Source organism: Tyto alba, unplaced genomic scaffold, assembly GCF_018691265.1.
Source record: "Tyto alba isolate M040663 unplaced genomic scaffold, T.alba_DEE_v4.0 Super-Scaffold_13, whole genome shotgun sequence".
Classification (NCBI taxonomy): Eukaryota; Metazoa; Chordata; class Aves; order Strigiformes; family Tytonidae; genus Tyto; species Tyto alba.
Genome location: NW_024881275.1, coordinates 23,125,051 through 23,269,229, shown reverse-complemented (window position 1 = coordinate 23,269,229; position 144,179 = coordinate 23,125,051). Strand labels below are relative to the sequence as shown.

At 38.9% G+C, this 144,179-nt stretch overlaps 1 protein-coding gene and 1 long non-coding RNA gene across 3 annotated transcripts; one reads left to right on the top strand and one right to left on the bottom strand.

The window, feature by feature from the left end:
- Window positions 1-24,604: 24,604 nt before the first annotated feature.
- LOC116959457 lies at window positions 24,605-65,761 on the bottom strand. The gene is made up of 5 exons (XR_006164850.1): window positions 65,707-65,761; window positions 64,894-64,985; window positions 60,443-60,498; window positions 27,543-27,676; window positions 24,605-27,015 (listed from the first exon to the last, which is right to left on the bottom strand). It is a non-coding gene; the product is annotated as an uncharacterized LOC116959457 (long non-coding RNA).
- A 78-nt stretch (window positions 65,762-65,839) lies between these two features.
- Window positions 65,840-139,118, top strand: KCNN2 (potassium calcium-activated channel subfamily N member 2). Of its 2 annotated transcripts, XM_042787723.1 has the most exons (9): window positions 65,840-67,030; window positions 67,306-67,401; window positions 85,538-85,956; window positions 111,500-111,641; window positions 125,428-125,538; window positions 128,075-128,202; window positions 130,755-130,763; window positions 132,805-132,874; window positions 134,770-139,118. In XM_042787723.1, exons 1-9 carry the CDS (start codon window positions 65,840-65,842, stop codon window positions 135,055-135,057), a joined length of 2,454 nt encoding a protein of 817 aa, XP_042643657.1. In that variant the 3' UTR covers window positions 135,058-139,118. The 2 variants fall into 2 exon arrangements, with proteins under 2 accessions (XP_042643657.1, XP_042643658.1); XM_042787724.1 differs by lacking the exon at window positions 130,755-130,763.
- Window positions 139,119-144,179: the final 5,061 nt, after the last annotated feature.

Genomic DNA, 144,179 nt, shown 5'->3' with positions numbered 1-144,179 from the left:
CTAACCCAAAATGAGTCTAGTGGCGAAGGTATTCCTCCTTCAGGCACTGGGTGGGTGATAGAGAAGTCAGTTGGATGAACATGAAGAAACTTCATGAGTATATGTTGCAACTAACCAGCAATTACTTCTGATCTCATTTATTCTCTTTTTGTTGTTGTTGTACTTTGAATGTTTGTTTCCAGCTTTCTTTTTTTCTCAGAAAAACCACTGACACCTTGCTGATTGCAGAATGGGAATTGTTTTGTTTTCTGGGACCAGGAAGAAGCTTTCCCATTCATCTGTTGCCATAATTTATAGTCCGTACATTGAGAATATTTTCATTTGTGTCCATGCTTCCATGAAGTATTATTATTATTATTATTATTATTATTATTATTATTATTATTATTATTATTATTATTATTATTATTATTATTATTATTATTATTATCATTATTATTATCATTATTATCATTATTATCATTATTATCATTATTATTATTAATTTTATTTTTTAATTGCTAACTTTTTTACGTTTCAACTTTGAAGATATGCAGTGGACAGAAATACTGCAACATGGTTGGCTTTACTACATCATTACATGTTTGTGAGTACTGGTTTTATAACAGCATATATCAATTGCTTCCTTTTTTAAAAAATACCTCAAGATACCAAATCCAATTGAAAAGAAAAAGGAGGCAATGGAAAAAACAGCTGAGGGTCATGAGTTCCAGAAAACACCGGAGTAGCATGCAACAAACATCAGGACATAAATAAGGTTATGCATACAATGGAATACAATTACCATTCTGGATTAGATGAATAACTTATCCAATCTACTATTGTTTTTGATGGCAGCTACTATCGGTATTTCAGGGAAAACTGCCAGAAATTACTCAATGGATAGCTACTGGAATAACCATTTGCCTTGAAAAATAGGTGTTCAAATATGATCCATATTTGTTTGCGAATGAACCCTATGGATGTTTTCGCTAGCTACATTACAAAGACTTGCTGAGTCTCATCAAGTGCTGGTTTTGTCTGTCTTGTGGCCTGTAGTCCCAAATATTGACTAAGTTGTAGGAAAAAAAATATTTTTATATGTTTTGTAATATACTTGACTTTGTCTTATCCCAGTCATTCACTGCTTTTACACTCTTCTTGTTATTTTCTCTAATTAAACAGTCGCAGTTTATTCCAGTCTATTCTCACATGTCTCTGCCTTCAGTTGAATGAAGTCTAGTTGTGCCTGCTGTGACCTGTGACTTAACTGTGCTTTCCTCTCTTGTTGTGTATCCTTTTGGGAGAAGAGTTGGTAGATTTGGACAGTCACATTAAATTGCTTCACATCAGACTTTACAGGGTAGTATTTTCAGTTATTTTACCTTTCTTTGTTTATTTGAATATTTTGTTTGCTTGTTTTCATTTCTTTTCATCATTGAACAGAGATGTTTCCATTCATTTATCAATAAACCTTCACTGTTTTCCTTGATAGTTTAATTTGGAACATGGCAATATGTATAGAACTTATTTTTTCCTGTGTTATTTTTGTCTGAAATAAATTTCTTTCTGCATTGTGAGATCTGTTTTCCCAGATTTATTACATCCATAAGTATTTTCTCAAAATTGTCTCTAATCCTAAGTAAGAATTTTAATTGACAATTTTATCCTGTCCCTGGTCATGTCCTACTATTTTGTTCTTTCATTCCCAGTGACTGTCCCACTAAGGCCAGTAGGAAAATCCCTTGTCAAAATGATGCTGTCCCCTCCAAAATACTTCAGCTGCAATTTGGCCACTGCTGAGAGCATCCCCATTGCTTCTGACACATGCCCTTTTGCTGCCCTATGTTTTCCCTAGCACTGGGGCACACCTGCACATTGTGGCCCCACATAATGCCTGGTCTTTAGGACTCTCACTGCCTGTCAGTGCTCACAGTAGGTGTGTCACAGGAGCATTTTCTGATGAACTTTGAAGTTAACAAAGAGAAAAAAATATTCCAGGGGGCTGTGGGTGAAACGGTAGTGACTTCTCCATCTCCAGTGCCAGAAATCCTTTGTGCTGCCCGGCCTCTAACATCTCACCCCTTTTTTTAGAGATGACGAGGGCTGGGTGCTCCTCAGCAAGGTGCTGTTTTCCCAGGGCTGTTGTAGCTACTGCTGACCATTTCCCAGGAACTGATTGCTGCATGCTGTGAGGACAGTATGTTCTCCACTGTTTGTGTTTATGCTGAAGGGGCCATGGGAGTTGGTGAGGTTTTCTAGTTGAAAATAACCTGCCTCTTGCTTTTCACATGAGCTCTTTAATAATTTTCGAATCTTGCTAAATTCTAGCCTCTGGTGGGTGACGGAGAAATGTTTGCCAACATGCTGTTTGCTGCTAAGGCAGTGCAGGCTTGACTCCTGCAACAGGAATGTCTGTGGGGACAAGATGCAATTGCAATCCAGGTCCGTATCCTGGACAGGGGTTGGTGGCTAGAGGCAGGTACTTACCAAAATTCCCATTACAAAAAGAAAAATGTCTTTTAGGCTACATATGCTTCTAACTAATGAGGAAATACATACTTATATCTTTTTCTTTGGTATGCAAAGTTGATTTATTTTCACCAGTCAATGCACAGATTCTTGGATTAAAAGCAGGCTTCTCTGTGTACTCTTCCTGTCAAGTACTTAAATTCCTAATTAGTGAGTCCTCTTAGGAGTTGGTTCTTTTCTACCTGCACTACCACTATTCTGCTAAAATCTGTAGTGTGGTCAAGAATAACCTGTGCTCTATGCTTGTGACTTCCAAGAACACTTTCTTTGTGAAGCAAGGTATCTTTTGCCAACTTCACTTTGTGCATTTATTCTTCTTTTTGGACTTCATGGTAGCCCTTTCATCTTACCCAGTCTGACTCAGCATTTGCCTGTTATCTGTGTATTCCCTACCTGATCCACCCCAACACTGATCTTTGCCTAGATACATTTCAGGCGTTTTTGCCAAAACTATACCTCTGTGCACAGTTTTACTCAATGCAGAGATGATTTTAGTGATGCTTTTTGCACATCTGTCAACAGTTACTGCTGTAGTGTGTTCTTCATTAAGAAAGAGATGTTGACTTGTGGGTAGAGAGGAGAAAGCATTATGAATGAGACTTCAAAGAAATTGAGTGCAATATAGCGTCGTGATGATTTGGGCTATGCAGTAGTAAGTTTTATCATATTTTCAGGGGCATCTGGGAATGCAGATTGTGCAGACTACTGATTTGGAAGGTAACTGGGAAGCACTGGGAGGATAGGGTGCCTTCCTAGCTTTCAATCCTCAGTGACTGCTAGAGTTCACTGGAAGACAATCTAGAGGTTTGACAGTGTGGACAAACAGGGACTTTGTCAAGGAGCAGGACAAATTAATTCTTTCTCAGAGCGCTGGTATGTCAAGAGCTTGGACCCACAGCCATAATCCAATCTCCACCATGGTATAACAAGGGTAAATGAATATAAATCAGCACTCCCCCAAATCAAAATCAGTATTCTCCTTTTGGGCAGTAAATTAGATTCCATACAGGCTACTGACAATTCCCTACGGATTATGAGAGGAGGATACATTATACCATGATTATTTTGTCAACGAAGGAAAACTAACTGTTGATGTATGGGTTGAGAAGACCACTACTTTGATTTTCAATGTAGTCAGTCATCTACTCTTATCATTAAGCTGATTTAATGTGTACTGTACTTTTTATGCAACTTTTTCAGCTTCTTTCCTTGATAAACATAATTGATAGGCCAGACTGAAGTGATATATTTGTACTGTCAGTTTAGTAGAAATATAGGGCATTTCTGCCCTATTTTTATTTACTTTTTTGGTAAAAAAAAAAAAAAAGTTAACTTTTAAAGAAGTGAAAGTTTATATTATAGCAATTTGGCAAGGTTTAAGATTACTATCTTTTAATTTCAACTTTATTAAATCAGAACACATTTGCTGCTGAACAATACAAGGAAAGAAGTAATCAGTATCATGAGTTAACTGCAAAGAATATTTTGCTACAGCACTACACCACCTTTGAAAGTGTCACCTCTGCAACAGGAGGAAAAAATATAATTTTCTCATTTCACTTTATTTAGCCAGTTCATGAAAATTTCTACTAGCTCTTTTATTAGAAAGTGCAGTGTCTAAGATAAATTAGTTTAATTCTTTAACTGTAAGAATTATTTTGGCTCTTAATCAATGAGTTTCAATACAAAACACTTTTTTCATAAGCTTCTTTTCTCCCTTACATATCTGGCAGAATTTAGATGGCTTTCCTAATAATATTTACTTAAAATGTAGATCTCTGCATTTTTAATTACTTTAAAATTTCTACCTGCATATGGTTTCACAGAAACCACAAGTTAAACAGTTCCTTTGTACACTTTTATTAACACAAAGACCCTTCTGAATTAAGCAAAGGAAAGAAAGACCTTTGGTAAAAATAGACTGACAACAAAAATGTAAGATATGAACTAATAATAAAGCAACTTATTTAGATATAAAACTAAAAAATGCAAATAGTCCAAAGCCAAATACAAAGCAGTAAAAGTGAAAAGGAAACACTTAAAGAAAATTCAGTGGAATGCAGAAATAAGTGAGAATGAAGACTAAATGAGAAGAAAAACATACCCCAACACAGTAACAGAGAATGGCATAAAACCAGATTAGCTGGCCTAAAGTTAGGTTAACAGCAGCTAATATTAGCAGAGCTCGAAACAACAGCAGTAGAAGAGAAAATACAGCCCTCTGCCAAATTGCCAGAGGTAGAAATTCCCACAATCTGCTGATAGAGTGTTTCACAGCAGATTTTGAAAAACTACACTTTTAGAATGGAAAAATATCAGCAATTATTGAAGACAAGGCGAAAGGGTCAGGTTTTGACCTACGCTGCTGCTAGATCAATGTTTCCAGGAGGCTTCTTACCAAACCCCCTGGTATTTTACATGCTGGCAGCTGTGACGTTCCCCTTGTGCTTGCCCAGCTGCTGCAGCTGGTGAAGCCAGAGGGAAGCAGATCAGGAGCCCCACGGGGAGCCAGGGAGCGAGGTGGTGTGGGGACTGGTGGATGAGCCAAAGCTGACTCGCAGCTGAGCAGCACGAGATCAGAGAAGGCAATCTTTCCCCAGCACTCATGGGGAAGGTGTGGAGTTTGTCCGCTGAAACGTGTTGAGTGGAAAATGGAAAACTGTACTTTATCAGCTTGATATCTTCTGTCTAGCTATCTTATGTGTGTATATTCATGCGTAGATGATGATGAGTTTATTTCTTTTTTTTTTTCAGGATTCAGTATGCTCTTTAAAGTTTAATGGCTATGATAACTGGGATGCATAAATCAGTTATCTATATTATCTATCGTCAGTAAAATACCAATCACTAATGAAAGCTGCAGTCCTGCAGCATTTGTTTTTTCTGCTCATTAAAGTCAACAGAAGATATACTCACTAACTGTGGAACATCTATTATTTTCTTTCACTGTTTTGGTAACTAATAATTAGTTACCTAATAAGTTTCATGATAATGATGACATAACATTTAGTCTTCTAAGGAGAAGCAACTATAAAAGTACTTCCTGGTGAGCCTACCTCTGATCCTTGGAAAGATCCAATAAAAAAGCTAATTCAATTTCTTAAAACCCGGGGTGTAAATCATGATAAATAAATTAAGTTATCCAATTTAAAAAGTCAACAATGCAAAAAATCCAGCATGCATATTTTTAAGATCTGATAGCCAGGTCGATATGATTTTCTTCTTTGTCAAAACAACTGGCTTACTGAAGAAGAAGGTGGAACAAGATGTGTCTTGTCCTGCCTTCATACCAAGTCCAAGAGTACTCTGTGAGGAACTCTTTACAGTAATATAGTGAAATTTTTTCTAAACATAATGGGTTAGAAGCCAGTTACACTCTGAGTGATTGTCATAGTTTGGTATCAAACTGAAAAGGTTTGAGGTGCATTTCATAGAATCATAGAATGGTTTGGGTTGGAAGGAACCTTAAAGGTCATCTAGTTCCAACCCCCCTGCCATGGGCAGGGACACCTTCCACCAGACCAAGCTGCTCCAAGCCCCATCCAACCTGGTCTTGAACCCTTCCAGGGAGGGGGCAGCCACAGCTTCCCTGGGCATCCTGTTTCAGTGTCTCACCACCTCACAGTAAAGAATTTCTTTCTTATATCTATTCGAAATCTACCCTCTTTCAGTTTAAAACTGTTACCCCTCATCCTATCACTACACTCCCTGATATCTTTATCCGTGGTATCAGTCCCTCCCCATCTTTCCTGTAGGCCTCCTTTAAATACTGGAAGGCTGCTAGAATGTATCCCCAGAGCCTTCTCTTCTCCAGGTTGAACAGTCCGAACTCTCTCAGCCTGTCCTCATAAGGGAGGTGCTCCAGCCCCCTGATCATCTTCACAGCCCTCCTCTGGACTTGCTTGAGCATGTCTACATCGTTCTTATGCTGGGGGCCCCAAAGTTGGACACAGGACTCCAGGTGGGGTTTCACAGAAACAATGTAGAAGGGGAGAATCCCCTCCCTTGACCTGCTGGACATGCTTCTCTTGATGCAGATCAGGATACAGTTGGCTTTCTGGGCTTTGAGTGCAGGTTGCTGGCTCATACTCAGCTTCCCATCCACTACTACTCCCAAGTTCTTCTCCTCATGGCTGCTCTCAATCCACTCATCGCCCAAGCTGTATTTGTGCTTGGGATTGCCTTGACCCATTTGCAGGACCTTGTACTTGGCCTTGTTGAACATGAAGTTTACACAGGCCTGCCTCTCAAGTCAGTCAAGGTCCCTCTGGGTGGCATCCCTTCCCTCTGGTGTGTCAACTGCACCAAACAACTTGGTATTGTAAGCAAACTTGCTGAGAGTGCACTCAATCCCACTGTCCATGTCACCAACAGCGATGTTAAACAGCACTGGCACCAATTCCGACTGCTGAGGAATGCCACTTGTCACTGCTTTCCACTTGGATATCGAGCTGTTGACTGCAATTCTTTGAGTGCAACCATCCAACCAACTCCTTATTCACCAAGTGGTCCATCCATCAAATCCATGTCTCTCCCATTTAGAGACAAGGATGTTGTGCAAGACAGTGTCAAATGCTTTGCACAAGTCCAGGTAGATGATGTCAGTTGCTCTTAACCACAAAAGCTGTAACCCAGTTGCAGAAGGCCACCAAATCCATCAAGCATGATTTGTGAAGTGGTGTCGTCTGTCACCAATCACCTCCTTATTTGCCATGTATCCTAGCATAGTTTCCAGGAGGATCTGCTCCATGATCTTACTAGGGACAGATGTGACACTGACTGGCCTATAGTTCCCTGGGTCGCTTTTATTTTCCTTCTTTTGGTGATCTTTCCCAGGTCTTGTTTAAGTGGCTATTGTCATCAGTGATTTCAGTTGTTGATCGGAGAACACTTGTAAGGCAGACACAAGTGACAGGCAATGACATGATGCCAGACTTAGAAAGGCAAGCACTCTTCTGTGGTACTTCACTGCAGGGGTTGTAAGGAAGGAGGAGAAATAACTGTGCTGCTTTGTTTGAGGATACCCAAGTTCAGCTGTAGGATGTGCTTCATTCTGAAGAAAAAAAACACTGCAGAGAGTCATGAGGAGAGCAGCAAGAAGAATATGCTTGGGCAACGCTGCAAGCACAAAAAGTGTTGTGTAGGGAATGGTGATGGTTCTCTGAGTCCTCTATGGGAAAGGACAGGGAGAAACTAACAGAATCTGCAAGGAAGGACTTACATTTTGTAACAGGAGCTGCTTTCTAACTGTAGGTGTTGCTGACTTTATATAGGTGGCCAGGTTAGAAAAACTGCTCTCTGAAGCAATCTGATTGTGTGGATTTTGCATAGAAAACAAGGTAGTTCTTCAGGCCATCTGCTCCTTTCTCTGCCCATTTCTTTCCCTCTCCTTATCAAATTCACTTTATTACAGTAGTTACTCCTGTGAACCTAACACTTTAGTCTTAATTCTTCTACTTTGCCTTCTGTGCATCACTCACCATATAAAATGAATAAGCAGAATGATACTTGACAAATATTTCAACATTAAGCTATTCTGCCTAGAAAGAATTTTGAAGTCAAAACTATTTCCAAGAATTGCAGTGCAGTATTTGGCAATGTAATTTCAAGGGAGTTAATACTTGTACTACATTCTTTCTTAAATAATTTGAGATTCTTCTTTAGGTGTCTTGTTCATCAGATTGCTTATGTGAGGTATTCTCTGACTGATGTTTCATACTCATTTCAGTCCTGTCAGAACTAGGCATTCTGGACTAAAATACCAAGCTGTTCTTTGTCAATATTTGTACATGGAGAATTATATATTCTTAATATCTACTTCAATGTATGTTTTCATTGTAATATATAATTCTTTAATCTACATCATAAGATATAAAACTCATTATTCATTCCTTATTTGCACCTGCGCCTTCCATGCCCGCCTGTGATGTCCATGTCCCTTCAAAATTTTGTCAAGCTATTACTTCTTTAACAGTAGCAGGCCATCATCCCACTTGATAATAAAGATGTTTGCTGAGACATGAAATTTAGCATATTCTGGATGTCCAGTACTATTTCAAAGGACACTAATTGGATGCAATTAGGAAAAAAACCAAAGCTATGTGAAAAGCTAGATGAGACTGATATTATAACATTGGTGATTGATTCTCACACTGGAAAGTCTGTATCCTCAGAGATGACACACAATTTGTTGTTCTAGAAATATACAGAAAATTGACTGGAGTCAATGAGTAATTAACCTATGAATTACTATGAGAAATAAAACCTACAATCATTAAAAGTAAAAAAAGTCTCTGTGACTTATTGAAATAAAGAGACTTTAAGCAGTTTTCTGTTAACAGTTTTTTCCACCAGAAGTTGACTGTTGTCTTATCTGAAAAGTAATGACAGTCCACCTTGCACAATACTAGCAGGATTTGAATTCATATGAAGCACTTTAAAGTGAATGCGGACATTATAAAAGTCAGTGAAATACAGAAGAATCTGTATTGCTTATTTGGTGAGGAATTCAAGAACTAAATGATTTTTTAAAGAAAACAAAAAAATTATTATCCTTGTCCATCCTGACTACTTTTTAGTTATAGCTGATTAAGGGAAGGTTGTTTCAGCTTGATCAGTTGAATTTGGGATAAATGACAGACAGGTCTCTGGACCTCAAGCAAAAATTTTCCTTTAGCTTTAAATACTTATGACCAGACACTTCATAGCTGACACTACCTGTCCACAGAGGAGTTCCATTGATTAAGCATCTCTGCTAAAATCAGTGAGGACACTTAAAACAAGAAGGGTGTCAAAGAATGATAAAAACTGTCCCTTACTAAATAATATTGATATTCAGGATGGCAGTGTCTTTCTAGTTGACCTTTCTTGAATGAAAGGGACAGAAATTTGGGATTACCCAAAAGCAAGTTAAAGTTTTATCCAAAAGCAAGAGGAAAAGTTTTATAGTTAAATGATCTGTTCTTTTCTAAAATAAAAATAATTAAAAATATGGTATTCTTTGTGATATGTAAAATACAAGAGTAATCATCAAATACAGAAGCAGGGAGCATAGCAAAACTATACTTAGAAAGGTCTCTTTGCTGGAGCTGGGTTAAAAGGCAAACAGGCATCTTCTCCTGAGGACATGAAGACAACTAGCTGTGCATTATTTTTGTACCCAGGTGTCCATTTCATCGTGCAGAAGAAAGAAAAGGAATCAAAAGGAAAATGGCACTCCAGGCTGTTGGTCATGCAAATGTTTCTGTAGCCAGTCCCCTCCTCTTCAGTATGCTGCTTTCCTGTCAGATACCTCCCCTCTAAGCACAGAAGTTCCTCTTTGTTTTTTTTTTTTTTTCACAATTCCTCTCAGCAGCAGAAATTGACTGGCTCTGAAAGCTGTGTCTAGCAAGACTTTATTAGTATTTCTTTTTAAAGTTTAAACCTTGTGCACAGACAATAATTTTCATGTTCATGTGCTGCTTTATCCACCTTAAGAGTGTGCGACTTGAAGTGACAAGATAATGCCTCAGCTGGAGATGGGGAGGGAGTGAAATAAACCTGCAGGTTTTTCCCCCCTCATACTCTCCCACAAGGAGCTCTTGGAGTGACACAGGCACAGACAAGCAAGAAGACAGTGAGTGGTAGAGGAGGTCACAGCCTACAGTGAGTTACCACATCCTAGGAGCAAGACTCCTTCAGGGACAGTCTCGCTGATCCCAACAGCTGGAAGACAAGGTGTCAGATCAGGACCCCTCTGAGCTGATAGAGATACACAACAGGTAAGCTGAGAAATTATTTTGTGCTCAGGGAAACAGAGTTTGCTGGTTAGGTACTTTTAACAGCTGGAATATGTTTTGAGACAAAAACTTAAAACAAAGAGGAACCACCTTATCTAATTCTTACTGACCTTTTTCTTTACCATTTTTCACTATCAAGAAATCCATTTTCCTTAAGCTTGTCCAGCTCCTCAGTTAGCTGATGTTAACTTAATGTGATCATGCTTTACTTGAGAATGCAAGTCTTTACTTCCTTTTCCGAATCTATGTTTCTGCTCTACACTGAGGTGAACAGGGCTACCTAGATTGTGGGGTGCTGTTCAATAGAAGTAAAAAAAGCTGATCTGGAGCTTTACTGGATCAACAGCACCTCTCAAACCTTAGAAATACATTGCTTAACTTTCAAATAATGAACAGGGTGCATTTATATTATAGCTGTACTTGGGGATAGTGTCACATCTGAATTCACAGTATAATCTGGTGAAATACAAGTGGCAGGTGGAAAATGTTGTCCTTTATTTTGTATTCCCCTACGTGGCTTATGTTTTACTGAAAAGAGCAAAGACAGGAACTTTGAAAGCTGTTTTCCCCCTCTCAATTTCACTTGTGAAGAACAAGGAAGTACCACCTGTTAGGAACTACTATGAATAATATAGAAAGAGCAACATGCATTTTCTTGCTATAGGTGTTTGAGCAATTAATATTTTGTGTTTTAAATTCAAAACCAGATGAGATTGTCATCGCTGGGTTACTTAAACAGTGAAGTGTCTATACCTTTTTTTCCACTTTTACTGTAAAAACTTTGTCATTATTGGTCTTAGATCTTTTCCAGCTCACTAGTATATACTCCAACATTATTCTCTTCTCTAATCCTTGGCTATGTACTCTGTCTTGTTGACTCAGCACAAGTTTTTCATGACCAAACTTATTTTGATTCTAATTCACAGCTCCTACATACCCATATAAAATTGAAGACTATCTATAGCCTGAGGATTCAAACAAGATCAAAGCTTTAAAATTACATTTGTGTTTGTTACTCAGTTGAGAACGCATCTTAAAATATGTAATTTGTGAGAGTGATTACATGTCCTGATTGCATGTCCCAGTATATATACACAGAAATACAGTAATGTCTTAATTTTTGTTGATGTAATACAGCGTGATACAAAGCACAGCATACTTTTATGGTGCTAACTTGATCAAGAATACTGTTGATAATAAGCTTGCATTGAAAGTGATTGTTATATAAAAATCGCTGTCAAAAGTTAACTGGCTGCTCTTATTTGGGGAAAGAAATCTTGTGCAAAACTTCTATTCTCAAGTGTTATTGCTGCTGTAACACATTTTATTATTTTTGTAAGCAGCCTTGAAAATGTTGAAATACTGTCAGAGGTGCATGAGGCAAAAGCAATGAAACAGTTGATCACTTTGGCTTTGTCTTGAATATGTGCAACTTTAGTTCATGAGTATACTTTTTTACATTATTGTCTGTCATGGGTTAAGTTGCTACCACTTGTACACCTTGAAAAATAGTTCAAGCATTTGTTCCCTAATAATAGGGCACAGCACAGATGGTTAAACAAACAGATCCTGAAATTAAGGGACATTTGGAACAAATGCCTGATAACTTCTTTAGCAGAATAACTGTCTTTGCCTCTGCTTGAAGAGAAATGTAAAAAATTATAAAACAATTGATGGGGTCATTGTCCATTTGCAGCAATGTGCCATGAGAGATTCTTGTTTGTTCTGTCCCAGTGGGTAGTTTATAAAGACCAAAAAGCCAAAAAATGCTTTTAGACCAGAACTCCTCTCCATGCCAATGTGATTTTTACTAGTTCTTTTGGAAGCCTTGTGTGTATCCATATATACAGATGGTGATCAGGGTATTTTATGGGTTTTTTTGGCAGTGTACTGAATTGGGACAGAGCCAATTAGCATGGCATTAAAGAGGAGAAAAAAAAAAAGTTGTGGGTTTTTTTTCCAATATAAATGGGACATTTTCCAATATGAATTGGAATTTTTCCAAAATCCAGTAAAATATGAGGGTTTCTTCAACAAAAAGTACTTACTGTAGATGTATTAGTATAAATTAGTGAAATTCCACTATAGTTACTTTAAATATACTTTAGATATACAAATATACTTTGATTGTGGTTTATTTTCTGCCTCTTCTGATCCAGGTAGAAACTGTCTTTCAACTGTATGTCATGAAAGTTAAAAATTTCTGCATCTTCAGTCAGAGACAATTACATGGCAGTAGTTTAGAAGGCATGTGAAAATTTTAATAGAAAAAAAAATAAGGGTTTTTGCTTTTTCTTTACTCTCTTGTCTAAGGTTTGCCTTCTACAACAGCTAGGTCTTTATAGCAAACTGCAGTTGATAGATCCAAGTGTAAAAATAACGTAGTTATTCTGACATGACTTCTTGACACTCTGCAGATGCTATTTGCGTGAAATGTTTCTGATGTGGGTAGTGCCAAAAGCACTTATTGAAATCAACTATAAGGCCTCTTAAGCCCCAGGCATACCATGCAATGCAATGCTTCCTTTGAAGTTTGTTGGGCTGCCCTGAGGTCAGGGATCAGTCACAGCCTCAGGGCTCTTGTTGGCTGCTCTCTGTATCTTGTTGATGTTTCCTGTGCACGTCTGTATGAACTGGGTCATCCTCTTGCAGCTATATTCAGGAGGAGGTTAGAGAGCTGGCTAACAATAACATACACTAGACTGGGAAGCCTAAGATCTGGTTTTTGTTCCTGACCTTTCCACCGTGAATTGCTACGTGACCTTCTGTGAGTCGTTGTGGTGGGTTAGCCTTGGCACGAAACCACACTCCCACCCAGCTGATCTCTCACTACCTCACTGCAGTGGGGCATGATGAGAAAGTAGGATGAAAAAGCTCATGGGTCAAGGTAAGGACAGGAAGATCATTTGATAATTACTGTCTTGGGCCAAACAGATTCGACTTGCAGGAAATTAATTTATTGCCAAATAAAAGTAGGATGGTGAGAAACAAAGACAAAAATTAAAACAACAACTTCCTTCAACCCTTTTTTCAGGTTCAATTTCACTCTTCTACCATTTTTCCCTGCCAGCCAGTGCAGGAAGATGAGGAATGGGGGTTTTGGTCAGTCCATAACAGTTCCTCTCTGCCGCTACTTCCTCCTCCCACCATTCCCCTGCTCCAGCATGGGTCCTTCCCGTGGGATAAAGTCCTTTATTAACTGCTACAGCGTGGGCTCATCTCCATGGGTTGCAGTGTGAATATCTGCTCTGCTCTGAGGCATCTCCTCCCGCCCCTCCTACTCAGATCTTGGTGTTCATGCTGTGGTTTTACACATTATTTTTTTCCCTCTGCCTCTGGTGATCTTGCCCTTTCTTAAGTACCCTCACTGCCAACACTTGGACACCTGCACCTGATACAGTCATCTTACCTGCTTTTGCTTTGCTTCATTCTTCCTCACCCATTTATGCTTCCATTCCTCTGGAAAATGTTTGGAAAGCCACTGACAGATCACCTTGTGCCAATGTTGTTTTATTCTATGACTGTTGTAAATTAAATTGAAAGGCGTTTTTTATTTTATTTTATTTTATTTTATTTTATTTTATTTTATTTTATTTTATTTTATTTTATTTTATTTTATTTTATTTTATTTTATTTTATTTTATTTTTTATTTTATTTTATTGAGAGCCACAGGTGCTTTCATCTCTCTAAAATGGAAATCCTCTAATTTTGGACAGAAGATGTTGAAAGTTAGAAACTCTCCTTTAGTTAGAAATAATTGAGGTCTGATGATTTTTAAAAACAACACTGAATGTGCTGTGCAATGTCATTTCTCAGACAAGTAATTGCAACTACAGCTTGCCTTCACCAGAGCAAATTACAATGGTATTCAGGTTCCTTTTTTCCCAGTTTTAATAACTACCTAAAATGCTACTCATTATGAAGTGGCACCCAGGTGGGGTTCAGATCCAGAGCCCTGCTCTGCTGCACTCTGGCTGAGCAGCCTACAAACAAATTGCTTGAGGTCATGGCAAATGTCTTCAGCCCTCAGCAGTGCAGAGGCATGTCCATGTGTGGGCACTGTCCTGTTCACTCTCTTGCACCCCTGTGTTCTCACTGGAGGCAGTGCAGGTCTCTGGGTGCTAGTTCATGTTACCTCCAAAGGAGGACATTGAAAAGGGAGACGATTGAAGCCTGAAGGCCTCATGCTGCGAAACTAGTTTAGTGTAGGAAATACTGACATATATAATACTATGGCCAAATGTACAATGCTGCTGGGTCATTCTCTAGACACACTAGATGTGTCTGCGGCCACACTGTAAGTACCTAATGCAGACATCCTGTGTAGCAGACCCCTCACAAAACATAACTTCTTTTTAAATCTTGCAGCTTCCAGGAATTGTTAGTAACATTGAGATAGTGTTGCTGCTTGAATTTGAGCCAGTGATAGGATAGATTTTTATCTTGATAGAGATTCTTAAAACTAAAAAGAACTTTAAATACCATGAATTTACTCTGCATTGCTAATATTAATCCAGAATTTGTAAACTAATATTTATTACAGAAACAATTTGGGTGCTTCTCTCAATGGGGAGATAAGGGCTTTCCCTAGAAGAGTGGAGGTGAGCTGGAAACTAATGGACTTTCCCCTATTGCAATTCTTAACAGTTCTTTAAATCCTTGAAAATGTGCTAACTGGTACCAAAAATGATGTGTTGGCTCACTGCTGGATGTAAACAACCATTAAGTGCTACACATGATGTAAATCAAAATTATGGTGGATTTTTAAGAGTAAACACCTGCCACTTAGATGTACTTTCAACTTTATGTGTTTTTTCTGATACACTAATGTAGTATTTCACTTTCTCCAGGGACATTCGTGCTGCTGCTGGCTCAGACAAATGCAATAGTCTGATATTTGTTCTAATAAGGAAAACTTACTACTGTAAAAACAGGAATTCTTGAGAGGAATATCAAGCCTTCAGGCATGAAACTTCAGATCCTTCTGATCTCAGTGACAAAACTTTCACTGACCTCAGGGAATCCCAGATGCCCTCACTGGAAGCTACTGACTTTACTACAAATCTGTTTTCAGAGGAATTATTCCCTGTGCTTCTTGTCCAGTGAGTGATCCTCATGTTCCGCTTATTTCTAGTTTCCTAGCTTTCACATCTGTCTGCTGAATTTTGAACCCCTTTCATGCACTTCTTTCTTCTGTCTCAGATACTTATCCATTTTCCAGGTCTCCTGCCAAAACATTCTGCTTCCATTTTAAGCATGATATACTCTATTTTTTGTTATGATCAGCAATGGCACAGATATACCAAAAGCTTTTTTATGTAGCTCGTTGGCTGAATGGACTGTGATACTTGGTAGAAGAGTTGAAAGATACCTATGATACTCAAAGTTGAGGTGTAAGTGAGGTGCAGTTGGAAAGGAAACAATCTGGAGGAGTGAAAAAGACATTCAGTGTAGGGGAAAGAGTAACAAACTTCACTGAGACACTTGGCAAATATTTTGACTTTAGGTTTTGGTATGTAGGAGGCACCACTGTCACAGATAAAAAAAACTTGTCTCTGATATAATATTTATATTATGTTATACTACCATCTTGGAAAGAAACCCAAATATAAATATTTATTGTCACATTGATTTGCATTACATAAAGCAATCATTATCAGGGCTGATAAGTGCTTTTCAGAAAGCAGTATCACCACCAATATTATGACCTCTCTACGTATACAGTATTTTCAATCTCAGTTTTTAGACATTCATTGGAGCATTAGGCCATTGGTTTTGGTCAGTCTTCTGCAGCAGCTTCCACAACTCCGGTGCTGTACACCCAGTATTTCTCACAATACTTAAGCTTATTTCATAAAAGTATCAGTTGCAGAAAAGGAGGTAGGACAACAGCCCTGCCTCTGTCCTTAAGCTTGTAAAGTTTCTTTGAGGGAAAGCTGTTGAAGAACCAGGTCTCTAATAAGTAATTTCTAAATAGTTAAGTAAAAGGAAACTCTGAAATTATTTTTGTTAGTCTTCTTAATAATGATAAATCTGAATATAACTAGGGAGCTTTATCTTCTCCTTAGAGGTATGTTCTTCTAACACCTGATGTCAAAAATTAAATAAAGTGATTATTTATGTACTTTTTGTTAATGTGGGTATTCAATGCCTTTCTCTGGACGGAGAAACAATTGCCTCTGTGGCAACCCTAAACAATGTGAGCATGACATAGTAGAATTTGAGGCCATCCTGAAACCAAAATCACCTGATATTCTTCTGGATTTATGCTAACAGATAATAAAATGAAACTTCCATTGAGTTTCATTCTGCAGCTTATCTTCCCTCTTTATTTCCAGGTATAAATGATGAATATGATGCCAGTCCATAAGCCAGCTTCAATTAAATGGATTGTGTCATTAGCAGAAGCTAGTGTTGATTAGAATCTCTGCTATTTGTTAAAGTCTGAAGAGAGATCTTTCTTTTTCCCCTTGTCATCCACTTCTCCTTTCCTTCCTTTTGCAATGGCCAGGTATGTTTGTCAGTAAGAGATTCTCTGTCAAAGTGCCTGGAGTCTAAATATGAAGTCTGATAATCATTTATACAAATGAATTGTCTTCTTGTCACATTCATGTAGTGTTAACATAAACTTTTTTTTTTTTTTCCACTTTAAGAACACTCTCCTTGAAAAAATAGAGATGTCCTTGAGGCAATTTAAGTAAAAGAAACTGATACTTCAGGAAGAACCCAAGTCACTTTCATGACTGGGGTTTGCAGAACAAAGATGACAGAATGGTATAATATAAAATATATTTTGTTCAGGACCCTCTGTCCTGCTGTGTCAAACCTTCTTTTCCCAGTGATCATAAGTCTGCAGCCTTTCATTCTTTGTTATGCTTAGTGATGGTGCAGCTGCACCACGTGTCCTCCTTAGGAGCACAGGGAGCTATTTCCTATGGCGCACTTGCTGAGCTGAATGCCTGACATTGCTAAAGAAAAACCCGTGATAAAGACTTCGTGGTGAGTAGTAAGAGATGTACTAAAAAGGAACCAACTGCAGGGTAGCAAAAATTATGTGGAAAGTTGTACTACTTGAGGGTGACAGTGAGGGTCCTGGCTTCACGAACTTGCTCTGTGACTTTGGGCAGTTCAGTGTTGGGCCTCTCTGTACCCCAGAGGAAACATATTGCTATCCGCAGAGTAGGACACTACTAATTCTGTAATAAGGGTAAAAAAATGCACTCCCTTCATTTGTGTCTACATTTAAAACCTGGAAATAGTGTAGGCTTTCCTTTTTTTTTGAAGCATTTTCCAGCTCTTTGAATAAAGTAGGAAGCTGAATTACCAGTCAGCTTTGTGTAACTTTGTAATCCTTCACCATCAACCCATATACACACCTCTACCTGCAAGAATAGCAATATTGCTTTGTTTCTTGCCAAATTCACTAGAAGTGTTTTTCCTAAAAGCTAGTGTCTTACTATAATAGGACTGATAACCATGTAATCTTATATGTGCTGCTGAAATACCATGATTTTGGTTGCAAATCTCCCATTAAAACTAGAGAAGCTTTTAACATAAGCATCCATTAGTATTAGTAATTCTCAGGGAAGAGAGAGTAATGTGAGAAACAGTGGTGTCCTATCAGTTTGCTGAGGCTGTTTTGTCCTTCTCTTCAAGGCTTCGAAGGAGTGCTTGATGAGAAGGAACTGTGCTGATCCTCACCTACTAAGGCAGTGATAACACAGGATCTAGGTGGGAACAAGTCCTCATCCCTGCTAATACTCACACTTACCCATAGCATATCTCTGTCTGGGTAGCTTAGGAGAAAATAAGAGTGAAAGAGATTTACTGGGCTATAGAGTCTAATTTACTGTATTCAGAGCCAGGTATTTAATATAATCCCTTAAAAAATATGATCCAGCACCATGTTTCAACTGTCTAGAAACAGTGATAACAGCAACCTCTGGGATGCTTTCAACTTCTGACTCCTTTATTACAAGTCCTTTTCTGATCTCCAGTCTAAATGTATTCATGGTCGATTTATCCCTCCTTTTCTCCCTCTCCCCTGGTGGTTTGGGCAAAAAAAAGTGCTCTGAGTTGTTCTAGCAATAATGTTAATCTGTTGTGACCTTTCCATCCTTTAGTGCTATTGCTAATTGAGTATGTGCAAAACCAACTTTTCCTTCTGTAAGGAAGCTCTGTCAATCAGTCAGTTTTTAAAATTTCTGAGTACTTTCAAGAGGAATAGAAAATTACTTAAGGTCAAGGAAAAGATTCTCAGTGATGTAGTTACACCATCAGCGTTACAGTTGTCTCGTCATATTACACATCAGCTGTGTCTATGCTCATAAGTAGTGTGGCCTGTGAGGACCTGGCAAGGTCAGTGCTGTTACTGATGTTGGCACTCTGATGGTTTTTGGAGGTGGAGTGGGGTTGTTTTAAAGAAGTGCTAGTCTGGTCCTCTGATCTGAATGCCCATTAGTGTTTGGAGTGCATTAGGCAAGTGCCTGGAGAGTGTTTACCTCTGCAGTGCTACCCAGAAGGAATATAGCTTTTATGGTCTGAACCTGCTCCATGTAATGAATCAACACATGCTGAGGTGATTGGGGAATTCTCTTGAAAATCACATCCCCCATCTGGCCTACGATGTTAATGTGTCTTTGCCCTTGTTCCTTGCTACTGTGGAAGATCCACAGGGATGCTCCTAAGACTGGCACTCCTCTGCTGCAGGCTTGAGGTGATGCCCTCAGGGTACTTGAGATGGACTGCTCGTATTTCTGTGAGTGAACCCCCCAGGCATATGAGATTTAAGTGTAATCGGTTGGGGGACATGTTAGTATTTCTTTCAGCATAAAATGAAACTGTGAAACTGTGTCTGCTGTTTGCCCTCTCAGCCCAGAATTTGTACTTGATATTTTTAAGGGGACTATTGTTAGGTTTCGTTCTCTGTGGATTTTTCCTTTTTCTGTTTTGTTGGGGTTTTTTTTCTTTTCTCCCCCACCCCCCACCCCCCCACACCTCCCCCCCGGCCCCCCAGGCTGTGCTGTGACCTACTGAGTTTATAATTGGAGACAAACTGAAATAGCACCACCGGAGACTGCAGCAATGATCTCATTAAAAAGTTAGCATTTGCTAATAGAGAAAAACTGATGTTGAAAATGCCTTTAGGTGGAAATTCCTAACAAATCGTGTTCTCTATAATGATCACTTACATATCTATTAAGGTTGTGTTTCCTTTTGAGAATTCATCAGTTTATTGTAGAAATGTTGAATGAAGATGTTATTTCTTTTCTGATATGTCATTTACAAGTGGACTAAGATGCCATTATTTGCCATGGAAACAGAAAAAATAAGAGCTTGTAAGTCCTGAACTTTTTTCATGCCACAAATCAGTATTGCTGCAGTTTAACTGTCCAGTATCTGTTTTATGTTGTTTATTGCACAGCCTGTTTTGGGTGAATGAAAAAAAAAAAAAAATCATTGAAAACGGAAAAATAACCACCTGGAAAGTAAGAAGGTTTAATGAAGGCTTTATTGTATTTCAAGTATCTGAAAAAAAAAAAAAAAAAGAGGAAATAGTTCTTCTTGGCTTCATGTAGGACAACAGATTTCAAAGCACCTGAAAGCCTTTAGGTGATGGTCATTAGCTCTAATAACCAGCCTCCTCAGACAATTGTTGAGTTGAAAGGGTTGTTCTTATCTGCTAGTCTGTAGTGCCCAAAATGGTTAACTAAATAACTCTAAAACCAACTCAGAGTTTCTTATTAAGTTAATTAAAAGTGAAAAAACTCCTCTAAGCTATTTGTGGTTTCCATGAAAGAAGGGCATAAGTCTCCACAGGGCTGGTGGTGGTTGTAAAACCCATCAAGTCATTTCACTTTGAGCAGATAAGCAGTGTATACATCCATATAGGCTGAACTGCACTGGATTTCTCATGCCCCAAGCTGGACATGTGAGTTGAGGACTTTATGGGACAGAGATTTAATGGAGCAGGGAAGAAGTATTACAAGTGGTCAAGGTTACCTGTAAAAAGCAGGGAACACAAGACTGGAATGGAAGACCAGTAAAGGACAGGGTTGAAGAGAAGAAATGACATTTGTGACAGCCTTGGTATATAAGGTCTTTCAAGATAACACAGGAGTGGAAGCACCATGGGAAAGGAGATAGGGGGTTGAAGAATGAATGAATGTAGAATGAGATGCACAAACCTGACTCTTACCTCTTTGACTCCTCGTGTAGAATGGTCTGTGTAGGAAAACAGTACCCTCTTGTATGAATTAAATCTATCAGTAAGAAGTCATAGAATTGCAGAATCACAGAATGGTTTGGGTTGGAAGGGACCTTTAAAGGTCATCTAGTCCAACCTGCCTCTCATGGGCAGGGACATCTTATTTTAGATCAGGCTGCTCAAAGCTCCATCCAACTTGACCCAGAACACTTCCAGGGATGGGACACCCACAGCTTCTCTGGGCAACTTCTTCCAGTGTCTCACCATCCTCATCACAAAAAATATATCCCTATATTCCATGTAAACATACCATCTTTCAGTTTAAAACTGTTGCCCCTTCTCCTGTCTCTACAGGCCTTGGTAAAAATGATCTCTCCCCCTGATCATCCTCATAGCCCTTCTCTGGACCTGCTCCAACAGGTCCATGTCTTTCTTGTGCTGGTGACCCCAGAACTGTACACAATACTCCAGGTGGGGTCTCTCAAGAGCAGAGTAGAGGGGGAAAATCCCCCCCCTTGACCTGCTGGCCACACGTCTCTTGATGCAGCCCAGGATACAGTTGGCTTTCTAGGCTGTGAGCCCATGTTGTTGGCTCATGTCCAATTTTTTTCCACCAGGATCCTTAAGTCCTTCTTTGCTTTCAATCCATCCATCCCCCAGGCTGTATTGATACTGGTTATTGCCTAGACCCAGGTGCAGGACCTTGCACTTGGCCTAATGAAAGTGCAATGAGGTGTAACAAACAATGAAAGATTTTGTACTGAATTAATCTTTCTCAGTTTTAATGTATACTTTATTGTTATTGTATTTCTTATCAGAAGATAAATAAATAGATTGCATGAGAGTTTAAGGGGGAGAAGGACCATCTCTGGTGAAGAAAACCTGCTTAAGGTAGATAAAGTGTTTCTCTAGATACATAAATGATTCTCTGAAAATACATTTCTGAAATAGACTGAAAGAAAAATATTGGCTGTGAGCAAAAGAAGACATAACAATGAAACAACATTTATAAAGGGGGCAGTATTTAGCACTGGGAATCATTTAGCAAATGTGGGATTTGATTTTGCTAGGAGCAAAGACGTTTCAGATTTTTGAGCAGTAGTTTGGCTGGGTGTTCAAATACAAATTTCTAAATGATGGTGTATGAAATCTTTTCCACAATGTTGTGCTTGCCAAAATCTTCACTTGCATCAGGAAGTCCAGGATTTTACTTGTTTGTTTCTGTGCTGGTTTTTAGGCACTAAGCCAGAAATAAGCAAGAGTATAACTTCAGATTTTCCTTCATCTTTCCTCCTTCAGAATGGACTTCCATGGTTTGGGTGACACCCATTAAAGTTTCATAGGAACACAAAGTTACTCATCAATAGTCAGTCTAGATCTCCTAAACTGATGTCCTCTAGAGATCAAGGGCAAGGCAATAGTTTCCTCTGGGAAAGAGATCACAGAAACCTTCAATTACTCTATCATTGTGTCTGAGTGAATGGAACAAAGCAAGGTGAATTTAGAGAAAATAAAAACAAACAAAACTTTATGTAACAGAAATGCTATGGAAGCATCTGTCATATTACAGTAGAAAGAAGTAAAAAACTCAGATAAAGCTATTTTTTTTTTCCAAAATAGTTCATTTATTGTATGTGTCAGAACAGCCCCTATACTTCATTTAATAGAAATAATAGGAATTCTAGGCTTTTCTTTCTAATTAAGGAAATATCCATAGTCCAGTGCATAAATGACTCAAATATCACAGGGAAGGTAGTCTTAAGAATATGAAGGGAGAGTGTTAGATGACTGAAAAAGTGACATAGTGACTTTCAGTCAATAATCTTCTGGTGGCTCATTTAAAGCCTGCTGAAGTGAATGCTTTCTATAGGTTTTTATATTTAGCTTTTCAGAGGATGAAATATTTTTAACCATGAAAAAATTACTTTCTAGATTTTAGAGGTCAGTCCTATATTGTTGTGGATGGTCCCAGTTTCATAAAATGTAGGTAGTAGCTGCCTTGAAATCAGCTAAAGTTCTTGTCATCGCTATTCCTGTTGGAAGGATTCTCTAGAGAATTAATCCTACTGTACTTACAAAAACACCCCATTCCCTCCCTGTACTTAATTCCTAACTGGGAAAGCTATTTTTATTAAATACAAAAGCAACCAGTTTGTCTAGATACGAAGCAGCTTGAATCCTTCATTTCTGCAATTAATGCAATCTGAAATCACCAGCTGAAACTTTCAGAGTCAGAAGTTCAATCTGGATGAAAGTGATCACCACTCTGCTTTTCCAATATAGAACCCACATTTAGTCACAATTCATTTTAGAAATACTAAAGGTTTTTTAAGCTGTTATTGCACTTTGTACAGACATGAGTTATCTGAAGTGTCAGGTATACACAGTAGCTATTAATAATGTCTGGGTTTTAGTGTTTTTTGTTTGCTTGTTTTTTGCTTGGGTTATTTTTTTTTTGTTTGGGGTTTTTTTGTTGTTAATGGTGGTGGTTTGTTGGTTTTGTGTGTGGGGGGGTTTGGGGGGGGTATTTTTTGTTTTTCTTTTTTGTTTCCTTTTATGTTTAATGTGGGTGACATATGGGGAATTAGGGAATTTCTGGGCTCCTTCCATCAACTACTTTCTATAATTAGTGACTAACAACTATCACCTTCTTCCGGGTAAGATACAGAAGGGAACCTTTAACGTGCTAAGCAGTAGGTTACACAATCCTTTTGATCAAAGAAACCCTGAGGTGCACAGATGATGTGTACCAGAGCTCCCTCACTTTAGGATGAAAATTAATCTGTTTCAGCTGCTTCCTACACATACAAATTGGGGAATTGATCACTGGAAGTATAGAATACAGTAGTCTGGGTAAGGAACTAAGAATTTTATAGGAGAGGACTGGTGTAAACGTTCACTTCATCTGTTGTGCATCTGGGCCATGGCAGATTTCATTGAGAAATTTCCTACTTGTAGAGTTTTGAAATAACGTGATTTTAGAGTGGTTGGTTTAGAAGAGGAGTAGAAATTGGTGAAGAGGTTATTTCTGAGCAATTCCCCATCACTAAGAACCACGTGTCTGTTGTGGACTGAACCTGTTCTGCTATAAAGGGAAAGGGCTTCTTCCCTCTCTCCCTGCCTTCTTTCCCTCTGCAGCCCCTGTACCACCCCAAATAGTTCCCTCATCATGCCATCCCTGTAAGACCTGGATCCAGCTCTGAGGGTGCTCCACCTTGCAGTGTCAGAGCCAAGGACCGTGGTTTGGGAGCCTGGTGCGCTGCTGACTCTGTCGGGACCTCCTCTCCCACTTTGTCACTGTTACAGTGTGCCCAAATCAAACTCTCTCTGTTATTACTCACATTAGAGCTGAAAAAATGAACTAGCTGGTGTCTGTGTATCATATGTAGGCTCTTCTCTCCCTCCTTCTGTAGGTGGTGTGAAAGGTAGTGTTAGCTTCAGTGCCTTTGCAAAGCCTGTGCTTGCTGACTCCCACTATTGTAAACCTTCAGCTTGGTATCCACTCTCCAGGCACATAAATGGTGCAAACCCAGAAGCAGTGGTAGGAGGACACCTCTGTTAACACTTGATCCTTATGTCATTAAAAGGATCCCCCCTTCCTGCTGTGTATATCTTTCCGAGATAAAACAGCTCTGGAGTAGGCTGCAAGGGATGACGTGGATGAGAAAAAGGGACATCTTGTGATCTTGTGTGTCTTAACATTGCTGAGAATGAGTTGGTGCTCTCCGTCAGTCACCGTGAGACACAGAGGGTGTTTGTGACTGCTAGCTGCACAGAGGGCACGTGGCATGGCAGGGCACCTGGGCACCCTGGCTGGGGCAGTGGGGCAGCTCTGGGTGGCAATGCACAGCCCAGCTGCACCCCCACAGAGCCCCCACTGCTCCCAGCACCTTTCCAGCCTGATATTACTGCTCACTGTCACCCAGATTTGATTTTGCTGCAGCACAATTAGAAAAGTGCATGGGTATAATTGAAAGAACAAACTAAACTAGTCAAGGCAAACATCAAAACGTGCATAATCCTGAAAACAGAGGTAACACACATGACTGAACAATACACATAAATACAATTCAAACATATAAAATATTCAATAAATAGAAATCAATATTGCCTTTTCGTTGCTAGGATTTCTTCTCTTGCTATCATTGAAAGACACTTTAATAACAAAAACAGGTTACACTGGTAACATTTCATATGAAAACGAATAAGGCTGCAGAGTCTGACAGTGATCTGAAATGAAAACAGTTTCTTACAAGCCCTCTCCTCACTCTTCCCCCCACTGAATCCACTTTTCTGTGGTTTCTGATTAATTTGTAGGTGTCTAAACATTAGAGTCTAAGAATAATCTAGAACCTCCAAAAATTTATAGATACTTTAGAAACCTTGTTTTATTACTTTAAATTTTTACAAATCAAAGTCCAGAGAACAATAGGGGTGTTTTTTTGCTGTTTACTGCAGAAGTCATGCCAGCTGCATCACCTACACGGTCTTTCAAAATCATTAATTTTTCATGGATATACCAGGGATATTGACAATCTTAGCATGCGCAGACATACTTGAAAAGTGCAGTACAGGAAGACAAGATCTTTTGGACATGCCACAGCAATACAGATCTGTTTTAGAGGCGTGTGCATCAGCATTTCAAAAACCACTTCCATGATGTATTATCACATTCTACAAATAATCTGTTATCACTGATAATCTTTGATAAAGCAATTTCCATTTCAAAGAGTTGGTGTTAATTTTTCAGCTTCCTCTTATAACACCCTCATGTCCTTCACATAAAAAAGTTAAAGTACATTTATTTTGAAACAAAAGATAAAGTGACCCAATGCTACTTTAAATAATGCACTTTCACATACAGAAAGTCAGATGGACAAAAATGTATTCAGCATAGTTCTTAAAAGTCATAGCTTCATCTCTTCTTAAAATAACTTTATTCTTTGATACTGTTCAGAGTCCTGGAAGCAACTGAATGTTTTGCTGCAATGTGTTACATAATGCGTCAAAGAACATCCAGTCTTTACAGACATCTCTTGTTGTGGGGCAGATTTTGGTCTCACTTGATGCTTTTGACACTAGTGTGTTCTGCTTTTCTCTGGCATTTCCTCTGGCTTAAATTTTGTACTACAGACCAGAAGTAAACCCTAAAACCCCCACAGAACCTCATGACAACCTATAGTAACACCTTTTTTCACAAGGAGGGCTATGTTTAAAAAAAGGATTTATGTGTTTAGCTTTCTTTAAAAGTGTCTAAGCCCAAAATTTAAATATTCAGAAGCTCTCTGCTCAGTTTCGTCTTAGCCTGTAGGCACTGAGGCTTTTAGCATTCCTCAGGCACTGAACCTCTGTGCAGACAGCGTTCAGCAGTGTGCGTGCCTCCTTTGATTAAGCCCCTTTGGGTACTTCTTGCATCAGCCTCCTCAAAGACAACCAGAAAATAAGCTGATGGCCTTCCCTCCTCTCATCAGGCAGCTCAGTGTGGATAGTCTTCCTTTTACCCATGAAGTGATTTCATCCCACATCTCCTACCATGGTGCTTTACCTCCTAAGTTACAAGACACTCTCTGGTGGAACTGTTCTTGTTCACTCCTATTGAAGCCACTCCTTTCAATGCCCATCCTGCAGCAGGAGCTCCATCTGTTCTAGAGTATCTTTGGAATAGCTGTTGTGCTAGCAGCACAGTGTATGGGAGTGCACAGAGACTCACTGGGCTTGGACAGGTCTCTGAGGTCCTTCTAAAAGGTGTGTTCAAATTTAATCTAATTGTTGGTATTCCTGCTTGTACTCTAGCTGATATTCCTTCTGTTTAGATTGCTGTCATTTCAGCCTCTCATGCTTGAAGTATCATTAGTGACTTATTCTATATAATCTTTGCTAGCTTTCATCTAGCAGAGTCATTTAGCAATAAAGTTCTTTGTTACTCTTCTTATTGCTCTTAGACATATCTGTGAGCAACTGGGAGTGAAGCTTTGTTATGCTGGCTCTGAAAAACAAGCAATCTAAATATCTGAATCCCCCAAACAGTGGGGAAAGAGAGACAGCTCACAAGCAGAGTTTGTCTGTTAGCTGGTGACAGCTTGGGTAGCTTTTGCAGTGGTTTCTCTTGTTTGGACTTGCCATCTGGCATCTCCCTCCATTTCCTTTCCCCCAAGGCACTGTGGGCATTTGTGCATTTGTGTCAGAAAGTACCATCTAATCTTTGTTCTGACTGGGTGGGAGACCCATGCAGACACATGCTCTGACTGACAACAGTGACCCTTTTCCTTGATCCTCACAGGGCAGCTGTTGCTGCTTTAGCTGCTTCTGTCATTTCTCACCCACCAGACTGTTGTGCTGCTGCTTCGCAACAGGATGAACATTTCTCCTTGAACTTGTTCATTGGTTCCTCGTAACAGAGCAATGTAACAACAGGCTGCCAGGTCAGATGCATGGATGGGACAATCTCCAGGCTGCAATGCCAGAGAACTGAAGTACTACATAGTCCATTCACGGAGTAATTATGCCACAGAAAGTACCTAGGAAGACACAGAACAAGTCCACTTAAACATTTAGCTCATTTGATCCAGCAATTTACGAAGAGTTTACATTTTAAATAACAACTCAGGAGTGTTCCTTTTCTTTATTTAGAATGTGCAAAAAGAACAGCTGATCCCTACAACAGTGATTCATCGTGATAGTGTGATGTAGTTGCATACACAGACCATACAGCAGAAAATGAGGATTTAGGGATTGAGGTGTCTAGTGGGAGAATATAGTGCAAATGCTGATCAAAGTTCATATGTTGGGGGTTTTGTTTGTTTGTTTGTATTTAAGTAAATGATTTGCATTAAGACTAATCAAAAGAAAGCATCTGCTCTTCATCTGTGTACCGATTCTTAAATGGTACTGAAAAGTAACAGTAAAAGAGAGATGAATAATAGAACAGGGACATTTTAAAAAGTCATGGTTTGGTTTTTCAGGAATAGTTTGCTTAGGAAAAACTGTTAGAAACAATGTACTTGTTTCTACTGGTAGGAAACGAAACTGTGATGTTATTACTCACCCCTTGTATTCTGTCGGTGGGCCTCTTCAAAATAGTACGTGTAGCCAAAGGTTTGGGTTGCCTCCAGTTAGGTCACTGGGATGAGTTTCTCTGTTCACTTGAGCCTAACTTCAGAGCAAGTCATAGCATTTTCACTAGAACAAGAGGGATGAGGATTAGTGGACCTCTGTTATCTATTGGCTTACAAGGATTCAAATACTGAAGAGCAAGTATGTGGTTCCTCAGTATCACTTCTTACAGCTTGTAGCATTGACAGGACTGTCAGCAGTTTTCCTTGCTTTGCCCATGTCCTTTCACATTTTTTTTATCTTGAGGAAAGCTGAGTTGTATTGTTCAGACTATTTCTGCTGATTCTTAGACACCTTCTCTCTCCATAAATCCACAAAGTGAAGTGTGGTTTTCTGTCTGCTGGATCTCTTAATTGTGCAAAAATTACACCTCACATGGCCCAAGATAGAACATATCACTGAGAGATTGTTTAGTGTCTAACTTCTGCCTCCAGATACCTGCACTAGGGGCAGAGCCATCCTGTGTTAGTCACTGTCCATACACAACACAGAAATTCCCCTTGCCCAGGAGAATTACTCAAGTATAACCTGAATAAATGAACAGATGCAACAAACAGGAGAAAGGATATGAACCAACAGTGGAATAAAATTGGTTGGTAAAATAAATAATGGTCAAAGCATACCATCTGCTTTTCTGCAGAGCCTACATATCACTGAGCAATGGCTGGAGTGCATTTAAAAGCATTTGAGGAAAAATAATTACGGTTGCTGTGGTTTCTAAGCATTTGGGAAAGAATGGATTCCAGTTGTATCTGCATCTTTTTCAGTAACTCACGGGGTACTACAGTCCAAGCCTATTTTATTCTAAAGTGTTTATATTTTTGAAGCAGATTTATGGTGGACAAAGCAGCAGCTATGTTTATAATTCAGAGGCACAGCTCTGCTGTCAAAGCTCCAGGAAAAGCAGCTGTGTTGGAAAACTTTTTACAAGCCAATGACAATTTTTTTCTTTTCTGAAGAAGCATGATGCAAAACTGCTGTGACTTGTGATTTTGCATTTCTTTCTCAAAACACATGAAAAAATTGCTATCTTCAAGCAGGTGGTCATATGTTACATGGAAATAATATTTATTGAGAGGCATATCATTGGAATTTTACCCACATGAGATTAATGTGCCTCTGCTTCTTCTGGCAGCTTTGGTGGGAGTGGGGTTTGGATTGGATAAAGAATCAGTGCTGCCACTTGCTAATGGAAAATCATTATTTTTTTATAGTAAGAGGTATGATAATATCACAGGTACTATGAATTACTCCATTCCTTCCCAAATGTGTTAACAGCCCAGAACTTGGATGCAAAACAACACTCTCTAATTCCATGTCACATACTTCAATGAAATTGTCACTGTGATTATTGAGATCTGCTACATTATCAAGATGCTGCCAAAATCTACCGCATACTGTATTTGATGTAATCAGTTTTATCTGAACTGTGAGCCTAGTGGCAGATACAATTTCCCCCACCACCAATGGATTTTTATACCATGAACGTTAGAAAATTGCAGTCCTGTCAATTTGTTATTGTCACTAAGGGCAAGGCACTTCTGTATTCTTAAAATAGGATTAGTTTTAATCACTAGTAAGCTGCTTTTGTCACATATAACTCTAAGTTACAAACAGTAGAAATTAGAACTCAAAGTAAAAATATGATTTCCTGCTGTTTCCCTCCTTACACTCCATGTTCAGATACCACTGATCTTAAGTGCTTATGTTCTTTATCTCCATCCCTCCCCTCAAGCCCTCTTGTAGGTGCATTTCTTCAGTAATCTGGAAAAAAAAACCTTACTTGTTTATTTTCTAGGCTTTTTAAAATGAAAGATTGTAATAATCAAAATACTTGAAAGCTACTATATATCCCATGGACAGCATTGTAACAGAGGAATGAAGGAGTATGCAGAAATGCTGAGGATTTAGGACTCTCGGCTCTGGAAGCTAAGTTTCGTTCTCTAACCTCTGTCAAACTGTAAATCTTCAGGCCAGATTGTACTAGATATTGCAGTTAATAATCATCAAGGGACAAGTTTAAATTCTGCCCACCTGCTTTTCCGGTATATCAGCAAATATTTGGGTATTCAGCAATCTTTTGTGGGTTTTCTTTTTGTTAGTTTGGTAGGTTTTACTGTCAAATTAGATCCCAAGGGATCATCTGTTTATCAGTTTCCCAGTAGCTATCAGGTGTAGTCTGTGGGATTATCTGCTGTTATGCCACTAACTCTGTAAGAACCTCTTATTTTGTCACTTCTGATATAGCCTAATGAGACACAAGACTCTTACTTTTCTGTAACAATTTATTACTCTTCAGAGGGTGTGCTCTTAAATACGTTTTCTTTACACATGCATACCTCACAAGGGCCACATTCCCACCCTTTACTAGCATCTTTTATTGCTGTATACTTCAGATGATGATTTGAGACTTGCAGGAGTAGTTAAAAAAGGTAATTCATATGGAGGATGTTACAGGTGCTACGTTTTACAACAATTTTGAAGCAATAAAAGCTGAATAAAATTGCCAGAGTGATTGTTTTTTTCTAGGATGCCTAAAATCTATGACGGATGTGAAGTGTAAACATAGCAAGTGTTGTTCTCGGTTTTCATAAGTGAGCATTTTTTGGGTTCTCTAAAAGTGTGTGACAATCTACTCTCTAAGCTCTTCAGAGAAAGAGCTTGTGTAGTGATTTTGTACACAAGAGTGCAATTGGGCTGGGGAGAAATCAAAGCCTTTTCATCCCACTCTCCCTGCTTCTGTGAGAGAGAAAAACTCATAACACTTAAATTTAACCCTGGTTCAGGTTCAGTCTCTACCAACTACCACGAAGTCTTGGACCTTTGTTTCCCATGTTGCAGACAAATGCCAGAACTTCTTCAGATGACCATGTTCTGACATAGAATTCATCCTGGATCTACAAGAATTTTCATTGTTGCTTTCTGACATCATTTGTGAAGTAATTTTAATTCTTCTTACTATGGAAAGGAAATTTAGAGGTTTTGATCAGTAAGAAGTGAAAAGCTCTATCCTTTCTGTAGGAAATAACAGCCACTGGGAATTTTCCACACAGATAGGCCAGTTAGGCACTAGTCTAGGCACTAAAGTTTCTGCAACCGTGAAGGGGCAGTCACAATTTCACAGTTTAATTGCTTTGTCACTCTTAAGCCTGTTGGAATTACAAGTGCGTCCAACTTTCATCAGAAAATACTGTAGCCTGGTTTAATTTAATTTGTCACTATAGAAAAATACAACCAACCAAACAAAACAAAATCAAACTACTTACTGCAGTGGATTCACTTCTAATAAACTGAACATTTCTTTCCATGCAACTCAGGTAGCCATGGAACAAAATCACCGAACAGTTTTCATTTAAGTGCAGAGAAGATAAATACATTGAATGTGTGACTAATCAAGAAATCAGTTCCCATAGTAACACTGCCTGCTTGACAGTCCTTAAACTTAGCATCCTACAGGATATGTAAAGAATATCAACATTATTATTACTATTTTTGTATTGCTGCTGCACTATCCTAGCCCAAGATAGGAGCTCCACTGTGTTCATAGTGTAGGAACACATGTGAAAATATATGTAGCTCTTTGGGACACAAATAGTTTCCTGAATTGAGGAAAATATAAAATGAGTGTGATGAGCAATATGAGGGCTTCATAGCTAGCAATGCACACAGCGTGATGAGCATTCACCATAACCCTGGGATTTTTCCCTCTCTGTTGTAGCACCCTGTGCTCTCTTAGCATTTCTTTCAGCTCCCACTGTGGCTGCAAGGGATTTACCTGTAAATTTTGACTCTGTCTTTTCCTCTCATCTGTTTTGCTACTCAAGTTTGGTGACTTTTAAAAGACAAACAAAAATCCAGCAACTTGTCTTGCAATCCTCTTGGAAAAAGGCTTCTTTCCACAGGGTGCCTTCAGGCACCTTTGTGTTCAAGGTGGCTGATGTGCTGCCTGGCATCCTGTGTCAGGCTTTGGGCTGCACCACATCTTAACCATTCTGGAAATAAAGCTCTAGTTAATGAAAACAACCTTTACAAAACAAACAAACAAACAAAAAACCTACCAGGCTTTTTTGCATAAGCTAGACTTGTGTGTATTTGTTGATAAAATTTACATATATGTCTCCTGCATATTATCCTGTCTGGAGATGTGCAGGTCTTTTTCAGACCCACTTCTTCTTGCTCTTACGTGCATGCTGCTTTCCAACTCAACAACAACAACAAAAATCTGCAAACAAAGCTAGAGACAACTTTAAACAAACCTAGGCCCAGTCTCTAATCAGATCAAACCAGGTATCAAATCAACTTGGACTCTTTCTTGTTTACAGGGAAAAAATCAAATGAAACAGCAGAATTTTGCTAGCTAGTGGATACACACATCACCATTATTTTTAATTGACTACTGACTACTAGAAGGATTTTTTTTGAATCACTTAACTTTCATAAATAAAGAAGTCTGTGTTTTAGCACCCTCTTGGAATTAAAACCATAATAAAAACATTAAAATGCCAAAAATAAAGCATGTTAACCTACTAAATGAGAATAGAAATATGTTCAAAATTGCTCAAAAGCCATGCATTTTCCCTCTAAGTTTGATAAATCTCTCTTATTTGGAGCGTCCAAAAGAAGCTCTAAGGACAACATAAATTGGAATTTTTGGCTTTGATTAGCTAACTGATTTTATTGCCAGTATTGCTGCAATATCTTCATACAGACATTTTTGAGATTTTTTATATGTATGTTTACTTCCATTGATCTAATTCTGTTAATAAACCACTAACTAATCTTGAAGATTTCACTTTTTCATTTGTGTGACCAGTCCAGTTTTTTTCCTTGAGCTTTTTAAAGTATAATTTATTTCTCTCATCATCTCAACACAAAAACCTGTGTTTTTGCATGTCCTTTCTGGAATGAAATGCTACCATATCTCCATTTACATTGGAGGTATTTCCAGAATCTTTGCTAAACAAACTTAGCGTTCAGTGACCACCATTTAAGCTTACTTTGCCCACAGTTTAGAGTTGTGATGTGACAATGTGATGGCAGTCAGGTTCCTCCACTTCCAACTGGACATTCAGCTGTAGGACCTGCCCAAAAGTGTTTCAGCAGGTCGTCACAGCTCTAGAAGGATACCAAGAAATACCTTATCTGATAGGTCTGTGTATAGTCAGCCACTGCACCACTGTAGTATGTGTACTCAGTAATATCACTCCTCCCTTCTCATTTTTTCTTATGTCCTGTTAGGATTTTTATTCTTGATCAGTTCAATTATATATGATACTTAGCATTTAAAATGTCTAAATAAATCTCAGCATGTGTGTCAAATTTGGATTTGAGATTTGTTTTCCCTGTATATAGTGTGTTCTCCATAAACTTGGGTGCTCTCCATGCCAGTGCTCTATAGGAACTGGATGCTTGTACAGTGTTCTGCTATCACCTAAAGACCAAATATCCTTGTCCCCAGTCTCTGCTACACTGGGGGTGAGCAGTGGCTGGGGGCTGGGTTTGGCTCCCTGATTCTCCCTTTCTATAACGCCGGTGAGGCAGCGGCATAGAGCCACAGGTACTAGTTTAAAGTAAAGTCATGGGATACAAACTGTGTGGGTCGATGTCATGTGTCCCTAGAAAACATGAAACATCCCCTTTCTCTTCAAGAGCGGGAGTGTAATAAGCACAGAAGGTGGCTGTATGGCTATTAGCTTTAGGCTAGCAAGGACTGCTGTTACTTATTCAATTAATTTTCAAGACCAGACCATTGGCTAGCTTAAATCCACTGTTTCATGTTCAGTAAAGAAAGGAGGTTTTGTGCTGAAAAGTTTGCTCCATTAAGCCACATTTGTTGTTAATGTATCTTCTTTCAGCATTCATGTAAAGTTAAGCTTTGGATGTGTTACCAGAGATAAAAGGAGCCCACAACCTTGTGTGCAATTGCATGGCTTCACAACAGTCTGTGGGGAGCACGAGATGGCTCATGAGAGAAAAAGGAAAAGAAAAAGGATTAGTCTGCAGAAAGTTTCATTGGTATGCTGCTAAATGTTCCTCTAGGTGGTTGTGTCTTCATTACTTAGATGGTAGGATTAAAACAGTTAAAATTTTACCAAGCCTCAATTAGATGTTCACTTCAGAAATGCAGCGGATGAAGAAGCTGTTTTCCTAGGATTGTTTGCTATTGTCTCTTTGCCAGAATGTAAAATAAATGGATGAAAGGATCTTTCCGGTGTTCATCATTACTTTTAGGACAAAGAAAACCTTATTAACCTGACCAAGTTGCTGACCTCACTCTGAGAAAGAGGAAGACCATGATTCATCCCAATGGGTCTGGCTTAGGACTTGAACTCTCACTTCGGGCAATAACATCTTAAACCATTGCAGCAATTGCTTCAGAGAGCATCTGTCTCTGGTTCCCATCCGGTTTTGATGGAAGTACATGAGGAAAGGCTGAAAGATGTTCTTTCCAACATTTTATTCTGATATTGATTTTGATAAATTGGTAAATGATTTTGAGGTCTACAAGCTTGATTTTCTCTCTACATGCAACAACAGCAAACAAACAAACAAAAAATTAAAGTTTAATTTGCTTGAGCTAGGAAGGTGCTGGCAGTTCTTAATAATTTGCATGTTTTGACTATTTAAATAGGGTGACTTCCTGCTAGCTCTGTTGAACATGTAGGTTGTATGAAATGTAACATCTATTACTTAATTCAAAACTAAAGTTTTGAACCTTAGTCCCAAAATGCTGAGATATGGGGTTTCCCACTTTTCTTAGTGGAAGTATGAGTAGGTTATTTTCACAAGTCTTGTTCTAATAAAACAGAAATATTTATCTCATGCTTTTAATGTAAGTATAGATACTAAAATTAACACTTTCATTGCCCTGCTGGTAGAGAGAGGTAATTTGAATTTGGTTTTTTTTTTTTTTTTTGGTCATGTTATTATCTTTCCCCTTATGTTTCTTTCTCCAGCCTTTCAACTAGTTTGAATTAGATACACTTGTTTGTCAGGCCGGATTTGGAACAAAATTATGTATAAAAGCAAGCAGATCCTTGCTCATAAGATCCAGATAATGCTATTTGTGTTTGATTCAATAAGAGAGCTTTCCTGTTTTAAAACTATAAAAGGGGAAAACCCCAAATCCAGAGTCTCTAAAAAAAAAATCCCTTTTCTATAGCCCCTAAAAATAAAAACTTGTCCCTTGACTTTATTCCTCCTTCAGTTTCTTTTTCTACACACATCAGTTATTTATTGCTGTTACTCTTTTTATTTTGCCGCATGTACTGACCCTGTTTCAAGTACCTGCAATATGCCATGCTTAGATCACCTGGTGACCATAAGATTTTATGATGCTCATGTTCTATATTAAATTGTAAAGTGATGGGGAAGTATGTTCAGATTGTTTCCAACAATGAACATATCCTGCTTTATAGGCATTCGGATGGGATCCTAACCTGGTCCAAACTCTGAGATGGATCTGCTCAGATCTTCTCCTCATAGTGAACTCTCAATGGAAGACTAAAGACTTTTAAAATCAAAAAATCTTATTTTTCATTGAAAAACTATAAACGTAACTCTTTTAATATAAAGAAGATGCAAAACAACAATTAGGAAAGAACAGAAGTAAAAGGGGTCTGCATAAGACTCACTGTCCACTGCTGTTTTGCTAGCCAAATGCTGTTGTTGTTGTTGGAGCATCTCCCCCCTGAGATGGTGATTCAGCTTGAAAAAAGGCCAAGTAGAAGGGCAAAGCCCTCCCCTTTGCCCTCCCTCCAGGGAGCTCCACCTGCCTCAGTCTTCTTAAAAGAACGTATAAATCCAAGGCAAAAGCACAGCAGACATCCTTTCTGTCATGAGCAAAATGACCACACAAGTTTTCTTGGGTGTTCCTTCTTCATTTTGAAGTGGAGAGGGCCTGTGAATGGAGATGTCTTTCCGACAATGGTAGTAGAAGATCAAGCACTTAGCTCTCATGCAGCAAAGCTGCAACAGCTAATTGTTTTTATACAGAATTCCTTTCACAAGTTAGGAAGATATGTTGGCATTTTAATTTCTACTTTAGTTGCTGACTGAAGCATGCAAATAATTCATTAAAATGTTCTGCTGCCTGAAATGATAATTTGCTCAAAAAAAAAAAAAAAAAAGGAACAGAGGCATTGTGATCCAAAAGCAACAGTGTCTCCTGCTCATTACAAAGAGGAAGTATTTTCAAGGCAGCTAAAATATCACCCAGGGGTGTTGAAGAAAAGTTTTGGCAGAGAGATTTCAATTCTTGTTTTAAACTGCTCAAGTGAGACATCAGTGTACAGAAACCCCAACTGTGAGCAAAATTAATGCTTTGCAGCTATGCAAATTTTAAATATTCATAGAAGGACAATAATATGATAACTTAAAGTAGTTACCATGCATTGTGATATTGCCAGTGACTGTTGGATCAAAAACAATGGAAGAATTTGATGATGTGTATCACGTTGTGATAATTAATCTGTTAACTAGCATGCACTTTTGTGTGCCAACGTGTTCATAGATTATGCAGCTTGCAGGAGTCACAAGAGGTCTGAACACTGGTGTATGTTCAGGATTTGGTTTTGAATTACTGAATAAGTGGTTGCCCAGAGTGTTAATCTGCATTAGGAAATTTCTATAACAACTGTCACCTAGGCAATACCCTAGCAAACTGGATTTGCAGGTCAAGAATGTCTGGTGGATTGCAAGGAGCTTTAGTTTTTTCTTCAATGTTTGTACAGAGGAATCTACCTGAGGGAGATTGCATAGCCCATGTCTTTTTCTTTTCCTCTTCCATGGTTATGGTCAGGAGAACTTCTACAGGAAAAATTCTGCAATGTGGCAAGAGTGAACTGACCTCTTCCAGAAATTCAATATATGAGGGCCTCAAAGACAAGTATTTTTCTCTCTGCTTCTTGCTAGCTTCACCTGTGGGCTTTGCCTTTCTTCAGAAGAATGCAGTGGTTTTAGAGGACTCCTGAAGAGGGATGTGCCTCTGGAGTAACCATGTCTTTGAAAATCTGCAGTGAAAACAAACTAGAGCCTCACATGGACAAACTGAGACAGGTTTTGGCATGGCACATGATAAACAAAATATTTCTACATTTTTATTCCTTCTTAGATGTGTATGCTTTTCACATATAAAATTTACAGCAGTCTTAGATGGAGAAGATATGTAGCAAGATTGCTTCAACCAGGTTCTTGTCTTTGGCGAGCAGCAGCTTCTAGTGAGCTAGAGATATAAAAGGGCAGTTGTGCCCTTAGTATCACCCCATCATCTTGATTTAGTGATCTGTTAAGTTTCATTCCCCTTTGGGAAATTAAGACAATTTGTGACATGCATGTAAGTATTTTGAGGTAATCTGTCCTCTGATATCAATTATTCCAGACTTGCCTGTCATCTCCATGATGAAGGCTGATGTCAGATGTCTGAATTTAGTTTTCATTACTTTTTTAATGCTTTTCTGAAGAATTGAGGTTGGAGATTCAGAAGTAACTGGAGAAATTTCTGTACCTAGTATTGCTATGAAAATCAGAGAGTATGGCAAGCCTGAGATTTTAGAGATGTTTGCCAGTAGTGGACATTATCATTCCCTCAGCCAAAGTATGGATCATTCTTGTAAACTATTGTCCTGGGTTTGAGTGAGTGGTGGGGTTTTTGGTAGCAGGGGAGGGGGCTATAGGGGCGGCCCCCTGTGAGAAGCTTCTCGAAGCTCCCCCAGCTCCAAGTCAGATCCACTTCTGTTCGGGAAATTGAGCCAATCAGCTGCACCTCTGCGATAACGTATTTAAGAAGGGACGTGGTGACGGGCTGTGGGACTTGTGAGGAGGAGTTGCTGCAGCTGCGTGAACACCAAGGTCAGTGGAGGAACGGAGGAAGAAAGGAGGGCGGAGGTGTGCCGGAGCAGAGACCCCCCTGTATCCTGTGGTGAGACGGCAGGGCGGCCCCCCCTTGCTACCCACGAAGATCTATGGTGCAGCAGACATTGATTTATGGCCTGTGTTTTTTGCCTGGATGATCAAGGTGACTGTGCCCGAAGAAGGCTGGGGTCTTGTGGGAAAGGTAAACCCTGCTGTTGTAGTTCAGTGCGGGGAGGATTGTAGCATGCAGGAGTGTCCCACACTGGAGCAGATCAGGAAGGGCTGCAGCCTGTGGGAGTGACTCATGTCGGAGAAAGTTTGTGGAGGACTGTCTCCTGTGAGAGGGGGACCACGATGGAGCAGGGGGAACAAGTTCCAGAAGCTCCCCCCACTGAAGATGGAAGAAGCAGCAGCACTGACTGCACCCCCCCCCCCCCCCCCCATTCCCTGCCCCTGCGCCACTGGGGGGAGGAGGTAGAGATATCAGGAGCAGAGCTGAGCCTGGGAAGAAGGGAGGGGTGGGGGGAAGGTGTTCACAAGATGTGGCAATGCTTCTCACTGTCCTACTCTGTTAAGTGTTGTCAGTGTCTGTAATAAATGTATGTTCTTTTTTTTCTTCCCCTAACAAGTCTGCCTTTTGCTCGTGACCATAATGGGTGATTTTCTCGCTCCTGGTCCTATCTCAAAGCCCAAGCCTGGCTCATCTGTCCCTTCTCATTGACGGAAGAGAAGGGAGAGATAGCCACGGCATGGTGGTTGGCTGCCAACCAGGCTCAAACCACGACAACTAGGAACAGAACTTGTTTTCAGCAATGTTATGCTATTGACTATGGAGGAAAACAAAACAAAACAGAAGTGTTATTCAAGATAATTCTGTGATTACATCAGGGAGAGAGGAGAGTTTAAGATTTTTTTGCATCAGATAGATCACGTACACCATATTTAAAGTATGTGCATCTTAAAGTTGTTTTTCTGCAGCAATAACAAAGAAGACAGGGTGGACACACAGCTTTGTTTTCTGTGGGTATCAGTCCAACCCTATTACCAGAACTAACTATAGTTGAAACAAATAAAAACCATTTGTTACTCTAAATTAGAAACAGAAAAAAAATATCTATTGTTCTGATACATTGATGCATTTGGCTGAAGGGGTTATTGCCATCATAAGACAAAAGCTGACACATGGCATTGTGCTGCACTGCATATTGTGCTCCAATAGATATATGAACATTATGTTGCTCATGTTTGCATCACATGGCATTGGCATAACACCAGAGTCCAAAAACTTTGAGTAAGGAGAACTATCTGTCTTTGTGTGTTGGCAGATGGAATTTTAAATTGTGCCACCACCGCAGAACTGCTGGTGAAGAAACATGCCTAGATCGTTACCGGAATTTTTTTTAAATAAGTCAATTAAAAGCCAAACAACTATGCATTTGGAAAAGAAATCTGCCCTCCAGTAATGTGGCAGGGAGACAAACACAAGGTAGGTCAGGAAGCACAAGCTTTCAATGGTAGTGCTGGAGAGGTCAGTGAGAGGTAACGGTATTGTCTGTGGTAAGAGTGCCATACATTGTGTAGATGAAGTCCACAGCAGGATATTAAGGATCTAAACTGGTAAACCATTGCATACATTGGGCCAAGAATATGTCATGAGCTTTTCTAAAACTAGCTGAGAGCTCAGCTTTTATAGATAGAACAGAGAATATGGCTAGAAAGGACCTTTTAAATTTTCTAGTTCATTCCCAACCTCAGGAACTCTGCCTGAAAGTTTCCTAACAAAAGCTTTTTCCTAGGAGATACTATGATCTTTCCTATATAATCCATTCTTGTTTTTAACCATACACACAAAGACATATAATCTATATGCATTTCAGGATTACTACTTCTCCTCCTACATCCAGGAGACACAGGGAAATATTTATTAATTTTCTCATTGCAGCATAGTCCCTAAACTAAATAAACACCCCTGTCATTTCCAACTACTTCCCTCACCCTGCTGCCTTATGTTTCCAGTTGTTAGTCTTCTCTGGAAGCTTCCCACTAATATAATAGTTTATAAACTGTGCTACTTAGAGCAGAGTATTCCCATTAGTAAGGATTTTACTCATGTGGGTTCCTGAGTCAGTCTTGACTACTGGTAGTCCTATTAATACCTCAGATGATGCCATATTGCAAAATATGAGTTGGTAAAGCCTCTTTGGTCTGTGAGTCATTCCATCCCCAGCTCCTTTTCTACAAAGCTGCTGCATAGATGTTCTTCAAGTTGAACTTCAGTAGTTGATTATTCCCAAAGAAACGTAATATTGTGAACAGATTATTTCCTTGACTTGTCAAGATAATTTTAAATGCTATCTGCCAAAGTGAGTGCAATCTTTTCCACTTCATGCACACACAAACTTATTAAGTGCACTGTCTACTCAAGTATTCAGGTCATTAATATGAAAACCCATTTGATATATTTTACAGTTTCATTGTGAAACATTATGAACTTCCCTCAGTATGCTTTTTCTTCTAATAATCACTTCCATATTTGTTTCATGATTGTCCTGGTTTGAGTGAGTGGTGGAATTTTTTGGTGGCAGGGGAGAGGGCTATCGGGGCGGCCCCCTGTGAGAAGCTTCTCGAAGCTCCCCCAGCTCCAAGCCAGCTCCGCTTCTGTTTGGGAAATTGAGCCAATCAGCTGCGCCTCTGCAATAACGTATTTAAGAAGGGATGTGGTGACGTGCAGTGGGACTTGTGAGGAGGAGTTGCTGCAGCTGCGTGAACATTGAGGTCAGTGGAGGAACGGAGGAAGAAAGGAGGGGGGAGGTGTGCCGGAGCAGAGACCCCCCTGTATCCTGTGGTGAGACGGCAGGGCGGCCCCCCCTGCCACCCATGAAGATCTACGGTGGAGCAGACACTGATTTATGGCCTGTTGCTCCTGCTCAGATGATCAAGGTTCTGTGCCCAAAGAAGGCCGGGGTCTCATGGGAAAAGGTAGCCCCGCTGCTGTAATTCATCACTGGGAGGATTGCAGCATGCGGGGGTGTCCCACACTGGAGCAGCTCGGGAAGGGCTGCAGCCGTGGGAGAGAATCCAGTTGGAGGAAGTTAGTGACCCATGACGGAGCAGTGTAGGGAATGCTGTGGCCCATGGGAGGAACTCATGTCGGAGAAAGTTTGTGGAGGACTGTCTCCTGTGAGAGGGGGACCACGATGGAGGAGGAGGAACAAGTTTTGGACACTCCCCTCACCGAAGATAAAGGAAGTGGCAGCACTGACTGCACCCCCCATTCCCTGCCCCTGCATCACTGGGGGAGGAGGTAGAGATATCGGGAGCACAGCTGAGCCCGGGAAGAAGGGAGGGGTGGGGGGAAGGTGTTCTCAAGATGTGTCAATGCTTCTCACTGTCCAACTCCGTTATGTGTTGTTAGTGTCTGTAATAAATGTATGTTCTTTTTTTCTTCCCCTAACGAGTCTGCCTTTTGCTTGTGATCATAAAAGGGGGATTTTTCCCCATCCCAGTCCTATCTCGGACCCCAAGCCTGGCTCTCTGTCCCTTCTCATTGCCGGAGGGGAAGGGAGAGAGAGAGCTGCTGCATTGTGGTTGGCTGCCAACCAGGCCCAAACCACGACAATGGTAGCTCCCACCTGGGCTGTATTTCTGCAGTACACTCATGGAAAGGTCATGAGAGACAGTCAACACCCTCCCTAAAGTAAGAGATATTGCACCTACTGTCTTTTGTCTACAAAGCTTGCTAAGATTTTTTAAGCCTTTGTCTTGCAGGGCAATGTATTTTCCCTTAATGTGGGTTTTAGGTTAAGTAAACTGCTGTCAGGAATGCCAGAAGGGAATTGACTAAGGGAATTGACTGAATGACATCTTGAGGTTCATTTCATCCCAGCTTCTGCAATAGAAAGCCAGTGCTGGCTGGACTGTTCTTTGGCACTCTGCTAGCTTTATATAAACCTGATGAATCCAGCCTACAGAGACTTTTCACATAAAACTCAATTATATGTGCTCCAGGAAAGAGCTGGAACAAAGAGATATACGGTGTTATTAGTGAAAAAAATATTTAGGGAAATGGATAGAGGTTATTCAGGAATATATCTCATCCTTAAGTAAGGATTGATCCCATAGTAAAATCTTAGTGGAGTCTCTACTTTCCTAGCTTCTTGGTACTTGTACATTTTATGCTCTGCCAATATAAATAGCTTGTCAGTTCACACTGGACTCCCATAGTTCCCGTCTGCTCTGCTGTCATTTTTCTACTTGCAAAGACACCAACAAGTTTAAAGGGCTTTGACACTGAAGTTTTAAAGCCAATACAGTTTAAAGCTGTCTCCATGGAGTTACAGGAGTCACTTGCACATTCTTGGCTCAGGTTCAAGTCTGTGTCCACCTCTTTTCAGATCTGAGCTGTGATATAAATCTGCGTGTTCTTTCAGAAGGAACAATGGGCTGAAAAGGAGAGCTGTAAGCCATGTTTTAAAGACAAGTGCTTCAAGATGTGTTGAAAAGAGATATAATAGCTGTATCTGTTCAGGGCTGTCAGGGTAAAGGAATGATAAAGGAGTATAGAGGGGATAAATAGGTTTTGTTTTCCATTTTACATGCGTATGATAACTTTCTGTTGATGTCAGAGCTGCATCCAGCCTCATCCATGCTTTGTACCCCTCTAGCTCTACTGTGATTACTATTCTGGCAGTGTAAGAGCTTAGTACTGCAAGAACCTAGTGATACTTAATATATACAGTTTAGAAGCTGGACCTCTGTCTCTATCAAAATTCATTTTTTCATCAATAGGAGTTATGTAACAATGCATTTTTTTTTGATCTGGCCTTCCATAGTACAAGTAGTGTACGTAGTTAGGTAGCCTTAGACTAAATTTCAGTGTTTCCCACTGCACACACACATTAAACAAGGGCATATAAAAGCTACACAACAGTTATCTTAATATTTCCATGAGTCTTAGACAGCAAGACTGGATTGCACAGAAGATGGGCAGAGGCAGAAACTGTTGTTCTGGGTGTGCCATTTCTGAAAGCTAAGTATTCTCTTAACTGTGTGCTTGTCAGACCTGGTTTCTTCTTTCAGTGAGAAACATAATTTGTATCTCTCTTTCAGGGGGAAGATGGCAATTCTTATGTTTCAGTAAATATGAATTGTAGAATTTGTTATGCTATTTCCTGCTGTAATCACCAAACAAAACAGTAAGACGTTTTGATTTAGTGGAATAATCTTAAGTAGCTGGTTTTTCTTTTTGTTGTTTCCAATGTTTCTTTGTTGCCCAAATGTCTGTTAAGTTTGTCTAACTTCCTCAGTAACTTTGCTCGTAAGAGAAAGGCATTATGGATTCTGTCTGGAATATTAAAATAGGCTGAGATTTGATTTGTAAAACAGTTTGTAAGCTCTCATCTCTTACTCTGCAGATGCAAACACATGTACTGAAAACATTTGGGCTATGGATGTGAGCATTTGAATACTTGTGATTAACAATACAAGTACTGGCAAATAAGTAAACTCATTGTGGATAGCCGTACACTGATTTTTTTATAAAAAGTTGCATATTCCTGCCCTATTGTCCTTTTTCTTCTTCTTTCACCCACTTTTCCCAAATACAAAAATGTGTCAAATTCTTGTTCCACCTAAATGAAAATGTTTCTGTTATCATGTAAGGAGTAACATGATCTTATTATTAATTTTTCAATAAATATATTAGGGTTTTCACCTCTCATGTACACAATCAGTTACCCTGGAGCTATACAGTTGTCTTGTTTGACTGCTGGGAAGAAAAGGGCAGTTTACCCCAAAAGTAAGTGATGTCTTTCTTGCTACTACTGCCAGGTCTAGGCTGCTATACTTCCTGTCTGATCTGTGGCCACAAGAAACGCAACTTGCAAGAATAGCATGACATATTATACTAATAAAAATGTTTAGGGTTAGACTTTGGCCTGAATCTTTCTAAACCTATGGTCTTAGTCAAATCACAGTATAATAAGAACTGCTCAAATCCAGCTGACTGAAACTTCTGCTCACTGAAATATTTCTGCTGTGTTCCATATTTGACCTAGAGGCACAGTATGGTTTCCAATCTTTTGTTCAGTTTAATTAATATAATGTGTGTCTTAGAAGGGTGCTAGAGAGTGCCACGAACCTCTTCTTCACTGAGTTACAGGGGTCTTAGGTAGCATAAGCTCTTGTGTGAAGACTAGACCGCTGTGAGTTATGACCTCTGGAGAGACTGTACTATCTACATGAAACAAAACCTTTAAAACCCAGAACATGTCCCAGGCCTTTACTGGGTTTCCAAAATATTTGGCAACTACTGTAATGTTTTGAAAACTGAATAATCATCTTTAGGAATCTTGTGTGAAGTGAGATCCATTTCCTGTTTTTTAACTTGGCCTGGTATTAAATGCAAACCCCAATCCACTTCTATAGACATGTGGTGGGAGATGTGACTATCTCCCAGAACCTTATAGTGTCAAGTGTGTAGTGCATTGTCCTGCCTGGATGAGGACTTCCAGTATGATGTATTAGGACAAGCTTAACAGTGGTGGGGTTTTATTACAAAAACCAATGGGTTTTTTTATTTTTTTTTTTTTTAAAAGAAAAAGAATCAATTATAATACCTATATATTGTGTCAGGCACTGTTTTAGTGTTCACCTACTTGAGAAATTTTGTAGAATATAATTAAAGGGCAGTGCATGTGTAATGATTTGAATCTTCCTAATAGCATGGCTACCCTGCTGTCATACAATAAGGCTGTCCATTATGTTAATACTTCCATTCTATGTTAATACTTGTGTCACTTATTTATCAACAGATAATATGAAGATTTCCCTAGTTCCATGTGTGTTTGCATTTAATGCTCTATAGGGCTGAATATAAGGTGACAAGTTGAATGATGGTAGAATAATAAATACTGAAATCTGAGACCCCTGCTATATAATGCAGGAACTGTAGACATCTGAAAAAAACAGGATGCTGCCTCTTAAAAATTAAATCTTTAATTGTAGAAAATGCACCCAGCAGCTCAGGGATGTTCTGCAAGCTTGATAGAATGCTAGCTGATTGCAGAAGGGAGATTGCTATGCAATGAAGTTTTGACTTTTTGCTTCTAATCAGGCATGACCTCATTATGTTGAATGGCAAAGAAATTACAATTGTTGAGCCTTGTGTTTGTCTATTTGTAAATATTTATTCTTTTCACTATGTTATCAAATGAAATTCTAAACCAGTTTAGTTTCCTTTTCACTTTAGAAGGATGCCAAAAATTTACTGAGGGACAAAAGTGTTTCATTTTTATCACTTCACAATGGTTTAGGGGAATGGTAAACCACAATTATAGATCACATCTTTAAATATTTATCTATCTTGGAGTCTACAGCTTGGATGATACTGATATTTTTAGAGGCAAATATTTAGGGTCAAATCTAGCCTTATTCGTTAAAGCTACTGAACTCAATAGCTTAAATCAATGAGAACTATGAATAGTGCTTATATCAAGATGTAATGAATTATGCTTTCAAGTGTTTACCCCTTCTCAAGGTTTAACTCACAATGTGATTAATCACATGACAGGCAGGATTTCAATAACATTCTTGCTAATATATCTAAGTATGTGTAAATAGTGATGAAAAAAGAAACAGGATTTTTTCAGGCTGAAAAGTCACTTCCTGACCTTCAGTAAATTTGTTATTCTAGTCAGTTTACTGTAGATGGAGAAGGCGGAGTGGACTGTCCACATGTGAGTGTAGCCAAGCTCTGCTTTATGTTGTGCTAAGGCTGTACGTTGCACAAGGAACAAGACGCCTGAGTCTGGAGACATGAGCACTGTCACTGCCCTGCTTTCACAGTTTACAGACAGCAAACCATGATGTTACTGGAAGGTGGGATAGGACTGGCCCACATACAGAAAGATGCCTGGCTGTGCTAATGTAGCTAAAGGGAAAATGGAAATTACAAAACTCTTACAGCATGATGTAAAAACACTCCTGTTTTCACAAATTGAGGGGGAACGTGGCTGAGAAGAAAGGAGTATTTCTGTGTGAATACATGGTGAAGGGCTATGAGAATACATGCTGCACACATCTCTTGTTCTGGCTGTATGCTGGTGCCAGAGTTTCTCTAAGAGACTTAGAGCAGAGAGGAGCACTGAGAAATAATAGGATAAGGAAGCACAGGAAAGCGTAATTCTGAATAAATGCGCTTCTTCCTTCTGAGCTTGTCTAGGGCATGCCAGAAAATGCAGAAGATATAATAAGAATGATAACAAAGTCACCCTTGCTCAGTCAGAGATATATGCAGAAGAAGAGAAATTTCACCTCATCAGTGCCTGTCTTAATGTCTAGCAAAATTTCTCTTGCTAAATCACTTTGCTGACCTGCAAGTCTCTGCTGTAACAGCTGCTACAGTACCATCTTCCATCCATTGTAAATGCCTGCATTTCTGGTTTTTGTTATGCAGCTCTATTAACCTGTCTCTCCAGTGCTTCTTGCAAAGCACTACACAAATAAAATACCCCGCTGATGCTCCAACTTTTTACATACTTCTGTCTGTTATAAAGCTTTATTAAGTAAACATATTCTCTGGCTTCCACATATCTATAGTTACACATATCTGCATGTGGTAGCGGCACCCCTACACAGCAGACTTGTGACTACACAGCAGAAGTCACACAAACTATACAGAAACAGGAAACATTTTATCAGTTTGGCGATGAATATAAAGTTCAATTCTTTTATCAACAGGAAAAAGTGATTTCTACAGCTGACAGTATATGGTATATATACAGTCAATTTCAGTAATTGCTAATATGTGTATTCAATATCTTTTTCTTCATTTATTGAAAATTATAAATGCATTTTCTGTAACTGCTTATAAAAGAAAAAACAAGGAAGTCTCAACCCATTTTGGTCCAGGGAATGTTGCTGTCTTTACAAACTGTGGTCTAGCTCCAGAAGGAAAGTATGAGGGTGCCATCTGTCCCCAAGCCCAGCCTGGAGCAGGGTGACCTGTGCTCTCCCTGACCTTAAGCAGAGGAGACATTGAATCTAAGTTGTGGGAACAAAATGTTTCAAGCTGTATTTTTATGTCTTTTCCTGTCAGCTCTTTTTTTTTTTTTTTTTTTTTTTCAAAAGGAGAGAGGCTTCTACCTCAGAAAGGCAACTCCAGACCATAAATCACAAGTAACTGGAAAAGGATGCTTGATTAAGACAGAAGCCTTGGAGAGTGGTGAGACTTAGGGTGTTTTTACACTAATGGGGTCAGACAGACTTGGGCTTGCTTCTTTCTACTGCTCACCTTGAGGCCATAAGTACAGGGAACTAGGCTGTGGGACATACCTGAATTGGCTGGACAAGCAATATGTGCTTCCTAACTGGAGGTAATATGATCTCAATAATTCTGTTTATTCAGTTTGTATCTATTGCATTAACAGCTCATACAACTCTCATGTTGAAAAAAAGAAGTGGTAAGTGGTAAGAAAGATGAATACAGTCAAATGCACATAAATACTTAAAATTCAACCCTGAGGATATTACACCAGCAAAGACAGAGTCATTGTTGCTGTTAGCCATCTCGCTTGAGTTTAATAAACGTAATTTTACAGAACCCTAAAGCTTTTGCTAACGAATAGCAAATAAAAGACCTCAGATGAACCACAGATATTCTGTCTTTTCTTTCTCATTAGGGACCAGTCACATGGGAAATGTAGGCAGACTGAATCACTGGAGCAATGTAGGCATGCCAAGAAATGGCAACAAAAGAGAGCTCAAGACTGCAGCTGTGCTTTGCTGTTGTGTTGATGCATAGATACACAAGATGAGAGGACTTTTTATATCCTCTCTTCTCCTCGATCACCTGAAAGCAACCAGCAGAGTATGACAAGTATTCACAAAGACTAACTTTCATCTGGGAGGTCTTCAGGGGTCTATTCAGTACTGATTCACAGGACCTAATCCACAATCACTTTAACTTCTGCCTCTAAATGTTTCCTATGGAAAGCATTGTTTTATCTTTGATCAACAGTTAACACATAAGCTCACTTGGTTGCAGAAATTAGACGTTACTACACCAGCCTCTCCGAGGCAGTGGTCTGGTAGGCTTTCATACAGCACATGCTGTACAAAATCTAGAGGACTGCACTTTTCATGAAATATAACCACAGAAATTACTTTCTTCAAAAACAGCTGGAAGAGGAGATGGAGGTGATGATCTGGACTGATATAGGACAAATATCAGTCTTGCACATCAGGAATCCCTGCCTCACTGAATGTTGGAGCCTGTAGGCTGTATAGTCATGCTCTCTTTCTTCCACAAAGACTTTATTCTACTCTTTGGCAGAAGAGAGATACAGGCAGTAAAATATTAGTCTGGGAGGATTTCCAAAAGGTAGGAGATGAGTTTCTAATCCCAAGACTATGATGTAGGAGTGAAGATGCTGTTCCTGTTTCTGGCTTGCTTTTATACTGACGTGTTCAGGAGAGGTTTCAAGCTCTGAATCTGAGAGAGGTGCTCACCTCTGATGCTTACTAACCTGCAGAACAGACCACATATGAAGTACATCTTTTACACTTGTGTTTACCTATTAGCTAGCTCTTGTGGATCCTGCCTGGAAACCCCTCTTTCTTCTGTACAGGGAGCCTCGGTGCTTAAGTCTGGGTTCCATTATCTGATAGTTATGTTTTTGTAATGCTCAGCACGGCGACACCAGCATGGCTTCACGATGTACTGTGTTAAATGTAACAGATACAGAGATGTTAGAGTAGCTGATATTACTGTACCTAGAAGTTTGATTGTGCATCTATTGAAATTAATTTATTTTTGTATTTTCTCGTAGGCATTTGATTCCACTGAACACTTGATTCTGAGGTGAGGAATTTGACTTACATACTTCAGAAAATAGAGCGCTGAAAGTAGGATCAAACACAATTCTGACAGGGATTTTATACAGGGATTAATATTTCTCCTTGCATCAGCCGTGGTTACACAGGGCAGATAGTAAGACCAAGACTTTCAGAAGCTTGCAGTCACACTGGAACCACTGCTTCCAGTGCACAACCTCATGCATTTACAAGGCGTGATACTTGATTCTCAGCACCTTCTGAAGCTCAGGCCTTTATAAAGTGGCAAGTATATCTATCAAGAAGACAGCCAAATTTTAAAGCCATTTCTGAGGAAAAAAAAAAAAGTTTTAAAAGATACAGAAAGATTGGTAAAATACTTGAGCAAACTACTTATCAGGAAGCAGACCAATAAATTAAGCAGATGAACATAAGGTATTTTTACATATATTATAGGTTAATAAAACATATTGTGTCATCCAGCTCTCAATTTATGAAAAAGAGATCTAGGAGAATTATCCAGTTCTCTGATGCCTCAGTAATTTTCAATTCCTCTCCCCTAAATTAAAATCAAAGTTCTTGTAACACATCTGCAAAGTACAAATATTATGGGAAGCAATTTTGAAGAAGAAAGATGTCTTTTTCTCAATATTAAGTGATGCAAAAGCTGTAACTAAATCTAAAATAGATCCTTTTTTTGTCTTTGGCTTAGCCGTGTGAGGGAGTACAATAAAACAAAGGGAGCACAAAACAATGTTCTATATATTTATAGACTGGGTATAAATAGTCCAGTTGAAAATGTTGAAGTTCAATTTCTTCATTTCTCCTTAATTTTTTTTACTTTTATAAGGTTACAAATAAGAACAATTACTTTTGTGCAGATTGCTAATGCTACTCTGTTAGATGAAAGACAGAGAATTGAAAGGAGAAATGAACATACAAAGAGGATTTGGCTTATCTTTCATTAAGTAAGTATCTCCACTACAGCAGTGCTTTTATTTTGGTAGGATCAGCATTTCTCAACACCGTTCCTCTTTTCCTCTTTCTCATTCAATTATCCTTCTATATCTTCCCTCCTCATATAATTGAAATCAATATTGTCAGCTAAAACTGCTTCCCAAATCCAGTCTACTGAGGGAGACAGATAGAGTGCAATGGAAAAGGAATAAAATCTTAAAATCTGAAACTTTTTTCTCCCCTTGAGAAACAAATGTTAGGCATAAGATTCCTGTTGGGGAAGATGAAGAAAAATGTTTCAAGAAAAGTACTGACCAGCTGTCAGGTAAAAAGTGACTCAAGGACCCTATTCCCCCTGCCTTGTTTTTTTATTTTTTTTATTAAATCACTCTGCAATTGCATATAGTTATGTATAAAACTCAAGTTGTTGCTACTATAGGCACACAGGGTAGCAGGAAAAGGGAGAAAAAATCCCACACTGTACAAAGGGAGGAAGGAGAAACCTTTCTGTGTATCATCCTTGATGAAACTATCACTTTTGATAAAAGGCTGTTTATGTTTCACTTTAAAATCTACTCGCTCTGATTATCCAGCTAGCTCAGTCATGTGAATAGTCTTCCTCTAAACTCAGAGTAAGAAAGCTTTTTCAGGATTTAGTTCCCTGAATGGTTTTCTGAAGGAGTCTCTACACAGTCTTTGTCCACTGACTGGTCACCTAGCCATCTTAGCAGGGGTATTGCTGTCACAATTCACACCCTCACAACGGGCAAAACAAAGGTATGCTGTATTTTAATGCAAAGTTTGTTCGTATTCAGCTGTCATTTTACTTAGTTTTATTTATTCACAGTAGGGCCTTCATGGAAGAGCAGTAAGATTATCAGGGCTGCTATGTATCCTGTTAGTACTTAAAAATATAATCTTAAAGTGTATACACAGAGAGAAAAAACAGAATTAATGGGTTTGAAATGTTTTGATGAAGTGACTTGCTATTCTGCCTCAGTAAATGAAATGATTTGATAAATTTTAGTGTTGTGGCCTTGCCACATAACAGTCTGTTTTAACACCTAAAGAAAAAAATATACAGTGGGAAAAAAAAAAGGTAATGATTATTTACTGTAAAGACAACTTGATTTCAGGGTGCCACTAAACTGCCATTAGAAAATGCGAGTGTATTAAATGGTTCTCCCTTATTAACATGATTGTGTTGACTTCTTTAAGCAAATCCATCAAATTTTAAGACAGGGGTGCTCTTGAAGGGGAAGAAAAAAAAAATCTGGTACTTTCCCCAAATCATATTGATCAATATGTGTATTACTTGTATCTTTTACTATAGTTCTTACTCAGTTTTACAGTCCTGACCAGGTTTACTGCTCTGCAGTGTCACTTACCTTCCCAGGAACCTTGGCATTGTAATGGCCATTTGCCAGCTGTCTGGTGTTGATGTTGTCTTAAGCAAGATATTATATATTCTGCAGTTAGTAATTCAGCTATTTCATCTTGAATCACCAAATGCATAGGTAAATACTGGCTGATGCTCCCTCCTTTATTTGTCTTTCCCATATTTTCTTTTACTGAGAAAGCAATATGGGATATATATTCAAATAGTTTGTGTGGATCTCTTCTTTACGGGGGACTTGTTGAAAGATGCAAGATCAGGACTCAAGGCTTTGAAGCCTCCATCACATCTGAGACTTAATTATACAGATGCTGCCCCTTCTATTAGGCAAATTCTCAAGTCACTTGGTTTTGAGGATGCCCACAACTAAAATCTTACATGTAATAATCAGATAAGCCCCCAGCTTATGTCTATGCCTGCCCAGAAGAAACTGATCTTGAGTATTTCTTCTACCCCTCGCACCATCACAGCCAACTCCAGTAAGCATTATTACAACTTGCTATATAGCTTCTCTCCTTCCCTCACCACCCTTTCCAAAACAAAGGTGGTGCTACCTGTTCCCACAAATTCTCTTATTAAATAAACTTAGGGGCTAGGACTGCGCCCTAGCATGTGAGAGACCATGCTGTAGATCTCTCCTGTGTGATAAAATCTTAAATCCCTCTGAGCTGGATTCTCTAATTTTCAAAATATAGGATAAGGTTTTCTCAATTACTCTTACTGTTGAACAGAATAATTAAATAGCCACTGCAAAGCTCTACAGACTAATGGTTGAGGAAGTCATCTGGGACTTGGGACTTGGAAGCCTGGATTCCAGTCCCTGTACTGAGTGTTTAAAGTGTACTCTGTTAAGAGTCCAATTTCAGAAAATCCTCTAGGTTGAGTGCCTAGAGCTAAGATATGCACATTAAAACTCATCAAGCAGAGGAAGATATTTACCGTATTTGTTCTGCAGCTTGGGCATACGCTGAGCGGGTGAAACATGGCACAGGCAGCGCTGCATCCTCTTCTGTCTTCCATGTCTCCTCCCTTTTGCAGGGAGCAGTGATGAATACTGTGCCCCAGGAAACAGTTTGGATCTGGGAGTCTATCTGGTGCACTGTATGGTATCATCTTATTTTCATGAAGTGCTATCATCCCTCAGATGGCAGTTGTCTACTGGCTAGATCAGGTTCATGTGTTGCTTCTCAATTTCACAGTTGGATGACTAACTCTTCCAGTGTATTGTGTAAAGTTTCAAGCTGTAATCAGTACGTAAAGGATCTGGGTTATATTGGTGGATAGATACCCAAGAACTATTATGGTGCTGAGAAATACAGCATTTATTATCACTGATGATGTGGCGCACAGTTTTTGAACCACTAGTGCTTGTCACGGAGGTTAAGCGATGCTCTGTGGAGATGAGTGGGTATTCAGCAGTGAGGAGTTTCACTGGTTAAACACTTTACAGTTATATCATTTATGTTCTAGTGTAACAGAGTTCATTATTTTACGCAATTATTATAAAGATATACTCAGGTGAGAGATAATTAATGAAAACCATGATTAAGAAATCCATCTACTAGATTTTCTGGAACCAGGAACTTACAATATGCAAGCAACTGAGCAGCTATTCCGAACAGACATATCTTGAAATGAGAGAGGGTGTTCTAGAATGCATAATACTTGTCTACCTTAAGTGAGCACCTTTCAAAATTAATTTCTAAAATTAAGAAAATCCAGTTTCAAATATTAGATTGTGAGCTATTGTTGAGCTTCTAATCTGGATTCTCTTCTAATAGTTTCTTCTTTTGCCAATGGCGGTCTGTGTTTCACTGATCCTTTATAACTTCTCAAGTATCAGGATTATGACACATCTTCATCCCAGTTTGGTCATGTACTTAGTGCTCAACTCGATCACTGGAAAAAGCTGACTGGAGATGGGCAATACAGTGGCCAAAAATTACCCCATAAAAAAGTTCACTCAGGGAATGCAGGTATTCAGAGAAAATTAAGACAATGCAAAAGGATTTTTTTAACAGAAGTTATAAAAATGCTGATACTCCCCTTGCCAAAGGAGAACAATTTTACTTAGTTTATTGTAAAAAGTGGATGTTTACATCCATGATGGATTTGAAATGGTATTGCAATAAATATTATGCCTACATGCAGGCGTTGTGGGGAAAAAAAATGCTAGCAGTCAGTTAATATTTATTCATTATTATTAACTATTTATTTAGAGTTAAATGCCTAATGCTGTTAAACATCTTAAAATGAATCAGGCACCTTGTTCTTTCATTTTCCTTCAGTTACACAAAATGAGAGGAATTCTTTTAGTAAAATAGATATAAAGAGATAATTGCTTAGCATAGGAAATGTCTAGAATTATACAAAATTGTTATCGGGTAATTCTATTTTTGGAGATTCATAAGAGGCTATATTGTGCCAGGCAACTATATAAACCTAAATTAAGGATTTGCTTCCTGTAAGAAGTAGTCTACTGCTTTGAATCTCCTTGCCCATTTCATTCATTCATATATAAATCAACAACATACACAAGAAGATGTTCATGCAACAAACTTATGTATGCAATCTCTACACAGAAATACAAGAGTATACAGCAGCTGGACAAACAGAGTAATATTGTGCACAGTTCTTCAGATTTCAGATATAAAATTCTCAGGCTTCTCCTTGAAAGTTCTTCTCATTTAGCATGTCTTACTTGTGTCTGCTGTCATATTTTTACTGAGAAAGTAGTTTCCAGCTTTCCAGTACATCTGATTTCAGTAATTAATGCCTCTTTTCATATATTTCCCTCCACCCTGAATTAGCGTAATTCCTGTAATCTACTTTTAATATGATGTCTACATTTAATACTCTTACTTTAATGATACAAGAGAATGAATGCCACCATGAAAATAGCCATCCTAAATCAAAACTACTGATTAGCCTAACACTTTCTTCTCAGATGGTTCGCTAAGCATACATTCAGTATCCATTTTCTCTATAACCTTACAAAAGACACTGTCTCGCTTACATTATTTTAGAAAAAGTCTTTACATTCAGGGAAATCACCCCTGTTTGCTTGCACTGGCACTATGCCACTATTTTATTTAGGCCTAGGATACCTGCACCCTTCTTCTGCCTAGTATCGAAAAATAAAAGCTTCTATTAGAATTAAGAAGGAGTATGAAGTCTGTTAGTGTTAGTAATTGGCTTAATTGTCAGAATTGATAAGCACCTAGTTTAATTCTCAGTTTGGCAAAATACATCAGCTAAGAAGTTCCAAAACATCTGGCACACCACCTCCAGGAGTTTGACCTAACTTGCTGGGTGTTCGAGCCATATTCTTCACAGGTATAATAGAAACGAATCTGTCCCCTTGACTGCACTGCACTGTTACATGTACATTTAGAAAAACCTGAACATTTGTAAGTCTCCTGAAAATTAAACTGCCTTAATCTTTGCACATGCCTTAACAAGACAAGGGATGTTAAGGTGGGCTGGTTATTACCAACTATGAGTTCTTTGCTTGGACTCTGTGGGTAAGCTCAGCTTCAACAAATTGTATAAAGTTGGGAACCTTAGGAAGCCACTGCTTTAATACAGCAATAAATGAACAATTTTTAACCTTCTTTTACAAAGTCACCTGAGGTAGGAATATTACCCATCACTGCAGGTAGCTCAGTGAACAGCTTCAAGTATGCAGTCACAGCCGAAGATGCATACATAAATAACAGAATGAAGAATAACAATAGCTTTCTATCTTTGAAGGCAATGCAGTAGCTGCCTTCCCTGAAGTGCTGCACTGGACATTCCACTTCAAGAAGGGCACTTCAGTGCTGAAGGAGGCTGAGAAAGGTATAGTTTCCACTGGCCATGCATAGAAAACACTCGTGAAAAAACATACTACATGTTCTCCTCACTTCTTAGCTTTTTTGAGTGGTCTTCTAATTATCTGCACTCCACAACATTAGAATAGTGCTCTAAATAAAAGGGCCTAAAAATAAAGTACATGTTACAGAAAAACAGAACAGGACCTGTGTCTTCTCTCTCTTACCAGAAAAGTTAGCAGCAAGGAAATGAAAGATTAGAAATGGGAATGTTTAAAATTTATAATGGGATTCTTATTTCATAAATGGAAACCTTTGTAAATTACTGTCTTGTGAGGTCTGAGCTTTAAGCTCAGAGAGATCAGAAGACAGCTGGGGTTTCAATTTAGATTTATACCTAGCATTTCAAATAAGAGACTTCGGAAGAGAGATCCAAACTATTACCTCATAGTCATCACTGCCAAACTACAGGGCAGAGCTGAGACCAGACAGGCATGCCTGCCCTGATGGCCTGCTGCACAGTGGAGATCTCCTTGAAGGAGGCTCCTACCAGCAGCAGAGGTATGCTTGTCCCTCTGTCCACATGGACCGATCTTTCCACACCAGTCACCAGGCTTCTGTCACCCACATCATTTAAAGTCAGCCCGAAAGCAGGTCCCGTTCTCCCACCCTTGTAAGCACTAGGAAGGGGGGATGGATTATCACTGTATCTACTGCCAGGTCCTTAGCACTCTCCCATCTACCGAATCTCTGATTAGCTCCTGTCAGGGACAGGATACTGCCTCCTCCCTACAGATTACAAAGAGGGGCAGTCCTGGTGCTTGTGGGCCTTATCCATCTTTTAAAGATGAGCAGAAGAGGAGGGACATGTCAGCCATCTCCATCTGCTGAGGACCTAGATCAAGTTTGTAAAGATGACAAGATCTTCTCACTGGTAGAATATCAGCAAGACAACTTTTGTTATTCAGGTCTTAGGCCAAAATGATATTTGTATTCTACATGGATAAAATCTGTTCCCTAAATTTATCCTTCACATTTAATTATTGACATTCTTGCATTTTAAAAAATTCAGTGCTGGTGACACATCAAATTAAGACATCTTCTTTTGTATGTATATTGTATTTCTGGCCAAAACATCACCTCTCATTCTTGTAATTACACTTTTCAATTCCTATGTCTCAGATGATTTTTTTTAAACATCTGCTGTCACATCTATTTCGGAGTTGCAGCTTTTTTTATCCCTCATTACCTAGTTTTCTTTCATAGTGACTGCTGTCTTATTTTCATTTCTGGCTCCACAGTCATGAGTTACTTTTATATTACAGACCAGAGACCAACAAGCAATACTGAACCACTTGAATGGCTTCTAGCTGCTTACGAAGAAATTGTTTATGTGCATACTAGGCGGCATTTACATACAAATTCATGCTTTTCCCCATAATAGGCAGAAGTACCACTCTTCCCTCCAGTGTGGAAACTGTGCTTTAGCACTCCCCAGTCTGCTTGCAGCCCTGAAGTTACACAGGTACACATGTAGATGGAAACATAGTGGCAGAGCTTATGCTGACCATATTGGCAGCCACCTTTCTGCAAATGTAAGCCATTACATTTCATTACAAAATGACACCTATAATTGTATGACTTTTTATTAATGCTTCCTGTATTTCACTTGCTGTAGATTTATTATCCTGATCTAAATTCTGCAATTAGGTCTTCTAGGACAGTTTTCAAAAGCAAATATTCAGACTATGTCTACAAAATATACGCTTACATCTGCAAAGAGATACTTTGGTAGAAAGACACGAGCAAACATTCGCTGGCTCACACATTTGGTCTGTGTAAACACTTGCCTGTAGAAATGAAAGCATTACACTTGAAACAGGGTTGAACAAAGATAGAAGAAGTAAAACTGTGAATAATTTATTTTTCAGCAGGGTAATTAGGAAGTTTAGATTCATATCAAACCAGATTTACAAGCTCTTTTTCATCCCTGACAAAACTAGAAACTCTAGACATGTAGTACCACATATTTACAAAACAAAAAAAAATGTTTTGTTGTTGCAATAGAAGAGGTGAACACATAATTTCACAGTAGGTGGCATTGTTCTCTCCCTTACTCAGTAGTCCTATTGCTAGACTAAGTCACCCAGGACACAAACTTTCTATCCCCTTCTGGCTTTTCCTGGGGGATCCAGCCCCACAGGACAGCACAAATCTCTGAGCAGAGACATTCTTGTGCCACTCTTAGAATATTTCTGTATTGGATAAATAGCTGTTCATTGGTGCCAGAGCAGAAGTTACAGTGTTCACCTTCAAGTATTAGCTGCCAGACTTCAAAGGCATAACCACATTCTGTGGCTTTTTTTGTTTAACATTAAATATTACAGCCTCAGAAAGAGAAATACAAAAACTTCTAACCCCTTCACGAAGGGAGCATGAAAAGGGTGTGAACTAGCATCACTGAACAATAGCTGATTATTTGAGAAAGCAGAGATGGGCTTTATTGATTTATTTTTACCAACAAAATTTCAGATTATTTACTTCTGTCATGTAACAACTTGGGAACAGGCAACTTTTTTTTTTTTTTTTGGTGGAAAATTATCTATCTGTCAGGGGGCAAAAAAATTGCAAATGATCATCCAGCTTTGGGGGAACTGCAGTTTCAACCAGATATGTGAAAAAGTGACAGTTCATTCTAACTTATATTGCAAAGTTATTTAGCAGTATGTTCTTTTTATTCCTCATCATAACCACTTATAGCCTTTATGGAATCGCCACAGCACATAGTTCTGCAATCTTACCTACTTCTGTTCATATTGCTTTTGTTTGCATGGTAGCACTGACTATAGGCAAATACAACTCAGACTGTACTTTCTGTAAAGTCATGCCATTTGATAGTAAATGAGATCTGTTCACGTTCATGGCAGTAAAAAAAAAATAAAACAAACTCCTGAATTCTGTAAAACTGGACATTAGGTCTAGAAGATTGGAACATTTCAGAGGAACAATTGTGGTATTTCCTTTTACGTACTGTTTTGGCAAGTTTTCTTCAGGAGTTTAAAGAGTAAATTTCTGGTAGATCAGAGTAAAAATAGTCTAGGCAGTTTTTACGAATAAACATAGCCAAACCTTTTATAATGTGTCTTTTTTTTTTTTTTTTCATTAACTCCACATTTCATGTTATAAATAAAATTGTGGCTATTTAACTTCCTTTTTCCGTTATGCAAAACATGCTTATAAAGCATAAATCTTAAAAAAGCTTGGTGAAGTTGAAACAGAAATTGCCAGAGCTGAAGTGGCTCTCCAGAGCTAGTAAAGAGCACACACAGACACTTAAAATCACTTTAAACTAGCAGTCACATAGCTTCACCTCTTGGAATGACAGTCCTGTCAGTCATGTAGCATGTGTATGGGAAGGGCAGCAGGACAAAAAATTATCCATACTGACAACTGAATGACAAATGAATATGATGACATCAGCTTGCAGTGAATCCTCCTTTTCCTACATATTTAACAGGAGAGATTAAATTTCACACACAAGACTAACAGTGACCATGGCTTGGGGCACTGTAAAGTGCAAGTGATTCTTGAACATCAGAATAAACACTTAGAGACTGTTCTAAATTTCTAGCAAATATCATTTGAGCCTCAAGACCTCAGGTCAGGTCTGAAAGCAGCTTTAAGATCTGGGCTCCAAAGCGCTGCGCGCTCCCCTAAGCACTATGCTGAAGCAGCAGTAGAAGTCTGAGCGTAAGAGAGCCTAGAGATGGACAACCAGCTCCCGTGGCTCCTTCAAAGGGGACAGCAGTAGATATTGCAGGGGTTCAGTGGGTATTTATGCACTGCTCTTGGAGAGGGATCTCTGAAAGGGTCCCTCTTACCTCCTGGGGGCTATTCCTGTTCCTACTCTGGAGTGACTGATTTTTTACTAGATCCATGTGTCTTGTGTACTCTCATTCTGTCGGATCCAATGAATCATCTCACATTTCATGGGTAGACAACTGTAGGGATTGGATGTTTCCCCAGCTACGATACAGCTTGATTTTTAGGACCTGCTCACTGAGGTGGAGTATGCATGTGAGTCCATCCAGGCTGGCAGAAAGGAAAATCACTTTTTCCTCCCTACTGTGTTTATGTGGAGAAGAAACACCCAGATCCATCTAGATGGCATTTAAGAGAACACAATGGCCGATGGTGTTTAAAAGAAAATGCTTAGGCTCCTACCCCATCAGGAGAGCATTCACCTGAACAGGAGAGTCATCAGTGTTGGTCTTGAGACCGCATTCCTATCCTCAGTTCATACTCCCATCTAGCTCAAGCCCTGCACACTGGGTTTCTAACTCCTCTAATCCACGTGCTTGGACTCTGCCGTGAGGATCAGGTGCCTAGAAACGAGGTGCATGAAGGTGCAGGTGGATGTTTCATCTCCATCCTTCAGAGAACATGGCTGGCTGAATACTGGAATTCTGTCCTTAAAAAGAAATTGCATTACCAAGTAGCACATGACAATTTGAAGACTTGTTGCTCTCAACACTGTCTGACACCCGCATTGCTGTCTCCCAGGATGGTACAGGAAGATGTCTTACCTATGTGCCTTGTTAGCTCTGCAGCAATGATTGCAAAGGGGAAAATGGATACCTACTCTGCCCTACGGGTGGATTTCTTCTGCAGAGGATAGGCCTCTGTGAGACAGAAAAACTTGAACATTTGATACATTTTTAATATTAGGAAAATTAGTCTGAGAAAGAACTTCTGGGACATACTTTATAAAAGTTATAGCAGATATTTCATAACTAAAGATAGAAGATCTTTTCCATTTCAAACTTGGTTTTGATCTTCCGAAAAGATAAAGAATCTGAAATGCTGGTCAGGAGTGAAGAAACCATACTGTCCATATATTTCCCATTTCTGCACTAGACTGATCTAATGTAGAATATATTTTGAATGTGTGAAGTTGTAGACAGAATTAAAGACATTTGAAGACAGAATTTTTAAAAAGAAAAGTTTTTCCTTTGAGAAACTGTCTGGTTATTCTAACTTTTTAAAGTCTACAGTGTTATATGTATTTTTAAATGGCACTGTGCTAATACAAGACCTACTAATCTGATGCAGAGATGACTTTTACTCATCTGAAAGGAAGGAATTTTAATTCTATAGAGATGTTTTCTGAATGGGATAAGATTTTATGGGCTATGTGAGAAGTCTTAAGCCCTTTCTCCTTAAACTTAGTTTTGATAATTAAAACTGCCTAGTCTTTTCCTCAAAAGCAGAGTTAGTTTTTGATTGTGTAGTGTGAAAATATAAGGGATAAAGGAGAGAAGTGAGAAGAATTACACTTCAGAGAATGAAAATTTTATAAAACTTCCCAGGACCTTTTGTAATATCACTTCAAATAGTTGCTCAGTCACTAAGCTTATCAAGCCAGAGCCATCCTGAAGCACAGGTAGCTTGAATAACTCCCTATTTTGACAAAAGCTGAGCTGCAGAACATCCCTGTATTCCACCATCTGACCCAGAGGTGCTGTCAGGTACTATAAGAGTAAGCGTCCTGCCTCCTCTGCAGTAGGGAAGAGCAAGAAGGAAGGGTAACGTGAAGGGGAGGGGAGTGGAGAAAAGAAGGTGCTGCAGGCAGACATATCTAGGAAGGAAGAAATGAGACGCTCTTCCCTCAGCGACTGCCCCATTCCTCTGTCCCAAACTTGTTTCTTGAGTCAGCCATCTCACAAATTAGAAAAATGACCAGAGAAATACAATTAAATGGATACCAAGTAGAAAGTTGGACTGCAGGTAACATAAAACCAAACATTGGATTTATTTTTTTTCCCGCTTCTATTTATTCTGCAAACGTAGAAATTTTCCAGACTTGTTAGAGATATGATTTCTGCAAACAGGACCACAACATACATTAACATTTGTGTGTGTTATGAATGTATCCAAAAGGCTTTAGGTAAGATGATGACAGCAACAAACAAGCTGACTTACGTGCCATAGGGTTTGAATGTGTTTTGGAAGTTGTAGAGTTCTTCAGCGTACCAGGACTGCAAAAACAAATAAAAAAGCCCTCAGTAAATACAGCCAAAGAATCAACCTTACATGTTATATGTGTTTTGAATTGGGAGAGCTACTGACTGGAAGAACCTACAATGTATTATGATTTGAAAGCAATCATACACACCACATATTTGTCAGCTGAGAAAAGCAAAGTCCATCTTTCACATTTTACAGCCTAATAAGGGATCATGTTATTAAGCAACTTAGAATGAATTTTCCAAATACAACAATGACAGTACAAATCTATAGTAACTATGTTCTGAGGGTAAAATGGAAGCACTGATGGTAGAGTACCAATGGAAAAGAAATATTTATTTTTCAAACATGGGCAAGTGAAATTTAATTACTTAGAATCAATTGCTACATGAAACAGAAATTACCTATTTTGTGGAGAGGAAAAGCACTGCTAAGATCTTCGACTTGTGCATTAACAACTTGCAAGGTATGATCTTATGTTTAGATGTAAACACTGTCACTGGATTCAACAGATCAAACTTCTTCAAATACGGGATTCTGCAAAGTTGAAAGTAAGCTCTCACACCTGATAACCCCCTACAAACTCAAAGTCACTCTGTGCTTTTGCAAAGGCTGAAACAGAAATAGAGCATGATAGTACCATTTCAGTAATTCTACTGAGTTAAAGTTATGTTACATATTTGTAAGAATAATAAAAGGTAGTCAGATTAAACATTATTTACTCATCACCTGCTGAGCACCTGTACTGGCTGAGCAAAACAGTACTAATGGTGATGCAAGTAGCTAGCTAAGAAATTCCTACTAGGTGGAAGTATTCCTTGATAATGAGAAAAAAAGTTGTGGCAAGAAATGAAGTAGTTTGTGTGACCTCCAAGTACTATGAAAATATCCAGAAAGGACAGAAAGGTGAATTAAGGGAAGAAATACTTTTCCTAGTTGTTTTGTGGATCCCATCCAATATTTTCAACATGTTCAATAATAATAAAAAAATGTTGTTAGCAAAAAGTTTGAAAAAATTCCGTCCCTCAAGGAAAGCCCCTTGACTGTAGGAAAAGCATACAGCAATTCTAGATATTTCTTAAGATGCATTCCAGTGAATTAAGACATCCTGACTTTTGAAAACTTTGGTTACTGTTTTAGAGCAGTCAATCCAGTGTCCTTATCTTTTGTATCTTACAGACCTCAGATCATAGATGAAGGTTTTGGATTGGAGCAAATCTGCATTTTCATTGGTGATATGTTGGAAAAGCAGGAGAAAGTGCAGATTAGTGGAACAGTACAAAATCAAAAGTAGAAACAGTAAAGCATGCCTCCTCCTAATATGTAGCTATACTATCTGCACGGAGTCCTGATTTGGTATTTCTCCTCCTTTCCTCACTACTGCGGAACGTTATCAAAAGACCTCTGAAATATGCACAGGTCCAGCAGGGTTGGGATTCCAGTTAGGGCATATAACTATGTGACAACAGAAGTTTCTGGGGTCAATGTCAGAGACATCTGGTGGGTAAAAGCCCTGCCAGATGGTATGCAAAAGGTAATTTTCACACGTGTCTCATACGGTTAGTTTCTATGCCATCGTCTTGGCAGATGTACTGCAGTCATTTGGTGCTGTCTCACAAGGCATTTTTATTTCTGCATGGATACCCTGAATGATCTTATGATACCTTATTGCTGCTGGTGTTACCTCTGTTTTTATTAACGTGACTCTGCTTTCACTGAATAGTACCCTTCTGTGTATACACTGAGCTGTGTCCCTGCTTGCTTTTTTTGAACAGGACAAGGCTGTTTCCTTTAGTGCTTTCCAAAAACTCCTAGGTCTTGTGCAGAATATGCTTTAAGTTCAAACTACTGTTACAGAATGGAATTTCTTAGGCTTTTGGTTTTGTTTTGGTTTTTGTTGTTTGGGTTTTTTTTTTTTTTTCACTTCCTTTTTGTTACTATCATTCTATATTTTGTTACATTTTTATGAGTGTGGAATTCTCAGTGATTTTAAGAGGAGTCTGGCATGAGGAGGGGCAATAGGATAAAAGCCAAGATAGCTTTCTAATACCTTTTATTGTAGGCTGTAGGTGCTATACCTTCATTGCATGTTGTTATGTGAGCTTTTCAAATTACTAGCTATTAGCTGTTACTTCAAATATTTCACAGTGGTTTTTTCCTCTCAGAAATCTAATTTTTCCTGTGTCTGTTGAGCTTCCTATCCTGCTACTGGTACAGTATTGCTGAACAGTATTTATCTTGTTCTTGCAATTAGTGGGTTTAGAAAAAAAAAAAATCTGTTTCCAAAACATCTCCAATAATCATAATTATCAAATAAGATCTGCAGTAGTTGTCTCTCTCTTACCTCATACAAAGGTGTATACACACATGCATATACACACAGTCACACGTACATATGTGTAAAACCAGCCTCTTTAGAAAAGCAGCAGCAGGACCTATGATAAACAGTAAGAGCAGTTCCATCCAGTATATAATGAAAAGGTATGAAAAAAACAAAGCCCCTAGGCCCCTAGTGCCAAACAGATAATGTTTATTTCATAGGGATTCACTGCTACCAGTTTAGTATGATTTAGCAGTTCTGAGCTGCTCATGCTAATTTATTTGTGATAGAAAAGAACAATCCAGTTCGTGTGAAGAATATATTTCATATATGAAAACAAATACACTAATTTTTAAAAGTGAACCTTAAAATTGTTTTACAAGGAAAGATGTTAGATTAAATAGTATCTTTCTATTCCGGCTCACTGATCAGTGTCATAGAGAGGAAGGTTTACTGCTTTAGTTGTGAAAATGCAAACTCTCAACCATTCTCATTTTAGACCTTGAAACTGTGATGACATATCCGAGGTTCCACAATGGAACTGAAATAAAACCCTAGCTGATTAGTTTTATAACATGTTGTGTGATTAGTATGACCTCTTGTGTTAAACACGAGAATATTCATTTGTTTACTCGCATAATGAAACAATCAAGCAGGTAGATGAAATATCTAAAAGCTAGTAACAGCACTGTCCTTGACATTTCTACAAATAAACAGAATAGCAGTAGTAGAAGTATTGAAATTGGGACTTGTAAATTTTATAGAAAAATAATGCAATCATTTCCCCATACAGAACACAGCTATAATATATTTTAGTCTACCAATACTTCAAAAAGATCATTTTTTTTCTTCATGATTCTAATAAAACCTTGCGTGACCAGAGTAGATGAAATTACAGGACAAAGCCTTGCTGACTTCTAAATAAAAGATGAAGATTTACAAATTTCTTAAAAAGCCTTTCATGGTAAACTAGGTCATGAAGACTTTATCCTCCGTTAAGGAGAACACTTGAAGTATCTTTAAGCAAACATTAAGGACATGGCATGAACAGACAATGAAAGATGAAACCCAGACCTATCTAAATCTTTAACTAGTTCACAAAACATGTATTTTGACAGCACGCTTGTGCAGGACTCTTATTTACAGAGTGAAAAAAGCCTGGGTTCCCTAAGATTTTAATTTTCTAAGATCCATGCGATTCATGTGTGTTTGGAAACACATGCAAAATAGGACCAGTGAGATGGAATTAGAGCACTGCGATTTTCCAAACAAGCAGTGGAAGATTTGAAGCAGTGTTAAAAAACCCATTCATACTTAAAAATAAATGTGGGGGGTTTTTTTCTTGGTCTTTGGTGCTCATGAGAACTGAGTGCAACAGAGAGCATCCAAATATGCTTTAGTCTAATTTAAAAACAACAGAGTGATGTATTTGGAAAGTGCTTTACCATTCATGTGAGAATGTGCGTGTACATTTTTAATCAAAACGTGTGAATTAATCACAATGCATTATAATGCTGTATATCACATATACTCCTATTTGGGGGGGCTTTTTCCAAAATAACCTATGCTATGTAAACATACACAGAGATTTTTAATTTTTGGTCACTCTCTAAATAATCGATCTATATTGTACTACCATGATATTTATTACATTAGTGAGGGTTGTTTGATTGTGTGTGTGCAATATGCGCTTACTTTAAAAGGTACACCACGGTTAGGAATTGAGTCATTGAAATTTTATAGCAGAGCATATTTGAAAACTTTAATGACAGTGCCACGCTCATATTTCTAAAATGCAAGGCATTCAAGGGCGTAGAGTTTCAAAGGAAACAATGTTGTGTGAGACACTGAAGTTATAAGGACGTAGGCTTTTATCCTAGAAAGGCTTGGTGAAGTGTTTAACATTTGTGAGAAGTCAGAGATGTCAGGAAACTTTCCATGCTATCTAATTTTGCAACTGATTTTTCAAGCCACAAAGGCAGTGCTGCCTGGAAGGGGGGGGAGGGGGCGGAACGGGGGTAGAAACCCCTCACAATCTCACCTTGGTGACAAGAATGGCACGGCTGTAACAAGGTAAATCACTTACCGTTTTCACGATCCTTCCCTTAAAGAATCTTCCCTTAAACAAATGCAGAAAGGAGGCTTTAACCGGTGCAGACATTACTCTGCCAAAGGGAGCTGTGGGTGTGAATTACTCAGTGAGAGTTTGGGAGAGAAAGGAGAGGGAAGCGGCAATATGGTAGCAGGCGACCAACTTAAGGGCTGCGCTGGCGCTGCACGCCACGAAACGGGAGCCGGAGGGGGACGCAGCTGCCCGGTGACAGCAATCCCGTGTCACGGTGAAGGTCCGGCCGAGCCGTCTCCAGCCCCCCATCCGCGCCCCGCGGCTTCGCGGGTGGCGGCCCCACGCCCCGCCGGCCGGCTCTCCCCGCTCCGGCTGCGGGAAGGAGCAGCCGACACACGTCGTGCGTGGGCGGGTGCCCCCCCCCCCCCCCCCCCCACTCCTTCGTGACAGGCCCGAGATGTGCCTCCCCGCAACCCGCGGCAGCCCGCGGCCTGTCCCGGCTCCCTGCGGCGGCTCACGGCGGGCACGGCCCGCGGCGGGGGCCCGCCGGGGCGGCGGAGCGGAGCCCGAGGGACGCTGTGTTTTGCAGGGCGGCGGGCGGGAGGCGCCGCTGGACAGCTCCGGAGCGCGGCGCGGCGCCCATGTTCCGGAGACGGCGCAGATGTGAGCGGCGGCGGGGAGCGGGGGGCGCGGCCGCGGGGGACCCTTCCTGGCGGGGGGGGGGGGGGCGTGGAGGGAGGTGGGGGGCGAAGGGAACGCGCTCCCCGCCCCCGGGAACCCCCGGGCTTCCGCGGCGCGGGGCGGGGCGGAGCGGGGGGCGAGGGCAGCCCTTACCTGCGGGCGCGGCGCGGGCGGGAGGCGGGATCCCCGGGCGGGGCGGGGCGGGGCGGCGGGGGGACCCTGCGCGGCCCCCGCCGCCTCACGCCGCGGCCGGTCCACTCCCCCCCCCCCCCCTTCAGGTGACGTGATGCCCATTGTTTTGGTCCGCCCGACCAATCGGACGCGGCGGCTGGATTCTACGGGAACCGGGATGGGCCCTTCGTGGCGGCAGCAGGACTCTCCCCTGCCGACCATAACGCATTGCGCAGGGTGCACCACCGCCCGGTCCTCCTGCGGCTTTAACGGCGCCGGCATGGACGCGCCGCGGCAGTTCCCGGCGGGCTTCGGCCCCGAGCAGCAGCAGCAGCAGCAGCAGCAGCAGCAGCAGCAGCAGCAGCAGCAGCAGCAGCAGCAGCAGCAGCAGCGCCCGCCGCCGTACTGTCAGCAGCAGCACGGCCAGGACAAGCAGAGCCTCCTCCAGCAGCAGCAGCAGCAGCAGCAGCAGCAGCAGAGCCCATGCCTCCAGTGCAACAACTGCGCCTACTACGGGGCTGCTGCGGCAGCCGCGGGGGATAACCTGCCCCTGCTGCTCCGCGCCTCCTCGCCCCTCTCGGGCGCCTTCCGGACTCACTCCTCGCCGCTCTCCTCCGCCGCCTCCTCCCGACAGGGCAGCCAGCTGAACGTCAGCGAGCTCACCCCCTCCAGCCATGCCGGCGCGTCCAGGCAGCCTCACCAGTACCCCCAGTACCACCAGTGCCACAGCCTGCAGCAGCAGCAGGCAGCCAGCCCCAGCAGCAGTGTCAGCAGCGGCAGCACCCACCACCATCACCACCACCACCACCACCACCACCTCCAGCAGCAGCAGCAGCAGCAGCAGCAGCAGCAGCGCCGGGAGAGCAACCCCTTCACCGAAATAGCCATGAGCAGCTGCAGGTACAACGGCGGCGTCATGCGGCCGCTCAGCAACCTGAGCTCGTCCCGCAGGAACCTACATGAGCTGGACTCCGAGTCGCAGCCGCTCCAGCAGCCGCTCGCCAGCCCCGCCGCCGCCGGCACCCCCACCGCCCCGGAGATCGTGGTCTCCAAACCCGAGCACAACAACTCCAACAACCTGGCGCTCTACGGACCCGCCGGCCCCGGCCCCGGCCCGGGCGGCGCCAACAACGGCGGGGGCAAGCCTAGCAAGAAGAAGAACCAGAACATCGGCTACAAGCTGGGGCACCGCCGGGCGCTCTTCGAGAAACGCAAGCGCCTCAGCGACTACGCGCTCATCTTCGGCATGTTCGGCATCGTCGTCATGGTCATCGAGACCGAGCTCTCCTGGGGCGCTTACACCAAGGTACCCGCCGCCTCACGCCCTCGCCCCGCGGAGGGGCGGACCCGGCCCCTCGGGAAGCCCAGCGCGGCGGGGCTGCTCGTCCCCCGTCCCGGCCGCCTCCCGAGGGGCGCACCCCCCCCACCCCCCCCACCCCTTCGGGACAAGCGGCGGGGCGCTCCCGGCTGCCGCTCCGCCCGCGGCAGCGTGGGGCGAGGCGGCCCGCCCGGGGGCGGCGGTGGGGCGGGAGCGGCCCCTCGCGTGGGTTTCTGAGGGACGGCCGTGTCTTTCTCTTGCAGGAGTCGCTGTATTCCCTCGCTCTGAAATGCCTTATTAGCCTCTCCACGATTATCCTGCTCGGGCTCATCGTCGTGTACCACGCCAGGGAAATCCAGGTAACGCTTCCTTCTGTGGGTCAGCGAGCGTTGCTGGCGTGGCTGGGGGTGCGAGGCGGTTTGCCCGGGGGCGCAGCGGCGGTAAGTACTTGGCGCTTCCCGCCGGTTCGGAAAGCAAAAGTGGTCTCTGCGCGCCTGCCGAAGTTGGGGAAAGGACCTCAGCCCTGGAGAGCAGCACGGCGGGCGCGCCGGGGCCGGGAAGCTCTGCCTGCTGGGTTATGCTGTGGGATCGCGTAGCCCTGAAGTTGGAACGCACTTCCTCGGTGACATGCCAGCCGTCTTCTGTAGCAGATGTACAGCAGCGGTCTTTTATTTCCCCATGACTGAATTTCATGCTGTGCGTTTTCTCTCGACGGCAGGGTTAGTTGTCTTCGCTGCGCAAGGTATGTAATCTTCACTGCGCTCTCTCACACACGGGCGTCCTCTCGGAGGATCTTTAAGAGGAGGGGGGACACACTTAACGTTCGGCTTGTTTTACTTAATGCCACACAGCCCCTAGGAATGTGGCAGAGAAGAACTGTCAAGAAAGGCAGGGCTAAAGGTAGGAGGAACATAATGATCAAAGCTGTGGAATAAGTCTCACAAATACTGTCACAGGTTCTGTCCGAGTGAATTAGTTCTAATTTCAGTTGCATTTTTTTTCAACCAAGAAATTAAAATTTGGCATTTCAGCTTAGTTGACACATACAACAGATAGATTTTAAAATTTTGAAGGGAAAAATACCTTACTCATAGACTCATTGATGCTTTTGCTTCTTCAGATTAGTTAGAGGTACTTTGAGCTACAAGCTGAAATGACAGTTTTCAAGGGCAAAGAAGACTTCTCCACTTGTACCAATCAGTAAAAATAATGATAATTAAAAAAAAAATCACATAGTACCCTACTTTTGTGCAAATGAATGCTGTAGTTTCAATGCGAAACGGTACCACAGTCTCCCACTTAAGTTAACGTTAGAGAAGTGTTACGTTACCAAAGACTCTTTGCCAAATTAGATCCTCCTATTCAGTGCTTGCACATGCAAAACTTCTATTTCTGTCTTAAAAACTATTTTCTCTGCATTAATATCAAAGATACTAAAAGCTGTTTAATGATACTGTACTCAGTAAGCAAGTGTTCTGATGAAAGAGCATCTCTATAAACTATTGGAGTGCTGATGAAGAGGTTTCTTCATCTGTATAAAAATAATTGAGTGGCACTGCTGCAATGTGGGAGACTTCTTCTCTGGTGTATCTTCCCATAAGTAGTGCTTGAGGCATGAAGAGCAAAGCTGAAAAAAAAAAATAATCTGTAAACATTTGAATTACTTTATGCAATTTCCAGAAACTTTAAAAATCTTGCAGAAAATTTTATGCAAGATAACCTAATAGTTGTAGGTCCCTGTATGCATCAGTTTATACTAGGTAGTTAATCCAGATTGGGTTGGGGTTTTTTTTCAAGTAAATAGTTTTTCAGGTAAATTTTTATTCCATTAGGAATGTGATATGGAAAAAAAAAAAAAAAAAAACCTAACGAAAAACCCAAACCCCACAAATATCTTAAAAAGCTAAAGTTGTAATTCTGACTTGTTTGTGTGGGGGGGGTTGTTGTTGTTTTTTTTTTTTAATTGATCATTTTAAAGAACTTCCTCATGTGCAACTACATGGAAGGAGTTACGCAATCATGTGACTTAATCGAGGTTAATGTAGTTTTCAGTGCTGCCTGACAGTACAAAACAGAAGTATACCTGCTGTATAACAGCATACCCTGTGTTTTAGTCTGAGAGACACCAAAAACTGCAGCAGTCATGGCAGGACCTAGAGTGAGCCACAGCTTCAAGGGGCTCTATCATTCATGTTGAAAATGAAAAGGAAGTTTTCTTTTTCAATGAAAGGGCATAGTACCACCATTAGCTATTACATGTCTGATGGCTTTTTAATTTAGGCATAGTCTGGTTTTGTACACACACCAGACGTTTAAGAAATAAGATGAAGAACCTGTAGAGCAAAAATTACATGCATCAATGGTCATAAATTTATGTTACACTTGACGTCTGAAAACAAGAAGTATCTTTAAAGTACTTTGGCTTAGGAATGGATGGAATCTTCTCCGGGCGAAAGAAGATACTGTGTAACCTTGATAATGTGGTGATTTTTAAATAATCCTTACAGCTAACTGTTTTCTGAAGGCACACATGCCTTTAACTCAAGGAAATATCCTGCTATGTGTGACAGAATGAATCACGTCTGTATAACTATGCCCACAGATGGTTGGTTGTGTCCTGGAGGACTGTTTGCACCAGCTATTTGTCAGTCATGTTCAAGTTTGAACATTCCTTTCTAATTCCTGTCTGAGACTTTACCAGTGGGTATAGTGTAAATAAGCAAGAATTCACTGAGAGAAGGAAGAAATGTTACATGGAACAGAAGGTCATTGCATTCTGCCTGCAGTGTGATATCCCCCATACTCTGGTGGAAGCAAACCAACCTAAACATACGTAGGTTTTTCTACAAAGCTTGAGACAGCATGTTGGGAAATAAAAAGCTGACAGGTTAGTAATTATTACTGATTGCAGATTTCATATTTAGAAACTCCTGGTGACCTGAAATCCTGGAAAACAGAAACCAGCTTTTTCGTTCTTTTCAGTAGTCTGTGACCTTGATTTATTGGTAGGAAGTCCGAACAGCCATGCTGCAAGCAAGTCTGTGGAGCAGTGCCTAGCAGCATAGCAGGTAACAAGTCTTTCCATTAAAATGACCTTTCCGACGTGTTTTGCTTTGGAAAGAGCTGGTCAGTTAAACCAGACTCCTGAGTTTGGCAGTCCCAGCCCTGCTGAACGATTGAAGGGACCAGGGAGGGAAGTTTATAAACACTTGTAGGGGTTCTTCCCAAGAGCCGAGAGCAACATACCGGCGTGAGGCGAGCGGGTTTTCTTTTTGGCCTTTATCCCCGGTTAGGCCGTGGTTGATGCGGGGTGCAGGAGCTGGGGCACCTCAGTCTCTCGGAGAGGGGAGCTGGGGAGGCGGGGGGCGGCGTTTTGCGCCGCCGCCCGTTCAGCACCGCAGACAGCTCCGCACGGTGCGCGCCGTCCGGGGCGGCCCGGCCTGGGGGCGGCCGCCGCGCTCCCGCCCCGGCCCCCGCCCCGCCCTGCCCCGCCCCGGCCCCCGCCCCGCCCTGCCCGGCCCCCGCCCCGCCCTGCCCCGCCCTGCCCCGCCCCGCCCTCACCCGCCCCGGCCCCCGCCCCGCCCTGCCCCGCCCTGCCCCGCCCCGCCCTCACCCGCCCCGGCCCCCGCCCCGCCCTGACCCGCCCCGACCCCGCTCCCGCCCTCACCCGGCCCCCGCCCTGCCCCGCCCCGACCCCGCTCCCGCCCTGCCCCGCCCCGACCCCGCTCCCGCCCTGACCCGCCCCGGCCCCGGCCCCCGCCCCGCCCCGCCGCCCGCCCCCGCCCGCCCCGCCGCCAGGTAGGCTCTCCCGGCTCTCCCGCCTCCCCGCCGCACACGCACCCCCCTGGGCGCGTAGCCTCGCGTTCGAAACCCGTTAGCAGCACGGCTTGGTTTCAGAGTTCCCAGGAACTTGCCCAGTGCCCCGCACCCGACAGCCCAGTCTCCGGAAGGGTGTAGCTGCAGTGTTTAGGCAAGAGTAACTGTAAGGATGCTGTGTAGTCTGTGCTGTGAGATACTAGAAATGTTAAAATATTTTTATCAAACAGGTTTTCAGGGATCACACTGATTAGTTATTCTGTAGAACTCTAAGAATGAAGTGTGAGCTGTTATTAAATTTAATAAATGTGAGTTAGGCTTCAGACTTTACTATAAAGTCAGATGAAACCAGATGGGTTTAAATGATAATTCGTAGTTTACTTTATCATTTCCAGAAAAAGAGAATAAAAATTGCAAGAAAGTTTCCTTCACATCCCTCCCCCTTCTAGAAAAACACCCTAACAGTAGCAGTATTGGAGTTGAGGATAGTGACAATCCCATATATGTGTGTTCTCTTGTTGGTCCATTGTTGGTCCATTCATGCCTATAATGCTGTTAAAAACATTACACTTGGGAGATAATTAAATACACATTGCTGTCTCCTCAAACTTGTGTGGTTGTTAGTTCGGTTCTTCAGAGCAAGAGCCCTGTTTGGAATATCAATGGGAAAAATATAATTCATCGTTATCCCAACCTAGAACAGGTATTTCTCTGACTGTTACTCCAGCTGAGAGTTTGAAGAACTGGAGTAGGGAAGAGCTAGGAAGATAGTGTGTTCCAATTATCATAATAACTTTTGATGTATAAATTATCCACTTCATGCATAAACAGTTGGTTACTTAATACTATTTTACATAATTAAAGCAGCAGCATGGAACATGGTTAAAACTGTAATTCCTAGACAACTTATTGTTCCATTCCACATTTCTCTGCAATTTAAGAAATTTCAGTGTAGCAGTTCACATGATAAAGCTGCAGTTTTTCTACTTTTATTGAAAAATAGACCTCTCTGTCTCTCTGTAATACTGCTGGAGATAGAAATTCTTTTTAAGTATGCACTCCTGAAGTTCTGCTGGCACTTTCTTGTCTTACTTGGAGCAAAGAATTAAAATCAAAATTCTCTGAGGTTGTCAGTAGGAGGTCTTTAATGTGTTTTGTTGGGAATTCCACCATAGCCAGGTATTTCTTGAGAGATGGTAGTCACTGGAGGAATATATCCACTGGAACACTTTTCATTTGATTCTGGACTGCTTAGTGTATCCCTTCTGTAAATGAATATTGCCCTTCTATTGCCTGTCCTGAATAATAGTAACCTGAGTAATGCTGACCTGTGCTCTCTTGGACAGAATCTGAACCTCTTTTTCTTCTCCCTGATACAAATGCTTTCACTCATGCAGAAACATTAAAGTTGATGGCATTTGGTAGAAATGAATATAAATCTTAATTTTTATTTTTATTTCTTTTGTATGTCAGTAGAGATTTCTAACAACCTCTAAAATGTATTGCTACTTCATACTTAGGTAGAACGTCTGTGGAAAGTCTTGCAAACTACAAGGTTAAGGTTAAGCCATTGCTTTCACAGAGCCTCCCAGGGCTCCAGAGAGAAAGCACCTTCAGCCCCTAGATGGTTCTGAATTGGTGAGAAAATAATGTGCTGCTGATAGATTTGGAGTGAAACATTTTCAGTCTTCATTAACTTAATGGAAAGTTATCACAGCTGAGAGCCCAACTATCTTGCTGAAGACTCAGGAATCTGTTATTCTTTTCTCTGTTCCTGAAAACTTGCAGAAATTAAATAGGCAGTATCAGGAAACATCAAAGAGTGGTAATAAATACATGTCTTGACCTGTTCATTGTTAAATATGTTGTGTAATGAATTCTAGTAATAAACACTGTTTACAGGATTTTCATTGTCTTAATGGCATCAGTGGAAAGTTCTTCAGTAAAAATTTTGCACTCATGAACAAATACCAAGTTAAACTCCCTTAAAGTTTCCTGTTTTAAGAAGTAAGGAGTTTTCTGCAGGCCAAATTATTTATTTATCTATATTGTTGTTTTGCCTTTACTGGGGTGATAGATGTGCATCTCACTAGCTCTCTTGGCAATCTGTTGACTCTGTGCTGAGGTACACCGACTAATACACAGACTGTGCATACACAGGCTGTAAAACATCTGCAGAAACAAATGAATTTGATTAAGAGCACAGAGAACAAGTCTGTTGAATAACAGGTGAAAATCAAGAAATAAACTTTGAGTCATAGTTTTATTCTGATCTGAAGCCTGTTGAGAATTAGTGATTTTTTTTTCTATTTATTTTAATAGACCTTGGATTAGGCAACAACAAAACTCATTGTGTAGCAGTTTTGGTTCAGGATACAGTAACTTTATGTACGGACTCAAAAATTTCTTTCTACCAATCAAGTTGAATAAACATTCCATATGTGTATTAAACAGAGCATTCCTTATGTTTATTGAACAGTAGAAAATCGTGTAGGGATCCAAGGACACCGTATCTGTTAAATTAACACTGTATCTGCCAAATTAACACTTTACAATATTTATATGAAAATACTTAAATTTATTTCCATTCAGTACATTTTTGATAGATGATGTCTGCAGAACCTGTTGACCTAGGAAATGTTACAGGTGCCCAGTGTCTGTAACGGAGCACTGTAATGCATACGGCACAGAAGGCATGCTAGAAAATCCCTTAATGCACAGCATCCAAAAGGAGCTGAGGTGTTCTTCATTAACGTTACGTGTAGAAGATGCCTCTATTTCCAGTAGCTTCTATTAGAATGTGGGAGGAGGATGTACCTGGTGGTCAGGACACTGAATGGTTGTCCTGGCCATACCTAGTATTATCTATTCATATGTACCGTTGTTCTGAGCATTTTATAATGAGGCTGTTAGAAGTTTATCAAGACATAGTAGTGCATAACGAAGTGTGAGAAGGTATGTTACTGGCCCTGGTGGAGGAGAACGTTTGTAAGCAGAGATCAGATTCTGGATTTGTATGAATCGTGTGGTATAGCTGAAATCCACAGAGATGATACTGTTGTCTACGATCTTAGAGGCATTCTGCATGCACATCTTAATGTGAAAGTACTGGACGTGTCAGATCCTTCAACTGTGGGGGCTTCAGATCAGAAAATTCTGTCAGGTAATTGACTGAAGCTCTGGCTTGCCTGAGTTTAAGAGAAAGAGTGCCAAGACTGTCAAGTGTAGATTAACACTCTTGCATTCTGGTTTGTATGTGATCTACTAAATGTAGTATTCTGGGATTTTAATTTTATTTGAAATGTATTGTGGTCCATTTTGAGCAAAGATCAGAACAGGAATCTTCCTAGGACTTGGGAGAATTAAAAAGCTGTGTGGAAGCCTCTATGCAACTTCAACTGGCTGTTCTCACCCTTGATTTTGATGTCAAAATTTGTGATCACACTCCCTTACTAGAGGATGAACTACCGCTCTGAGTCTATGAAGATCCTTTTAAGGCATAAATTACCCCTGAGAGAAGAGGCTGTAATTGATCTTGTAATTAGCTTTCAGGTAAGCTGAATATATTGGTCATTGTACAAAATTTCTTTTATTAAATGAAAAGAAACTGTAAAATATGCAGAAAACCAAGTAATTCTGTGAGGAGGTTTCCACAGCGCTGTTCTGTGGAAAAGAGAGAAGTTCTGCATCGTGACAAGAATAACAACAAAAATACAATTTAATATAATTTTTTTCATTTTTTTTTAATAATGACAAAAGCTGTATTACACTGAGAAATGTGAATGGAAAAACTTCCATTCAAAAAATGTGATCTGTGAAATACCTACGGATCACAGTGTATTTTTAATGAAGTTGTGTAAATTGACTTTGTCCCGTTATTTTAATGAATGGTACATTAAGTAACTTCTTCTTACGGGTGTCAGTTCAGAAGAGATTGTCATGAGAACAAGTTTTCCAGCTCAGAAAGAATTCTTGCGTAAAGCGAGTGGTAGAACATGAACATTTTATACTTTAAACTAGTGTGTCTGAACCCAGGCCTTTGCAATGGAAAATGTTCAGTTAATATCATACATAAATATTTTACATAATACCTTTAATATAGTTCACATATTTGTAACTTACTGATTCATTTGGCTGTTCCCTCTTGAACAGTCCCTGCAATTGTGCTTCTTCATCTGTGTGAAAACAGTCCTTAATAAACATAGTTTTATGTTGACATTTTAAAAACAAAAGGGTGTGAATGTCAGGTACTTCATGAAGAAATGAAGAGGGGTGTGTGCATCTTTTAAGGTGCTTCCTTAACTCACTGAATTTGATGGAGACTGATGGACCTTTTAGAATTAAATTCCCTTTGAGGAAATACTAACTCTTTTCATGACAGATGGAAATACCCCTGTGAATTCCATATAAAGTAAAACCAAAGGGTAGTCCTTAAATATCTTAATATTTTAAAATTGCTGCTCTTAGTCCTTTTAAGAGTAATTTGATCTGGGTTGATTTTCTGCAAAGAAATTGATTTATTAAAAGAAAAACCCGTTCTGTCAAAGTGGCACCTTCTAGACTTCTATGCATATTAATACTTCAGAGCTATGCTGATGAATAGGGGAGAGCTGGGTTCTGTGCTACGTGATTGACTAACAGAATTGTTTATTGAATTCTAACTGAATACATATCACATAGTTACTGAAGACTGCAGGAGCCATAAGGGTCATGCATAGTGAGTTAAAAGGCTGTACAGGAATAACTAAGTATAATTCGTCTTGCAAAACCACTGCTGCTGGTAAGTATGCATCTGTGGGTAGGGACCTAGCTTGCTACTGAGTGTGGGTATTCAGAAGAAGGTATCAGAGGCAAAGGAGGAATTTTTGCTTTTAAAAGAGCATATTTGAAATAAAAAAAAATAATTGAGAAATTAATAAATACGGGCTTATATCCATAGATTTTATTGTTAACTGTAGGTAAAAAGCTTACTGAGTTTTCTTACCTGTAGTCTGCAGTAAACACTGTTGCTGTAATATTTTAGAGTGTAGCCGTGTGTCTTCCATAAAAAGTTATATATCAGTTCTCTGGTTTGATGGGTAGCTGCAAGATAGTTTGTAAAGAAGGAAATGCATGTATAACAAGTGTTTATATTGTAGCTTTCACTATCGAAGGGAATTAGCTGGACAAATACATTTTTTTCTGTCACTTAAATGATGTTTTTACAAAAGGGAACACTGAGACCAAGAGTTCAAGTGCCGTGGAAATAGTCTGGGGAAGGCTTTGTAACTACATTTGAAGCTCAGGCTTGCCTATCTTGTAGTCTTATGCTTAGATAAGTCATTTGTCATGTAAATAAGACACTGTTGTAGCCATCCAGCTATGACTGTAATTTTCAAGAATTATCTGCCTGCTTTAGTGGATGTCCCAAACACTGCAGTGTAAAATGAATGTAGTGCTCCACAGTATATCCTAATGAGATGCTATTGGGAAGCATTTTATTCCTATTACAGTTGTTTATTCCAGCTTTCATAGCACTGCAACTTCTGTAGCATTACTTCAGGTGTATGCAGATGTTCTCTCCTGCCCTACCCTGACCTATGACAATAGTGTCTTTGACTAGAATAGTGCATTATGAGGCAATGCTTCATCTTCAATCTCTTAACAAAACACGGATTCATCCCAGGTGGTGAATGGTATTTCTTGTCTTGTAACAGTTGTTACGCTTTTAAGAATAAGATCTGTTGCAGCCAGGGAATGTGGCATGTCTTTAATTAAAAATAAAAGTTGCATAGTAGCTTTGATTCAGTCTGTATCATTTTATCCATAAAACTCACCTGCATAGAACTCTGATTTCGTTCGGGGGAAGTGGAGAAAGACTGAATGTTCAGTTGTGGCTAGTTCTCTACCTGAAACAAATAAATACAATTTGCAATAATAATTACTGAGCATTCACTGATAGCACCTAGGTTTAATCAAGTTTTCATCAGAAGTATTCTCACTGCAGCTCTGATGCATCATCAGTTACCATTTTTATACCAGTCATGCAGGTTTGAGGTGTGTTTTGACTTCAGAGGAAAATCTGTATTTGTGTGTATCTAAATTACTGGGATCTTTAGAGCCTTTCAGTTTAGAGCATCCTCATTATATGCTAAGGATTAGATCCTTAACACCTTTGTCATTATTAAAATGTCTTTTCAAGAAGACTTGGAAACTCTTGAACAGACATTAATTTATGAATAAACCAAGGTTGCTCTTTACCCACTTTGTCCGTGGAGCTGCTCTGTGCGGTAGCTGTAAAATTCAGTTTTGGCTGTGCAGCTACTACACCTGGATTGTAGTGGATTCTTTTGTAGGATACTGCCCAAGAGTTGTTTCTGGGCTCTGCATAAGGTATAGGCTGATACAAGAGAAATTCTTGTCCATCCAAACTCCAGTATAGCTGAAAAGGTACCGAGTGACAGCTACTACTGAACACGATCTCATCTGAATAGTGTCACGGGTAAAGTGGCTCCACACTAAGCCCACTCCCTCCTTTTGTTCTCATTCATGTTTGGGCTTCATGGTAAAAGCCAATAACTTGTATTCTGTTGTGATTTCTGCAGTATGATGGTTTAGAATAACTAAATCTTTATGTGGTAGGGTAGACCAGTGCTGGGCCTGATGTACTCCCAATTCAGCTTTGATATAGTTTTAAGATAGTTTAATGGCAAAATGTGTGTTAAACAAAAAAAATTGATAGAAGACTACCCATGGCCAGTCTGCTTTTCAGATTTGGTTGTCAGATAGAAAAATGTTTGGTTCTTCATCTTTATGTGTAGCCCTACATGAACAGACATTTGTCTGCCTCCCAACGACAGAAAGGGATACAGCAGAGCCAGATGAGAAATGTAGCAGTGTGGCTGTAAGCTGGCAGACCATTCTTTTCCCCTGCCATTTGGCACGTGGAAGGAAAATAAAAAAGTTGAACAATTTTTTCATACCCATCCTGTGATCAGAGATGTCAGCTCATCCAAAATTAGTAACTCTTACATTTCACCTGTGACTTTTGTATGTATGTTGTGGCTGGAATCACCCTGTGTTAACTGCTGGACATCTAGAACTTTTGCTGCCATGGACCGTCCCGTTGAGCATAATGGATGTGAAAATAAAGCTCTCTAAAACATTTTGAATAGCAATTTTATGTTTAAACTGTGGAAGATAAGGGGTTTGACAGCACTCAGTGGAAACTTGTTTGCTGACTTCTTAAAAAAAACAGTAGCTTTGAGGACAGAGCATCATGAGAGAGCTGCTATTAACTAGACAGATTTGATGAAGCTGTAACATTCAAATAATTAATGGGGCAGCAAGAAGAACTGTGTATGCTAAGAGGTGTTTGACAGAATATGTTGCAATTTGTTTTCTTGGGGAGGTTTTTGTTTTGTTTTGTTTTTCTGACAAAGTAGCTGCAGTTGGAATTAGTAGTTATCAAGTAAAGCAGTATTTTACCTATAAAGAAATACAGGTAATTGTCTGTAAAGAAGCTTATGTCTGTGTTTATTTAACTGGATGTCAGAAGTTGCCCTTCTTAAAGATATTTTAACTTAATCGTTGAAGTAGCTTGGAGACTTTATCTGCTGTATGGTTTAGCCAGAAGCTCACTTTAGGCCTTCAGGAGTAACAGGTACTAACTAAATAGCAGCTTTATTCCACTGCCCTCCCAGTTTTGCTTGCCAGGGCGAACTGCAGAAGCAGTTCTTGCAGGAATGCCTCTATAGACTTAGGATTAGTGTGTGACCATGTTTATTATTATTTTTAAATACATAAGTACATCAAACTACACTCTGCTTCTCCTGCTGCCCAATTCTTAGTTCCCCTTATTTAAGTGGTCATAGTTTAGGACAACACTTAAATACTTAGATTTTGTGTTTCTGTATTTGGAGTTATTTTAAACATACCCTTAAATGAGGTTCCCAGTTTAACTGTGTTTCTGAGACAGTAAAAACAATACAGGGACTTTATAATTCCTGTGGTGGTGATGTGTGTTCACCCATTGTTAGTTAAATAAAAATATACCCGCTTTAAAAACAAACACACAAACTTTCCCAAATACCTTAAGTATTTATGTCATAAGTAAACACTAAAAGAGGAACTGAGAAGACAAATTCTTGTGTATATGATATGTTGGTACCAGTTGTTCCTGAAAAACAAATTACTAAGTGTAGAGTCACTGGTATACTACTGCAGCAGAATGAATGAGTTAGCTCAGTTTATCTAGCTTCAGATTTGGTGTTTCTTCCTTGAACTTCTCTTTCCCGTATTCACTTGCAAAAATATCACCAATTCTTCAGAAAATACATCCTCTTTTTTTTTTTTTTTTAATTGGTTCCAGTTTTCCTAGGAGTAATGAGGCTGATCATCCCTGAAGAGAGTGAGGCTGCTATCGCATTGGGAACAGTGGCAGATGGCAGCCGTTTTGGGAGATGGCATTTCTTCATGCAGTGATCTGTGGAACAAATTATTTTTAGTACTGAATGGAGAAAAACAAATCCTAAATGAAGAATTGTAAAATAATAATGTAAAATTAACAACATGAAAATACTGAAATGTAGATAGTTTTCCCCAGTGAGTTTTGCTTCTGCAAGAAGATTGTAGAATCAGTTACTTCATTTCTAAGGTAGTCAAAATGGGGAAAAATACAGACTATTAGGTCTCTTTAAAAATGCATTCTAAAAATTAGTTCTGTAAAATAGCACAGTTATTTTCTGGGAAGATGTACTGTGTTCCTCATATATGAAGTTTTAGAACTGCTGCTTCAGTGCAAAACTAAATCCCTAACATTGAAATCAGTGTTTCCATCTCCGTACTGCCAAGATCAGTGTAGTAGTTGTAGCAGACCTGAAAGACCAGAAGTTTTTAAAGAGATTTCTTTGTTGTTGTTTTGGGATTATTTTTTATTTGCATGGTAATTTGTTCAGTGTGGTGATTTCTTCATATTTGTGAAAGTGTGAAGGGAACCTAAGCAATTAATTCACTATTTCTTTGCAACTTTCCGTTCCAGATGCAATAAAGCTGGCATAGCTCGTGTCCTGTTGCACTGTCTTAGCAGGGAGAGTGAGCCAGAGCAGGCGGGCAAAAAGCAGGGGGTAGTGTGGAATGGCAGCTGATGAAAATTGAGTTCTGAACAAGTTGTGGTGTGGTTAGGTTAGGTTAGGTTAAGTTAGCTGCTGAAACGTTTCCTAAGGGCTGGCTACATCCAGATGACCTCACTCAGTCCTTAGGTTCTTGGTGAAAAGAGCTGTGGTTCAAAACTATCTTTTTGATTCGATCTCTGCCAATTGTAAAAAGCCGTTTTTTAACTCTGGATGTGGGAGACATTCTGGAAAATATAAGATAACCAAGCCCTCATGTAATTTTGTGAAAAACATAGTCTTTGCTTTCTGTGCTTTCTATGCAGAAGGTGTTTGATGTCTCGTGACTTCACATGCAACTTAAACCCATTAACGTTTCTGCTGTGCGGTGTTGTATTTAGGATGGGGAGTACAGCAGCCCTCAGGAACTCTTACAGGCTCTCAAAGGTCAAGGACAGGCCTTTCAATAACTTAGAGACCCTTTGATTACATGCCTTCTGATGATGGAAAAAAGGTCTTTTTCATGCCCTAGTTAGGGGGAACTGTGGTAAATGCTTGAGATGTCTATCTCCTACCACCATGTGGTTTTAAATCATTTGTACTTAATGGGGTGCTGTGGGACAATTACTTGGGTGCTGGGATTAGTAAAACGAAAGCAGTATCTTCAGCCTCTCTGAGTACCATAATGGTCTTTTTGGTTGTATAAATGATATTTTGGGGACTAGAAACTATTGAAAAATGTCTGGTCAAAAATTTTGGTACATCAGCAGCCCCAGAGGCTGTATTTTGCTACTCTGAATCATAATCCCATCAGTTCTTTTATAAGGTTTAAGTGACTTCAGTATTTAACCAAATTAAATTTGGATTCTTAAATTAAACAATTGCAGTAATAGGGTTGTGAGTACAGCTGAGGCCCCTGCTGCCAGGAGTGCTTCCAGGAGTGCAGCTGATGCTACTTTATCACTGTTTATTGCTTCCTTTTTGCTACTGTGTTAACGTATCCACACAGCATTACAGCAAAGTAGTGATACAGTTTTCAGATTTGTTCTTCTACCTGAATTGTAAAGGCATTTTTAGAAGATGTCTAGTTTCCTTGTTCTTTGCATTCACCAACATCCTCTGATAGCCTGCTATGAATCTGTTCTAATATACTAATGATTTACAAAATTAACTTCTCTCTTTTTGTTTTAAGTAACTTTGGGGATTTGTCATTATGTGCAATGGCTACTGTGAATGTGTTTCTCTTTTCCTTATCTGGTGTTACATGATTTTAATAAAGTGTTCTGTAAATATACAGCTACCTATATAAATATCTATGATATTATATTTATTTTAATGTTTTTACTGTGTGGCAATACAATATTACTTGAAGTTAAAGATTGATTTATGTCTTAGCATTTACATATAACATGCTGGAAATACATAATTTCAGGTGAAAATAACTTTAGAATTTTTTGTATAGACTGCAGACTTAGTAAACGTATATGAGAGTTCTGCATTTGAAGAACCTTACAAAACACTGATGAAGTACTTGTGGTAGATTTTAAGACTGAATAATTATAAGAAATTTGAAAGCTATGAACAGGCATAACTTCTTTGACCTTGACTGGAGTTTGGCCTTCTCTGTGGAGTGCAGGACTCAATTCTATCGGAAGAATTTGCTCACTTTTATTATGTTCTCTTTTTATTGCTAGCATCATTCTCTGTTCAAATGGGGAATAGTATCTTGAAATTAATGCATGGTTATTATAACAGGATTGACTGAAAGCAGCTAAAAGAGTGTATACGAACCCTTTAAATTGTGCTGTTCAGCTGTTTTTGTCTCTCTTCATTCATTTACCTTCCTCACATTCTGAATAGGAAATGTACCTAGCCAAGCATGCAGACATGCACAAATACCTCTATATCTTTCAAATTAAAAGTCAAAGTTACATTTAGTAGGTTGCATAATTGCAAGTATATAAAATGGATATAAAATCCTGTACTAATTTCTGTGTCATTTCAGTATGTCCCAATTTAGTTGTTATTCGCAGCCTGTTTTAGAGGCCCATATTTGTTCCAAAGTATTTGATATCCATCATAGTTTGAATTTAGAGACACAGTGTGTAAGGAAATCTTCCTCATAAATATGATTTTGAAATGTTAATATTTTTATGAAATAGAGATGTTTGTACTGGATCTGTGGTCCTTTGTGGCTTCTGGTGGTTTCTACCTTCCACGTTTTCACCTCTTAAATCTCATTCTGTGACAGCTGAAGATACTATCACTTTAAAATATTATTTTCCTTAGGAGAAAGTGGCACAGCTGAAGTCAAGGGAAGTTGATAGGGATCTTCTGTGTCTGCAAACATAATCCGTTCTACTAAGCACTACTGAGAAACTTCTTTCCTTGTAACATGTTAGGATTTCTACTGCTGGCAGGTGAATATGTTATCATGTATTCCTTAATGACATCTTAAAGATTTGAAAAACCTCAGTGATTAAATAATATTTTCTTATATGAAAATTGTAAGATCAAATTCTAATGCCTAAATTTAACTCAGTGTTCTTCTATTCTCATCTTTTAAATTGTATCAGTATTTAAGGTATCATTTTTCTCTAATTGCCTTTCTGCATATAGAATTCTTTTTGAAATCTGTGAAAATGATAGGTAAAAAAGGAGGACAAAAGACCATTGCTTTTTTCAGCAGATTTTGAAACTTTAGAAGAATTTTTAAAAACTGTCAGTTTGACATATACTTGATATGTATCTGAGAATTGAAATATTTATCTCTGTTGTTAATTTATTATTCAGAAACCCACACAGCATTTAAGAGAGTTGATATTACTTATCTCTTTTTCAGTCAAGCTGGTTACTATTCATCTGTATTCTGGGTGTTCTGAATACCTTGACCTCTTCATAACTGATGTAGCACTTCTGTGATCTGACTGACAGCATTTACAGGCTAATCAGAAGAATCAAATGCACTCGAGCCTTCCTGTGCTTTTAAAGTTTGGCCCTTCATACCAAATAGTACATTTCCTAAGTGCCAACCAGCACTCTTTGGGTAATGCATACATACACACATACATTGGCCTTCCAGTATTAATTTGCATATCTACTGTTGAAGTTTGCAGAATGACCACAGGTAAAAGAAGGTGTATGTGCTCATGTTGCATACATCAAGTTCACTGTTTCTTTAGCTTGATTCAGCACTGTGTTTCTTTGTCTTTAATGGTATTGCAGTGGAGGCAAGAACTATACAAAAGTGTGGTGGCTCAACCTTGGCCAGCTGCCAGACCCCAATCCAGCCACTCACTCTCCTCCTCAACAGAACAAGGAGAGAAATTAAATTGAAAAAGTTTGTGAGTTGAGGTAAAGGTGGAGAGATTCCTTACCAATTACCAGCATTGGCAAAGCAGGCTCAATTTGGGCAAAATTAATCTGTTACCAGTTAAGAGTAGAATAGGGTGGTGAGAAACAAAGGCAAAAACTAAAACACCTTGCCTCCTCTTCTCAGGCTCAACATCTCTCCTTCATTTCCAACTGCTCTATCTTCTTCCCCATGAGTGGCACAGGGGATATTGGAAATGGGAGTCTGTCCACAACAGCCACTCCTTCATCCTCATGCTTTTCCCTTGCTCCATTGTGGGTCCTGTCTATGGCCACAGCCCTTCAAGCTAAACCTGCTCCAGCGTGGGACCTCCATGGACATTAGTTCTTCTAAGGAGAATCTGCTCCAGTGTGGGCTCTCCACAGGTGGCAGTTCCTTCAGGAAATACCCACCTTGCTCTGGTGTGGAGTCCCCCATGGGCTGCAGTATAGGCATCTGCTCCAGTGTGGTCCTCTCCATAGGCTTCGGGGAAATACCTCTGTCACCATGGTCCTCTCCGAGGGATGCAAGGAAATCTCTGTTCCAGTGCCTGGAGCACCTCCTCCTACTTCTTCTTCTCTGACCTTAGCATTTCCAGGGTTGTTTCTCATACTTTTTTCCTTCACTCCTCAATGCCTGGACAGCATTTCGCCCTTTCTTAAATATGCTTTCACAGAAGCACCACCAGCTTCACTGATGAACAAAGCCATGTCATGCAGTGGGTCCACTGCACAGCAGCCCCTGACGTCTTCCTGCAGGCACCACCCCTGCAGCCACCCCCAGTACCAAAACCTTATCACCAACACCCAATACAGTAAGATGGAGGGAAAGAACGTAAGGGGGTGGAAACCAGGTCCACAAATACAGAAATTTGTTTTGTTTTGTTTCTTACTATAGTTAACATCTTTATTTTTTCAAGTATCAGTTCAACTACAGTAAAGTTAATTTGTGGTTATCACTTTTCAAAACAAATGACTGGAGCAATTTTCTGAAAGACAAACTGAATATATTGGGAGGAGGATGCAGAGTATGTTTTCAATCTCTAAAAACATATACAGAGAAATCAGGCTTTTATTTTTAAACTCTTGAAAGATGGAAAGGGGCAAAGAGCAGTGTCATATCAGTAACTGGGGTTTTGGCTGTATACATGGTGTGTAGTGTGCAGAAAATACTTTTCTTACATTAAGGAGCATGTTCTTCGTGTACTTTCCCTTCTCACCCATTATTGTTAAATAATGTATTTTTTAAAATTCTGCAAAAGTATTTTTATTGCCTCTTACCTATTTATTGAACACCATTGTTTAGATTTGGACTATAGTTGAAGTAATGAGATTATTTCCTCTTGTCACCGAGATTGTATCTCTCTGTCAGTATGGGTTATGCTCCTTTTTGAAAAGTTGCCTATTTGCAACTTCTTGTATATCGCTACTCTCTACTAGTGACAAATACTGTTTGATTAAGTATTTATTTAGTAACTCATCAGAAACATCCATTACTAAACAGTATGAAATGTTTCAGTACCTTTGTTCCTTGGTGGCAAGCTGAAGGCCACGGTTGTGCAAGAACCAACATGTGCATTTAATTTTCAGCTACCAGTAGACACCACCTGGATGCCTGGGCTATTCTGATATTTGCTGGCCGTTACTTTTTGAATTTTCACCATGAGATGTCTTTTTGAGTCTTTGTGAATTTTCTCGTGTAGCTTTACATCTTACATTGATCTGTGTTGGTGCTTAAAGCTTGAAGAAAGCTTGGACAATTCTATAGAAAGTATAATATCACCCTGGCTGAAGCATGGATACGCTCTACAGCAGGCTTAATATTACATCTTAGAAAGTATTTTCAATAATTTAGGTATCCATTATGAAAACACTTTCTTAAATTTTTAAAAATTTTTTTAACTTAGAGTAAGCAATTGATTTTGAAGAGACAAGGATTAATTGGTCCAGAGTTTTGTTTTCTCAGAAGTGACAATTAAAATATGAGGAATTCATAATAAATAATATGTGAAAATTTAGTTTCATGTGCAGTTTTTAAAATAGTGCATGAAAAAAAATATTTTTGTCTTAACTAGAGTTCTGTTTCAATTCATAGTGATGTAGTAATGTCATTTTCTGAAATGGCATATTTCTTTTTAGTGGTCATTGGCAGCTCTGAAAACTGTGGTATTTTAAAATGGAATTATAACAAGGTTTGTTAATGACGTACTAAAGTTAACCTTATATTTTATTATTTCAGTTGTTCATGGTGGACAATGGAGCAGATGACTGGAGAATAGCCATGACTTATGAGCGTATTTTCTTTATCTGCTTGGAAATACTGGTGTGTGCTATACATCCCATACCTGGGAACTATACATTCACATGGACAGCCCGGCTCGCCTTTTCTTACGCTCCATCCACAACAACAGCTGATGTGGATATTATTTTATCTATACCAATGTTCTTAAGACTATACCTTATTGCCAGAGTTATGCTTTTGCATAGCAAACTTTTCACAGATGCCTCATCTAGAAGCATTGGAGCATTAAATAAGATAAACTTCAATACCCGTTTTGTTATGAAGACTCTAATGACAATATGTCCAGGAACTGTACTGTTGGTTTTTAGTATCTCATTATGGATAATTGCTGCATGGACTGTCCGAGCTTGTGAAAGGTAAGGTTGTTTTGTTTGTTCAGTTCTTTCTGTCTGTCTGTCTTTCTATTTTTCTCTCTTGTTTTGCCTCTTCAGTTTTGGATTCAGGGAACCTAAATATTTAATGGAATGGAGCTTCCTGGTCCTTGATATTTTGAGTGTTGGTTGGGTTGCATTCTGTGTCACAGATTGTCAGGAATGTGTTGCCTTTTAAACTGAAGGACTTCTGCACAGTGGTTTGTGCCACGCTGTTTACTGTAGCATTGTGATTTGATTTCACTGTTTTGGTACACTTCAGGTATGTTTGCTAAAACTTAGGGGACAGGTACCATAAAATGTCTTTAAGAGTAGTTGTTGATATTCTGCATTGATACCAGCTTTTTTTTGTTTTGTACGTGAGTTAAATTTATTGGGGGTAAGGTAGACAAGATAGCCATGTAAAATTCCAATGGAAAATGTTTGGTTGTTTTTTTTTAATTTGAGTTTTACTGTATGTAGAAAAAAAGGGAGTGCAAAATATTGTTGGGGAGTTGGCAAGATCAGAAAAGGGTAACAGGCAGATTAATTACAGTAATACCATTCTCTTTTCTTCCCTTAAAAATCAGAAAAAGTGTACTTGAGAGGCAGACTTTAATTCATTTCAGCTAGATTTACTGTTCCAACCTCCCCTATCAGTACTGACAACTTGAAATTGAATTTCTCAAACATAGCTTTAACAAAAACAAATGTGCTTCTGTTTGGATAGGATTGCTTTGGAATATAAGATAGGTTAACTGTAAGGAGACAATTAGGATGATGATCTATGAAAGGTTTAATGCCTGGGACAGCTCTTAGATCCTGGAATAAATTTCTTCTTACTTAAGATGGAAGATCTGCAACCTATTTAAGGCATTTTTGCTGCTGGCTGTTAACCATATTGTTTTGCCTTTTCCTTTCCATATCTGCCCACTTTAGAAGCAGTTTAGGGGAGTTATTTGTGACAACTAGCTGATTTAAATCAGCAGTTAAATTGCACACCAACTGTTATGGTTATGTTACTTTTGGAAGTTACTCCTTACATTACTTCTCAGTTTGTTGCAAAGAAAAATAGCTGATCTTATAAACTGAGTGTAGAGATCATGTTGATGTTGTAGTTTCTATTACTGAAATTCCCAGAATTGTGGAATGTAGTTTGTTACAGGAGATGCTTTGTGTCAGTGTTGTTTCTTTGTGTTATTGTGTCATTTAAGAATGTTCTGAAAATGCCGTGTTAACAGTGACATATTGTAGTTTCAAAAAATTCCCCATAGTGGCAACAGATGGAGCACCCTAGATATCGGCTCAATATATAATAGTTGTATTTTAGTAAACATATTCTCGTTTCATATGTAGCTGACTTCTGCAAAGCCTCTCCTCTTTGACTCACATTCTTCACCTCTGTTCCCACTAGTTTTCTTTCAACAGAATTACTGCCCAGGAATTCCAGAGTGTCTACCCAGGAATTTCCCAAATTGTCACTTGTGAAGTGGCTCTGAATAACTTCAGCATCCATTGCTGTCACTGTTTTACATATCACTGCTTAATAATCTATATTTTATTATTATTAAATAGTCGCATTAAATAGATGTGTTATTAACTTTTTAATAGATGCACATTCAAAATAAGCTTATAAATCTTGACCCTCTCACTGAAAAATTACTGAAAAATATTAACTGCTGTCTGATACACATTTGTAGAATATACTTATTTGTTAGTATAAAGGTGGTAGGACAAGAATGTACAGTGTATAAGTAATACTGAAAGAAACAAAGACTACCTAACCCATTTTCCAGTCAGGGAGAATGAAGACAACACTATCACAAAGTTTTGATTTTGTGAGTTTGTTTATTTCTATTTAGAACTGAGGCACTTCTGCATCGCTGTGCTCCTCAGAAGAAGCTTATTTGTTCAGACAGGTACACTGAACTCAGGGTTGCAAACAAGGCTGAATTTTCTTCAACTCTCTGCTAAACTAGTAATGGATTTTCCACATTTTAATTTACAGTTGCTGTCCTTGAAGTGACTGTAATGGTTTGGATAGTAAGCTGGATAGCCACTGACTCCTCTGAAACTGAAGCAAAACACAACTAAAAGCAAGTTAAATGTAGAATAAGTATTAGATTAATATGTCTCTAGCATAATTACTGTCTGTCAGCGGAGTCCAGTCCAAGATTATGTTCCTTCACATTTAACAAAATCGTTAATTTTATGTTTCAGAAACACTAGAAGGGATATATCTTGGCTTTGGGAATTAGACATTTATGTCATTCATGCTAGTTGCACAGCCAATTCTTGTGTGTTTTGCCTCAGATTTTCCCTTGAGAGAATATGTAAGTGCTTTACCTAATGAATGATACTGACTCTGGATTCCAGTTACTAATTAGTCACCAAAAACCTGTAGATCCATAGCCCATGGAGAAGTACATTTTTAAAAAAAGCTCTCAGGAAGAAAAAAAAAAAAAAAAAACACAAAACAACAAACAAAATCCCCACACATTGGAATGCTCTTAACACTCAGCCACCTGAAGCTAAACATCCCTTCTTGTATAGCTGGAGACAGATGCATTAGCCATTTGTCATGGGAAAGGACAAATATTGCCACTGAATCCATTCTGTGCTGTGTAGTGGTGCTCAGAACATGTCTCATGACATCTTAATGGCTTTGATGTGCTCAGTCGTAAAGTTTAGTTTAGACAAATAAAATACATTTCTTTCATCTGATCTTGACTTTTCCTCAGTTTTAACTAGAGGGAATCTTTATTTGTTAGAATAGACTTGTTTCATGTACACAAAATGATCCTGAAGATAAATGTTATCATTAGGAGTATTTGCTATTCCACTTGACATTATGCATAAAACCCTAATGAATTTTGATACATTTATCAGAAATTAGGAATTAAGCAGCAGTCTGGTGGCTCTGTCTTGGTGAGGGGGGATTTACATGAATGAAATCTGATGGTGTTAAGCAGTTCTCAGCATCACTGTAGCACCAAGATGTTTAATTTATGTTGTGTAGTAGTTTTACATGAAGCTTTACACTAATGGTTTTAGTATTTCTTCAGTCTATTAAAACAGCTAGCTGGCCATCCAAATTGGAACAAGATGATGGTGATAAGATTTAGTACATTAAAATATTAAAAGTTTGGAATGGAGATAAAACGTTCTCGTGCTATTCCATATCCTTGGTGAGAGGGGAATTTGCAGTGGGCAGTGTCCTTACTGTGAAGCCGCGTGTACTCGGCAAAAGCTGTTGCTGCTGAATGACAGCCTGATTCTGAGACTGTTGTAGTATTTGAAGTCAGGTTTTTCTCACTGCAGGCTGCCCTGGAAATAGAGGGGGGGATTTGGAAGTACTGAATTTCATAGAGAGGAAGGTAACATGGAAGAGCATCATTATCCATCTCTCTAAGGAAAACCCTGGAGACACAAGTTTATGGGTTGTTGCAGGCAAGTTGACAGTCTGAATAAAGACTTCACTGCTTTAATGGTCATCTGACTGATCACTTGATAAACACTGAACTAAGGCAGGACATGTCTTTCTCAGTGCCTTAATGGCTGTATTGTTAGCTCCCAGAATGCTAATTATAGCAAGTGACACTTTGGGTTAGTGAGCAAGGTATTTTCCAGGATTGCAGTTTAAGGTCATCCATGAGAGCAGAATGTGGTACAGATAATGATGGTGGTCAGCCAGCTGAGTATAAATGCGTTGCTAGGGCTGCAGAGTAATCTGGCTGAGGGAGTTTGGGAAGAAAAGGTGGGGAAAGCACAGAAGTGTATACACAATGCCAAAAAACTTGCTTTTTTATTGCTCAGGTCTGCTTTGAGGGTAAGATTGCATTACATAGGTTTTAATATCTGCCTTTTCATTGCTAGCATCAGTATATTGTTGTCTGTCATATATGGGCTTCATAATGGAAATCTAAATTTTTTATAGATCTCAATATATGTTTGTATAATATCTCTGAGGCACCTGATCTTAGAACACTTATGAATATGTTACTTTCATATATGAATTATGAGCCCTGTAAGCAGACTACTTTTTGCAGTCTCCCATACTGAAATAGCTCTGCATGGCTGTCAGTTGTTTATGGCAGGTAAAATAGAAATATTTGGTTTCTAAAAAAAAAAAAAAGTGAATACATATAGCATTATGTTATTGAAAAGTCTGAGAAATTTCCTTTGCTGTTCTGGAGCAGACCTGTCTCTGCTGTGAGAAGTGTGCAGTTTTTCTAGGTTATGTTGAAGGTAGTTGTTCTTGCTGATCTTTTATTTTCTGTGCAAAAGCAGAAAGAACCTTCCCATCTGAAGCACACATGGCTATAACATGCCCATGTACCAGGGCAACGTGAGCCACATGTGCCCATGTTACACTGCTGTACCTCCAGAACAGCTCATATCACATGCCTGGAGTTACTGCAGATTTACAGCAGCAGAACTGAGAACAGAAGCGGATTTTCTGCTGCCCCAGAGAGCACATTTTTGGCACCATTTTTGGTTCTGTTTGTACCTCTCTCTCACTTCTGGCAATGAAGTCAGTTCAGATTGAGTGATCTGTTTAGTCAGCATTTTTTCCTCCTATCAGCTTCTACTCTGTATTCTTTCCTTGATTTAACAAAAACAAAACCAAGAAACACTAAAAAAAAAATCTGTTTGAGAAGGTGAAACCCTTTCCTGCTCTCTGCTCATTCTTGTTTTCTACAAATAAATAAATACCTGTCTTAATTATTGGAAATATGATGGCATCGCAAAGCTTCCAGTAAGCAGCTCACACATGACAACTGCTAGGTGAATGTTAAGGATTCTTTTGATACAAGCAGGCAGATGTACCAAGACTTTTGGTATTAATTCCTGCAGGAAAATATGTTTCTTAGCTATCTAATTTCCCCACAGTATGTGTTTGACTTCATAGGTTGGCATGAGGACCTTATCTGAGGTTGTACACTGCATATATGATCACAAGGCCACCTTCCACTGGAAATTGCTTTTAGCAGTCTCCACAGTGCCATTGTGAAGGTTCTTGCTAGTAGTTAAAAAAACAAAAGAGAACAAAACAAAGCAACAAACCAAGCTTGGGTATTTAGTTTTAAACCTATTTTTAGCCCCCAAAAGCAATGGTGTAGTAATTTTATTTTTTCTAGCTAGTATGTCTAATTACTGTCAACAGATCAAATAATGTTTTTGTATTGACAGTGCTCACTGTTTATCACAGTTCTTTACGTTCTCTTGGCTTACTGAAACTAAAATGTGCTACTTGCAGTCAGGTTTCTCCAGTGGTGGCAAGAGTTAACTGTTAAATATTCAACATGTGATCAAGGAAGACCCATGATTAATGAGAATTCATGATTCTGTGCCTTCTAGTCTTGATTCCTGGTTTTGCAGACTGAGTGTAGATTACCTCTAAATGATAGGTTACTCTTTTGTAATACTTACATCTCAGAGCAACTCATAACTAAAACCAGGTGTAACTGGTTGCATTTTTGTTGCAAATCTTAACAGACATCTATTTTTTTATCAAACAATGAAGGCAATAAGGGAGTCTCGCAGAATTACATCAATGAATGTCTGATATACATAACTTAGATCCAAAAAAGAACAATTGACTCAAATTTAAAAAGGGTTTGCTAGGTGTGTTCAGAAGGATTAATAGCTAAATGATGTGTTTTTCAGCTGCTTGAAGACAAAACAGTTTATGTACATTTAGTGGAGGAAGCAAAGACACCTATGCTAATGCACACAGAGTTTGATTGGTATTTATTTAAATTCGTATTTTGCATCCTATTGGAACAATGCTGTTTGTGTGTTCTCAGCAGAAGAATTTTGGGAATACAAGTAAGAATATAATTTTCAGTTTGTTTGGATTTATAGAAATAGCCTTATAGCTATGGAAAGTAACAATATCTGGTGCAGTAACTCAGTGGATACAGTCATCCCTTCACAAAAGTTTATCAAACCAAGATAGATCAGTGTTTCTCTAGTCCAAAAATAGCAGACCAGACTTGGGGGGAGGGAGTGCAAAAGACAAAAGGTTAAAAAACAAGCACAAAAAAATCTCCTTGCTTACTTAAAAAAGATCTTATATCTGTTTTTCAGGGTCATCTAACTAGAGCAGGAAAACTTTTTTTTTAGGTTAAATTCCTTTTTGTTTACAAAGGGTTTATACATGCAACCATTGTATGAAAACAGAATGAACTGAAGAAGCTCATATATACTTCCAAGGTCTCATAAGAATGGTGAACAAAGTGAAAATGATTTCTCTAAACATACAAGTCTGATGAGAATATCTACACCTGCTTTCAAAGGCAAAATACTTTTTTCATTTCATTATTCTTGAATCTGTAAAAAATAATTCTGGGAAAGAATCTACTGTTCAGCAAGAATGGTTAGACACACTCAAAATACTTTCAGATAAGAGAGGAATTTATGGAAATTTAAAAATAATTATTTATTTACTGGATCCAAAGATACATCCTCTGGTCGTTGCACTTTTAAATGCAGTAGTTAATTTTTTTCCTCCCCATTTTAACCAACACCTTAAACTATTCAGAATATTTTGCTTCAAAAAGGTATCAAGACTATTTGCCATAATACCTTAAATGCAGTCCTTGGAAAATATGATCATACTGAAGCAGAAATAAATTTCTTATAGCTTCAAAATATAATTTGTTGCTCCAGTAGCTTAATGTATTTGAAAAATGCACCTTGAAATGGGGATTAAGGCTTTACTACTGATTTTCTTTTGCTTCTTGATCTGGATATCAGACCACAGCTAGGAGTCTGGATCATGGTTGTCACTTCAGTTCTAATACATGGGCAATGTGCTGACTGAACTCTGACCTTAGACCGGAAAGAATTCCTTTTACTGGGAATTTACAATTCAGTCCTAAAAATTCAAGTCTATAAGGTCAATTACAGGAGATAGTGTGGGGGGAATCGCACAGTTTAAAGAAATTAGTGGTTATATAGAGGGAAACATCAGAAGGTGCTTTTAAAGTATTTTGTAAGTTCGTTTTCCTTTTCTGTGCTCCTCCCTGTTTTAATTTGTTGTCTCAGTGCATTCAGATTTTTCTTTTGTTTGCATGTTTTTTGCCTTGAAAAGTTCAAAATCAGCTACAGTTTTTGCTACAGCTGTTCTTGAGATAGTAAGCAATTTGCAGCAGACTGGTAGTAAGTATTGCAGAGACATCATGCTACTGGCCAGCCTATGCTTAGAACTTCTGTTTAGGCATATAGCCATGCTGTACCCCCATATGGTTAACATATAAATGGGAAGTACAGCTCACCAGACAAATTTTTACTACCAGTAGGTCATACATCTTTACATATTTACAGGTTACTTTAGTTTTTTCCAGGTAATTTGGTATTGTTTTATTTCTGCAGAGCTGAAAAAGCTTTATGTTAAAAATGCTTATTCAAAGGATCCCCAACAGTGTTTCCTTGAGTACTGCTCAGTTATGTACACAAGCCCATAATCCCTATGGAAACACTTGGTATTTAAACCTGCAACAAAGTTTAACAGCAATTACAGAGAGCCCTAATTTTGTGTCATGCTGCAAAACGATGCCCAGAGTGGAAGGGTCCCACCACCAGCCCTTGTGGAATATTATTGAGATATTATATAAGTCTTGAATTTAGAAATGGCAGCTTCGGTCTCTTACTAGGAGTGGAAGAGGACATAGTTCTGCCTGCATGATTTGATCTGTATTGCTGACTATGAGAAATTAATGCTGAGGGAAACGGGCACTACCAAACTGGAGTGATGTGTGTGACAGGGATTAGGGAGATTTACCTTGACGTGACACCCCCTGGGTCATCTGTGAGATGGGCACATTTGTCGCACGCAGCTCTCCCTGAAAAGTCAGACCAAAGGTTGCATCTGTTCACTTGTCTTCTGCTCCAAGGAAATCACCCTTACTATTTCTTTTTTAAATGGTTTTATATATATATATTTATAAAAAGAAATTGTTATTCAAAGGAAAAATTATAAAAGTGGTTAGAAGGAAGGATGTTTCACCTTCTAAATTCATTGCAAGTGACATGGCTCTTCCCCATTTTGGCCCAAAACATGGGAATTCTCATATCCTGATGCTAGTATTTCTGTAAAGCTTCTGGACTGGAATCCAGACACCTTTTTCACTTTTATTTATACCAATTTATTTTAAATATTTTTATAAAAATGCCCTACCTTTTAACATTTGTAGTATGTTTTGGGCATTTGTAGCATGTTTCAAACATTTGTATTTGAGTAACTGATTCAGAAGGAATGCATTATGATTTGGTTTTTTATAATAAGCTTGTTCTCCTTTTTACTTCATCATTATCAGTGGGGTGTGTATGTGTTCCTGGTATCTCAGTGATCTCAGATGTGCAGTGCTCACTAACAATGAATTTGAAGTTAGGGTCATGATATATGTCTTTCTTTCTTAATTTTTTAACTGTGCAAGTGTTGGTGTGTGTTATCACCTACACTCATGCTTCCAAAAGCAGTGATGTTATACTAGTTCAGAGCCTGTAGGCTAATCAATCAAGAACATTCCTGAGTTAGAAAATAGAACATAAATCTACTTGCAGTTATTTTTCTCTAAAACAGAGTCATATTCAAGATTTCTTTTTAAGCCTTGTTCTGTGTCAAATGAAATCCGTTGGTAAAATTCCTGTGGGTTGCCACAAGAATGGTTCACTGAATTGAAGTATGTTAATAGAAAACAGAAGCTATCAGTGCAATGTGAATTGGACAAGTATCTCAGATTATTTAAGTTGCAAGCTTCTGGGTCAGGGACTGTCTTTGCTCTGTGTTTACACACTGCTTAGCACAGTGGTACCCAAGAATAATGCTTATATATATGATATTGCAGTACTAACAAATGTAGTAATTTTCTAGTGAGGAAAAAAGGGAGCTAAACACTTGTGAAAACTGGTGATGTTCAGAGGAAGATGAATGCCTTCATGTGTCAATAGAGCAGTTTAAGACAAACTGTTCAGTTTTGATTGATGTCAACTGTGCTGACAGCTTGTGCTGAGAAGACTGCCCAGGCAGGGGTGATGTCCTGCTGGCTGATTTGTTTTCCCCACAGAGACTTGCTGCCCAAGTGGAAAAGGCTGAGGTGAGAGGCTCTGTAGTCTCGCTTGCAGAGAGGAAGCTATGCTCACGTCAGTTTGGCAGTGGGACCTTAAAATCCACTATTTAGCAGGGTCTGTCAGCTGTACTCCTACTAGGTGTGTGCAAGCACTGTGCACAGCACTGTGCTGCAACCATACATCAGGCTGAGCTGGAATGTCCTGGCACCAAACTGGGGACTCTGTGCTATACTTTCATTTATGACTGTGACTTAGCACTTAAGAGTATCTTCTGACGGCAAGCTTGACAGCAAAAGGGACCAGTCCCTGGTCAGCGGGAAGGTGCAATCAAGGTAAAAAACTACTCCAAATGTCCCAGAGTAGCAGCAACCTGTACAGGTTAAGACCAGAAATAGTAATAGATGCTGTTGGGCTATAGCCTGGTTCGGAACCTGATGCGAATTTGTGGAAGTCAGTGGACTTGCATTAACTTCAAGGCCTTTGATGATGGAGCTAAAATTATTGCATCCTGTAATATGGATACCCACGTAATGCACTATTGCACGACTATGTAATTATGCAAATTACATCAAATTGTTGGGAAGAGCCATGGGTACAAACTTAAATATTAGTTGTAAGGAATTGTATACAGGTCTGAAAATAGGTTTTGCAAGGCCAAGAAAAAAATCTGCCACCACTGTTACGGGCATCAGTGTGCATGCAAAGTAATGTTATCACCTTGGAGTATCCAGTGCATGTTTGTGTGAGAGAGAAACAGAAAGGGAGAAAGATGTCTGGCAATAGCTATGAATAAAACAAACCAAAATCCTGGTTGGTTTGTTTGTTTGTTTGTTTTTGTTGTTGTTTTTAGAAGATTTATTTAGTCCATTCATTCACTAAATATTTACAAATAATTTTGACTTGCAAAAGACTATTTGTGAGGTGAAGATAGCAGTAAAAATGGTGTATGCTGTATTTGAGACAATAAAACATATTGTATTACATAAGCAAGAAATGACAGAATGATTAAAGATGTAACTGTAGGACAGAAGATTTTTATTAATATTAATATTAGGGTAGTTGTCTGTGATAATCATGATCATCTAGAAGTGTAAACAAATTATTCACTTAATATAAACTGAATGGGATTCATATTGTGAGTATGCCCTGACTGCGAGATTGTGTCCCAACCTCAGTAGTGCAGTGATGTATGTTCACCAGTACTATTTCGTTATGATGACATAATAAAGCAGGCTGTGTTCATGTTAAAGGGTATTGTTAATAGTCGTAAACTCAAGTAGATACAAATGTAGTTATATAACATTTGTCTCATTGGACAGGCTGCATTAAAAATATCTTGATTTGTAGGCAACTTTAGAGTACAAAGCAGAAACGTTTAAAAAACCTCAGGAATTAAGAGTTGTGTGAGCTGATCAAATGAGCATATTCTTTCAAAGATCAGGATTTTGTATAAGAAGATTAGGATACCAAAAGCTAGCTTTTCCAGAGCCATGTCTACAATCCAGGGGGTTTCAGTTACTACAGCTATGATTTCATTTCCTCACCTATAATGCTGTGACCATTTTGGGGCAGATTATTTGTGCATCTTCAGCAGGTGCAAAGAGACTCCGCAAGCAGGGTTTGCACAGCTGGAAAGTGCAGAGCAATTATTACTTACTAATGCACCCAAAAACTAGCTGGAATTTAATGAAGTAACTGTTAGAGGACACTCGCCACCCCAGTAAAATACCAAAAGAGCCTTTGTTGGCCAGGCAGGCATGAGCTAGGTGGGTGAGGTCTGGCCTCCACAGCTCTCAGTGACAGTCCTTTGCATTGCTGTGTCGCCACCTCTTGCCATCAGTCATGTCAGAAGGGTCAGTGGCTTTGTTTTGAATTCATTATTTGGCTATCTGATGGGGGAACAATGCACACCAACTGCTGGGTTTGCAGTGGGGTGGTGGTAGGAGAATGTGGAGTTTACTCTGGTGCAGGTGCTGTTTGGCAAGGGCACCATCAATTCACTGCTTCGGGCTTACCGAAAGGTAGTTACAGAGTGGTGATGCTCATCTTTCTCCTGTCTTCTTTGGCCACTGCACTCTTTGTTGTTACTGAATAACCTAAATTTACCAGTTTTGTAGACACTTTAACTGGCTTGACCTGAGAATTTTCTATAGCGTTTCCTTTCTGACCTTAGTGTCAGAGGCTGGGCTGCATATTTCTGGGCATGTAATAACACATGTGGGATACAACCTTGCAAATTGCTTACATTAAGTAATAGTCTACTAATAAAAACAATTTATCTCTTTGCTGAGTTTCAGAAAGAAGATACTTGATGTTCTAATTCCTTGAGTGAAAGTTGATCTCTGATGTTATTTTATAATTTAAGTAATGCAGTACGTGTAACCTGCAAAGCCTCCCACAATCTGAAATCACAGAGATGCAACATAGCCTGAAATTGGACAGTGAGATTTAATATCAAGTATTCATGCCCTAATGTCTTTTCTTTTTGACTTTGTTTTTAATCATTCATCTTTTCAGAAAATCATCATACACCTTCAAACTAATGAGCTTCTAAAATTGTAACCTCGGCTGTTTAAACTTTGGTGTTAAATTGCAGTCTTTCACAGTAGATTCTTTCAAAGGCATTCAAAAGCAAATTATATGTTACATTTAGTAAACCTAACATCAGAGATTCTTGTCAGCTCTCAGTAATAGTCGCAGCATTAATTTTCTTCCTTTTCTAAGATGAGCATTGTTTAACAAAAGTTGTGCATGATAATTCTTGATAATACTGCTTTTAGAGTGGTATTTGCTTAAACAGTTGAGTCTCCTTCCAAGCAGATCACATCAGTTGCCTTCCTTGTTCTTTGTGTGCTGGGAGGCAGAAGACCTGCTGACGCAATCAGTGTACCACAGCAGGACACAGTTGTCCTTCAGTGATTGTATTTTTGATGGCAAGGAATATTTCTCTTGATTTTTGGAAAATGAGATCTAGCACAGATAATCGGCCAAGAAACAGATGCTGTGGCCTGATGTTCTAGTATCTGCTGGAAATGCAACAATCTGCACCAGGAACTACACATTCTATCAATTAATTTTCACTTTCTTTCAAAATAAAATAAAAATTCAGACTAAAATAATGTTAACATGGTTTTAATAGGATCAACCCTAATGCTTTGCTGTTATTCAGGTAACCAGCTCTAGTGGTGTTGGTAGTACAGAACACTGAAGTGAAGGTTTTATTATACCAACAAAAGTATGCTAAATGTATAAAAGTAATTTATAAGTCCACAAAATAATTAAAAAATTGAAAACTTTAGTGGAAAATGCCATTATTTAATGTTGTAGAAGATGTTCTTTTTGTTAAAGCATGAAATACAGAATGCATCCTACAGTCCTACTGTGACCTTGAACAAAGTCACTTAAGCTCTTTGTATCTATTCCATGCAGATAATTATGTTTACTGTTATTGTTTAGTGTGGTGTCCTTATACTGAGTAACACAAGGGTTTGAACTTGCCCAGCAAAAAGTCCTATTAAACTAGGATCGCAGTGCTAATGCATTTATATTCCTTAAAAGTATTGTGCAGATAGAGATGCAATCTAGCTATACCCATTCTGAGGAGTAAAGGGAGGAGTGTGAAAATAGAGGAAATTCTGTTAATCCTATATGCTTACATTATGCTTTTTCACACTTTGGGGAAAGACATTCAGAAAACATAGGCTATCCCCTACAGAAGGCCATGTGGCTGTACAGCAGTTCCACACCTACTTCTCTTCAGTCACAACTCCTGAACCTGAAGGAGAAATTGACTGAAACTGGATGGCATGGAAAAGTAAGACTGCAGACCTCAGGTACTTTCCAACGATTTTTAATCCATACAGTTGAAAGTGTTTCTTTTTTTCCCTTTGGGGGACTCATGACTAAATTTCTTGAACTCAGAAATTGCAATCTAGAGAAACCCAAGATTTTTTTTCATTTAAAAATGAAAGATAATTTTAGTTTTAGTCTCATTTATAAAAGATAACACTCAAATGTAGTTGAACTCTTACAGGAATATTTTTCAGTGTATGTTAAATATGTCTTGTTTAGAAATTTTTATAATGACTGTTTTGTAGCTGCAGAAATACACTTTAGGTTTAAGTGATCCCAACTCTACTAGAATAAGACACACACCTTCAGTTCAGTGTCTAGCCCTCTTCTTCCCCTCCCAAACCAAACATCTGCTAAATATGTCCAACTTTTTTCTTCTGTAATGTCTTAGTCTTTTGCTAATGGAATAAGTTGTCTTTGACCTGTAAGCTGGTGGTCGTTACTCATTTAAAATGGGGAGCGAAAACAAAACCAAAAAAGTCTCTTTTTGTTGTCCTTTGTGATGCTTTCAAATTATAATCTTGGGTACTTTTTATGAAGCAGGACAGCTGAAACAGTTAAGATAACAGAAAAGTTGTATCTCTGCAGTCACATTTGGAGCTCTACAAATGCCTGTGATTTTTAATTTTTTTTCAGTTGGATTCAGTTTCTGTTATATATGAAACGTCTTGCAGAAGGCCAGTTCTGCCAAGCGAGTGAAAGAAGAAGCATTAGTAGTTCCTTAAGGGCAGCATTTTTCTCACTAGAACTAGATCTACTTGTGCACATACGCTTCCATGTGTTTGTCCCATCAGTGAACTTGGCTCGTTTCTAGGGCCAAGAGAGAACTTTAAATTAGATTTCACATTCGCTTAATGTTTTGTCTTCCTGCTTACGCTCTTTGTTGCATTTTAATACTAATTATGTTGACAGCCTTTATAAACCATTCCACAGTCTGAAAAAGGAATAATAATAACTTGAAATTAAATCAAGTTTTCATATCAAGACAGTATAGTTACAGACAGCATGCCCAAGTTCACATGCTCCCATCCTGTACATCCTTAGTTAAGCATGACCCCGATTATGTGCTTGCTCACCTAAATTGTGACCTAAGACTTAAGTAGGAAAGTCACATAGATACCTCACACATCTACCGTATGATTTGCATAGAAATTACTAATAGAGCAATCAATAGGCAGTAGGTAATTTCTGTTTTAATAAAAGATTTTTCCAATATGTTCAACATGTACACTGCAAGACACATGATGTAAGCTTAGATAGTGCAAAAGTTCAGTTGCCCCTCCATTCAGATTTCTCCAGTACAACACAAAGTGATAATATGTAACTGCTCTTTCTTGCTGAAAATGTCACCTACTTGAGTTTCTTCAGAGCACAGAATTTAATTTCTTTCTTCAGTGCTTCACTGAAATCAGTAGAAATGAAAAGTCAGAAATGAAGGCCAAGATATCAGGCAACAAAATGGTCATGGTGAAAAGAATTTGGCAGTGCAAAGAAGTCTCTCATGTTCATGGTCTTTAGAGAAAATACTGCAAGATCTTTTTTCCTTTTTATTTCTTTTCTTTTTTGGTAAATGCTTGTCACTAAAATGAGGATGTTCCTTATAGAAGTTATTCTGTCCTGAAAGCGAACAACAAATGAACTTGAAAATGCAAAATTAGCAAAACAAAAAAGCCTGGTTTTAATCTCCTTTTTAACAACAGAGCAGGGAACAAAGTATAAAAGTCAGGCTTCATACAGTCTCACACTCCCAGTATTACACAATTTGACAGCAACATGCCAAGGCCTAAAACAGAGCAAAGAAAACCATAACTGCATCTGGCATTTTAACATATTATGGTGAAGATGTCTTAAGCATTTTCTTTTTGGGTGCATTTAGGTGGACAATACTGCCATCTGCAAATGTGGTACTGCAAAGATCTGTATAAGCAAATGAGGATGATACTCTTTTTCATCATCACCAGAGTTAAGTGCTACATACAGCTGTATTACATCTGATAGCTTGACTGAAACTATGGTATTCTCTCAACTTGCATTTGCCTTGAGAGTCTTGTGGCAGAAGTCCATCCCATAGCTGATCCATGTACGTTCTCACTCCACTGTAAGGCATATGGCACCAGAGAGACACAAAAGGTTGTTTTCTGTGTACAATAACATTTCTCAATTCCTAGTAAATGAATGTCTCTAGACTGATCACAACAATTCACCCTGAAATATCTTCCTGGCCTTCTGATCAGTTTGATGAAAAGAACAGAATTTAAAAAGGAAAGGAAAAAACCACATTTTTCCTTTTAAATATTGACAGCCTCATGCTGAAGTTTCATACGTAAAAGTGCAAGCAGAAAATATCTGTGTTACAAGTGCTTTCCGTGTTTCATTTGCTATATACCAATATATAGTTATGTTTTTATACTTCTTCATGTTATATAACATTAAATGTACTAACTGTCCCCAGTACATCACTAACGAACTGTTAGTGAAATCTGACACAACTTTCAGATGACTCGCAAAAGTACACAGACTTTGGGTTTGGAGTTGTCTTTATAAATAGTAAAATCTGTCTAGTTTCAAGCAGTGTGACTTACAAAAGCTAAATTCAATTCAGCCTTTCCTTTTCATAAAGGAAATGAAAACGTATTCAAGGAATAAGTACACTTTAGCTTGATTTAAGTTAGCCATATGGCTCCAACAGTGTTCATGATACAGGATGTGAGCCTAGTCCCAAATCTGAGGCAGTCAGTTAGATTTTTTCCACTGACCACAGGCTTCTGCTCTGAGCCAAAGTTAGTTTTAAAAAAATTCTGCCTAGATTATTTAAAATAGTTTCTTGTATGATGCTATGCTATATAGGACAGTTTTATTCTCCTGTTTATCTGGAACATATATTTTGATGAATCTGTAGGTTATTTTGGGTTTTATTTCTAAGGAAAATGAAATTGGCTTGGGCATTTGGGGGGGGTGCGTGTGTGTCTTTTTTGACTTGTCATCTCTTTCCAGTGTTCATTACATCAGAGATCATGCAAATGTTGGTAAAACTGTTGATATTCTCATGAACTTTGGACCAAAAAAACCCAGGCTTTATGACTGTGAGCTTGTACATCATTCCTTTCCAAGGAAGGCAATACATCAGCTTCTGCTGTAGAAAACCAAGGTATTAAAAAATAGCAATTTGCATTATGATACATTAAATTAGTTCCATGAAAGAAAAATAACTTCAAAGTGCTCAGGTTGTCAGAAAGTCTTCAAGAATTCAGTATCATCTTTGCTGTGTAATTTTCCCTCCTCCTCTTCCCCTTGCTTTTCCCACATACAGGAGAAAAGAAGGGCTAACTTTTACCTACTTCTCCCATTTTGTGTCAGAAAAAAAGGGTGGGCTTAATTTTAAGTGCATATTATTTCTGAAAATTTTCCTATTACTTCACATTCTTTAGACATCAGTTGATTCTGATGATCTCAACTTAAAAAAAACAACATACAAATCCTTCCTCCTTCTGAGGATGTTATAAAATAGTTTCAGGGTATCTCCAGAGAAAATGCAAAATGCAAGAGAGGGAAAAATTTTAGAAGGAAATTAGTTGCAAGTGAATATAATGAATGACTCACAGTAGAGCTCATTAAGAGACTCTGATTTTGAATGATTCATATTTCTATCATAACCCAGCTTTAACCAATGCTGTTACAAACTTTGAAAAATTAAAGCAAACCTTAAAAATAAGATTCATTCTTAACTATGTTGGCAAATTTTGAAGTCAATATAAAAAAAATATGGCTGCAGAAAGGAAATATAGGTGCATATATATATATATATATATATAAAATTTAAAATAACATTTCAAAATGCAGTGCTGAAAAAAAAGTTTTCCCTTAAGCTTGATCATGTCACTTCAGTTTACTTCTTTTATATTTGTGCATTGATAGTATTCTTTTAACTGTGTATTTATAGTAGCTTCTTGTACTGAACCTCATTTGATAAACATGATACACAGAACTACAGAAAGAGCAGCTCTTGGATATTTTGTTGTTTTGTTTGGTTGGTTAGTTGTTTTTTTTTTTTTTTTTTTTTTTTCTGTTAGTGTGTTTGTGGTCTCAGTACTTTCTGGATTACTTGTTGAATTTTGCTATGAAAGCAGAGCTATTTTTTACTTAAAGGAGTGGTTTGTCAGGAATTGGAATGGGCAGGTTCCCTTCTCCAGCTCCTATCCTAAACTTTTTAGGCAATATCTCCACTAGATTAAAGGGTCATGCTCTCTCCATTTTGTATTTAATTTAAAGTTGAAATAGCTTTAAAAAGACATTCTGAGATACTTTCACAACCTGTATCCTAACAGGTAGGGCAGTAAGTTGATGGTGCTGGTGTGAATTGGTTTTGTGCTTGAGAAGAGACTTAAAGCAAGTTTGCTCCCCAGCATGAATGTTCTCATCATTAAGCTACTAAAATAAAAAAAAAAAAAATGGGTACCAACAGCTATTTTTCCTGTGACTTGTGGGAGGCCTCATTGGTTACTTGTTCCCTAGGAATTTTTCCATCCATGTTGCTTCATGTATGGATACTGAGGCATTTAAAGGGCTATTTCACTGCTTTGGGTCATGCTGCTATTTTTGGCAAAGTGAAGAATTTTGGTGTTATGCAACTTTTGGATGTCTAATTTAAGCCATTTATTTTTAAACGTATGTGTCATTATAGAGGACTTTGAGTTCATTGGCTCTTAGTTGGAGCTTTGAGCATCCAGGGTAATCAGACTGTGAAGTATGGAGCTGAAAGCTCAGAAAGTTGAAGACCACCCAAATAATGATAAGCTGCAACCAAGATGATTAAATTCATGCAGGGAGTCTGTCAGAGAGCTATGAAAAATTAAAACATGATTTTTCACTTACAAAAAAAATGAGGCAGAAAATTGTATGACAATGAAGTATTTTTTGATATGGTTGCCCATCCCTGGAGCAGAGATGTACTTTGCATTGAAAAAGGTACTAGTGTGTTTTTGTGAAGACTAAAGAGTACCATATGTTCATGGGATTATGGAGTGCATTGTAATACACACACCAAAGTTCATGAATAAAGATTGTTCCAGACCTCATTGTTTTGGTGCTGATTGCTACTCTTAATCTAGCAGCTAGCAACAACCGTTAGAGCCTGACTTTGACTCAGCACTTGAGCAATATGTAGCATGCTTAGTTTTTCTGCATAGTCTGGACATATATATAGGAGTTGGGAAAGGCTAGAGAGTTGAGGTTTTTAAATCTGAAGGCAACCATGTGAAACATGAAAACTGTTTTTGTTGGAGACAGAATAATGTAAACAAATTTCAGTAGAACTGGGAAAAGCTGAATACCTGCATCTCCTCCATAGAGTGAGGAAGCTAGATTTATCTGAAATAATACTGTCTGAATATAATAAAACGTATTAATCCAAATACAAAATTTTGAGCAAAATTTTGCACAAAGGATAATTAATGTAAGTTTCCTGAAATGGGAAGCAAATAGTCATGTAGCCTTTGTGACAGCTGCTACTTACTGTTAGTCCCAGTTTTCATCTCTAAGAGCCAGAAAGGTATTCCTATTGACCTTACTTTCTTTTCTGTTTTTCTAGTGCATATTTTATTAAAATGAGCCATGTTTAGACACAGTGAACCTGATTGTTTTTCAGAGCAGTCATGATATGTGTTTAAGAAACCCTGCTGCAGGCAGAGCTCATTTAGGTCTCTAGGTGTTAAGCGTTGATTTAAGACTTCGGGTACAGCTTTCCAGGGTCATCAGTGTTATTCATTATTCTACCGAGTCACGACAATCATGTTGGAAGTAAATATGTTATAGCTAAGTTTAAATTCTCAAACAAGCATTTAATTTCATTATTATGCTTCTAAATGTTGAAGAGGAGAAGCACAGATTTTATTATTTTTTTTAGTTTAGTTAGTTCAGCAATTACATTAGTGTGTTTCCTGATATACATAATGATACTCATAACAGCAAAGATTTATTGGAATCCAAAATGTGAGGTGAAGACAAAGGCAAAGTAAGAATCCTGAAATGGATAAGCACGGAAACACTAAATGGCAACATTTTAAAGGATGATCAGTGGAAACTTTGGCAAAAAAAAAAAAAAAAAATAGAAATCCTGGTTCTACTGAAGTCAGTGGGATCTGTGCTGCTTACCTCAGTGGAGATATGATTTTACTTCAGTTATGCCACTGCAGCAACAAAATAGCTTGAAGCTGCTGAAAAGTACACAGTGGGAATAAGAATATGATTCGCTTGGGGGATAAGCCCTAAAGGTGGGGTTTGGGGGCTGGTGGGTGTGTTTCTTCATCAAGGCAAGAAAAAATTCTCTTTGAACAAACTGTAAAAACTTTCATAAGACACATTAGTGTTTCCATATAGTCTAAGACGTTCTGAAGCAATAGTTATCACTTTATTCACAGCATTACTTCTTTGTACACTGATACTGAGCACTCCTCTCTGTGGCTGTTCCTCTTAGTGGATTGCTGTCTGTCACAAATTTAAAGGTTTCCCAGTACTTGTAGAATTGATTCAACAGATTCTCCTTAACACTCTTACACAATTATTGAATGAAAATTAAAAAAAAAAAAAAAAAAAAAAAAAAGAGCAGGTAATACTTTTAAGGAGTTTCAGCAGCTTTGATATTTTCAGATTATGCTTGTAGATGAATGGCTTCTCTTGGAAAAATGGAAAATCTTTCCATCTACTACGTCTGCAAACAGGTATACCGATTCAGCAGAACATCAGCTCTTTACAACACCAGGAAAACAAGGCAAGATCTTCTTTACCAGTGGAGGTCAGATAGAAGTTTGGTATCTTATGAAAAAATGGCATTAGTCCTTATTTCTCTCCTGTCAGGTTACCCACTGCCCAGGCATTGAGAGGTATATATTTAACAGCACTTAGGGGTTTAAATAATTTTGTCGTCACACTTAAGTTCAAACTGCATTTTATATTCAAGAATAACTATAAAATTTCTTAAAACATGACACCTCACCCTTCTACTTCTGTGTTGATTTCTCTCCTCTGTCCTCTTGTTTTCTTTTAGATTATTCTTTCCATCCATTTAGGTAACATAGTAACATATGCTACTTATGTAATGATATTTAACATTTCTCTGTTGGATTTACTAGTTCTCCATAAATAGTCCACAAATACTCTTAATACAAGAATCATGAGCATTTTGATCCCTGTAGAAGTGATGCAGACAGTTTACTTTCATCCGTTACTTTTGGTTGGGTTCAGAACTGGATGTGAGTCTGTCTGCATGAAATCCAGACATTTGGCACGGTGTTTTGTACTTCCATGAAATGTTTTTTGTGACAGGGACATTTTTGCTGCTGTTTAGAAATATTTGGGGGATGTCAACAAACATGTTTGTTAGAAAAAAGACAAGGAGTGACATGCACTTTTGAAGCTGACTTGTTGATCCTAAACCCAGCAAGGAAGGCAAAATTTCTTCCACTGACTTCATTAGACTAGGGGTAGATCCCACCGTTCCTTCCAAGTGCTATTGTAGTTTTCTTTTTTTTTTTTTTCACTTTCTTTTAAACAGGGGGAAGTGAGATGGAATAAAAAGACCTATCTGTTATCATCACTATATTAACAGATAAAATGCTGCCAGTACCTACCATCTAAGACTAAAAAGGCACTTAGAATAGCTTGATACTGTGGGAGAGCTCTAATAGTTGGTTAGATCAATCAGTGTCTTAACAGAGTCCTAACAAGTTTCTGATTTAATGGGCTAAGACTATTTTCAGCTGTTATTAGTCTAAATGTTTTTAAGGTTTGACAAGACTCAGCCTGGATTGCTATTGTATTGCAGGCCAGGTATTTCTTCCTGATTATAGTAAAAGCAGGCCATTTTCTTCCCTACAAAAAGGGTCTTCTTTTCAACCGTATTTTTAGTTCTTTCTTTGACTTGTTCAAGAAAACAAAACCAAAGGTGGCAGAGTTATCAAAGGCTGTCCATGGAGGCAGGATAAAAAAATGAAGCTGCTAAGTATGAATTAATCCATCGGTGGTCAAACTTAGTGTAGTACTTGGTTTCTTCTTATTCATTGCTTTTTAGGATGTATGTGTTTTAGATGTCAGGATGTCAGTGTGTGATAACTGTGTGCAGCTAAAAAAGCAGATGTTTAACCAGTTAAATGAAACATCATCAAATATGAACATAGTTCCTAAGGAAAGCAGTACTGAAAATCATGATACTATTAGTGAAACCAGAATAAAATGACTGTTTTTTGATAAAGAATCTGGAATGTTTCTTTGACAACCTAAGCCACTGCAATATTGTCATCTGAGAAAGATATTTGTGTCTTCCTGAGATAAATGGTAAAACTCCCACTCCGTTTGGCTTGGGAAGGATTTGAGCCATGCTATTTTTGCACAGATCTAATCATTCAGCTATTTTTGGTTTAAATTAGAGTAGTCTCAGGACTTACATATGCTGGTTGGTGAGAACTGGATAGTGGTGTTTTACAGGATGAGGATTTCCTGGTGAGTAGCCTGTTCCAGCTGCAGCACCGCCTGCCTGATAGCACATTCCTTTTTAGAGAAGGAGGGAAAAAGGGGTAAATAATACTTAAACCTGTGTGACTTCAGCCAAGGATTTTCCTACCTCAGGGGAATACAGAGCTTTTCTAAATGACCCTTTATTCTGCTGCTGTGTGAGTCTGGACATGATCTAGGAAATCAACCTGTTTATAGCTGCAGTTTTAACACAGCTGAGTACTAGCTCTCATCTTCAAGTGGCTCACTGGGTTTCTAGTGCAAGTTTTTATTGACTAAGAATAGTGGGGTTTAAATATTTAAATAAATATTTTTGTCGTGTTTCAAATTTTAAAAATCAAAATCTATAAAAAATTTAAACCTTTATAAAACTAAAGATCAATGAGAAAAAAATCATGTTTTTGAATTTTATTGATAATGACTGTATTTTGCTTTGTGTGGAACTTGTTGCTGAAAGGAAATCTTTGTTTCTTTTTCATTACTTCCTGAGGTTTTAGGTTTCAGAGCTGTTCATACTGCAGTATTTTCCTGTCAGATTTCAGAGTTCTCAGATACAGAGTGAATGGACAGTTTAGGAAAACTGCATTTGAATTCTGGAGTGTGTTACATCCAAGATGTCTTTCACAGTCCAGATGGAACAAGACCATGTTTGCAGTGGCTGATGACGACTGACCAGTGAGTGAGAAAGCTCTGCTCCAGCTGTTCACGTGGATGGCTTTTCTACTCACTATAATGTCCATTGCAATTGACTCTGCTGGGGATAGTCTTAAAAGCAAAGTGAAAAATACATTAATGGGAATGACTATTCTTGGGTCTTCTGGTGGCTTGAGTGCTACACGTTAGAGGTGCACTGGTGGAAGAACATGTGTTCATTTTACTGTTCCCTGCATAAATGGAAAAGTTCAGTCTTTAGGGCTCTGACAGATATGAAAGCAAGTCAAAAAGGCAGCGAATAGATTTCTTTCCCTCGCCTCAAAACAAGGCAATTTAAATGCCTCCAGTGTTCATTTTCAGCCATTCCCATGGCTGTACAAATAAGGCATTGTAATTCCTACTTTTTAAGAATTGCTTTCCCTGTTTTGATGTAGATGTAATAATTTGCTATCTGATTGTGGACACAGGGTAGCCAAAGACTCCCCTGGCTTTTCTTGTTTAGATCTGAATCCCAAACAATGGTTGTGCCTAATGACATAGCAGAGCACTTGGAAGTGTATGCCAGCACAAGTGAAATCTTACGAAAATCAGAAAGGTGTATGCATGTACCAAGATTACTAAAAACAGAGATTCAAAAATCCTGAGTGAGGTTGCAAAAAAACAAGACAAAAGCAACCTATCTTGCTATAAATCTGGCATAGAAATGATGGGTTTATCAGGACAGTGACCCCTCCCCTTTTAGATTGTCTCTATTTTACTTACAGATTTTTAACCTGAGAAGCCTCTCATTCAACTTCCCCTGCACAGTTGTGAGAGAAAATAGTTTTTTGGTTTTGGTGAAGGATGAAATTAGGTTTTAATTTTCATGCTTTGCCATGCTTGAGCAGTTGAGCCCATAGAGAGGTTACAAAGTATCCTTTGTTTCTTACAGTAAAGTCCTAAGTATTGATTATGATTTTAAAATTAAGTATGCACCATTTGTTTGCTGAACTAACCTCAGAATCACAACCAGGTGAAATGTTCAGAGTAGGAAATCCAAGAGTGCTGAGCTAACAAGATAAAAACAATGGGAAAGGTCCTTGAAGTGTGATACTAAGTATGGATGCAGATGGATTTAATGAATATTTCATCTAGAAGACCTTGTCTCCAATTAAGATCCATGTCTCCAATGAAATGTGAAAAACTACTGTTGTGCTTCTTAAAATTTAACCCTATGTTGCCTTTGTTAAATAATCTATATGTAGATTGGCTTGTGTTCTTTTCTGAGATGGATAAAAGAGGGTAAATGAGTAGACTCGGTTATCTTTTCTCTGTATTGTTGAAGGCTTAAGAGAGAGGTTTTGGCATTCTTTATGTGAAACTGGTGTTTATTTCAGGAATTTACTGAGTTGTATTTGAATATTCTGGTTTTAGTCATTGGAAGATTTCTATAATTATCACCATGTAGGGCTGAAATTTTGTAAGGATGTAACTGTTTGGACAAAATGTAGAAAAAAATCAAAAGCACTGCATTTCATTTTCATCTTCATAGGAAAACTCTTTTCTGTCTGGAGTGATCAGGTTCAAAACCCAGAGAGGCATTAAAGAAATGTATTATAAATATTTATGTAAGCATTTACTGTTATTTAACAGAGTTGCTAGCCTTAGAATACGTGTTTTGACTGTAGGGCCCTTTTGTCAAGCTACTCCAAAGCCTATGTGTCGTAACACTCACACGATATTCTGTGGGGACTTGCATGATATGTAGGCTTTCTTCTTGCCTCCTGGATGGGATGAATACGTTTCTCTCACTGCATCCATATATTTCACAGCTGTTATTTGCTAAGTTTGTTAAGTGGAGACTGAAATCAATAACATTTAGTGCAGACTGGGAAAAAAGCAATGTCAGATCTCTTTTTGTTGTGCAGAGCTCTGTGGTCATGAATTAAATCAAGTTTGCTGTCTCTTTTTTTACTAGTTTTGTTGCTGTTGTGGGATATCATTATTTGTGTCACTGTCATCCTTACGAATTCCACATGTGGGCTGTTACCACATTGTTCTAGGTGTGGAATAAAAAATATTCGAAAGCTTGTATTAAGTATGTGAGAAAGACAACACTGTCACTAGGAGAGAGAATGAGGGCAGGCAGTATGTGGAACAGACTTGTTTGGAGTGACTGCTGTAGTCTCTAGCAGTCAAAGAATTTTTAGATTGTTGTGACCATCAGGGCATAGGTGGGAATTTGAAGGATGGATTTTTGAGGTATTTATAGTGAATTTTTCGAGAGGGAAAATAGGGAATTTCCTGAGAGTGCCTTTGTACTCACTTTGCATTCCTGCTCTGTCATGGAGACTGTGGTCCAGATAGGAAGAAAACTAAAGCAGTTATTTCAGTTGTGGAAAGCACATTGCCTAAGGATTTGTGAACTAATTCCCTAACGACTCTTTGTGACCCTCTGTGAGATGCGGATTTAGCGACTGGCTAAAATAATAACCTTGAGGATCCAACAGCACAGATAGCTAACCTAAGGCTTCCCAGAAGCTGCAGGGGTTATTGCAACCTTGAGGCTGCAGTGGCTGCCACAGTCTCTGTTGCAGAGCTGCTCAGTCCAGGGAGCAAAATTCCACCTACATTAGGCTATTAGGCAATTTTCCCTCACAGAGTGAGTGGAGACAACAGGTTTTAGCCCTGAAATGTGTCCTTATGGCTTCTCAGTTGATTAGGTATATATGTCTTTTGAAGACTAGATTATTCATCTGAACTTATTTTATTTGAAGGAGAAGAAGAACGTATTCCACTAGAATATTAAAACTAAGACAACAAATGGCACATCAGGAAATTACACTTAATAGCTGACTTAACACAAAAAGGAAGTTTTTCTGTATTTAAGGTAAAGATCTTTTGATGATGAGAAGTACAATGGCATACTTTTCTATTTATCTTGAACATGTCGAAGGAGAGGGAAGATACTAGGTTGCTTAAGTCAGTATTTACATGGCAATTCATTATTAGATTTCTGATGACAGACTTGCATTTAGGTTGAAGAGATGGAGATGTGCTTTTCTGCCTGCTTGCCCACACATCCTTTTCTGACTTTCATATTTGCCTCAGACTGCAGCAACTATAGTAGACTGGTGTCTTAAACCACTGCAGAGGATTAGCAGGACTTGTACCCCTGATGAAGAGATTCTACTGAAAAATAAGTAGTTTCTGCTATTTTAATAGAAATAACAACAAAATATTGATTTATAAACCAACCAGAGTACCTCTGCTCGTGGTGTCATTGTTGTACCTTCTGTTCCTTTGCTGCTGATGTAATTGTATTTGAGTTTCATTTAACTCCTTATAGCTGCCTGTGAAGAGGAAATAATTGTAGAATACAAGAATAGTTATATGACCAGTTAATGCAATTTCTTTCTGATGGCACAAAAGTTTAACAGAAGTTTTCATGATAAAGAAATTTTTTTCTTTTTCTTTTTAGGTACCATGATCAACAGGATGTTACTAGCAACTTCCTTGGAGCAATGTGGTTGATTTCAATAACTTTCCTATCTATTGGATATGGTGACATGGTACCTAATACATACTGTGGGAAAGGAGTCTGTTTACTCACTGGAATCATGGTAAGTGTTTCTGAATTTATTCATTGGATATCAGATTAAGTTTGCTGCCATTAATTCCAAAAATTGTTTTCTGGCTTGTAGAGTATATGTACTTACACCATTCCCAAGGTCTTTCATTCCTAGTAATGAAATGGAGGGGTTTCTTCTTTAGGTAAAATTTAGCAGCTGTGTAATGAAATACATAGAAACAAACTCCACGCTGACATAATGCAGAGCTTCAAAATCTCAGCAGTGTCTGTCATTAAATGCTAAGGTATCACATCATCTCAGTTACCTTTGGACATGTGTAATTGGACCTGTACTAATAATGAATCTCCAGTTCTGACTTTTGTTTCTTAAAATTAAGTTACTCAGAAACAAAGAAACACAGTGGTGGCTAATCTTCTAAAGCATTTTGCTTGAGCATATTTTTCTATTCTATTTCTTACAAGTCTAATAATATGTTATCCACAGCATTCTACTGCTTTAAGTGGATTTATGTAGTTCAGTTTTCACTGTAAGAGTTTTTATTGCCACTGATACAATGCAGCAACTGTGTGTATGTATTCAGTATATACTTACTAACTGTACCTAATGTCTGGTTTTAATTTTTCTGTATTGCACCATTTGGTCAAAGTTAGGCAGGGAGTAATGTGATGTATTATAATATCTGGGAACTTTATGCATATCTACAGTAAATTAGAAGTGAAAAAGCTCTGGACTCCACCACTTTTATTTGTATCAACTCCTGTGTAAATGACCTTGTGAATGAGAAGGGCAGAATGAGCATCATATATGCTGTATGTAACAGTAAGATACATACTTGTTTCTGAATTTTTGCTATTGATTGTAATAAAGCAGCTTCAATATCTACCCCTGTTAAAACAGGCATATGGGGATTATGACTGAAAGCAAATGGTAGCAAATAGTTGCCCCTTTTGAACAGATGTTTTTCTGAACTTTTTGTTTATAAGGATGTATTTTGTGTTCAACGAGTAAAATTGATCAATGCATTTTTGTAATGTTTAAGAATTTTTTCCAAATGCTTCTTTTTTTAAAAAAAAAAAAAAAAAAAAACACACCAACATCTGACAGGTTTCAGGTCATTAACCTTTATTAAGAAAGACTTCCAGTACATTTTGCTGGTGGTGGCAAATGCACATCTCCTTAAATACAGCATTTGCAATGTAGTTGAAAGATACAGGCTGAAAGCAGAGGAATGACTCAGAAGGCTTTTTTAACGGCTGTTGGCTAAGCTCAAATCTGCCATCTTCTGGGGTATTTGCCTTTGCTCCTGTTTGTGAGCTGGATTTTGGTGCCAGAGAGAATAACAATTGGTCATAAATTCATTAGGAAAAAATGAGGACAAGCAGTATATGTTGCCACAGGGATGTGCTGAATGGTGACAGAACCCTGTTATAAAGCTTTCCGTCTTCCCAGGCACGGTTTAGAAATAAGAAGCAAATACTTGAAGATGCAGGGATCATCATTTTATTCACTCAAATTGTTCAGCCCTTTTCAGCATGTCATTATGAAAAAAGCTTACAGTAACAGAAATCTAGGACCTTCAAAAGTCCTGCAGAAGTGTGATAATGGTAGCACTGATACTAATCATCTGTGGGTTTCACACTGCTCTTGCAATTATGCTAGTGCAAATAATAGCAGCATCTAGACTGTTATTTTGAACAGTTGTGGGTAGGCTTACAATTTTATTATAAAAACAAGGTAAAAATAAAATCAGAAAAGCAGACTCCAGTTTGTTGCAAATGTTATTCTATACGCTTATGAATGAGCCACACAGAAGCTGAAATTATAAGATATATTTGTCATTTTGCTTATGACAGCACCATTTGGATTCAGATGTAAAATTATTTATGGGAATTGCTTCCATTGCTTTGATGAAAAATGAAAGTACTGATTAATACATATCATTTGCACACATGGCATTTCTTTTTCATAAATGAAACAAGATTCTGTTGAAAATTAGACTTTTAAAATGTATGGGCGATACTCACCTTCATGTCTTTGATTGTTTTTTATGATTAAAAATTCTGCAGCTGCTTTGGAAGCACAAAGGTTCCAATCAGAATTTCATGATAATGAGTTTGGGATAAATAGCTCTAGAGAAGTCATTCTTAACCAAAAAATTGAGCCAGGTATCTAGTATGTGATGATAGATAAAAACAATACTGAAAGTCTTACCCCTAATTACATTTTTAAGGACATCTGCAATATGGCTTTGACAAATGTCATCTCTGAGAAGCAATGGGAGAAACTCAGATGTTGAAATTACTCTTCTATTTTTATTTTTTATATATATTAATTATCTGAAAGATATGAAATATGAAACAGAGAACATAATAAAGAACTATCTTCCAGCCTAACCCTCAATACTAAAAAACTTACAGGTCTTGAATATAATTCTATAAAACCAGTTATTCTTCTGAAACTTGTACAGTAACACATTCGTGTTTTTTGTAGAAAAGATCTTAAAAGAACAGTCTTACTGATTGTTATTTCAATAGGAATGGTTGATGGTCTAATTAAAAGATACACTACGTTAATTGTTGAATTAATGTAACAAATAAAATGAAACTGTGTATGATTTGAAGAGGGAAAATGTAATTCCCTTTTGTCTGAAGTAGCAAATACATTGTTGGATTAGTGTGATCAATACCAAATACGTCAGAGTTTTTGGGTTTGGATAAGGTCTCTGTTAAAATGGGTGTAAGGGGAAACAAATAGAAATACTTGTGAATACAAGAGTAGTTACACAGACCACTGAAGAGTTAATATTGGCTTTGCAAAACTGGTGGCCCATGGAAGGCTCCTTCAGTGTCTTCACCTCAGTGAAGGGAGAGCCCAGGTACCCTGGCTGTCCTCCCACTTCTGCCTCAGGAACTGCTTTCTGTGCAATGGAAATTGGACTGCTCAGGCTGAACTCTGTGTTGTGCTCCAGCCTGGGAAGTAGGCTTTATTCAGTCTGCTGATGGCACCAAGTTGTGCTGGCTACTGAAACTGCAGCTACTGCAATCTTGAGGCACTGGTTCAAGTGACAGCTTTTAAATTCTGCAAATGCATACTGCTGGAAAATACGAAAATTTTTACACATGCTCAGATTATATGAAAACGAAAAAAGTCTTGAGAATCATTAAGAGTAAGCCAGCAAAGAATTCTGATTAATGTATTATTGAACAATTTACTTCTTGATCTTGCAAAGCACTTAAATATGTGAAACTTTAATGAAAATACTGACAGCATAATGCAGAGTTGGTGGCATGGGTTAATGCAGGGATGTTTTTCAGACAGGCACATGAAACTGTATTAGGTACCTCAGCTCAATTAACTATCAGTGTTTTTCCAAGGAGATTTCTGTAGGTAGGGGTAGTAGACTATGGGCCAAGCGGAGTATAAATTGGATAGTAAATGTGTCCTCTGCCCCCTGTATGCATTAGGTAGATCTGCAAGAGCGTGATGGATGGATAGAAATATGGGTGCTGTCACTGTTACCAGAACAGGATATAGAGGAGATGGGGAGAGCTATGGCATCTTCACCATGCCGTGCAGCTCATCGAAGTTTTGTCTGCACTGAAGATGCCATCCATGGTTGTGAGTGCACACCCAAGCAGATCTCTCAGATCCTGGTCAGCAGGCTGAGCTCGGCTACAGGTGGAGCACTTCGGGCTGGTGCCAAGTGGAACTGCTTAGAGAGGCAGCACTTCGACTTCTTTAATGGCTTTTTGGAGTTAGAGACCTGGAGTGGTTTGCCAAATTTTCCTTGCTTTATGAGGAGTATAATTAAGTTAGCAAAAATTTAAAGGAGGGACATGGAAATTGGTAGAAGTAAAAGGAGGGGGCAAGAGCGAGAAGATAGGGGAAAGTGCATGAATATTGACTGTGAGATGGGTAACTTACAGATCTTTCTAAGCTTTTGTACCTATACAAGATAAAATAATGGCAATTATTCCAACTTCAGATACAAGGATCTTTTGCAAGGTTTGAGAGGGGGACTCTTCTCCTTTCACATCCGGCATTATGTGGTGAGCTAGTGCACTTATTGTATCACGCAAGGCTAAGGATGCAGAATCTTCCTGCAGAGCCAACCTCCGACAGTCAGAAGCAGAACTAGCAGGTCAAACCTATGTTGCTACAATAAAATGGCTGAGCTGCAATTGTCCTGTCACAGGATGCACAGGGTGGTTGGCTACAGCTTAGATGAAGATTGCTTTAAATGAAATAACTGTCATTCCAGTGTCTGCCTCACTAATGCTGAAAGTGCAGCTTAAATTGTTCTGTTATTGAAATAAACTCCAAAGAGATAGCTAAGCCTATGAAAGAGCCAAAGAAATTAAGAAAGTTTTTCTCAATTTACATCATAGAAGTGGACAAGATTAGATATTTCTTTTGGAAGATTTTAAGTAGCATCTTTTAACTACAGGATTTGAACACCGCTCATGTAGGTGAAGAATTCTTATTACAGTAGTCGTAATGCAGTCAGTGTGTACAACCTCGCCTTAGGGATACTAGTTTTTATTAGTTCTAAATTGTGAATCAAAAAATAATCAGATCTGATTTTAAAAGCTTCTGTGCAGCAGCTTTTAATGTCCTTGTGGAAGTCTGCATTTATTTCAGAAGAATCACAATTCCTTTCCTATGCATCATGAAAAAAGTGATGAGGATGAGGTGTTTCTGCTATGAGAGTAGAGGACTCTTCATCTAAGGTTAAACTGTGGTGTTTGTGCATACAGTTTTATCTCAGTCTCAGCCTGGTCTCACCCACAAATACAGAGAACTATCTACAAGAGGAACGTGGCACCTAGAGTAGTATAGTTTTTTTCCATATGATTTTTGATGAGCCATGAAACAAGAAGGTTATTTTACAGAACATTCTATGGATAATATACAAAAAGATAAATTATTTTGCATGGTAATGCCTAAAACATTGATGGATTTTTTATGAAAACTTTTGTTTACATTGTTTAATTCTGTAATGAGTTGAAGAAACAACTAATTGTTTATGAAACACAGAAATGTATTTTGAATTACACTCAAAGAACTGAAAAGGTATGATTAAGACTAATACAGTGCTTTATGAGTAGATAGGTATGGTTGACCTGATAAAAGCAACTAATTTTTCTGTAGTAAGAGTAAAAGAATAGTCGATTGTATTGCTACTTAAAGGTTTACCTAGAAAGTTTTGCACACTGATCAAGGATCTGTAATATTTTTATAATTTCTAGCATCTGGTGGTAAAAGGTGAGAGCAATGTAATGAATAGTCTTGTAGGTAGGAAGCCTACCAGAGGAATTTCAAAAATCTAGAACACAGCTCAGTTTTTACTTCCTTGAGTGTCCATGTTTCAGATATCTGTCAGAATTGGTTCTGAGAATTTAGTAATAAATTTAAGTGACATTATGGTTCAGAATAGATTGTGTTTATTCCTGCTCACATAATACAACATAACTGGACAGTATGTCAAGCAGAAATATAACATGGAGAAGACAGTTAATGGTGCTTGAATTATTGGGGTTGAACCTATTAAAAGTTAGGCTGCTCAGAACTTCTTCAGCTCCTCGACTGTTGTCGTTCCAGCACACTGGATTGCCAAAATGGAAACTTCTGTAAGGAACAAACATAGTTTGGGATTATTTTACGGCTATGGCGTGTTGGGATGAAATTTCTAACTGAAATAAAGAAAAAAAAAATTATCAAAATCGAGTTGAGAAGCTCCAGGGAGTGATCCCTGACGTAGTGGTGGTCAGGGCAGTAATCTGAAATGTGGGAGAACGGCAAAGGCTTTACCTACAATTTGGGTAAAAAAAGTCTCCTGGAAGGTGTAACCCTCTTTTAGAATTAGAAGAATTAAGGAAATAACTTCCCTCAGAAAGTACTTAGTGAAGCAGTGAAATTTTTGAAGTGTAAGAGGACAGGGGAAATGTTTTCTGCTTCAGTCTAGGTAGGAGTTAAGGATGCATTTCAGCAAGTTCAAAGGCAGTTAGTTACTGGCTGCAATGAACAGCAATTGTCCCATGCTATGTTTACATAGATATGACTGGAGCTGACAACTGTTACAGCAAAACTTCTGATTTGTTTTGAAAAAAATGTAATTTCATCTGCAATAACTTTAGATTTAATACAGCAATTTTAATATACTTTTACTTGGATTCTTGTTAAAGTTTTGTATTTACAACATAGGTGTTGGACAAGACCATGAACAGTAGCCATCATCCTGAATCGTTAAAGTAATGTTTCCCATCAGCCTTGTAGGCTGCTGAGTCTGCTTATTTAGTGAAATCAGATTTCACCTCCTTGCTCAGCAAAAAAGGTTTTTTTGCACATTGGCAGAAATTGTCTTGATCTTCAGGGGTTTTTTAGCTGTTATGACTACTGAAGGTTTCCCAGGAACCTGGTCACCAGGGTAGTGCAATTTTTGGGCTTCTCTGAGTTAACACTACTATCACTTATAGGTTCCCCTGTAGAAGAGATACTGTCTCCATTACTGTGTCTGAGAGTATTTCATCAATTTCATATTTGTATGTGACATTTAATGCTTTTCATAATTTTTATTTTTGCAACATTGCTAAAAGCCTTATGAACTAATAAGAAGTAAAAGAATTGGCTCATCTGCTGTTGTACAGATTAGAAGTCTAAACATTGCAATAAAATTCTAGCTGTGGTACAGACAAACTCCAACAAATACAATAGTAACCAGGAAAATATTGAATATATGAAAGTATAAATAATGCAAAACTATTTTAGGTCATCTTTTTGGCTCAGATGGCATAATTGTTGTCCTGTTACTCATGCTATTTTGTTTTAGTCTTGCAAGGATATGCATCTCTCCCAGTAAACAGTGACATATGCAAAACCACATTTATACACCACCTAGCCTCTGTCTGTCTTGTGAATGGATTCATCCCTCAACTTTTGCATTGCTTGTTTTGGAGAGGGGTTTTTGCTTCAAGCAAGATTTTTTTAAATTATTTTTTTCCCCTTCCCCTCGTGGTCCTGCAAGTCCACCTTCTAGAGATCCAAATGAACAAAATACCTGTTTAAATTCTTACAGGATTTTCATTTTATGCAGAGCAGCAGGAGGAATGTTGTGCCTTTTCTGGTGCAGAGCTAAGTTTCCCACCAGAGCCATATGTCTGCAAAGCGGACCTTCTCTCTCCCTCAGTGGATTCCAAGGGAAGTGAGCAAGAAATATGGCAACTGCCTTCTTTCAGCTACAGGCAAGTATAGCAGGGCATTTTTGTGACAACTACAGCACTAAAGACTACACTTCACTTCCAGTCCAATAAACCAAAGCTGCCAGGAGACTTTCAGCTGAAACTGATACACAGCATTGCTTCCTTTCTCACCAATAGCACCCTCCAGGCATATACAGCACCTCTAGGCAGTTGCAGAAATGGCTCAATTCATCGTTGTCTTGTATTTTGGAACCTTATCAAAGAAAGAATGAAGTGGAAATACCAGAGACATTTACTTAGAGGAGTACAGGGTTTCTCTGCTGACCAAATGCTGTTTTCAGTGCAGCTTATCACCCAGTGCTAACTATTACTTGCCTGAGATAACCCTTTAGTTGAAGAGTTGAAAACACCTCTTTCTGGTTATCACTGAAACTGGGCCTTTACCAGAATGTTAGATGTAAAAGCTAGACTTTACTGAAGCCTAAACCCTGCAGTTTTGCAATCACTGAGTTTTGCATGAGTGTGAACCCTCAGTCTTGGCACTTGTGAGCAGTAGGAAAGACATGGTCTTGATCCAGACTTCATAGACTCACCCTCATTGGATACTTCGGGCAAGACCATATTTTTCTGTCTGGCTGCTTTGGCTATGTCTGCTGTGGTTTACCACAATGTAAAATCCTCTGTGTCAACTTTAAGTTAGTCAGCTTTGGTCTGGTGGTTCTGATGATAACAGCAGAAAGCTCAGGGTGGGCTGTGTTGTTAAAGAGGACAGAGGACGGTGAGTAGACTGATAAAGGCATTTCAGCTGGTATAGCATACAGTAAGTATATTGATAGATAATCTCCTCAAACCACAGCAAGATCTGAAGGAGAAAAAAGGAAAAGTCAGGTCAAGTACTATGATGTGTATAGTATAATTGGTTAATACAGACCACCTTACTTATTGTTACTTATATCCCTGTAACACTTCAGGACTCTTAACACATGATCCTATTGATACCAGTACTATATAAAGACAATGGAAATATATAGTCCAAATTCCTGAGCAGTTTGCCATCACCATATAGCAAAGAGAGTGGGGAACAAGGAGGCATTATGTAGGATCAAAGCAAATTATTTTGGCACCCCAAAATCTTAAGTACCTTCACTGTTTTTGCGAGTCCTTGTAGTAAGCAATATCTTAAAAAAGAAGGGGAGGGATCTGAAAGAAAACTACGTATTAGATTTGTACATGTTTCAAGGGAGCTTCACCTAAGCCAAGAGGTGATGCAAAGGATTTTGTCTGAAAGGGTTTACTAGAGCTCAAATCCATGAGCCTGCAGTCATAAAATACTGCAACTGAAGGCAAATGTTTTATATGTGATGCCATAGAGAAGGAAATAGATAGACACAGAGCAGAATAATGTAGTAAAAATGAGAGACAAAGAAAATAACCATAGAAGCAATATCTGATATGTCTAATAAAGAGATAAGTTGCTTTTTTAAAGCAGATAAAAGGAAGTTTGCAATATTTCAAAACTAAGTGCCAAGAGGCGAGGCTGCGTGGACAGATAAGGAAAGTTGCAGTTTATGATGCCTAGGGGTATAGTGAAAGATAACACTCACTAAGTAATAGTTACATTGTTCTGAAGGGTATGTTTAAACATTTTGTTCAGTTGCTAAATTTAAAGTATAACTAAAAATAAAATTAATTTCACCTTTCTTCTCTTGATGTTTTCAAATAGCGTGGGCTTGATGTCAAAAAGCCAATGTCTGCTGACATTCTATTTTTTCCCGCAACTTAGTCCATTCTCCCATTCAATTTTCTAAGGAACATCAGTCATCCTTTAGGCTTTCATAACTGAGAAAATAATTGGCCTACTAGTGTTTAACAAGTACCTAAGTATATGTGTGAGTCAAATACCCATATACACTTGTTTCTATCAGGGCAACTCACATTGGATTCTAGGCATCAGAGGGAACTGAAGGAGGGATTTCATGGACTACTGCATACCTGCATGAGCATTTGTTATGGTTTGAGCCTGGTCGGCACCCAAACACCACGCAGCCACTCTCTCCCCTTTCTCTTCCGGCAATGCAAAGGGCCAGATGAGCCAGGCTTGGGGTTCAGAGATAGGACCGGGAGCGGGAAAATCACCCTTCATGGTCACAAGCAAAAGGCAGACTCGTTAGGGGAAGAAAAAAAAGAACATACATTTATTACAGACACTAACAACACTTAACAGAGTAGGACAGTGAGAAGCATTGCCATATCTTGAAAACACCTTCCCCCCACCCCTCCCTTCTTCCCAGGCTCAGCTCTGCTCCCAGTATCTCTACCTCCTCCCCCCAGCAGCGCAGAGGCAGGGAATGGGGGGGGGGGGGGGGGGAGGGGGGAGGCGTGCAGTCAGTGCTGCTGCTTCTTCCATCTTCGGTGGGGGGAGCTTCTGGAACTTGTTCCCCCTGCTGCACAGTGGTCCCCCTCTTAGAGGAGACAGTCTTCCACAAAATCATTCTGATGTGAGTTCCTCCCATGGGCCACAGCGTTCCCCACACTGCTCCATCGTGGGTCACTAAATTTCTCCGACTGGATTCCCTCCCACGGCTGCAGCCCTTCCCGAGCTGCTCCAGCGTGGGACACCCCCGCATGCTGCAATCCTCCCAGCACTGAATTACAGCAGCGGGGCTATCTTTTCCCACAAGAGCCCGGCCTTCTTCGGGCACAGCACTTTGATCAGCCATGCAAAATGAAACATAGGCCACAAATCAGTGTCTGCTCCACTGTAGATCTCCATGGGTGGCAGGGGGGGGCCGCCCTGCCGTCTTACCACAGGATACAGTGGGGTCTCTGCTCCGGCACACCTCCCCCCTCCTTTCTTCCTCCGTTCCTCCACTGACCTTGGTGTTCATGCAGCTGCAGCAACTCCTCCTCACAAGTCCCACTGCCCGTCACCACGTCCCTTCTTAAATACGTTATCGCAGAGGCACAGCTGATTGGCTCAGTTTCCAAAGAGAAGCGGAGCTGACTTGGAGCTGAGGGAGCTTCGAGAAGCCTCTCACAGGGGGCCACACCTACAGCCCCCTCCCCTGCCACCAGAAAACCCCACCACTCACTCAAACCCAGGACAGCGTTTGAACTTAAGTCATCATTCTTTGTCCTGAGCAGCATCATGATGTTTAGAATTAAAGATACGAAGAATGTGCTGAAGTTGTTTGCAGATACATCAGAATGTTTTCATTCAGGACAGCAGCTGAACAGTTTGACAGTCAAGGCAAGTTTTGTCCAGTATAAGTGGCTGTAAACCTTATGCTTCAGGACTGTACTGCTCACAAATGCAAGTTTTAAATTGCCATCAGAGATCTGATGCTGCTGTGCAGCCCAGTGTTTGTTGCTTTGCCCAACTGAAAGGCTGAGGATGTGTCATATGTTTGTTTTCAGACTTCTTGCTTTTACTGAAGTCTAATATGCACCATTTCATATCGAGCAAGAAATACTGTGCATTCAGAATAAGATTCATGTGTTTCATCTTCAGATCCTTGCAAATAGGAAATAGGCATTGCTCAGCTCATGGGTGCAGTCCCGCTCTTGTTGTTTTAGAGAAGCCCATTTTTAAATCTGTGGTCTTTACGGGCTTCTCCTGGTTTAGTAGATAAACTAGTTCATCCTGCACATGCTTTCTGAAAAACAGAAGAATTCAAGTAGATCAGCTTTTAAAACTGGTGGTTGCTGGTAAACCCTTGATCATAGAGTACTTGAAAAAAATCAAATTAATGGATGGTTAATACTCTTATTACCTGTTTCCATTAAATGAAGCAAATGGCCAAGGCAGTCGAACTTCAGCTTAAACCGTATGTATTGTAATAATTTGTGTCCAGGATTTTTAACAGTTGTGTCTAAATTGTCAACACGTATTGTAACTGTTTAATGCTTTGTTTCCTGTGAACACATACAAAACTTTTCTGCATATGAAAAGAATACTACTATTCTGAGAAACTGTGAAAGCAGAATTGTCTGTTTTTCAAATTTGCCTGAAATCACTAAAAATCTGAATAGTCATGATAAATTAATTAAATTTTTTGCCTATCTTTTCCCTTTCTGTGTAACAGTCTTAAGTCAGACCTTTTAATTAGGATATACATAGTTACAAAAATTTACTAACTAGCACAGATGCCTTTTAATTTTTTGAAATCTGACACTTGCTTTTTAATCTTTAGCCACACCTTGAATAGACCGTACAATGGGGTAGAAGCTGATGGCTTTCAGATATGCATCTCTCTAGCTAAAGCTGCAGTGGACTGATGAGGGAATATTATGAATACTCTTTCATTTTCTTTTTCCTCAAATTTTGACATACTGGAAGTTCTGAGTGTCCTTAAAATCTGTTCTAGAGATAGGGAAGATAAGAGCGCATATACACCAATAGAGGTGGTTGTTGTGGCTTGCTGGTGACAGTAATCTCCTGCTCCAGGCAGCATCATTCATGTGAGATATAAAGCTACTGGTTTTGACAGGGTTTGGCCCTTCTAACTGCTGTGCCATTCTAAAAAATCGTGAGAGTTAATTACAAAGGCTGGAATAATTTCAACTCAAACCACATTCCTTTTGTCTGTCACTATTCCTCCAGTCTTTTGGCGGGAGGGGGGACTAGGAAGGGAGATCTAATATTTCTCTCCCTTGGTAACTTGGCATAAACAGCTGCTTTGTGCCTCCTTGCCAGTGGTGTCTGTATTAATAATCTCATTCCGTTTTAGCATTCTTGCTGTAAGCAGGCTGAACTCAAGTTACATAATTAAATCAGCATCTGGTCCCGGTTATCCTGACATACTAGGCCAAAAGATGTCTGTTTTTCTCTTCATGTTCTTGCTATTGTGTGGGGTAATTTATTTATTTATTTGCCTGCAGAGATGTCTCCTGCATATTAGCACTTCCCTCCTGCCCTCCTTGACAGGAAGAAGACCAAAGGAGAGCTCCTGTTTTCTGGGGATGTAGGGCATATGGGGAGCATCTCCTGCCTAGTCCTCTTCTCAGAAGATTCAGTGCATTTCTGAAGTGCTCAGCCTTAAGCTGCACTAGCTGTCTTCTTTTTTAACTCTTAGTGGGATCTAAAGAAGCGAAGGAATTTACAGCCTCGTTTTGACACATCTCATGTAGAGAGCAAGACTTAAAGTAAATTTCCATGAATTCTTATCGACACAGGGTTGGAGAATGGAGGGAGAGGGAACAGCAAAGCTAGGAAGCCCTAAAATTGAGGACAGGAAAGAAGCAGGAAATGCAGCAAAATTATGAGGAACTCGTTCAAGGAAATGTTGAGAGCTGTTGGGAATAGAAGCTTTGATAGGTGAGACCTAATTGCAGAGAATTAGATGTTTGTGAGGGAGCAGATGGATTTCTTGGAACAATCTACCAGGGGAATGCAGAATTAATTGGAGACTTTCACAAAATTCATTGTGTTTGTCAGTAAGTAAGCAGAGAGAGCAGATTCATTTTTTCTGAGGACACTACGTGAATAAGGATTTCCAATGAGTTACTTTATTTTGCAGTCTCTATATGTTCATTAATGGAATTTGTATTTTGGAAGCTAGATTAAGAGATTTCTTACGGCTTTTCTGGAGAGTGCAAGGCAGTTATAGAGGTAGGGAATAGAAAGAAAGTAAATTAATGGGAGAAATACAGAAAGAGTGGAAGAAAACTCTGTGAATGAAAATGTGGTAAGTTTCAATGTGCAACAAGATATTGCCTTATACAGGAGAGTAACTGACACCGGCGCAGTAACAACTAGATTGGGATGAACCTGCAAGTTGAAAAAAAAAAAAGACTAAACCAGCAGAATTTATTAATAGTGTAAAGTAAATGATACCTCTAGATGTGTGCAATAGATGCTACTTCTCATTACCTGGCTCATTTTAGCCTCCTTTCCTTTTCTCCCCCCTCAAAAAATCATTTAAATTTGTGATGCTAATAAAGGCACTGTCATTTCAAAGGGACAGGCATCTACTGTCTTTAAGCTATTGTGACCATGTGTGTTCACATGCAAGAAGGAATGGTCTTGTGTATGTGCTGGTTGAGATGGTAATAAGATAAGCAGAAATACCACTGGAAAAGATTGTTGAAGGACTCAGAACAACCAGGAAGTATATTAAAGTGATTAAATACTAAATTCTTCTATTATTTTTAGGCCCTACAGAAAATCCTAAGAAACTTTGCTTTTTTTGTGTGCTAAATACTAATCTAATCTTATTTCCTCTTTAGCAATTGCTGTGACTTTGAGACAATTGTTAAGAACAGGGCATTCTGCATTTATTTACTAATATTCAGGGGTTTCAAAGTTGTTTTGGTCACCCCCTTTGTTTATGCACTAGAAATGGGACGTATTCAAATTTTCAAACCTTGCAGGAAAAAAAGCAGGACTTTTAAATGATGCTGCTCACTAATTATTTTGATGCCTTGACAGTTTACCAGCCTGTAATTACTGACTTTTCCTATTACTCTGGACTGAAATAGAAGTAGCGTGTTCATTATATTTACCAGGAATGAATCACCTGATACCTGCCATACTTCTACAACAAAGGAGAAACTTCCACTAAAAACTCTGCAAAATGCAGAAGTAACATCTTGGGGGTTTGTTTTATTGTTTTCAGGGTGCTGGGTGCACTGCACTGGTGGTAGCTGTGGTGGCAAGGAAGTTAGAACTTACCAAAGCTGAAAAACATGTGCATAATTTCATGATGGACACCCAGCTAACTAAAAGAGTAAGTCACACTTTATATTCACAACTGAAAAGGAAATGTATGTTAATTTGTTTCTGCATTTGTTCTAAATAGTCTCCTGCTCCATTCTCCTACTGAACTTTTTCACGGGTGTGGTTTGGCAAAGAGAAGGAATCAAGTACCTTGAGCTTTTCTCTGAATTGAGGGCAACTGCAAGTTCACAGCAGATTTGGAGGATTTAATATTCTTCTCTATAGAGGGTCCTTGCAGCTGGAAGGTAGTTGGTATAACCAACAGCTACATGCTGTGAACCTAAACACTATTATATTAAACTAAAAAACTTTCACTCACTATATGAGAAGAATATATAAAGTTTTTGTAGCTAAAATAGGTGAAATGGCTGATATATACAAGAATTTCAAGGTATGAAGGACATTCTTAAGAAAAAGACATATTCATAGTTTGCGAGTGAGACAGTCTTTCCAATAGCTGTGTGTACCGGAGACAGGGTCCACTTAGTGGCACACAGTACTGAAGTGCCTTGAAAGATGCTTGTAGATAATAATAGTTTTAGAAGAGATTATTTTTAAAAACACTCTAGAAATCATTAGAAATCATAAAAATATTTTAAATTTTTCCTCATGAAATATAATTTAAATTACAATAGCATCTTGGAAAATGAAAGAACGCGGCAAACAAGGCAACAGAAATCCTTTACTGAAATGAAACACATCAGTGTTGAGGGAATGAGAGAATGAGTAGGAGCTACACAGTCCTCTCATCTTGTTTTCTCTTCGTTATTGAGAAGAGCCAGCGTGGAGAGGCAGCCCCTTACATTCACAACAGGAACTCAGCAGAGTTTGTCCTTACTGATGGGTGGTGGAGCAGGATGTCGGTGCCTGAATGGGAAACACCGACTCTGCTCCGGGCGGGAGGGAGGTTGGCTCCTCGGCACAGCTCCGTGCAGCGGTGGGGTGCGGTGCTGCCACAGCTGCCCCGCTGCAGAGGGCCCTGCCCAGGTCGCTGTGTTTCCAGGACACATCAGCACACCGCTCGGGTTTTGCTGTCTCCCTTGTTTCTATGCTGGTCACCACTAACAGCCAGTCTCCCCTAAGCAGTCCTGGTGGGAAGAGGCTAAGGGTGAGTGGGAAGGCAGGTCTTAGGTGTAAGGGGGGTCTGACTTGAGGTCTCTAGCTGAGCTTGTTGATTTGCACTCCTATTATAGTCAGTTAAGGTCTTGTTGATACTAGACCACAGACAACAATTTGTCTCTTCCTAACACAGGCACTTTTCTAGAGTAATCTGACAGCTGAGCTCAAAGTGTCTTTCGGGAGGGAAAAAGGTTTTGTAAACACTGGCCAGATTTTGAGTCTGGTGTTCACTTCTGCCTTTTAAAGCTTATTTTATTCAGATATCCTTCATCTGAATCTAAGTATCAGGCTAATACTGTATCCAAGTTGTGCTGTGGTAGCTTCAAACTCATGAAAATCAAAGCACACAAAAAAACAAGCATACAAAACAAACCAAGAAAGCCAATCTGAGATGCATATCAGGTCACAAATCAGTTAAACAGATACTGGAGAGGTTTCCTCACAGCCTGAAGATAGCCATACCTTATGGAAATGCAAAGACTAGGTAGAGATTGTGAGGAGGTCTCTAAAATGTGATTGTGTTTTGAGCAAAGTCAGGAGCAAGGTACTCCAACACTTCTACAGGTACGAAGTGGGAACCTCTTGCTGGGAAGAGCTACTGTATGTCATTCCTGCAATGCCTTTACCTAGGCATTGACTTAGCTCTGATGCTGCAGTGATTGGCATCATATAAAGTCGGAGGGAGAGAAAATAAAGATGAATAATAAGGACAGATTTCCTTTGGAAGTAACCTAGTCATTCTGTCATTAATCAACATTGTATTGAAATTCTTTGTTGTTTTCAAGCATTCTTGGAAATTTTGGAGGGCATAAGAAGGAACTGTAGGTACTCTAACATTTTATGGAAGGCCTCATTAAAAACAAAATTCAAAGCACTTATGAAATAGAACACTGGCCACATTAATTGACAAGATATTTTTTCATCTGCTTGGAGAATGGTAAACAAGAAACAAGAATAAAAATACAAACAAAAGAAAAAAAAAGGAAAAAAGTACGTTCAGACAGCTCTGGAAATTTAAGAGTGTTAAATTGCTAAGAGAATTAAGAGGTACTAATCATAGAACAAGGAGAAAAATTTTATGATCCTATTAAATACAGTTAGTTAATTACCATAGAAATAATGCATGAGTGTTTCCTCACTGTAATTTGTACTCCCATAAACACCAAAAGGTGCTAGCTCTTTAAAGAGGGACAAATTATTCCCCAGTGCAAAGACAGCTGGTCCCAGTATCATGGGATGTGGAAATCACTCAGCAGTCCCCTTGGTCTAGTTATTGCTTTCTGCCCTCAGTGCTGCAGCTCCTTTGTGTACCCACTTCTCACAACTAGGCAGATTCTTAAATGCTTCAGAAAGAGCTTATACCATAAAAGAGAAAGTATGACATAATGCTACTTTTGTCAGCCTGGTGTTTTTCTTTTATTAAACAGGTGAAAAATGCAGCGGCCAATGTACTCAGGGAAACATGGTTAATTTATAAAAACACCAAACTGGTTAAAAAGATAGATCATGCGAAAGTAAGGAAACATCAGCGCAAATTCTTGCAAGCTATTCATCAGTAAGTACCTTTTTGATTTGGTTTTCTTCTTCAGGTGTTTTCTCTCTTAGTTTCCCTCTCTCTCATAGTCACTCTTAGTCCCCATGTCCCATCCTGCCCCCTCCCTTCTCTTCCCCCCTCCCCTCCTTTGCAGAGCATTGCTCTTGAGATTGTTTTTTCTCTAAGAATAAGACAAAGACAAGGTTTTACTGTGTTACCTGTTTCCAGAAAAAAATAAAAACCATGCTGGCTGTGTATATCCAATATGGGGTGAATCAAACTTGTTTATATTTTTGTAAAAGTTTCCCATGCTTCTTGAATTATCTGAGGCTTTTTTTTGTCTTTTGCCACTGAGACTGTCCTTTGTCAATACATATTTGCTTACAGGTAGTAAGATACAAGCTACAACAGACAGAAGAAAATGAAAAAAGTTTCATTTGTAGTAGACGTTTTAATAATTTAAAGTCAGAATGATGTGATAGAAGAGAGCCTGTGAGTATGGATATAGTGTTTAAAGAAAAGAATGTGCATCAAGTGTCATTGAACAACCCAACAGCAATTAGTTGCCTCTCTCTCCACCATATATTCTTGGTGCTTAAAATCAAATGTTGATATGTCAGCTATGATGCCTTACATCCATTCTAGAAAATGGGAGCATATGCCAGCAGTCATTGTGTGACCTTTGAGCACCTCTGGCATGATTCAGATTAGTTATTCCCCTTTACTGAAATCTTAAGTGGTTGAAAACAAGCCTGAGAACTGTAACCAGTAGTAGGATTAAGCTGAAAATTCATAATACATATTTGTCATAAAGCACATCAAAACCAGCAGAACTGCATAATGATTCAGTTACTCTTCTTTGGACTACAGTGGAGAAAAAGGAGACTTTTGTCCCCAGGAACCACAGATTCTTCTTGAGAAATGGTCAGGACCCATGCCACTGTTTGTCGTCAGCTGTATTCAGTGTCCCCATCCATCTTGAGGCAGCCATTTATACAGCCTATGAAATTAGTTTCCATGAGATACTGGTTAGATGCAGATAAATTAAGTTTAATTTCGAACTGATGTTTTGGTAACTTTTGAGTGTAGGTCTGTGTCTGAGTCAACCTGTGTGGGGGTGTGAGGGAAGCATCCATCATGAAAAGAAAAACTTCTTGTGTCACCTTTCAGGAAAGACAAGAAGGAAAGACCAGGTTATCGTACTTCCTGTTAGTAAATTTAGTCAAATAGTCATTTCTCTGTTTCACAGCAGTGTTTTAAACAAATGAGTAGCTAAGCTTAAGGTATGAAGTATTCTACAAACCTTGATTACTCTATTATATTTAGCAAACTTGCAGGATTAAATGTTACTGTGCTATTACAGAAATACTTTAAGGAATAAAAAGGTGACAAAAGTTAAAGCACTTTCATATGGATATAAAAAGTATATTTTCCCAGTTTGGTCATCCTGCTTGGTTTAAAGGATGGATTGGGAGGTGGAGTGGTGGGAGTTCTAGGGTAGATAATAGCATGTCCTGTGCATCCTTTGCTGGACTTGAATCCTTGATTGTAAAGGTTACTCCTTAACATTTTAACTTTGCTATTTATTTTGTGTGTGTGCTTGCACACACACGTTCAAAGAAGAATCTAAAAAGCACAGCAGACTTGATCTGCAGCTTTATATATCATTCAAGCCCAGAAGAGTTTTACAGGATGTAAAGTGTTGTTCTGTACCTGCCTTAAAAATTCATTAATTGGGTAGGGTGAAGAATGTGGCAACAGTAATTTTTTCCTGGCTGTGACAGCCAAACTTTGAACAGCTGTCTTAATAATGCATTTCCCCCTGTCCTTTAGCACTTTGCATCCCATTCCCAAAACTTTTGTATTTAAGCAAAAAGAAAAAATTTAAAATAAAGGATAATTTTCTCAATATGCTGAAAAATGTGCCATGGATAAAGACATTTCTCTAGCAGTTTATTTTCTTCCAGCTGTAGAAGATTAGATGGGTGCAAATTATTTTTTTTCCCTTTGCATCTTTGATCTTTTCTCAAATGATTCATGGTAGTATATGGCTCTTTTCTGTCTTTACAGATTCTTAGTTTTTTGTTGGTCCCCCCTCCTTCACTTTTCCAACCATTTCACTGAAGACAGAAATAAAAGCAGTGAAGTTTTAGGGCCAGTTTCATACAAGAAACCAGAGTAGATTATAGTAACAGTCTCAAACTCTGTACAGTCAGAGCACTAAAACTGCCTTCAGCTGGTCTGGGTCTTTTTGGCTTCTCATGCATACTAAATATGATGAAGGTGAAATCATCACTCTAAATGATACTATTAAAAAGCATTTATGTATTGTATGAATAATAAAATCTACTGATTATAGTTAACGGGAAGGTTTGAAGCTATTGCAGGTTCTTTCATCATTAATGCAAGTGAGTTAGACTCTACCTCAGGCAGTTACTGATTGAAAGAAGTAGCATCTCCTGAGGACTTTCCACCTGCTCAGTTGAGCCCACTGTGCTCATTTGGTTGTTTTAGTATATTTTACAGTTTGTTTTCTTTTGTTTTGTCTTTTTATTTCAACAAAATGAAAATAGAGCTCGGAAGTAAGTTGTATAAGCTGTTCCTTTCTAAATTTGCAGAATTTACCACTGTCTGCATGCAAAAAATAAAGTCTTTATTTGTGAACCTCAGTGGTCTGATTGCTACCATGGAAACACGATCCAGAGTCATGATCTTTTGCTGTGATAAGTGAAGTTCGTAAAATCAAGATGTTTCATATTTACTCTTAATGAATTTAGGAACAAAAGTCTGACAGTTTTCTTTAAATCTGGCCGCTGCAGCTAAAGACTTGCCATTACCTAGTGTTGCATTTTTACAGCTTGTGATAAGTATTGGGTTGATTGCCGTGAGGAAGTACCATGTTGGTGTCAGCTGGTACATGTATTGCTACAATAACAATGGATTTCTTGGAATTTTGAAATTAAAATACCAGCTGGCAAACAGGTGAGTCAATGAATCTTAAGCAGAAAACATATATTCTGCAAATTAATTGAGAGATGCTTACCAAAACAATAGGGTTATTGTTCTCCAGTCAAATCATTACATGCTTACGTTTGAATACTTACTCTATTCTGAGACTAATGATATAACTCCTTACCTTGGAGATGTCTCCATATTTTTTGCTTTAGAATAGCTCCAGCTCATAGGTTCTGAAAGCACTGTTCATACAGTCTGCATTTATGTTGTGCTCTGAAGGAAGCCTCCAGGGGAGGAACAACATTTGACATTCCAGTAACAAGCCACTGGAATGTCAATTTTATGTGAATAGTTGATTTCTACCTTAACAGAATTATGTCCTTGTGTTTTAAAAGGTATTTCACTCTTCACAACTTATTTTCTCATAGAGGTTAGCTTAGATATGAAAGGAAATGCTTGGTAACTAAAGATACGAACAGAAATGTCCTGATTTTGGAATATCTCCAATAAGACTTTCTTTAAACTAGCTTTCTAAGTAACACCATCACTAAGAAATAGGCAGAATATGCATTTAGCAACGCACCTGCAACAAAATGATGCTGAACTTAATTTCATTTGACAGCTAATCGAATGGGTAGTTTGGTTGGCCCTTCACATACTAGTAGACTGCATAGTATCTTACTATGCATTGTTTATAAACTGGTATGTTGTTTTTGAAAAATGCTACTTCCTGATTAGAACAGCCACCAGAAAAGTCATTGAAAGTCCACGTGTTTCTCTGTTGGGAAAAGATGAACAAGTGACTCATGCTTAAGGGATAAATTGCGTATTTGTCGTGATCTACAAACCACTCCTCTAGTAGTTAATCTGAAGAACGTGGACTTTGTTTCGGGGAACACATAAAAAAGGTCATATATGTATCTTTCACAGAATATGCATAACTAATAATAATGCAAATAGGTAGGCATCAAAGAAAAAAAGATAACCTTGCTGCTTTCTTCATAGTTTTTCAATGCTGTAGTTTAAATAGCTCATTGAAAAGGAATGTCTCATGTAGGTTTAAAATGTAATTGTATTTACATTCACAAATTATGTAAGAAAATCAAATGTCTTGGCAAGTATGTTGGTTATTTAGCTGCTGGTCAGATGGAAGTTCTATTTAAAGTAATGAGAAACTCACTTATCACTGTATTTCCATCAGGTTCAAACACCTGCTAACCCAATCCATTTCCGACAGAACAGGGCTAATACCTGTATCTAGTCATGTAGGCATGGGAAGATTCTTAATTGCTATGACACTAATGAAGAAAACCAGTTGTTCTATGTTTCTTCCCATATCTACTTGTCACGATACTGAGGCTTTGAGGAATGTTTTGGCTTTCTTTCATTTAGTCTGGATAAATTGTTATCTCCCTTTCTGAATTCAACTTTGACCATGGCAAATGGTATTCTCAAGGACATCACATTTCCTTGCTATTTCCTTTTTTGCGGTGTTGAAGAAGCATGCTTCTCATTGTAGCAGGCACATGACCAAATCTGACTTTACACAAAGTATTTAAGGCATTGTCCATGCAATTATTTGCTCTTGTAAGTTTTGTGCATGCTTTTTAGAAATCCTAATATGACCACATACACAGAAAAAATCTGACTTGAAATTCCACTTTTTAGATTAAGAAGTGTAAAAATGGAACAAAGGAAACTGAATGATCAAGCCAACACGTTGGTGGACCTGGCAAAGGTTAGTAGATAATTACTGTTGTTTTAACATTCATCCTTTCAAAATGAAGAGTTTGTAAGTGAAAATGTTATGCATTTTACATGCAGATATTGTTAACAAGTTAGTTGTTTGTAGAAAATTAAAACACATGTGTGTTTTGTGGTAGCACTTACTGAATGAACCATCGTGTTTATGGCTCTGACCAAAGTTTGAATGCACCATTTTTTTTTTTTTTTCTGTACATTTGAAAAAGATTTCACAATTGAGAGGCTGATCCTGAGAGCTCCTGAAGTGACTTCAGTGGTCATGGTAAATGCTGAACTGTGTGTGGGCTATGGTAGTGTAGTGTTGCATAGTAAAGAGATTTTCTGTCCGGTGACAGTGACTGTGCTGTGATGATCCATAGTACACAGGCCCTCATGAAGACTGGAATTAGAGGTTCTGATTCTCTATTCCTGTTGTCTTAGGCATCAGTGACTTTGGACAAGTAAATTTAGATCTGCATTTATTTAAGTTTTTAAATTAATAATAGATGCCTACTTTGCCGATATATCATAAGGCTTTATTAATATTTATTAAGCCATTTGAGATGAGGTAAAAGAGGCTATTCAGTTGAAGACTGCTTGTCCACTGTTGCTGGGATTTTTCATTAATATAAAATAATAACTGAAGAGTTAGAGGGCTAAGCCGATAGCATTCCTGGTTTCACATTAGATGTCAGTATTTAGCAGTTACTTTGATCTTAATTTGAGGATACATTAAAGTCATTAATGGCCTTTTCCTAAGGGTTCCTTGTACGCCTCCTCCTGTACCTCAAAACGCTCCTCAATTTAAAGTGCATCAGAGCAAAGATTAAACTTTCAGTGTTCATTCCCCTTTTGCTGTAGAGAGTCGCCTGACAACTTCAGTTGCTGGAAATACATTTCAGTCTAATGCTTCTTGCAACTGATAAGGACTTTTCAGATACTATTTAATGTAGACTACTTTGCTTTCAGGGGTTGTGTTAGCATCTCAAAACAGGTGGCAGAGAAATGGGTTATCGACACTCATCTGATACTGAAGTACTTTATACTTCAAGCAGTCATTCAATTAATTTTCATTCCCTTTGGATAGTTTATAAAATTCAACTAATTTGTCTACTGATCTACATCCAGTTTTGACTATTGTTTAATCTGAAGTCTCAGTCTATCAGAGGGAGAAATTCAGCCAGTATTTCAAACTAGTTCCAAGTCTCTGTAAAATAACACATTTCAGATTACATTTTTACCGACCACTATGGCGTTTTAAAGTACACCCTATATACTTGCTATAACCAAACACTGTTTTGTAGAGGGCAGATAGATTGGGAATGCAGAAGTAGTAAAGCATACAACTGACTTTTTACTTCTCGTACTACATTTCTAAAACAGTCCACCCAACTACTCTTACTACAGCAAGTTCAAGAAAGCCTGGTCAGTTCAAGGAGAAAGCAAATGAACAATATTTGTGTTCTGCTTAGAAGAATGAGGGTGTTTAAACCAGAGGAAATACAGAAGAGTCAAGGATGGATCACAGCTTTGGAGCCTTCAGTCTCCTGGTGGTTTACACAACAGACTGTTCAAAAAGCTTAGCATGATGCATTTCTAAGCGCCTCAACTTCCTAAACAGCTCTGGTCTTTTGTATAATTCATTTAGACCTTGACATCTAAAGTGCTACTCAAAATATATTACATTTCTGCTCAACAAATTTAATAGAAAGTTTATTCTGAATCTACAAGAATAATTATTTCACAATACTAGATATTGTTATAATATTCATATCCTTTTTTTCTTTATTTGAAGTGCAAAAACATTTACAAACCTTTGTAGAGTTGTGCTGCTTGTTACAATATTTGTAAGTTATCTCTAAACCTTTGTTTACATCCTTCTACTTTCAGACTCAAAACATCATGTATGACATGATTTCTGACTTAAATGAAAGAAGTGAAGATTTTGAGAAGAGAATTGTTACTCTGGAAACTAAACTGGAAACTTTAATTGGTAGCATTCAAGCTCTCCCTGGACTGATTAGCCAGACAATCAGCCAGCAACAGAGGGATTTCCTCGAGGCTCAGTTACAAAATTATGACAAGCATGTTGCCTACAGTGCTGAACGATCACGATCTTTGTCAAGAAGAAGGAGATCATCCTCCACAGCACCACCAACTTCATCAGAGAGTAGCTAGAAGAGAATAAGTTAACCACAAAATAAAGACTTTTTGCCATCATATGGTCAATATTTTAGCTTTTATTGTAAAGCCCTATGGTTCTAACCAGTGTTATCTGGGTTCTGATGTCAGAATCCTGGAAACCTGAACACATTTTAGGCCAAAATGAGTGAGAACTCTTCTTTTTTCCCCCCTCCTCCTCTCAGATGCACAGTGAATGCACCTATTATTGCTATATTAGATTGTTCCTCCTGTAATTTCACTAACTTTTTATTCATGCACTTCAAACAAAATTTACTACTACAGTATAATATAATAAAAAGGTTAATTTCTGCACATAGTTGCTTGGTTACTTGAATTTAACAACTAAAAAAAAACTCATAATCAAAAGACCTAATTATAAACCTTTAAGAAACAAAATTGAAGCTTAATAATTATCTCTCAGTATAAAAACTAATTCACTAAACTTTGCTTGCAGTGGAGGGGGAAAAAAAATCCATATTCATCTAACAGTGTGCTGTATATGTATAGTCATTTTAAAAGGTCACTGACAGCTTCGATTTCTGAAGTGATTAATTAAAAACATAGTTTATCCTAGAAAATAAGTTACGAAGAAGTATGCTATGGGTTTTTTAAATCTTCTAGGCTTTTGTTTAACATGCATTTGTACGCACATACATAGATAATATATATACATACATATGTATATAAAATTATTTATGCAATGCCCATGGCAAAGATCTTTTAAACTGACTATTTGTAACGTGACTGGCATGCAAAAAGCACAGGTAATGTCCTGTTCATTTATTCAGACTCTCATAATTATGCCAGGTAAGTATGTCCAGACAGAAGCATCACTTTCAGTCTGGAAGTCTCCCATTAATGCTGTCTGGTTTTTGAAAGTGTTAGGTTGCTACTTACTCCACTCCTTTTTTTGTGTGTAATTTTTCTGGAGTGAATGACTGACACACAGAGTTATAGTATACACAGTTGCGTGATATCAGCACAGTGTTCTGTATACATTATGTTTGGATAATCCCCATGGTTTCTACTATGCAGTCAAGTTTAGCAAGACACTTAGCAATATTTCCAAAAACTGTTGTAAAAAAAAAAAAAAAAAAACCCTGATGTAGACTGGAGTTATGGCAGTGGGGTATCTGTGGTACTTTACTTTCATGCACAAATAACAAGTTCTCCTTTATTATATCTGCTTTCTTAAAAAAAAAAAAACCACAAAGTATAGTGTACACATTTGTGAAAAACTTCTGGCTGATTTTCCTCCTGGATTATATTCCAGCATAGCAAAACTAGATAAGCATAAACGCTCAGCACATACAACTTGCATTCACAATTCCTAATTATAAAAAGGGGATTATTTGACTTTATGAAATATTTTATAGTACTTGCTATTTATGAAATATACTAGTCCTGTCCCCTTCTTCCGATTTACGGACAAGGGTGACACTATAGCTAAGTAAGACAAGAGGCATGGCGGACTGTTTCTGAGGAATACTAATGTCTGCCTAGAAGTAACTAACATGCACATTGAAGGAAATGCTGATTGTTCCATGAGACATTGTGAGTTCTGCTCAGTAGTGACAGGCAGGGAAGATAGTGATGCAGAAATCAGGGTAGAGCCGTGCTGGATAAGACAGAAGAGCTGTTCTCCCCAGCACCTGAAAGTTCCCAAACCAAATACATAAAGTGAAACAGAGCAGACACTTTAGGCCTATTTAAAATAAAGGGTCTGCTTTTTTTGGGGATACAAAATACATAACTGATGAATATAAGTTCCATCCAGAGGCATTGCTTGTTTATGAAGAAGTTAAGAGTTTGTCCAACACTTTTTATGTCCTTGAGAAAGATGATGACTTTGCAGTACTTTTTTCCTGTAGATAAGCAGGAGAGTTGCATGCCTTTGGAGTGCCTTGTTTACAGACTGTGATATTTTGTGACTGGAAATAATAAGCAGTATGCATTTTGTTTTTATGAAGTTAATTTCCAAAGGAAAAATGGATATTATATAGTGCTAATACTGTACTAGTCCAGTCCTAAACTAGATGAGATTTTGAGTGGTCATGAGGCCACTCTCTTTACAGTGTTGGCAGGATCAGGAAGTAGTGATTAATAATATTGGAATTTAATAGTCAAGTTTCAGAGTTCTTTTTTTGAAGATTTTTATTTGTCTGTTGTCCCACTGTTTGTGTTTAATTTAGAATGTTTTTCCTGTCATTGAATGTGAAATACACTTGCTGTAGCTTGAAAACATTCCTTTTTGTCCTGTCAGCTTGAACTAGCTCTTTCATTGTTTATAACATCTTTTTTATATTTGTAAGACCTATTTTTTTTTCTCTGGATTGTAGCTCCAATTGTAGCTTGCCAATCTGTTAAATTTGAATTAAGATCTAGCTTTAAGTACTGAGGTGGTTTATTCTGATGTGAAAAAAAAACTGTCATCTTTGACCTCTCAATTTCTTTTACACAGTAGAAATCAGGAGCCTGAACCTACTAAATTCTTGCAACAGCTTTATGCAGGCAGGACTATGAGATGTATGAGGACTATCCCCATCAGTAGGGTTCTGTAACAATCTGCCAGATTATTTTGGATTCCTTTGTTTTTAAAGCAAACAACAATTTATGACAACGTGGAATACTCCAATTTCTTAATTTACTCTAAAGCTCACTGCAAATACTTTGTCTGCATTTTTGGTACTGATGATTCTTTTCTTCTAGTACCCGGTTTTGAAAAGCACCTAAGTGCCAGCTGAATAAAAGACAGATATTAGCTTATATTCAGGAGAGCACAAAGCAGTATGGGTTTGATTTTCTTATTCCTGATACAAAACTCTGTTTAATCTTTCCTTGTTTGAGTTTTGTAGTACCACAAACTCAATTACTGACTTTTTATTTCCAAAACTTAAGCTCCTTCACCATGTTCAATGTATGAGCTCGCCAAAAGGAAAAAGCAGCATTATGACAGATCTCTGAAACTGCTTGTGCAGTTAAATATATTTTTTCTTTCAAAGATTGTTTACAAACTACAAGGAATCTTTCTCAAAATATATGGCATCTTTACCATGTTACAGTTGAAAAGCTTCATGCATCTCTTGATTTAGTCTCACCAATACGAAAACTCAGTTTTCAGTTGCTACTGAACTGCTTTTCACTGCATTCCAGACATCGATTCTGTTTATCAGTTACTTTGGAGTTTTGTTGCTAGTCCCTGCATTTTTAATGACACTTAGCAAAGATACCTTGCCTATAAGGACTGAAATGTAAGATCACAAATAGGCTTTTTCACCATGCTTAGACTAAGGACATTGATTTAAATAGTATTTTTAAATTACATTTTGCAGGATCAGAATAATACATTCACAGATTCTATACTTGCAAATGGTCTGCAGTTCTTAATTCAACAAATCAGTATCTGTTGCAAGCCTGCAGATCTTCCCAGACAGACTTGTGCAACTCAGCCTTTCTTTACCTCCCTCTACTCCATAAAGATGGATCTGATACGGAAAGAGCTTTACTATCTAAAAATAAAGCATTCAGTTTAGGAACTCTAAACACCTTCTGGAAATCCATACCTTTCCTTGTGAGCTATTTAAAAACTGTGGCTCCCAAAACTGGGTCTGAATCACTGTCATCATTAAAGGTCAAATATAGATGATAGGCATACTGGTTTACTGCCGCTCAGTTTGCAAGACTCCTTCCATGTCAGATCATATGTGGACATTCAAATTGATACACTGCACACTAAAAGCATATTTAAACGTAAAAGAATAAATGGTTTCAATACTAATGTCTAATATTCAGAATAAAACTTACTACCCACGTCAGTACTACAAATGGAAATTGTTTGAAAACTCTTTTCCCCTAGCTAAAAGTTATGAAAAATTCTTGGTAAGTTTTATCTACGGAAGGAAGATTTTCTGATTAATAAGTCAGTTCTATCTGCCAAATCTGTTGTTGCTCATATTGTTTCATTTTTTAAATGAAAGTCCTTTTTAGTCACCCCTCTTAAAATAATTATTAAGTGGTGAGAAGCAGACAAATAAAGAGGGGAAGGGAGTAAAGAACTGAGTCTGCTGTGTCTTACTTTCAGAAACGTTCCCCTACATCAGCATATCTACATGCCCAAGTGAAAATGGTCACTAATTTCCTCCACCAGCACTCCTAGCTACCCAAGATGGAGTTTACACACATTCAGAGCCAGCCATTTATGTATGTGGAATTTCACGTATGGATAATAAAATTAACCAGGGCTTATGAATCTGATCCTATACCTGTTTACATAAGTGCAGAGAAGAATGATCTGTAATGCCTGTTAGCCTTTTTTCTCCAAGCCTTGTAAGGACTATCTATAATGATCTTTCCCCTCCCTGTGACTGAGAGAATAAAGAAAAAGATCCTTATGAGACAGTTTGCAGTCAGGTGTGCACAGATATGTCCGTGACCTGCCCGAGTGCCTCACCATCTGCATATCAGTTCTGGTCCAGAAACCACAGGGTTTCACTCACTATAGGGTGAGTTAGTGCAGCACGAAGCAAATAAGCCCCATCTCTCCACAACATCCTGATGTGCACGATGATCACAATAAACGGGAGAGAGGAGTTGTGGTAATGTATGCAATTTTCCTCAAGATTTGCAGTTTAGCATAGCACCGAGCCTAATGCAGGCACTTGACTCCCTGTCAGGAATCTCTTGCAGCTGGGCAGTGCAGCACATGGAGGCAGCACATTCTGGGCTAGGGTGTGTAGACATGCTCTGAGAAAGCTAAAATGGAGGCAGTTGCCAGAATTAGCATGACTGTGCTGCTGTATAACAGACTTTACTACAGTGATACAGTTGAAGATCCACTACGTCAATAACTTTCAGGAGTTTATATGAAGAAGATTCTCCTTCAGAGAACTTCAAAGCCTTTCTGCGTAATGGAAGATATGCAGCACAGATGCAGCACAAGAAAAACCGTGAGGCACAAGCATGTACCGGTTGCAATCTAACATGGCAAGTCACCAAATAGGTGGGAGAAGTGAAGCATAAAATGCTTTATGCTGACTTCCCTTGCATTCAGATTCACTTAGACCCATTATTATCTTCAAATATTTAGGAGAATCTGGATTCTTTTCAATTATACATGAAGCAAGCAACAAGCTTTTAGTTAGAGTAAAAAGTTCTACTTTAAAATGATGCCTATTCTGACCTCTTGTTGCCCTCCAAACCTACATTTCCAAGTATCTTGAATCTAAAGACAAGCTGCATGTTCTGGTAGGTGGTTACAACAAAACAGGTCTCTGAGCAGAAGAGTATTTCCAGTCCAGATAAACAATCAAATATCTTGTGGCAACAGGAATAATACTGACGTTAAAACATTCAAATAGCTGAACTGACAAGTTACAGGCTTGAGAACTTAGAAGAGGCTTAAGTAAAGCCTCACACCAGGTCTGAAAGTCAGGTATACATATCGATGAAAAGTAAGAGACTGTGCAATTACATTTCCTGACAATGAACAACAGGGACACACTGTTTGTGTTTAATCCTATCTGTCATCTTATATGAAGAAGTTGTCAAACTACTACAGAACTATGAGGGCTGCTCATAACACAAAAATAAAGCAGGATTTTTTTAACAAAGAACTACATACTGTAATAGAAATGAGGAGAAAACCTGAAAGATCTTGTGCTGGATTACTGTCTCAAAAGATGGACACCTAGCCTCCAGAAAAACTGCAAGAGATGAGGGTTCAAGTGGTCTCAAGCAAAAATCAAAAAAAAAAAAAAAACTTCAGGAGCAGTTTTACACACTCAGAATTGCCCTTTAAAAAAACCCCAAAACCTAATACAATGTGTTGAATATCACAAATTTGTGCAAAATTAAGTGTGGCAGTGCACTGCCTCTCCAGATTGATTGAGTCCAGATTCCTGCTGGAGAAGTTAGAAATGTCCAGTGGTCAGCCTGTGAACTTGACATGTATAGAACAAGAAATCTATCTCATGAATCACTCCTAAATTTAACCTGCAGTTTCAAACAGTCGTGGCACACTAGGTAGCATGGCAGTAACGATCAGAGTTTCAAGATTTTATTTTTGCAGACATCACTTACCACACACACTCATGCGCATGCTTTGGTTAAAAGGTTTCTCAACAGTGCATGCCACCCACGCTCCTTCCGTTGCTCCCGCCCACCCTCAACTCTTTGCTTTATGCATTTTCCTCCAGCAGCTGCTGAGCTCCGGGAACCGTGGCTGCCTCTGTCAGCGGCCCTGGTAGAGAGCTGCCAGTACTGATCTGCGAGGTGAGGTGGCCTCAGAGCACTTGAGAGGCCCCTGGCACAGTGCATGTAACGAGAGAGCAGATAGCAAGACCCAGCCTGAAGGCAGTCATGGCCCCCTTGACAGGGCAGTGGCATGTAACCTGGGGGTTACTATGACTCCATCCGTTCTTCCTCCCACATCACTGTATTTACTGCATTCTTACATTTCTCAAATGGTCTTATGGACTTAAAAATGCTTGCCCTATCACTTCTCAAGCGTGATAAGACCCCACTTGTTTTGACAGGCTGTGGCACTGCTGTGAGGATAGGACAAGGTCTGCTGCCCCACTGCGAGCAGAGGGTAACACTGTGCCACTGATCAGGACCCTTTCAGACAACTGCCTGCTTTCAAGGTCTAAACCAACAGCACTCCAGCAGCGCCAGTTATCAAGATTCGCAGGCAATATGCCTTAGCAAGGTGATCTGCCTGGGCAATGAGATTTAGGAGCTTAGCTTTTAAGTGGTTAAACCTTAAAGTCTACTTATAAAAAAAAAATGAGAGAGCGGGAAAAAATGGTGCAAGGAGAGATGTCAGTTAGCCCTTCTTGATAACTGTGTTGTCTGGAGCTCATTCTCACTTGTGCTACGTGATGGTGAGACAAAAGGTCTGCAGATTCGTTCCTAAGCACGTGAGTTCAGAAGACAGTCCCAATGCTGAAATGTTCTAGCAAAGCCACCTAGTTTCATTAGCTTCATTTGAAGCAGAGCTTTCAGTCAGTTTGGTTAATAATGGTGAATCAAGGGCATTGCATTCTCTGTGGCTTCAACACACCTTGAAATCACCTGCTTTTGCAGGGCTCAGGACCCTCTGCGGAGTCTGTTGACTTTAGGCAGCTCAGCTGGCACCACTGCCAGGCCAATTCCACAGGCATGCCAGAAAATGTCTATGCCTATTGAATTGACCTGGTTGTCAGGTGCTGTAACACCTTCTACCAGCTGCTCAGCACATCATGCCTGATCAGGTATGGAGAGAAGCTTTCCCATTATTTCCCAAGCTACTTTGGAAGATAATGCAGAAATATCTGGAAGGCTTTGTGTTCTTTCACAATTTTTAGTTGCAATTTACACACAGGTGAAGCTAATCAGGTATCAAAAGTGCAGTGGTAGGAAATTAGGCCATGCTTATTTCAGTTACCAAATGCACAAAAAGAACCATAAAAATTGGAGATAAGAAATAGAATGCTTTTCTCCAGAACCCCCATATTCAGGGTTATATTTCCTGCCTTTCCATTCTGTTTTCTCCAGCCTAAAATGTATTTAGTGATTCAGATTTACTTATTTTCAATATGAAGCAATTGCTGTAATACAGAAGCATAAAATACAGGCTTTTCTAGAACTGCAGATATTCTTTTCAACAGAAAGGAAACAGAGAGATGGGCAAGAAGCGGGTAGGCTTTCCAAATTAGTTTTACAACAAATTTCAGAGAGGTAGAAATAGGACAGAGAGAGGGTTTGATCCTCAGTTGGCACAGCTTGTGGCCTCTCTATTAGTGGTCAATGGATAGGTCTGAATTGTCCTTTGGAGGCCGTGACTACATCTGCCATGGAGAAGACATGGGCCATCTCTGCAGACAATGTAGACATGGCCTGAAGTCTGGTGGCAGCACGAGGACATCTGCCTGCAGCCCACAGTTTGTCCATGTGAACAACTACTTCACCTGACAGCTTTCTGCTCAAAGATCTCTAGCTGTAGCATACAATATTCAAAGAGGACTAGACAAAAAAAAAAAAAGTATGGACAGCTAGACTGCTATCATAGACAATATTTGCTTTTAACTGTTTAACATTTGTCTTCTTTTTTCCTCTGCAGTAGAAAGATTAAGAAGGAAGAAATATGAAGAACAATATTGGTTTTATTCAGTAGGAACAGCTTGTTTCCATGACATTTATGCATTAAGCTTTTTCTAAATGACAAGCAGATTGGCAGAGTCTCTCTTTTTTTAAAATCTTCACCCTGCCCCCCTATGATCTTTGCTTGGTGGTTATAAAAAAGACATTGTTAGATGCAGAGGCCTTTTGTAACCTATGTTGATGGAGAAAATGCCTCTTACAGATACTAGGTGGTGGCATTTGAATGCACGATTCAGGGTATGAAGTTTCACCTCCCTTGACTCACACTACTTGCCCTGCAAGGAGCTATGGAATAGCACACCTCGCACTACTTCACAAGTTGTTTAACAGTTCTTTGAACAGTTCTGTCTCAGTTCAGCTGAGTGTATGATAAATAGGCTGAGCACCAAGGCTAGGTACAAGGCAACTGCACAAAGAAGCCCAGCAAAGGATGTGGTGATTTCAGTCTTGGGAATGAAGAAGCACTGTCCCACTGCTATGCTTAATTCACTTAAACAGAGCCAGAAGCTTCCCTGAAGCTGCATGCGTATCATTGCTCCAAGTAATTTGCAAGATGACTGTCAGAAAATCTTGATGGCAAATAAATTAATTTCTGTTGCAAGCCCTGGCATTTCTGCCAGATAACTCATCCATAGAAGGGAAGTCACTGAGAACAATAAAGGTATCTATCCAAAGTAATCTATAGGAAATACTCTTTTCCCTGAGATTTCATTTCTAACCCTTCGGGGATGGATGTACATCACCCACACCTGTAAATATACCTGGAGTTCAGTGCTTCTGCCAAAAAAGCAGGGTAGCAATGACACCCATAGGAAGAAAAGGCTTTCCATTTCCGCAAGGTGGTTTGGTTCAGCTGTCTAATTTTCTGTATGTGCTCAGATAACTCAATTATAAAGATACTTATTGGAGCAAAAACTGGTACACAGATTTCTTCTCCTGCTCCTTTCCAGGTGCATCCTGTAATGACTACCCATCCA

Excerpts from the sequence above, each read along its gene's own strand:
- KCNN2 (XM_042787723.1), top strand. The coding sequence starts at position 65,840 with ATGCCCATTGTTTTGGTCCGCCCGACCAATCGGACGCGGCGGCTGGAT. Across the intron at positions 85,957-111,499 it reads ACTGTCCGAGCTTGTGAAAG|GTACCATGATCAACAGGATG; the intron begins GTAAGGTTGTTT and ends TTTTCTTTTTAG. Across the intron at positions 111,642-125,427 it reads GTTTACTCACTGGAATCATG|GGTGCTGGGTGCACTGCACT; the intron begins GTAAGTGTTTCT and ends TATTGTTTTCAG.